Genomic DNA, 144,179 nt, shown 5'->3' on the forward strand with positions numbered 1-144,179 from the left:
CCTGTCTGCTGGAATCGTTGCCATAATCTTGAGATCACACTTTGTGGCTTACCTAGGGCCCGTGCTATGATATGCTGTGTTTGGCCAGCCTCCAGTCGCCCTAATATTCTACCCCTCACAACGCCATCAGTATGTGTTCTTTAAGCCATTTTCAACACACAGTCACCATTAGCACGTCTGAAAACGTTTGCACACTTACTCGCTGCACCGTACTCTGACATGCACCAACACACCTCTGCATATGTGGACTGCTGCCAGAGCCACCGTGCGGCGACCGCAGGTCAAATGCACCGCATAGTCATACCCCGAGGTGATTTAAACCCGTAAACCACCCACCAGAACGTTGTTTCACCATGTATCAGCATTACCCTTAATTTGTGAGCATGACTGTATTTTGAGACAAGAACACAAACACAATAAAAGAGAACATCTTCCAGAGTAGATTTTGCATTCAAGCCTTACATATGAAACTACTTGTTACCAGCACGCAGTACATTCGAAAATGCAACAGATAACATGAACAGTCTAATCCTCACTAAACTGAGGGTTAGCTGATTCTTCCTCTGATCCCTTCAGTTATCTTTGGCTGCAGTTATCGATTTTTACAGTTTATAAGTACAAAGGCACTGTGCTGTAATGGACCCAGGCTGTTCCAAAACTTCTGTGCATTGTTCCGTCATCAACTCTGCGAAATAATTTTGCCCCTCGATAATATGAGTCTCACTTTCGTAATAAGAGTACTTCATAAGCTGTAGACCAAGAAGCATTATAAATACGGGCACCACAACGAACTTGAGACGTCACTCAAGTTGCCTTGGCCCTGTCCAGAGCTCACGAGAAATCAATATACTAATGAAAAGGTACTCACTGAAGGCCTTAACTTTGTCATGGGTTATCAGGAGCTTGCTTGTATTTAATATTGCAGTTACGAATAATTAAACTTGTCTGATAAAGTAGCTGGCTCGACGCCGGAGAAAGTCCTTGGAGCTCATAAGACCTTTAGCATACCGTGCTGTGACGCGCGCCGTCTATTTCGTTCACCCCACTATAGACACGATGCCAGAGATGATAGTCTGACAACACCAAGGAATGTAGTTGTGCTTATATTAGGGACAGTCGAATGAAAATGAGATAGACATAATTGCCATAACTGTCAATACATTTAACCCACTGTGATACAATAGAGTCAAACCCAACATGGCACAACGTTTGCAGTTGCTTATGGACCCATGATTGTACTTGGGCATGCATTTCTTTGTCCAAAGCAAACAGATGGCCATGAATATCTTTCTTCAGGGCTCTAAAAAGATGGGGAGAGATTGGGACTACATGGAGAATACGATGGGCTTCCCAGCGAAACTTCTGCACCATAGTCAAAACGACCTTGGCAATACGTGGGGTCATCCCTTTCGACTATTGACATCGATGTCTTTGAAAATGGATATCAGTGGAGGAAAGATGGATGGCAAATTTGATGTAATCTCTGGGAAGAGCCCGTCTGCCATTCATATTAAGTGATCAGAGCAACCACACAATACTTAACTCAGGATAGTCGTCATAAATACCCACCCTGTGTTTTAATTACAGCACAAACAATCTCAGGTATTTGTAAATGTCAAAAGTTAGGGTTCTGAAGATATCGAAAACCAACTGCCTGAATCGTGGTTCCACAGGCAACCACAAACACTTTTACATTATAGCACTGACTATTTTGTCTCACAGTGGGATAGGTGTATTAAAACATATGGCAATTACTTTTGAAATGATGAACAGTTTACTTACTTTTTTTTCCACATGTCTCATTTTCATTTGACTGCCCCTTACAGGTATGCGTGCCTGATGTCTGGTTGCGTGTAGCACCCCTCTTTACACTGATGTCACTGGCACCTCTGTGTTTGTTCTCGACATACTCATACACATTGACGACATAGTTACAAGTTATATCTTGGTGTTGTATACAGACATAGTGCAATTCAAACAGCATGTAAAAGTATCAAGGACTCAACTGTTTTAGAACCTCATAATATAAAGAAAATTTAGCATATTTGAACATTTCAATACATTATATTTATTTTTCAATTTTGTGTCCAACCTGCTAAGTGCACTGTCTAACCAATTTTTTCCCGGAAGAAAAGTTAGAGAGTAATAATCTGTATTGATTATATTCTCAGATGGCCCAACAAACTGGTACTACGATGCAAACAATCTATTAGGAACCTGAAGAGAAGGCTGCTGATCACGGCAGGCAAACAAGAACATGGGCAAGGGGAAGTCAGGAGAATGCCGGCGGCAATCCACACATTCAACCAACAGTACAAACGGACCAATTACACTGCCCAGATGTTGCAGCATTTGATGTCACATGAACAGGCAATATAATGTGAAGAGCCTTTTTGCTATCTGTGGTGGAAATGAAATTTATAACCTAGATCAACAGTTGTTTTTGGACAAGAATCCGATCGCATTAGACTCTACTGAAATTAAAGAAAAATTATCTGAATACTTCAAAACCAAACAATGGAAATTCCTGATAGAAATATCATATTCCATAATATACCGTAAAGATGACCTGTTGAGTTGCACACAAGCACAACGAAAAAAATGCTACTCATTACAGCTTTCGGCGGTTGGACCCACCTGTAATAGCAGTCATGCGCGCGTGAGGTGTGCTTGCTTGTGTGTGTGTGTGTGTGTTTTCTTTGCTGAAGAGGGCTGTAGTCGAAAACTATAATGTGTGACATTCTTTTCGTTGTGCCCTTCTGCAGTTCAACAGTTATCTTTATGGTGAGTTGCAACCTATCCTTTCCTAATACTGTTGATATTCTAACGTGGAGCTTCGAAGTTTTGACATTTCATGGTATTGTTGATAACATTTTACAAAGCATGCCAGAAATCCTGACACACGTTTCAAGTAGTGGGTCGCTATGCTCCAGGGTCTAACTGAAGACTGTACATTTAAATGTGAGAACCCGGAGAGTAACCTTTCATATGCTGATGCGGCAGTAGGGAACAAGCTAATGGTACACGCTCCTGACGCTATTTGGAAGAACGGTCAAATTAGGTTAAATAACTCAACACTCGAAGAACGTTTTGGGGATTTCAGGTATTTGAGTATATAAAACAGGCGGATGGAAGACTAAGCAATGGGGAAAATAAAGTTTTCAATACAGAATTTCACAGCACCAGAAATTTTTACGGGGAGACAAGTACTCACGAATACAAAACGATTTGTACAAGAGGAGGGAATACAAAGTTAGTTAGAAATGCGAATCATGATAATAAAAGGAAAGTAAAATAATTTGCCAAGTGTTTTATTACACACAACAGGAAAGCATATTATAACAAAGACATCAAATGTTTACACCGACTTTAATGTCGAGGCACAAGACAGAAAGAACTATGTCTACAGAAACAACGTAGTAACATAGAATATGATTGGAAGTGTGTGCAGTTCAAGTAGTTATGGGTTCATCCAAAACTATAATCAGTACTGCAACTCATGAATTTATTGGATCATCTTAAGTATACACTAACAGGTTACAGTGACCAACCAGTTTAAAGAAAAAAGGACACTGCACAGTAAATGTTTGGTATAAGTACATATCACTGTTCATGACACTGTCGCCAACAGCTGTCAACATCATGGGACTCAATCTATTTACAGTCCAGGAGTCAGCAAATCAAATACATGTAACATATGAGAAAGAGGAATTGGAGGTCTGTAAAAGTGTGAAGGAATTGTCTGAGGAACCCCAGAAAGCATCACAGATAACCATGTGCATATAACCTTGAAGCCTAATGCAATACCAAAGTTTTTTTCATGGCTAGATCCATCCCTTACACATTGCATGAGGTCATACAGGAATTACAGAGATGGTTGGTTGATTCGGAGGAGGGAAAAAACAGCAAGGTCATCAACCCCATCGGAGTAGGGAAGGATGAGGAAGGAAGTCAGACATGTCCTTTCACGGGAACCATCCTGACATTTACCTATAAGCAATTTTGGGAAATTACAGAAAACCTAAATCAGGATGACCAGATGTGGGTTTGAACTGTCATCCTCCTGAATGCGAGTCAAGTGTACTAACCACTGCACCACCTCGCTTAGTGAATTAGAATGGGAGGAAATAGCATACTTAAACCTACCATGAACAGTCAATGGGCCACACTCTTAGTGATAGTGAAAAAACTGAACGAGGAAGCTATGGCTGTGCATTAAATTCAAATCAAACATGAAGGTTCAGTCCATAATTGAAACAGAGCCAATACTGAGAGTTGAAGGTATAATGTAAAATTAGATGGAGGCAGATGCTATTAACACACTGATTTAATGGACACTACTTTAACTGCCACTCGATGAAGAAAGCCAGAAAGTGATGACAATTAACACACCATTTAGTCTCTATAAATGTGAAAGATTACTTATGGTATAAATTTTCCGCCAGCATTATATCGAAGACCCTTGGATGCATTTAATCACAATGATTATGGGGAAAGTAAATTCGTAGATGATACAGTGATACAGTAGTCTCAGGGAGTGCAATGAAGAACACTTAGACAACTTAGAGAAATTGTTTAATACACTACTGAAAGAGGAAGACTGCAATAATAAGTAAAAAATTGTTCTTTCTTTCAGAAAGAAATAGAGTATCTCAGATATATACTGTCAGGAGAAGATATATGTCCTACCACCAAACACTTGCAAGCCATCACAGAGCTTCTAGTACCCACCAACACACAACAGTTGCAGTATGTGTTGGGTCAAACTAGAAATTATAAAAAATTATTTTCAGCAGCAGCCACAATAGCCTAGCTGCTGCACAAAATGCTCCAAAAAGACGAAGAATGGAATTGCAAGTTCTATCAAAAGTGAAGTATTTTTATCTAAGACGCAACTAATGCTCCTTGAATTGTAGTGCACTTCTGGATCATCAACACGCATTACCTCAATTTAAAGGAGTAATCATCCTACACTCAGTGAAAGGAAAGTGCGTGTAGGCATTCCAGAAGCATTACATCCAGAAGTGTTAAAACTCTTGTTGATGCCATTTGGAAACTGTCTCTATCAAGAAAACAGCAAGACAACACTTCTACAGAAAAGATCTTGAGTAGGTCACAGAAAAAAATGTTTGCTAGATGTATTTTCTGCAGGAAATATTATGCTGCTCCATCCGAGTCATATTTTCCATAGCCCTAGCTGTCATGACCTTGGGAGTGGAATTTACTTGGACTAGACTGGACGATTCTTAGAGAAAATCAGCTCATACTAGTAGTTGCCTTCACGGCTTTCCCAGACACTGGAAGGATGAGACACAGGTGCACTGCAAATAAAGTACTGACGCAGATATTTGCCATTGTAACTGACAATGACATACAGATTGTTGCCAGAAAAATCTGAAAAGATCTATATGGCTAAAAGGATACAGCATCTCCACAGCACAAAGTTCCACCCTGAATCCAATAGAGTTGCAGAACATTCTGACAGGACTTTCAAAACACAGATGCGGAAACTTGACCATGACAGAGAACACTCAGACACTGTTTGTAATTTCATACAGAAGCACTCCTCAAAAGGACATGTCCCCGGTCAAGCTGGTTCATGGATGGAAGATGAGAGCTCTCTCCCTAACAGTACCCCACAGGTATGCTGTAACTGCTGCCAGCAAGTCTGGAAGTAGAAAAAGTATTTTCAACATTTGTAATGAAATTATATATAAAGTCTATTGCAGAAAGAAAGTATGGTACCTGGGGACTATGATTTGTAAACTGGGGAAGGTGATGTACATAGTAAGATGGTGGCAACTTCTGTAAGCAGATCTGACCACCAACTGGATAATCCAATCCAGAAGATGAAAACTTTTTAGTTTCAGATGGGGACATGAGATCAATCTGGCAGGGGAGGAGGGGGCGGGGGGCAGGAATCGCAGTGGTCAACCAATGCTGACATCCCACTGCATCAGTGTCTATGCAGAGTAAGTCCAGCAGTGACAGTGTGGAGGTCAGCATGAAGGTGGATCTAATCTGCCTACAACAGTAGCAGCAGGAAAAGATGCACCGCATCTCTCCCTTTGGAATGGGGAGGAGAGGGGGAGGGAGGGATGTTGTGACCATGAGCTGCACAACTTCTGCAAGTTAGGCTTCCTTCACAAAACACAAGCTATACAGGATGACTGACTTGCCAAACGAAGTGAGTTTGTTAGAAAATTCTAGCTGCCTGCTTCAGAGGTTTTCTATTTTGCAAAACAGATCATTCATTGAGTCAGGTACTCAGATTCAAGATATTGTTATACAATATTCCTAGCCTGTGACAGTCCTGCTCAGACTCTTGTCATATTTGTGCACACTACAGTCTTCTATCCTGCATAGGCACCACTGTGGTGGTAACATGTGCTGTCAAAGAGTGGCTGATTCTTCTTTGGAAGAGAGAGGTGCAATTAACTGGAACAGTAGTGGTGATAGAGACTTAGGCTGGGACTAGCTCTCACTGGGCTCTTGCAGGAACACATTCTTGAACATGTTCCATCTTATATAAACCTTTCCCATGAGAATAAAATTGAATGTCACTGATATTGTCGCAAAGGATTTCTCAAATGGTTCAAATGGCTCTGAGCACTATGCAACTTAACTTCTGAGGTCATCAGTCGCCTAGAACTTAGAAATAATTACACCTAACTAACCTAAGGACACCACACACATCCATGCCCGAGGCATGATTCGAACCTGCGACCGTAGCGGTCGCTCGGCTCCAGACTGTAGCGCTCAGAACCGCACGGCCACTCCGGCTGGCAAAGGATTTCTATGATATACTGTACAATACAGTGGTTTAAAAGCATATTCAAATATGGGAACAAGGTGGCTATAGTCAATGTGCACACGGTCCTACAATCACATGTCGGTTTAAGTGCTATCACAGACTATGAAATGACCCTGTGTACTTCATCATGAAGTTGCAGTTGATGTACTATTTGCTTCCATATGGACTTGTTGATGTGGGTAGTAGCTTTAATTTTTGTGGTCTCTGTAGAAAACTTTCACAGGCATGAAGCTTCCAGGTAGAACAAAACCGTATGCCAGGGCAGGACTCCAACTCAGATTCTTGCCATTCACAAGCAATGCTATTACTAACTGAACAAGCCAAGCACAACTCATGACCTGCCCTCAGAGCCTTACTTCTGCCAATACCTGTCTTACCTTACAACCTTCATCTGCACTCCTGGATGAAAGGATATACCATAGAAACAGCTTAATCAAAGCCTAGGATATTATTTTCAGAAAGAATCTTGCACTCTGCACCACAGTGTGTGCAGAAATGAAACATCCATTTCCTGTGAGAAATGTAAGACCTAAATGACACCCAAGAACATGTTCCCAGTACCACCTAAACAGCTTTTGAGACAACAAAACACAGTATGCCAAGAAAGAACTTGCTTGAGTTTAGTGCTATTTAATCGAGGGCATGCTGAAAAGTAATGCCTCTGAATATTTTACATGAAAGCTCTTAGTGTTTTAAATAAAACACAGATTATTAACGTTCTAAATCTTTATTCTTCATGTCTATGAATTTGGAGCCCTCTTTCATAGAGGGCTCCAAATTGTAGCTTATAGCATTGCAGTCCATTAATGTAACTACATCAGGATATGAGAAACAGTGTGCTGTAATCTAATTTCAAATTGGAAGAGCTCTTCCTTATGTGACACACTCTCTCCTTCAGCACGAGAGTGATACACCACACAAGAGTGCTGCTACATCTGCAACAATCCAATACCTTGGGGTCAGTCCCAACTTGGCCCCATCTGGTTTTAATGTTCCTAAAGCTTAAAGAACACCTCTGAGGACTTCACTTTGGTCGTGATGAACAGTGCAAGTGGAAGTAAGGTTGTGGCATTGTCAATGAAGTCAAGCGTTCTAGAGTGACGGTATCAACAACATTGTCTCTCATTAGGAGAGACATGTTTGTCACAAGGGTGACTATGTTGAGAAATAAATAAGTAGACATTAGGAATAAAGATGTAGGGTGTTATTAACATATGTATTATTTAAAAAACATTAAGAATTTTCACATAGAAAAATTGCTAGACATTACTTTTCAGCATGTACTCGTGTACTGGCACACAGAGTGAAATAATAGATGTTTCACCATATTTTTGGACAAAATCTATTGGCATTACAATGATCAACTATGCTTAGTATTGAGTCAAAATAATTTTTCATTTATTCCATGAACTCTGACCAATATTATCAGGATATTGCTGAATTACACTGTTCATTATTAAATGTAATCTATATGAATAAAGACTGAATTCTCCAAGATAATTTCATTTATTCATGGAGAATGAAGGAACATTAATGTTAAATGTTCTTTAGAAGTTGAGCACAAGCTTCGGGAAGAGTTGGGATGGGGGAGGAAATTTGCCATGATGTTTGCAAAGGAACAATCCCTGCCCTTGCCTTAGTCAATTTACGAAAACAAGTTTGGAGACAATATTCTACATCCTGTTTCCAATGTTAGCTGAGTTTTTGTACGTCCATCCTTCTGACTGATGGACTGCAGGAGTCTGTCATTCACTTCCATAATAAAATGAATCACCTGCAGCCCTCATTTTGATGTTATTATATTGCAACCAGTTTTGGTGAATCAGAATACTACCTTCAGGCCTTAACTAATGCAGGGGTGGGGTGGGGTGGGGTGGGGGGGGGGGGGGGGGAGTGAACTCCAATCATTTACACGATCCCATCAGTGGCCAACATCTATGAACTGGCTTCAGTGGAATATTTCTCACCAAAATGAAGACTTACCCAAGAATAATACATCTATGAATGAAAACATGCAAAATATGTTGACTTGCTGACTCCTGTATTCCAAAAGCTAGCAATTATTTTTATGGCAGAAGTAGCTGTACCTAAACATTTTAGCAAAGTACAAACACTTCTCCCACATGTGCCACCATTGTGGGAAGCATGCCGAAAAAGCCTATTTGGGAAGTGAGTTTAGCTCAGCTGTCACTGCTGCCATAATGTTCTCTCGTCTGAAATCACACTTGTTTCAATGGCCTCTTGAGTTTCGGGAACAGCCAGAAGTTGCAGAGAGCCACATCATGAGCATAAGGAGACTGTTGATGCTCAGGAATCTTGTTTTTCGCCAAAAAAGTGTGAATCAATTGCGAGGTATGTGCTGAAAGCATTGTCGTGACGGAGGCACCATTTTCCTGTTGACCACAAGTCCATCTCTCCGTGCCACACAGTATCATGTAGGCAATGGAGGACACTGCTGCGGCACTCTTTGGTGATTGATTGACTCTATGCCTCTATGGTGTCTACTTGTGGTGTACCACACTACAGGAGTCAAAGAAAGCGGTCAGCATCACTTTGATGTTGCTGCGCACTTGGCGGGTATTCTTTGGTCTTGGTAACAAGGAATTATTTGGTTTCCAGATCATACCCATACACCTAGGATTCGTCACCAGTGATAATGGCATTCATGAAGTCAGGGTCACTATTTGTGGAGTCCAGTGTGTTCTGTGAGACTTCAACACAAAGTTCCTTTTGCTCTGCTGTGAGGAGCTTTGGCATGAATTTTACTGACACTCTTTTCACAGCCAAATCTTTGGTCACAATGGAATGTGCCAAAAATGTTCTGATGCCCACCTCTTCTGCAACTTCTCTAATAGTCACACGACCAGCCCACATCAACACAGTATTCACTTTGGCAATAGCCTGGCCTTTTCAGCATGCTGATGGCCAACTGGAGTGTGGCTCACTCTCCACCGATGTGCAGCCTTCTTTAGACGTACCACTCCTTAATCTGTGTTATGCTCACAGCAACGTCACTGGAAGCTGTCTGAATCTTCAGAATGACTGCCATTTGGCTGTCACCCAGTTTCTGGCAAACTTTGATTCAGTAGAGCTGCTCCAGTCATTCTGTCATTTCCTTTGCAATGAAAAACTGACGTGAACGTTACACACAACCTCACTCAACTACTGCTTGCCAACAACTGATGTTATCAACAGGCAGGAAAAAATTCACACATGCACACGAAGGTTCGAGGTTGGCTCATGCAAGTGTGTTAGATTCAGATCCACCAGCTGTCAGAAAAAACAAAACAAAAAATGGTCGATTACTTTTCTAACATCTCATCTTTTTTACTGTACAATAATGAATGAGCTTTACATTTGCCCATTTGTGCAAAACCAGTCAGTAAATTTCACATCATCATTTACTATTTACTAAATCGCAGGTTCCCAGGTTCAAAATTTCTTCAGTTGGAGACTGGGTGTGTGCTGTACTAATCATTTTTTCTCAACTTTATCTATGCCCAAGTCACTGAAGTAGAAGAAATACCGAAGCCGAAAAACTACTTGCACCAGGTGACCAAACACTGATGGGGTCTTCCAGGTGCTTGGGAATGCCACTCATGAAATTTTACTTTGGGACATCTCTATGCCATTTACTAACATTTATCCCATCAAAATTTGACAGATTATATTCAGATATTACATCACTGTTATTTGTATAATACTGAAAAATAAGGATTGAAAATAGGCAACTCTTAGGGTGCCAGTTTTTGAGAAATGCACTCAGTACACCCCCGCACGCACGCACGCACGCACGCACGCACGCACACACACACACACACACACACACACAAGCAAGCAAGCACACCTCATACACACATGATCATTACCTACAGCTGCTCCAGCCAGACTTTTTCAGAGTCCAGAGCTAGCAGTCACGTGCATGTGATGTCTGCTTGCTTGCTTACTTTTGTGTGTGTGTGTGTGTGTGTGTGTGTGTGTGTGCGCCTTCTTTTCAAAAGAATGCTTTGGCCGGATGATCAAATGCATAATAGTCTTTTCACTGTGCTTGTCTGGAACTCAATGTGTCATCTTTACAATGAGTAGCAATCCACCCTTTTCATAGTGTTGTTGAATATACTCTCAGCTACTCCAGCCATAACAGTCAGCTCAGGATATAACAGGATATCATCTCCAATTCCCAAACTGTTTTAAAAAGTGTACATTACATGAACATTTACTTTATATATTTGAGATTGATGTAATTATACTGAATATCAATTGAAAACATAAAAACCCATCTTAATGGTACATTATGTGTGATTTGAACAACCATCAAGTAGATTTATTTAAAGTGTATGTATCCAGGTGTTGCTAAGTTTCATGCTCAATTTTGGGTAACCAGTTTTGTATCTCCACAAGGTGAAAACTGTACAATGCAACTGTGCGCAGTTTTTCAAAAGTAACCTGTGTCCACTAAAATCAGACAAAAACAAAACTTACATTACAGTCTGTAATCATTAATTCAATTCAACTGAAGACACAGAAATGATTTGAAATTCATCTGAAGTAAAAAGATATTTGAGGATAGTAGCATACTTTCTTCTTGTATTTTTTAGTTTTCCCCTCCCTATTGCTGGAAACCTTAATCATTTCAGAAGATGTCTTCAAAATTAATGCTACCAACATACGACTGTGAATGACAAGTAATGTGAGTTTCCACTCGCTGTCAATCACCTTTTGACACTTGGAAATGCATAACTTTGTCTGAATCAATAAAATTCAGCTTTAGTTTGTTATCACTGCACAGAGGTAGTCTTGAATATTTATTGGAAGTTATAGCTCTATGCGTAATACTCTTCAGCACCTTCTACCCAAAATCATACAATGATATGATATCACAAGAACTGCTGTTTATATATAAAAGTTCTGCCTTGAAAACAATTCATGAACTGATGAAAAACTATGACAGTATAATATGTGCTCACAGCATGTTAATCACTTGTTTCCACAACATTTAACAAACTAACATAGTTTCATCTGTTTTAATAACTTACCGTATTTACTCGAATCTAAGCCGCACTGTTTTTCCGGTTTTTGTAATCCAAAAAACCGCCTGCGGCTTAGAATCGAGTGCAAAGCAAGCGGAAGTTCTGAAAAATGTTGGTAGGTGCCGCCACAACTAACTTCTGCCGTCGAATATATGTAGCGCTACACAGGCATGCTTTGTAGGCACAAAGGTAAATACTGGCGCCAAAACCTCTGCGTCAGTAAATAAATTAAAAAAAAAAAAAAAAAAAAAAAAAAAAAAAAAAAAAGGTGGAAGACGAGCTTTTTTTCTCCGCCCCGAGTTTCGAACACTGCATTTTCATACATTATCCAACGAAGTAAATACAAATTCCGTATTTTTCATCTTCAAATGTAGCAGAATTTCAATGTACTACGAAAATCCGACTGGCAAGACTGTTTGGGATGTTTGTCCATATGGCCAAATCTACGTTCTGAATTTTTCCTACCTGTGAGAAGAGATTGTTGCTAATAGGAACCTGATGAAATGTGAATCACATGCAGTATTCTCTTCACCATAAGAATAATATGAATGTAAACATTTTGCCATGTATTCTTTCGTGTTTGCTGCTATCTCATTTAAATCCTGTCTGCCTAATAAACTACGAAACTAGAGTGAGACAACAGCAAACGCGGAAGAATATACGTATCGTGTCATGTTTATATTCGTATTATTCTTATGCCTAATAGTGATACAGTCAGGAATGAAGCAAGGCAACTGAATAGATTTTTAAATCTAAGATGACTCTAATTTCTGTTCAGAATTTGATGTACTAACGAAGCAGCCGCAAAGATTTTCAAACGGAGAAAAATTTTGCCCCAAAAGCAAGCCATGCCGCGAGCGACGACAGGCCATAAACACGCACTTTCGGAATGCGACAAACAATGCATGACACAGTACAGTAATGCATTTTCAGCTTGGAGTGACGTAAACACATATAACAAAGAAAATGGCACTTATCAGATCAAAGGAAAATAAGCAATCGATTCAAACCAGACGAAGCACGTGAAAAAGGAAGGGTACCCGTATAAATACGGACGGAGCGCCTGACGCATAGCAATGGCTACCTGGTAAAGCTTAACTGCTAAGCTTACGATTCTAACCAAACTAATGTAGCTGTATCGTCATTCGTTTGACCTAAATTGTGTCTCATATTACAATGGACCAACTTTGTTTCGATTTGGAGGTGCGGCCTAAAACTTTTCTCTCCCCTTGAATTTTGAGTCTCAAATTTCAGGTTCGGGAACTTTTTTTTTTGTTTCCCCCTTTATTTCGAGTCTCATTTTTCAGGTGCGGCTTAGATTCGAGTAAATACGGTATCTACATTAATACTTCAATGAAGTCATATTTGTCTGTTATTTGCCAAATCCACAATAAGTACATATTTGCAACTAATTTGAAGTGCTGAAGGAAAATGCTGAAGGAAAACACTAACTTATCACACTTACAATTAGGATTCTTATTACACCAACAGCCCTACTATTTAGCTAATACTACATGTGTCTTAAAAACAATGAACTTAATAAAATGGTCTCACAAGCAATAATGGTCCTGACTTGTATCTTCAAAATTAGCTTTCACTGACTAGCATCATGATTAGATTTTATTTATTTTGGTGCATATTGTAATATCATATAATATATCACAGAAAGATGCAGTCACAAGAAAGGACTGTTAAAATTGTACAACAGTCCATGTGCCAATAAATTACATTCATTATCACAATTTTTCATCTTGGATTCTGCTTAAAATTAACGGAATAGCCACCAGAGTTTGGATCTTTCTTGAGTTCAAAATTTTCAGTTGAAAGGTTGAATGGTCGAAGTATCATGTTACCCAAATCCTTCAGTTTTGCTGAAACAGTGACAATACTTCCGTTAGCTTGTTCTGTTACTTTTGTTCTCTCGGAGAATAGGAATTAATTTTGCTTTACTTACATAGCATCTCCGTTTTCAGTTTTTCATTTCTCTGTTCTATCTCATATGGTAATCTCTGCAACACAGAAAATTATTATACAGTGTGGATAAAAACCCAACATAATAAACATATAATCTGTCCTGTATATGGAAATAATATTATCTCGAAACAATTTTGTCAAAAAAAAAAAAAGGTACTTCAAACTCTGTGAACTGAAAACTGATCTATCAATGCAATAGCTTCAACAAATATGATTGGGAATTATGTTCACAAGAGACTTTGGCCAGATGTTTTTAGCTATGACTGAAAATGAGACCATAGGTAATATCAGCTTTGGTGAATTAGTTATGTTAAGAAATAACTTTTAAAGTAAAGTTTTCATAGCAACGATATGGCAAAATTTTCTTGATTATCAGCAAAAAGATAAATTCACCCCAATACAATGTTTCAATAAATATTCTACTCCTGTTCTGGTGAAGTGGAAGCTGTTATTTATAGATTCTGGATTACACCTCTGCTTTCCCAACAGAACACCAGATGGACCAGTCACACACTGCCCAATGTGGTGGTGGTGGTGGTGGTGGTGGTGGTGGTGGTGGTGGTGGCAGTGTAATGTGGCAGGGAGTTTAATTTAGATGGAAACTTCTGTTCTGCTTCAGCAAAACACTTTTACACTTACTCCCACAGCTTCTTTTTGATCACAAGAGGCTCAGAACTAATTACTGGTAACATCTGAGCATTCAAAAGAAGGTAATATCTTGACGATGAAATTACAATGCTATGTTGGGCCTATATACTGGGGTCCACATTCATACCCAGTTCTGTACACACCACACTGTCCACAATTCAAACGAATTTAAGCCAAACTTCCACACTGTGCATGGTGAAAGAGCCAGAAGCACCATGGATTGCTAGTTGTTGTTGGCTGGGGCACTCACATCATTCCAAGCAAATTCTTCCCTTGTCATTCCATAACAGTTGTCCATCAGTTGAGTGCAGCACTTATAACCATCTCCCCCTTGTTGCGCAACACAATATTATTCATTTCCACGTTAAAGAAGATGACAAATACACTGAGACTTTAACAAGACGAAACAAAGTTTGCAGCTGCTCTATTTGGAAAGACCGAAGTGTTTGAATGGGTCAGTGATGTTTCCACTGTCATGATCATGTTGAAGATAAAGCTCGCTATTGTCCTTCATGGTTGGGTATGACTAATGAAAACATTGTCACTGACCATAACAATATAGAAAATTACCAATGCTCAGCTGATGTCAACATCTCACTGAATGTGAGAGTGTTCATACTATTATCAGAAGAAGATCTTTGATATCACAAGACATCAATAAGGTGGGTCCCATGTGTCCTCAGTGAGAGGAAGTGACTTTCAAGTGACAAGATTCAGGTTTTCACTATACACCAGAAAAAAATAAGACAAATGTAAAAGGGGAAAGGGTGTGGGGGATATTGGGAAAAGGTGTGGGGGATATTGCAGTCAAAGCCAGAACAAACCCGTTAGACACACAACTTCTAGCGACTGTCATTCAGGATACAAAATGTGTGTTGCACATTGATTTTCATTGTGATGGAAGGCTGATGGATGCAGAATAATATTGCAGGTAGTTGGTTAATATGAAACCTACCTACTGCAAGAAACTATACTGCCAATATTATTGAATAACAATCTTCAGCTGCACACAGCAGCTTTAACCAGCTAAAAAATCAAAGCAATTCACTGATCATATCTCAAACATTCTTTTTCGCTCATGTAGGAGGCTCAGGTGGGCAAAACTTCAGTAATGGTAAAGCAGTCGACAGTAAATGTGTAATAGGTTGCTGAAGTACTAATATTTTTATGAGGAAGCTGCCATTCTGGTAAATAAATGTGTTGAAGGACAAAAAGTATAAAAAGAAAAATATTGCTTTTGTAACATTACCTGTCACCAAAAAAGCAATTCAAATCTGAATTATCCTTGAATTTAACTACCTGGGCAGTAAGCACTTTTGCTTAAGGTTAGGAATGCCAAACCCATGTTCTTTTCATTGTCCTATTTCACCTTTTATTTGTCTAGAAAGCACAAATGATTTGGGTTTCGAAGTTTCATTCTTGTGGAGAGTTTTGTACAAGTATGTAAACTCTGTTGTCAGGTAGTTGATTGATTGATTGATTGAGAGAGTATCGGACCAAACGGTGAGGTCATCAGTCATGCGATTCCAAAGAGGGTTATATAAGAAAGAGGGTCTCCTAAAAGTGGACGGATTCAGGTAGAGGAGTCAAATTATAAAAGAATGAACATTAAACAAACACAGTAAAAGCATAAAAGGTGAGACTAAATCTAAAAACTGGGGGGAAAAAAGGGGGGTGATGATGGGGTCTCAGACTGTGAAGGCTGCAAAAGGAGTCCCAACCACAACTACCCTCCCCTGCTCCAAGACTAAAGGAGCGCCTCATATCTGGAAATAAAACCCACTTTCACGGAGGAAACTGAGGACCAGGTCAACCATCCGTGGATCGTCTGCTAATATTAAACTTAAGGAAGCAGGACGATTATACTTAGCATGAAGGGTCGAAAGAAGGGGACATGCCACCAATATGTGAGATATTGTCAGTCCGACACCACAACCACATTGTGGGGGTGGGTATTAGGTAGCAGGAAACGATGAGTGAGACGGGTATGGCCAATGTGTAAACAGAATAAAACAATAGACTCCTTCCGAGAGGGGCAGAGAGAAGTGCCCCAAACTGCAGTGGACTCCTTGATTGTGTGTTGTTTATTATTATGAGCAGTAGCACTCCAGATGGGATCCCACTGTTGGGCAAAGTGAGATTTGACAGATCCCCATATCCGCAGCTGGAATCATGAAAGGAAATGGGGGTATGTATCTGCTTCTCTAGCCAAACGGTTGGCCAATTCATTCCCTGGGATGCCCACTTGACTTAGGACCCAGAGAAAGACAATGAACAGGTGGCATGCTCAATGGCAAAGAGAAGGTCATGAATAGCAGAGACCAAAGGGTGACAAGAGTAGCACTGACCAATAGCCTGCAGCTGCTCGTGGAGACTGAACAAATTAAAACACTGTGGAGGGAGGCCTGAGAAACAAAAAGGAGGGCCCCGTGAATGGTTAGCTCTGCTGTGAACACACTACATGATCCTGGCAGTAAATGGTGTTCGAAGCCAGTAGAAGGCGTGAAAGCATATCCCACCTTATCGATGGTCTTAGAACCATCAGTGTAAAAGATGGTGGCACCCTGAAACTCTGCAAGGATGGCACAGACAAGATGCTGGAAAACTATAGGAGTGACAGACCTTAGGACCCTGGAATAGAACAGTCCTAATCTGTGGTTTAGGCACCATCCAAGGAGGGAGGTAAGGGAGGAAAGACACGGGGTACAGTCCAGTGAGTGGAGATGGAGATTCTGAGAGAGGGAAGTGAGGAGCATGCCAACCGGCAATCCCACCCATGGGCAGGTGTTAGGGAGGGAGACATCCCTCATTGGCGAAGAGCACAGCGCACATGGGATGGTCAGGGAATTGGTGAATGGTGACTGCATAAGAAACAAGGCACCCAGCATTCCTTTTTACTTAGCTTAATAAGGTAAGGAGCCTTAGCACGGAGACGCTTAAAAGTGAGGAGGTTGGGCTGTGAAGGTTATCGCTTCAATTGCTGCAGCGCCCATTGGTGGTCATGGACAGCGACTGTGACATCCTTGGTCCACCACGATACTGGTGGGCGACGAGGGGGACCTGAAGATAGGGGGACAGCAGCGCCAGCAGCATAAGGAAGAGAGGCAGAGAAGCTTTGCACAGCTACATCAATGGAATTTGAGAAGGCAGTGTTAAAGTGGACAGCAGACATATATAAAGGCCAATTGGCCCTGCAGAATGCCCAATGTGTGGGCCTGTCTGCCTGGCAGCAGCAGGGGGAACGATAAAATCACTGGAAAGTGGTCACTGTTACGAAGGTCATCATGTGATGACCAATGTAGGGAAGCCATGAGGGCACAGAAGGAGATCGTGAGATTGATAGCAGAAAAGGTGCCATGAGCGGCACTAAAGTTGATAGGGGAACCATCATTGAGGAGACACAAATCGAGGTCCGTGATAAGTTGATCAATTAGGATACCCCTACCCGCTGCAGTGACACTCCCTCCACAGTGGATGGTGGGCATTGCAGTCCCCAAGGAGGAGAAATGGGGGTCGGAGTTGCTGGATTAAGGTAGACAGTGCAACATAAACAAATGGCCAACCTGGAGGTAGGTAGACATTGCAAATGGTGATTTCCAGAGTCGTTTGCACTTTAACCACTATCACTTCCAAGGTGGTACATAGGGGGATCCAGTCACTAATGACATAGGAGCAAACCAAAGTGCAGATCCCACCATATGCCACCCCAGGACCAGCACAGTTCTGGCAGAATGCCCAATAAGCACGAAAACTTGGAGAGTGGTCATCATGGAAATATGTTTTTTGAAGAACGAGACAGAATGCAGAATAAGAGGAGACAAGACATTGCATTTCCTGTAGGTGATGATAGTATCCATTGCCGTTCCATTGGATGATCCTGGGTCCAAGGTAGATGTGAAGAAGCCGAGGTGGTCAGGTCACTTGGTCGTAGTTATCACCTACAAGGAGGGGTGACATCCATAAATAACATGTCAGACTCAGGTTGCGAGGGGGGAGATGGCACCTCCGGGGCCACGGGGGTGCCTTGTCTTGGGATTTATGTTTCTTCTTCTTCTCTTTCTGAGGTGGAGGAGGGCAGGGCACAGGATGAGTACAGGAACCAAAAGAGAGCAGGCAACCTTGGGGCACACAGATGGTGCGCCTCATGGCCGAGTGGTGGTAACAGTCTTTTGGCCTGAGATACGCTGGGGAGAGGGGTCCTGGGAGGGAGCCCCATCACCGGCAGATGTTGAAGAAAGGGGGCGGCCGGAAAGGGGGAGCAGCTCCCTGATGGGAGGTTGTGGGAAATGCAGGGGAGGGGGAGGGGAGAGTGGGATGGGGCTGGGGTAAGGACGAGGGAGGAGGAGGAGGAGGAAAGGAAGTAACAGAGGCAAAATTTGAAGATAGTGACACTGGATGGAGTCTCTCATACTTCTGGCGAGCCTCAGCTTAAGACAGGCGATGCAGGGACTTGTACTCTTGGATCTTCTTTTCTCTCTTGTAAGCCGGGCAATTCGGCAAGCGAGGGGATTGGCAGTCAGCAGAATTGACACACACACAGGCGGCAGAACACAGGGGCTTCCCTCATGGAGTGAGTGGCAACAGTCATCACACAAAGAGTCCGCCGTACAGTGGAAAGACGTGTCTAAAACAGAAGCACCGAAAGCACAGCATAGGTGGAGGGGTGTATGGCTTCATGTCACATCTGTAGCACATAACCTTGACCTTCTCTGGGAGGGTATCACCTCGAATGCCAGAATGAAGGCACCAGTATCAGTGCAGTTGTCTTTGCAACCCTTCTGCACACATAGAACAAAATGAACGCCAGATTAGCCCAAAGTTCCTCATCAGTTTGCAGGATGAGGTCCCTATGAAAAATTACTCCCTGGACCATATTCAGGGATTGGTGAGGAGTGACAAGACACCGGGACATTGCCAAGATGATTACAGGCACGAATAGCTGTGGATTGAGTGGCAGAAGAAGCTTTGATCAACAGGGAGCCCGAGGCATCTTACACATAGACTCCACTCCACTAAGTTTGTCCTCGATATTTTCCACGAATAACAATGGCTTTGTAGTGGTGAATGTGTATGCATCCATCCTAATACACACGAGGTAACGGGGAAAGGCTTTCAGCCCAAGATGGCGAGCTTGGCCCTCCTCCCATGGTGTAGCCAGGGAAGGGAAGGTTGCCGGATCATACGAAGCAGCAATCAAGGATCGTTCACCATTTGAAGAGACGGCCATTTGAGAGAGGCCAAATTTTTGCAGCTTGATATGCTTCGTGCACCAAGTATCTGCCCTGATACCACTCACTCTGACAAGGGGCTCTCCCCTTGGACACCACCCAGCCTCAGCAAGGGTCCTCTGGCAAAATGGACATTGCCGGGAGTTCCAATGCTCCAAGACGATAAGCAATCACTCCTTGGCATAAAAGGGGAGGGTTGGGTTGCTTGGGGAAGGAGACCAGACAGCAAGGTCATCAGCCTCATCGGACTAGGGAGGGACAGGGAAGAAGTCTGCGGCGCCCTTTCAAAGGAACCATCCTGGCATTTGCCAGGAGCAACTTAGGGAAATCACAGAAAACCTAAATCAGGATGGCCGATGGGGGATTGAACCGTCGTCCTCCTGAATGTGAGTCCAGTGTCATACACTGGGAGGGAACAGCTCAGGTATCAGTAGTGTGATCCCTGTGTTGTCAGGGGGCTCAGCCATATGGGTACATAACAGCCCCACCACACAGACTGGCTACACGTGGTGGTGACCTACCATGGTGGAAGGGGGCTACAGTGGGGAAGGGAGAGGGGAAGGAAGCAGGGTGGGTGAGGGATCCACACCGTAGATACTACGGAGGGAGTACTACCCCATATGGCTCACACTAAAAACAGGAAATTCTGAAGTGGAGGTCAAACCTCAAGTGGTGACCTTAACACCAAAAGGACAAAAGAACAGGCAAAAGGAACAAAATTGCAACCCATACAGGAAACCAGGGGAATAGCCAGGTCGACATAAATCAGATCTCCAAGAAGGGGAAGGAGTGGGGATAGGGAAGGAGGGGTTAGGGAGAAGGAAACGCAGCTAGGGAATGAAGAATGAGATGCAATAGCTCGGGGCCCCGTGTGCACCATGCACGAACTCAAAAAAGAACCGTCACTTTGCTATTTCTAATCCAAACCCCAGATAAAAAAGAATGAATAGTACATACAGAAAAGTGAAAAGAATTTGAACACGTTTGAGTAACTGACTTTGAAGCTTCTCTTCAGATGAATTTCTGGGCTGAAAAACACATAGACTTCATGTGTTTATGATGCAGTAATATCTGTTACGAAGTACACAAATGAAACCCAGCACACATTTTGTCAATGAAGCACAATTGTACTTAACTGACTACTTCCAATGTGTAACTATTAAAACTTGGGCACCAATGAAAAGGGCTCAGAGACATTGATTATTTAATTTTGAAGGTTACCTAGTGAAATTTTATTGGAATTATATGCTAAAAATGTAATGTTATATATTTGAAGAGGTTTTTTTCTAGTACTTAGACATATCTCCCTTGAAAGTTGTTTGTGGAGGAGTTACTGTGCTCGTGTAGTATCACCATTTTCTCTGTCTTTTTTTTTAAGAGCAAATGTTTTTGCATAACTGCGTAAGTCATCTATACGGGTCAAAGACTCATTACAACTGTGAAAGACAGATTATCTCTGACTCATGATATAAAAACTTGGTGGATATAATGTGGAACGTTACTTGTACAATGGACAGGCTGACTTCTGATTAGAATTGTGGACAGTAGGATTGCAGTGGAACTGTAATTAGCGGCATTGTTGTAAGCTGCCATTCTGAATATGGAATGAAATTTAATTAATTATGATAACATTTCATCTCATACAAGAGAATAATGTAGCTGAAATGTAGCTTTGAAAATCATTTATGGAAAAATATAATTTCATTAATGGAAAAGAAACATTTTATTCTTTGGGTATTTTAACTTCTCCGTTGTCTGTGGCTCAGAACATTATTTGATACGTCGTAACTAGTAGGGAACTTTGTATCCTAGAAAATCAGTAAAGCCTGCAACACATTCATTTATGCTCTATTTTGAGAGATTAATTTTTGGACTTTTATTGAAATTAATACACAACTTTGACACTGATTCCCATGCTGCAGAATGAATACATCATAGCACCCAAGACGGCTTCCCCATGGCATACGATTGTGCCTCTGACTATGTAATGAATTTTCAGAGTCAAGGATTGCTGGCATTCTGCAGAGCTAAAGAAATTTTATTCCAGGTGCTAACCTCGACATTGAGAGGCAGACATAGTATGATTATGAACTGTAACTGTCTAATAATTTTGTTTTACGCACTTGAGAATTCAATTAGGAATTAAATGTATAGCAGGAAGTGTGGGATATATATGTGTTAAAATAATGGAGGAGCGACTTCTCTTGCCCAAAAGTTTCCACTCAAGTAACAAAATATAATTCAGTCATAATAATTTAAATTCAATTTAATGGGGAGAGAAGTTAAATTAGCACTGACGAACAGGAACTGTTTGACATTTTGGATTCTGAAGTGTTTATTTCAGATTGGATATAAAAAAACATAAACATTAAGCATCACTGCTCAAAAGAAAGTCATTCGTAGATAGTCAACTATTTAAAGTTCACAAAAAGTAAATCAAAATTAAAATAGCATTTTGATTAGCTACTACCCAGGGCAGCAATATTTGTGCTTTACTAACACTATTTACACAGTGTACTTATTGCAGCTGGGAAATATATCCTTTGATTAAGCCCTCTGTTATAGTTTAAAGAATAAATTATACATAAAATGACAAAAGGCTCACATGAAATGCATTCAATAAACTGGAGTGAAAAAGTTTATATTGTGGTTCACAGTAAATGCTGACATCAGAGCAATACAACAGATGGTCAGTACATCCCTTCCCCTCACAATTAATGTACTATGATTTTTTCACCAACAAAAATATCCTCAAGTAAGTTGTGATTTGTTTTACTATTCCTTCAGTTAAAACAGTGAGGAATACATGGAGAGGAGCAGATGGTAAGAAACACTGGCCAAAGGTGAGTGTTGCTTTCATCATAAACTACTAAAATAGTATCAAAAGACATAATTTAAGTCAAGGAAACAATTAAAATAACTCTGAGTTTTTCAATTATTTATTTGCAGTGAAGTTTCAGAGTCAGAAACTTAACTGTCTGAATAACTTGCACATTCATTGTATCTATGTTGTATCGGTAATGGCCAAACTCAAAGAAAATATTCTGCATGGAGCAACATAGGTCATTCTGAGTAATTCAGGTGCAGGTAAGCTGCAGTGCAAGGCACTTGTCAAGCAGCTAGCTGGATTACTGATGATGATGCAGCAGTCAAGTAGCAAGCATGTCCGCCACTTTCAAAGGGTTAAAAATAACATTCACAAATTATAAACAAAAATTCATACAGCTGTTTACAAGTTATGACTGGTTTTTATAGCCATACCAAAGTCAATAACTGTTGATCAAACATTAATGATGAGATGCATATCTCTATTAATTCTTTCCAGATGACAAGTTTATTTGATAGTGACAAGCATAACTCCAACAGAATGCTTGGACATATTGAGAAAACGCACGGAAATGTTTTTGCCTTTTTAATGACACTGACAAAATCATTACATGTAAGGTTTGTCAAGCTTTAAGGAGACAGGATTACTTTATGGTCACAGGAAATACATAAATGTGTGACACTTGAGAAATTTCTTGTGTGTGGACGAGTAAAGCAAACTAAGATTATGTGGGCTAGAAAAAGAACAACGTAACACTGAGATCGAAACATCTAATTTTGCACTTTTTTGAGGTGAGTATGGAATATTTTGAAGAAAAAATAGCAATATCTTTTTCAGTTTTCTCTAGCTGTGGTTAATTTTTTGCAGGATAAATGGACCAATAAACCAATGTATAGGATATTTTTATTTTCTTCCAATATCCATCAAACATACGATAATAGTCATTTCTCTGTGGTGACTAGTTTTGACCCATCAAGTCCATTTTCAAACCATAGCACTAGATGTAAGTGTAATCATATAGTCCATCATTGTACATGTGAGTAACCAAATGTTCATTATTCATCACTAGTAATCACTATATGAAAACAAAATTTTAAACTTCATGTGAGTATACATTGCAATTCCTTGCCAATCAAACACAGCAAACCCATTACATTGGAAAGAAATCACACTGTATACTCATATGAAGCTTCAAATTTTGTAACTTGAAGGGGGAAGGGCAAAGGGGGAACGGGGAAGGGAAGGGAAGAAACTATTGATACAACTGTGTCAGGACTTTTTGCAGAATCAGCGGCAGTGAGTGAAAATGTGTGCTGGATCCAGACTCGAACACAGGATATCCTGCTTACTACACAGTAGCGTTAACCACTTTGCCATCTGGACACAGTGTTTTTGTCGCAAATGCGCGGACTATCTCACTATCTCGGCACACTCACCGGCTGACCCACATTCCCACCCAGCACCACCTATCCGCAGTACTTGGACATGTCTGAAAGAACAGACACCATGCAAAATCCGCAGCTGTGATACACATTATAGTATGTAACGTGATGTAGAAAGGAAATGAAAGGGAAGGAACTATTGATATCACTTGCATTGGGGCTTTATGTGGAATAAGTGGCATTGGGACTTTATGTGGAATCAGCAGCAGTGAGTGAAAATGTGTGCCGGACTGGGACTAACTTGGGCTCTTCTGCTTACTAGGCAGTTGCATTAACCAATGTGCCATCCAGACACAGTGTTTATCATAAATGTGTGGACTACCTTGCCATGCTCCCTGGCTGACCCACATTCCCACCTAGTGCCATCTATCCATAGTCCCCATCCATGACCTCCAAGCTCACTATTTTTAGACTGCCACAGGAGGTTGAACGAAATGTGCATCCACCCTGGATATTGTGGACACATTGCCCACAATGGCAAATCAGTTATATGAATGTGCGGTGTGTGTTCTTTCAGACACGTAAGAAGAACAGACACCACACATTCATATAATTTAACATTTTTAATTCATGTAATGATTACCAGTGACAAGTAATGAAAAATTGGTTACTCACATATACAAATTGGTGGACTGTACGATTACATCTACATCCAAGGCTATGGTTTGAAAACTGATGCTGTGGTTCGAAATTAGTAACCAGAAAGAAATAACTGTTTCTCAACTTTGACACATATAAAAATAATGAAAACCGAAGTTATTGGTCCTATCTTCCATCAGTAAGTTCGAACTTCGTAAATGTTATTGGATTTTAGTGGTTTCACATCTGTGTCTACAGCTGAGCTGTCAGTAATTGTGGCTGAGGCACAGGGGGACCAAGTTTGATTCCCAGTCCTGCCAAACTTTTTCTTTAGAGAGAAGCCTAGAACAGAGTACAGGGTTTGTGAGGGCAAAGAGAAGTGATTTTTTTGTTGTTATATGACAGTCTCCCCCCCCCATGAACCATGGACCTTGCCGTTGGTGGGGAGGCTTGCGTGCCTCAGCGATACAGATGGCCGTACCGTAGGTGCAACCACAACGGAGGGGTATCTGTTGAGAGGCCAGACAAACATGTGGTTCCTGAAGAGGGGCAGCAGCCTTTTCAGTAATTGCAGGGGCAACAGTCTGGATGATTGACTGATCTGGCCTTGTAACATTAACCAAAACGGCCTTGCTGTGCTGGTACTGCGAACGGCTGAAAGCAAGGGGAAACTACAGCCGTAATTTTTCCCGAGGACATGCAGCTCTACTGTATGATTAAATGATGATGGCGTCCTCTTGGGTAAAATATTCCGGAGGTAAAATAGTCCCCCATTCGGATCTCCGGGCGGGGACTACTCAAGAGGACGTCGTTATCAGGAGAAAGAAAACTGGCGTTCTGCGGATCGGAGCGTGGAATGTCAGATCACTTAATCGGGCAGGTAGGTTAGAAAATTTGAAAAGGGAAATGGATAGGTTAAAGTTAGATATAGTGGGAATTAGTGAAGTTCGGTGGCAGGAGGAACAAGACTTTTGGTCAGGTGATTACAGGGTTATAAATACAAAATCAAATAGGGGTAATGCAGGAGTAGGTTTAATAATGAATAAAAAAATAGGAGTGCGGGTTAGCTACTACAAACAGCATAGTGAACGCATTATTGTGGCCAAGATAGACACAAAGCCCATGCCTACTACAGTAGTACAAGTTTATATGCCAACTAGCTCTGCAGATGATGAAGAAATAGATGAAATGTATGACGAGATAAAAGAAATTATTCAGGTAGTGAAGGGAGACGAAAATTTAATAGTCATGGGTGACTGGAATTCATCAGTAGGAAAAGGGAGAGAAGGAAACATAGTAGGTGAATATGGATTGGGGGGAAGGAATGAAAGAGGAAGCCGCCTTGTAGAATTTTGCACAGAGCATAGCTTAATCATAGCTAACACTTGGTTCAAGAATCATGAAAGGAGGCTGTATACATGGAAGAAGCCTGGAGATACTGACAGGTTTCAGATAGATTATATAATGGTAAGACAGAGATTTAGGAACCAGGTTTTAAATTGTAAGACATTTCCTGGGGCAGATGTGGATTCTGACCACAATCTATTGGTTATGAACTGCAGATTGAAACTGAAGAAACTGAAAAAAGGTGGGAATTTAAGGAGATGGGACCTGGATAAACTGAAAGAACCAGAGGTTGTAGAGAGTTTCAGGGAGAGCATAAGGGAACAATTGACAGGAATGGGGGAAAGAAATACAGTAGAAGGAGAATGGGTAGCTCTGAGGGATGAAGTAGTGAAGGCAGCAGACGATCAAGTAGGTAAAAAGACGAGGGCTAATAGAAATCCTTGGGTAACAGAAGAAATATTGAATTTAATTGATGAAAGGAGAAAATATAAAAATGCAGTAAATGAAGCAGGCAAAAAGGAATACAAACGTCTCAAAAATGAAATCGACAGGAAGTGCAAAATGGCTAAGCAGGGATGGCTAGAGGACAAATGTAAGGATGTAGAGGCTTGTCTTACTAGGGGTAAGATAGATACTGCCTACAGGAAAATTAAAGAGACATTTGGAGAGAAGAGAACCACTTGTATGAATATCAAGAGCTCAGATGGCAACCCAGTTCTAAGCAAAGAAGGGAAGGCAGAAAGGTGGAAGGAGTATATAGAGGGTTTATACAAGGGCGATGTACTTGAGGACAATATTATGGAAATGGAAGAGGATGTAGATGAAGACGAAATGGGAGATAAGATACTGCGTGAAGAGTTTGACAGAGCACTGAAAGACCTGAGTCGAAACAAGGCCCCGGGGGTAGACAACATTCCATTAGAACTACTGATGGCCTTGGGAGAGCCAGTCATGACAAAACTCTACCATCTGGTGAGCAAGATGTATGAGACAGGCGAAATACCCTCAGACTTCAAGAAGAATATAATAATTCCAATCCCAAAGAAAGCAGGTGTTGACAGATGTGAAAATTACCGAACTATCAGTTTAATAAGTCACAGCTGCAAAATACTAACGCGAATTATTTACAGACGAATGGAAAAACTGGTAGAAGCCGACCTCGGGGAAGATCAGTTTGGATTCCGTAGAAATGTTGGAACACGTGAGGCAATACTGACCTTACGACTTATCTTGGAAGAAAGATTAAGAAAAGGCAAACCTACGTTTCTAGCATTTGTAGACTTAGAGAAAGCTTTTGACAATGTCGACTGGAATACTCTCTTTCAAATTCTGAAGGTGGCAGGGGTAAAATACAGGGAGCGAAAGGCTATTTACAATTTGTACAGAAACCAGATGGCAGTTATAAGAGTCGAGGGGCATGAAAGGGAAGCAGTGGTTGGGAAAGGAGTGAGACAGGGTTGTAGCCTCTCCCCGATGTTATTCAATCTGTATATTGAGCAAGCAGTAAAGGAAACAAAAGAAAAATTCGGAGTAGGTATTAAAATCCATGGAGAAGAAGTAAAAACTTTGAGGTTCGCCGATGACATTGTAATTCTGTCAGAGACAGCAAAGGACTTGGAAGAGCAGTTGAACGGAATGGACAGTGTCTTGAAAGGAGGATATAAGATGAACATCAACAAAAGCAAAACAAGGATAATGGAATGTGGTCGAATTAAGTCGGGTGATGCTGAGGGAATTAGATTAGGAAATGAGACACTTAAAGTAGTAAAGGAGTTTTGCTATTTAGGGAGTAAAATAACCGATGATGGTCGAAGTAGAGAGGATATAAAATGTAGACTGGCAATGGCAAGGAAAGCGTTTCTCAAGAAGAGAAATTTGTTAACATCGAGTGTAGATTTAGGTGTCAGGAAGTCGTTTCTGAAAGTATTTGTATGGAGTGTAGCCATGTATGGAAGTGAGACATGGACGATAACTAGTTTGGACAAGAAGAGAATAGAAGCTTTCGAAATGTGGTGCTACAGAAGAATGCTGAAGATAAGGTGGGTAGATCATGTAACTAATGAGGAGGTATTGAATAGGATTGGGGAGAAGAGAAGTTTGTGGCACAACTTGACTAGAAGAAGGGATCGGTTGGTAGGACATGTTTTGAGGCATCAAGGCATCACAAATTTAGCATTGGAGGGCAGCGTGGAGGGTAAAAATCGTAGAGGGAGACCAAGAGATGAATACACTAAGCAGATTCAGAAGGATGTAGGTTGCAGTAGGTACTGGGAGATGAAGAAGCTTGCACAGGATAGAGTAGCATGGAGAGCTGCATCAAACCAGTCTCAGGACTGAAGACCACAACAACAACAACATGACAGTCTCATTATTTCTAAGCCATTAATACTAGTGAAAAATGTTATATGCATTGAAAAGTTTAATCACCTGAACAGCTGCCTTTGCTTCTTTGTGGCTTGGCTCAATCTCAAGTATTTTTTTGTAATCCTCAAAGGCTTCATCAAGTTTCTCTAGTGACTCCTGTGCCTGTGCCCTACGCAAGAGTGCTTTCACATATGTTGGATTTAGCTCAATGGCTTTACTGCAATCTTCAACAGCTTCTTTCTTCAAGTCCTGTAGAATAATGAAAAACTTATTAAAATAATGATATAACTTTTTACAACAAAATCATTAGTCAAAAATGCAGAGGTAATAGATAAGATTATTAAAATATAATGCAAGTGCAGTGACGAATTACAGAAAAATGTAATTTCTATCCTAGATATCGCCAGTGACAAATGCCTCAATCATCAAGAAAAATAATTGCTTCAATCCAACACACATAATATCATAAGTAATTTCAAGTATATCATAAAGTTTTATGAATTTGGACAATCACAAACACCTAAGAATACGTTCTGCCAACAGTAACTTGACTAGCTCAGTCTCTAAATTGTCCCCTTAATATTAGTGTATTTTCATAAACAAAATTACCGATGTCCATCATTCACTAAGCATTTCCAGAATGTAGACACACATTACATGCAATTACTTAAAACCCATATCAATTAACATATATCAGGTCTGTTCACTCAAGACTGTGTCACAAACACAAACACACTTGTATAGAATCTCTCTCTCTCTCTCTCTCTCTCTCTCTCTCTCTGCAAGCATGACCACTGAAAACCTATCCTATTCTTATTCTTGAAGTAATGGAAAATAAATTGCCAAATAGAAATTAAACATAAATATCCCAACAACAGCAATGCAAAATACTCATAACTAAACACATTTAGTTTATACTTAACATTCAGAGAACTGTCACTGTATTTACAAATTATGAGACCAGCTAGCTAAAGTATTGGGTGGTGGAAATGATGTGACAAGCTTGAAGTCTTAATAAAGTTTAAAGTGTATACCATCACTGTACTTGGCAAGAAAGCAACTAGTATTATGTATTGTAGCCATATGACCTAGTACCCATGATAAAGCTATTTTGTACTTGAAAATAAAAGCACAACAGCAAGTCTAGCAATGTACAACACAATCCAGAATCCCATAGAGTACATGGTGAATCCTGCTTCAACAAGTGATTGTCCAGTGGGAGGAGGAAAAACAAAAATGTAAAATGCATACACAATGAAGTAGTCATGCTTGGAGTTATACTAATTTCAATCTGGAATTACTATTGCTGGTTTTGTGGGCTAATAAGCAATTTGATCTGTTACTGAAACTACTGGAAAGATTTTGTGTACAATTCATATTTTTTCACACTCTAGTGAAGATTAGAATAAATTTGATACAGCATATGCAAATATTACAACCAACAACCATAACAGAGTTCAACCATGATACAGTTAGCACTTGGTACTATTGTTAATGGTTTGGTCACACTTCCTACAAAAAAAAAAAAAAAAAAAAAAAAAAAAAAAAAAAAAAAAAAAAAAAAGAAAGAAAAAAGAAAAAAAACTGAATGACAGGACTTCTTGGTATTCTCCACATTCAGGTAAAAGTTCTGTTAAATGCCACAAAAAATCCTGGAACAAATAAAGAGTGTGCTCCAAAACCTTATGATTCTTAGTCAAACTTAACATGGGGAACCACGACACAACATAATATCCTTATCTAATATAAATATAAGGAGGACAGGATTAATTCACGATAAACAGATGTAACTGGGAATAACACATTTGCACAATCTCAAATACAAATCTGGAGGTTTCTTCCACACACAATGAGCACAAAAAAAGAGAATAACTGCTGATTTCAAAGATGCTGGCCTTAATACAGTGTTTCATTACAGCCATGACTCTATACAAGGCAGTGTAATAGCACTACACAAATGCTTTAAAGAACACAAAATTTGAATTCTGTAACAAAAAACTCTGCTCTTGTTTTCTGACACACAAAATTCTTCTGATGGATTTTATGGCTCCTATTAGAACAATTACAGCTGATGCATAATGTCAAGTCTTGAGACAGTTAAAACTTGCCTTTCAGAAAAGAAAATGGGATGTATGTCTTTGACAAAAGCCTATGCAGCAGATCCCATCACAGAAAAAACTGAGAAGACGTCAGATTTTACAGCTCAAACTTTACATGTAATGGTTTCACATATTCTGCAAAAATGGAAGCCTTACATGATCACTTTGTTGTCCATCTATCTGTCTGTCTGACTGTTAAGAACTCTTTTTCTCATGAACAGGTAGATGTATCAAGCTCAAGTTTATGTTACACATTAAAGTCTATGGTCCCTTGCGGGTATAAAAATTTTAAGCTTCTAAGTCAATGCAATAAAAAAGATATGGCCATTTATGTCACATACTTTGATACTAAAAAACTCGCTAATCAAAACCTATAGACTGGTTCCCGTTGACCTAGAACCTCAAAATTTGGTAAGAAGCAACATTTCACAGTACAAATGCAGGAAAAAAATCAAAAAATTGTTAATTTGTAACTATATAACACACAAAAATATTTTTTTCATTTTTATCCATCTGTCTGTCTCTACCTAAGACTTCTGAAAGATATGTAAAAATCTGCCAACCGGTTGCATAGTTTTTCTATGTACCTTGACCAGGTTTCATCACCTCTAAGGGTGACTTCATCAGAAGGTATGGTAATTACCTGTGTTTAGGATCTTCTTTCTGATGTCTTTGTACTTCGAGACAGCCTTGATACATGGGCGGGGAAGAAGCGTACAACTTTGAACATGGCTGACGTTTGCAGTAACCGTATACACAAATTTGAAAAATATGTAAAAATATGCCAACCGGTTCTATCTAAGACCCTTTTTTCTAGTGGCGTATCAAGTCCCAATTTATGTCACATACCAAGGTCTATCGTCTCTTGGTGGCACAAACATTGTAAGCTTCTAAGTCAAAGACGTCAAACCATACCGCCAGTTATGTCGCATACTTCGACACTTGAAATACCACAATTCAAAATCTATATTGTCCTTCCTGTTGACTTGGAATCGTGAAATTTGGCACAAAGCAAGGTTTCACAGTACACGTAAAGAAAAAAAATCTGAAAATTGCTAATTTGTGACTATATCTCACACAAAAAATATTTCTTTGGCCATTTTCAATCCATCTGTCTTTCTGTCCATCCGTCTGTTAAGACCCTTTGTCTCTGGAACAGTTTGGTGTATCAAGTTCAAATTTATGTCACATACTAAGGTCTATTGTCCGTTGGCGACACAAAAATTATAAGTGTCTGAATCACTGCACGCAAAAGATACGGCCATTTATGTCATGTACTTTCATACTCGAAAACTCACTCCTCAAAACCTCTAGTGTGTTTCCTATTGACCCATAATCATGAAATTTTGCAAGAAGCAAGTTTTTGCGTACAAGTAAAGGAGAAAATATGAAATTGTTAACTTGTATTTATAACAAACAGAAAAAAAATTGTCATTTTTTTTATCCATCTGTCCGTCCATCTTTTAAGACCCCTTTTTCTCTGGAATATGTTGTTGTATCAACTTCATTTTTGTCAGATACTAATGTCTATAGTCCCTTGGCTGTGTAAAAAATTTAAGCTTCTAAGTCAATACAATCAAAAGATTTGGTCATTTGTGTCACATATTTTGATACTCGCAAATTCACTCATCAAAACCTATAGGGTACTTCCCATTGTCCTAGAATCAGGAAATTCTCCAAGAAGCAAAGTTTCACAGTACAAGTAAAGCAAAAAATCTGAAACTTGTTAACCTGTAATTACATCAATAAAATCTCTCTTTTGCCATTTGAACATACATTTCATTTATCATCTGTCAAAAGCATAATAGACAAACATTACTGGATGCAAACACAAAATGTAAGTTGTAATCATGTTTTAGTGTGAAAATATTTTTTTTTTTTATTAAACCATCTCCCTCTGCATGTATGAACTGAAGTACCCTGTTCACTTCTTTTTGTACATCCGGGCTGAGCTGAGGAACTACTGTAAAGATTTTGATAGGATCTTTGAATTTCTGGGACCAATATCCTGCCAGTATCTATATCGATAACAGGCAAAATGCTTTGAGATTCTGAATTCACAGGATGAATGAATTTAAAAATTTGTATGGAACCCTTAGTGCACATGTCCTATTCGCACTTGGCCAATGTTTTTTTAGTGTAACTGAAATTCATTGGATACACAGATATGCAGGTTCGTTTCGAAGACTGTGGTTTTATAAGTGGCACTTTGTTAACAAATGTCCCAGCATAGCAAGGATGAATGTAATTAACTCAGCTGCATCACAGAATAATATTCTATGTATTTGTACATCCAGGATGAAGTCAAAGACAATGAGGTAGATTGATTGGTATGTAATTGTAAGCAAAGGTACTCATTGTGCTATCGTGACAATGTAGATTCTCTGTGTCAGGTATACATGATAGCCAGTACAAGAACTTTTGAAGAGAGTATCAGACATCCAAACACAGTTTTGCAATATGTCCGTGTGAGATTGAAACTTTTGTATGATATAGGAAAAAGTTTAGTTTTGATTGGAACTACAATACCTACCACACAATGGGGCACAGGCTCTTGAAATTACTCTTCTATGGTTCTACAGCCTCTTCAACAATTCTTTGTCTGATATCACTGTTCAACAATCGAGTTTTCCTTGTACACTCCATTTTCTGCTGGTCCTCCCTGATTCCATCTGGTCCTTGGTTGACACTGTCCTCTCTGACACCCCTAGATTTCCATCTACTATTCTTTTCTTTACTTCCATATTACTTATCTGTGCCACGTGCTCACCCTATCTCCATTTGGCTCATTTCACTATTCTTCTAGGAGGAGGATCTTTACATATACTGTACAGCTCATGACTGTACCTCCTCCATTTTCCTCTTTCACAGATTGGACCAACACTTATTCGAAATACCTTCCGTCAAAGGCATCTAGCATTCCAACATCTTTTAATTATAATGATGAAGTTTCTGAAGCATATGTAAACACTGTTCTCATAAGAGTTTCATTAATTGTTAACTTGGTACTATGAGTTAAGAGTCTTGAGAAAAATAGTTTTTTAATGTAAAATAGGCTTTGTTGGCTGGTATTAATCTCTGTTTAATTTCATAAGAGGTGTCGCTGAAGTGCCTGACTGTTTTCCCAGATACTGAAACTGCTCAAATCTCTCAAAAGTATAATCGCCCAATGTTATTGGGGGTGGCACTTTCTTCTTGTTGATATTCAGTCCTATATTCTCACCGGCCTTCCCAAATGCTGAATGTCTTCTTCATTGCCTTTATAGTTCTTGTGACTATATCTACGTTGTCGGCATAAACTAAGTAGCTGTACTGATTTACAAAATATCATTTCCCTGAACAGTAGATTTGCTTATGTACCGCATACATTGTCACTCTCACAATCCTTAATGATTTTCCGGTAGTTACAAGTTTGGTCAAAGCATAGTGCAGTTGCTATCTGTTTAGGCTACCATATGCTGACTTGTAGCTGATGCAAAGGCGATGCATGCCAATCCAGAATTCAATTATCTTTTCTAAAACTTGTCTTAGGATGTCTACCTGATCTAGTATTGATTGCGCTGGTGAAATTCACATTGATATGAGCCAGTCTCTCTGATCAGTTGGGAGGAAGAACAGTAGGAGAATACTTTATATCCCAAGTTTAGCAGCATACTTCCTTGACAGTTGTCACATTCCAAACTATCTTCTTTCTAGTATGCAGAGCATATATTTCCTTCTCTCCACTACTTGGGGATTTTCTCCTCATTCCATACTGAAATGACCAGTTTTAGGAGAACTTGTTCTAATCTAAGGTCACCTTGCCTGAAAAATTCTGCCAGAATATTCTGTGTTCCTGGTAACCTATTGTTCATCAATTTCTTCAAAGCAATTCTCGTCTCTTCTAGATCTGAATTTTGTCCAACTCATTCGAAATGAAAACAATCAATTTTTGAAAATATAATGTAACTGGATGGTTAAAAAATCTACTCAGCAAGAGGCAGCACAAGAAAACACAAATAAAAATATTGAAATTTCCAAGCTTTTGGAACTGGTGGCTTCTCCTCCTGGCAGAAGGGTTGAGGGGGAAGGAATAGCGGTGAAGGAAAATGCTGATGAGGTTTAGAAAATGGAGAGCACTGTAAAAGTCACCTGGAAGCCTGGGTCAGGAGAGACTCACCGGACATGATGAGAAGGGAAGACTGATTGTTGGGGACTGCACGGGACAAGCTTTGAAAACCTGTGAGCTTAAAGGTGGAAGATAGGGTAACATGCAAGAGAGAGATTAGTGACAAAACACCGTGCAAGAGTTAATAAACAGGAAGCTGAGTATGTGGTAGAGGTGGAGGGCAGGGAAAAATAGCCAGGCCAGAAAAAAAATATATAGAAAATGAAAAGGGAGTGAAGAAAGGAATAGTTACTGAGAAAAAAATGCTGAAAGTGTAGAAATTAATGGAAATTAAAGCTAGGTGGGACATGTTGTAAGGCCAGTTCCCACTCGTGGAGTTCTGAGAAACTGGTGTCTGATGGAAAAATCCAGATGGGACATATAGTTAAACAGGCATGAAGGCCATGACTGTCATGTTGTTGAGCATGTTCATCAACAGGATATTGTGTGTTTCTAGTATACACCCTCTGCCTATGCCTATTTATACTGATAAATTGGTGGTAGTCATGCCAATGTAAAAGGCCAAACAATGTTTACACAACAGGTGGTACACAACGTGTCATTTCACAGGTGGCTAACCCTTTGAAACGACACACTTGCTCCAAAAGCTTGCACATTTCAATAGCATTACGTATGTTTTCTCCTGCTGCTGGTGCTGCTGCTTGTTGAGTAGATTTTTATCCATCCAATTACATTTCATTTAATCCTTGTACTCCAAGAGATCTCTTGGTATCATTCCATGGTTTATCAAAACGTCAGCACCATCTCTCACCCCTCTCTCCCCCTTCACTTATGATTTTACCTGTTTCATCCTTTATCAAGCTAGTTTTTCCATTAAAGGATTTGCAGGCAGCATTTACCTTCCTATAAAATTTTTTCACATCATTCTCATTATTCTGAAACTCCAGTTCTTTGATACAATATTGCTGTACCCGTGCTGTTCAGAAGTATGATTCATCCGAAGAAACATACACAATAGCAGCACTATGAAATTCGTGAAATCTATTCACAATTGTTAATATTGACAAACATCAGGTGTATAATGGAATAATGACAATGAAAATTTGTATTGGAACCACGATTCAAACCCAGATTTCCCACTTATTGCAAGTGGTCCCTTTAGCATTAGGCTATTCAAGCATGCTCCACGGCCAGATTCAAACCTCTACATGTCATCAGCCATGTGTCTACAACCTGCACTCTTACATTCCTGTACAGGGGAGAGCATTGTATTTCTGAACAACACAAGCACTGCAATACCCCAACTTTGGGCAAGTGGCTTTCAATTAAAATTCTCTGTACAGGAATATCCATAATGGATGCAAGAGTGCAGGTTGTAGCCACATGGTTGATGATATATGGAATTTTGGATCTGGCCGTGGAGCATGCTCGAATAGCCAAACGGTTAAAGGTGACCACTTGCGATAAGTGGGAAATCGGCTCGCAACAAATTTGCATTGTTGTTACCCCATTATACAGTTGATGGTTGTCCATATTTGCAAATGCAAATACATTTCACACTAGTTCTTTAATGTCTGCTTTCATCCTCCCCCCCCCCCCTCCCCTCCTCCAACCCCACCTCAACTTCCATGTTTGCTCTTATACAAGTTGACTGTAGTGTTGTTCTATATGCTACATTCTTTGCCCTGTTGCTATCTCACACTCAGTATCAAGCCATGGACGTCTTATGCACCTTGCTTCAGTTCCCAGAGTTTCATTTCCTGACACCACTGTTACAGTCTTTATTATTTTCCATTTATCCTCAGAGTTGTCACACTCTTCAGTCCTTCCAAGTTTTCTATCCTAGCTGCACCAATTCATCAACTGCGAGAATTATAACACCCACAAAGAACAGGCCAGAACACAAGCCAGAACGTCAACCACATATGTAATCAAGAGATCAAAGGAAAAGAGATCCCTTAAACATGCAAACATAAATGCTGCTGAGCTACTAAACATACAACTGACTCTAGTCAGCATACACCTTAACTTGGTATCTTGGAAACTAGAGGCTCTTTCTTGTATGATGCTTGTCCAGAAAGTAATGCACCGCATTTTTTCCTTCAACAATTCTTTATTGAACATAATGAGAATTACACACATGAAAGAATGGTGTTTTATCTACACACCCCATTTTTCCACGTAATCTACATCCCATTCTATGGCCTTCCTCCAGCGCGAAACAAGTGTGTGTGTGTGCGCCCTGTCAGTACCAATTCTTATCCTGGTGGCAAAGACAGTCCTTCACTGTGTGAATCACCTCTTCATCGTTCTCAAAATGTCTTTAACGAACAGCATCCTTTAATCTGTCCTTGAGAATGACATCAGCTGACTGCAACAAGTCAAGTGTGACAACTGAGGATGATCTCCCCAACTGCTGCAAATCTTGGAGCTCCGTCAAACCACCTTCTGATGACCTCACCCTCCGTGCCCAGCGACTAACTGTACTTCTATCCACAGCAGATGCTCCACAGAATTTACACAAGGATTTGTGAATACTCGCCACAGTTCTTTCTCTGCAGTGAAAAATTCAATAATGGTATGTTGCTTGTAACATACATCACCTACAGACACCATTTTGAAACTGTCCTGCAGCTACCCTATCTGTCAGAAGTGACGGAAACTTGGCACGCTCAATCAGGAGACTTACATATGTAACGTTTCGCATTTGTAGTATTGTTTTTGACTGAGAAAAAAATTATGGTGCATTACTTTTTGGGCAACCCTCATACATATGGTGTGGGCACCCACTGTCAACAGCCATCATACCCAGTTTGCTGGCTGCCAAAATTGTTGCTTATGTGTCCTCCATTACCATAGCATTATCAGCAGGTGTTGGTACCAACCCAGGGATCTGTGATTTTATTCCAGGTGCTGCTTTCTAATTGTAGATGATTCTAGAGCTATTACATTATGTTCCTGTTTGTTGGTTTTGTTTCCTTTACATGTATTGAAAATTCCAGCCCTCACTCAGGCCCATAGTAAAAAGTGGTCTGAATCTACATTTGGGCCTCTGCGGCTCCCCAAGTCCAAAAGGTCCTACTTGCACCTTGCATCAGTCAACACATGATCAGTCTGCTTAACAACGTTCCCATTTCATGACTTTCATGTTACTTTGTGTATATCTTTGTATGGGAACAGTGAAGAACCAACAATAATATGAGCACTGTTCCATTACCACTACTTGTGATTTGTTTACTGTGGGTTCCAATCATTGGTTTAAAAATCTGTTCCCTTCCCATTTGAGCATTTAGATCACCAACAACTATTTTAAGGTTGTACACAGGGCAGTCATCATATGTTCTTTCCAGTTCATAGAACAGGTCGCTTTCTTCTTCCTCTGCTTGCGCAGCTGGGACATGGGCATTTGCTACAGAATAACTGAAAAATTTTCCATTTCATCCTGTGTGTTGAGAGCCTAGGACTTTCCAAGTGAGAATCAGACATACAAACACAATTTTGTGATATGTTCGCGTAAGATTCAGATCTGTGTGTGGTATGGAATAGAATTTACTTTTGATTGGGTTTACAATGCTTTCCACATAAAGTATAATGGGTTCCTGAAACACTTAGAGCAAAATGCTGAAGTAAAAAATGTAAAGAAAGCATTGTTGCGTGACTAGATCGTTTTAAGCATTGATCAAGTAGAAGCAGAGAAAAAGAAGTTTCTCTCTGGTTCCATAAATATCATTACTGTGAAAATGCATTTATGTTTTCTGGATGAATATTCAACACCTGAAAAAATATTCAAAAGATGTCCCCTTGACCTGACAATAGGTAGGTCTCTCTTATCCTGGTATTGGAGTAACTTGCTTTTCCTTTTCGATCTTTCCCCACTCTACAGCTCTCTGCTCCTCCAGGAGTTCTGAAAGTTGGAATAGTGTGTGTACTTTTCTGTGTGTCTATCAGCAGTACTGACATTTCATCTCCTGTAGGTACGTACTGGCCAACAATTCAACCACATATCTCCAGAATGAATTTTCAGTCTTCAGTGTGCCCTGATTTGAAACTTTATGGCAGATTAAATGTGTGTCTGAGACCAGGATCGGAGTGCTGCACAAAGCAAACATCAGCAGTGAGAATCTCAGGAGCAATTTTTCCCAAGTTACAAGCAATATCATACGGCTAATACCATCCTAAACTGCCGCCAGTCCCTCCCACTATTTAATCTTCCTCAAACATTGTGCTTAAACTTTCTGTCAACTGGCTGAGACCTGTGGAATGAGAATATTAGTGATTTTCAACAAAGTTTAAATTCAACAAACACGGGAATGATTCGCTTGTCGCAGCATCTCAGATAAAATGCAAGGGTGCTTAACAATCTACCTCTCTTGAGGTGTAACTTGTCGAACTTGCATATGTTCTTTGCCATCTCCTCTCCATAAGAGTACCAGATGTGACTCTTCAAGCTTTCCCAGAGGATATGTTGTAAACAGTCTTCATGGGTTTGCTGCCAGATGGTGATGTGCAAATTTCGCAATATTTCCTCAGAGCAACTGTCCGACACCTTCAGGTGGTTGAACGTGCCTACATATAGAACACATGCGCGAAAAACGCATAGGCACAGTCACTGGCAGATAGATGGCGCTGTACTATAACATGTCAATGTTGAGTGGCATATATAGGCCAGACATGTCACATAGTACAAGACCCGCTGTGATAAACATCAACTTCATACATACCTACACCAATTGGAGAAGTCGGCAATCACAGAATACTGTCTGAATATGGGAGATCACATTATTTATGAAAAGACGGAGGTTTCATCCCCAGCATCATCTTTCAAGGATTGCGTCATTAAGGAGGCAATATATATCTGTACAGCTGATAATCTAATCAAAATGGATATAGGATCTCCACTGAGAACACCTGGAACCCTGCATCGGGTGCTATTAAATGATAAGAAAATCACAAGATTTTTCAATAACAGACCTGTCATAACAATGGTCTAGTACAGTTTTTTAGTGAGTAACGTCTGTCCGCACTGTCAGTGAACATAGCGCATGCACAGGAGGGCTGCTCCAGAATTTTCAGCAAAGGGCATTTGAGTATGGCATCATCTATCTGCAAATCATTGATAATGCGTGATTTCCGCACTTGAGCATTCTTCGTACGCATGTTCTATATACAGGGGTTTCGACTTGCGGATACTGCCAGTCACACCTAGCCACCAACAAAGCAGCAAGGTTCAACCACTTGAAGATGTTGGACAATTGCTCCAAGGAAATATTGTGAAATTTGCACAATGTCATCCCGTGGCAAACCCTTGAAGACTATTTGCAATTTCCACTCTTGTTGACAAACACCTCCAACCAACTGCAAAAAACTGTGGCCTCCCACAGCAAATATACTAACCACTTCCTTCACTGAATTTCAACCACCCCCAAACCTTTACATCCTGGATCCCTACTCACCACTGCTGATGCCACCTCCCTATACAACACCCCTCATGCCCATGGCCTTGCCGCTACTGGACAGTACTTCTCCCACTGTCCTTCAGACATCAATCCCACCACTTCATTCCATGTACACTTTACCAATCACATCCTGACCCACAACTACTTTTCCTTTGAAGGAAAGTTATACAAACAAATCCACACCACAGCCATGGGCATCTCCATGACATCCTCGTATGGGCCATCTGGAGGAAACCTCCCAACCCCTAGTCTGGTTCAAGTTCATTATTACCTTCATGATCTGGACTCAGGGCCAAGATAACCATGCACATTCCTTCGCAAATTCAACCTCCTCTCTCCCATTCACTTCACCTGGTCCTCCTCTACGCAACATACCACCTTCCTGGACAGTGAACCCCATGTCTCTGATATCTCCACCCATATTAAACCTACTAAACAGCAACAACACCTGCATTGTAACAGATACCATCCTTCCCAAATGAAAAAGATCCCTTCCACCTTACCACTCACGGATGACATATCTGCAGTGACAAGAACTCCCTTGGCCAATATGCTGAAGGCCTCATGAAGGTCTTCACAGGCAGACAATAGCCCCTACACCTAGTTCACAAATTATTTTCCCAGGCTGTATACTCACATAACCCCACCCCCACCCAAAAAAAGAGAAAAAAAATACATCTACAAAGGAGGCCCCTCTCATCACCCAGTATCAACACGTATTGGAACAACTGAACCATATTCTTCGTCAGAGGTTTGATTATCACTCACCCTGCTCTGAAATGAGGAACATCCTACGGAAGATCATTCCCACCCTTCCTTAAGGTGGTGTTCTGACACCCACCCAACCTAAACAACATCCTAGTCCATCCCTAAGGCATTTGCACTCCCAGTTCTTTGCCACAAGGATAAAATCCCTGTGGAAGACCAAGGTGCAAGACCTGCCCAATCCATCCATCCAGTCCTGTCATAAGCTTATTCTAGTCATAAGTAGCCAGGCCACCCATGAGAGCAGCCTTGTCATATACCAACTCTGCTACAAACACTGCACAGCCTTTTATGTCAGTACGACAATTAACCAGCTGTCCACCAGAATGAAAGGGCAGCTGTCAAACTGTTGCCAACAACAAAGTTACCGCCTGGTGGCACAACACGCAGTCGAGCACAACATGCTGAATTTCAATGGCTGCTTCACAACCCAGGCCATCTGGATCCTTCCCTGCATCATCTGGTCTCCTGCATCATCTGGTCTCTGAACTATGCAGATAGGATGTTTTCTTACAACACATCCTCCACTCCTGTAATCGTCCTGACCTCAATCTAAGGTAACACACTATCCTTGCACCCCTCCACTCCTGTAATCGTCCTGACCTCAATCTAAGGTAACACACTATCCTTGCACCCTCCATCCAACAGTCTCCCATTACTCAGTACTGTCACCCCTTGCCAATTCATGTCTCCACACTGCCTTCAGCATGTGCCATTCCCCGCCGGCCCCTACAATTGTGCATTACATGGCTAGCTCATATACCTGCCACCTCTCCTCTTCACATTCCTAGCCAGCAAACCGACTGCCTACCTCCAAGCTGCTAGCCACCCACATCCATTCCCTCTCCCTGTCTGTTGCCTCTCTCTCTCTCTAACCATCCCACACGACACTACCCTCACCATACCAATCCACCTACTGAGAACCAAAGCATTGGCACTGTTAGTCCAGCTGGCACCATGTAAGGGCAGGTGTGTGTGTGTTTTCACCTATCAGCAACTCAACACTTCTGCTTCATGGTGAGTGGTCTTCTTTACTGCTACAGTATATGGTGAATTACAAGGATATAGTAACTTGTAGGAAATAAGTCTCATGCAACAGAGGCTATACCTAAATGCATAAATTCACATTTTGCAGATGGTAAAACACATAAATCACAAGCAAAACAAATCTTATTTTCAACAAACCATTTTAATTTTTGCTGCTGCTCGATTGGAGTATAAGATGGCTCTGTCGTGCTCATACTTTAGTGGACAAGTCCGTAAGGCGAGAGTGTATTTTAAAGCAGCTTCCTTGTGTTTGCCTTCTTTAAACAAATCATTTGCAGATAATTTTATTTTCTCTGCTTCATCTTTCCTTTCCTGGAAAAAAAAATTACCACACTTATCTTTGGTTCTAAGGGCACATTTATTTATTTATTTTCCTTGGATCATTTCAAATCAAAAATACACTACAAACAATATAATTGCATGTAAAAGTAAAGTTGCACAGTTGTATAAAAATATGAGGGGAAAGCACACACTACAAGGATGTGAAAGTAAAACTCTGCTGTGGCGTCTTCAAAGGAAATTAGGGAAAACCACAGAAAAGATTAATCAATATACTTGGACAGGAATATAAAGCCCGCACATCATAATCACATTCAGTGACTGCATAGCAATATCACAACACATAGCTCCCTGCAAATCCAATCACTATCTTCTGAGTTACTCAACATGGCTAAGGAATTCCCACATGCTTTTTCAACATGTGAGCATTGTTCACCCATGACATATAACGTCAGGATGGATTATTACAATTGCAGATAATACGCCTGAATGTTTCTCTATAGCACCTCAATGGTGAAAAAGACTGTACTCTGATGCTTCATCAATTGGAGCTAAGCAGGTTGAGTCTCTTAAACATTGCAGCATATCATTACAGGTTATATCCAAATGCCTTGGATTAAACCACAAACCTCTCAACAGCAACTTTTTGAGTCGAAGCATATAATCCCTTCAATGGCGACACTAAACTTTGTTGGCTTCTTTGAGCTAATTGAGATTAGAATAATGTGTGCCAACATCTTATTTTGCTCTGTCTTCCACTGCAGCATGAATTCAACATAACATTGTCATATGCAAACTCACAATGGAAAATTCTGCTGTACTCGAATTCAACCAAGGTGGCACTGTACCCAATTCTCACTACCACAGCTCGGAAATAACTAATATCCATAGTTGGTCCTGGCAGCCATTAAGCAGTCCAACATGCATGGCATAATGACAGTCATCACATAGTTGGAAATAACTAAATTTTAGAATCCAAAGAGGCGAGGGACAATTATGATACCAAAATAAAAATTATTCAAATAATTTAAAAGTTATAAATGATGAATCAAGCTGCTGCCTGCTTATTGCATCCAGTATCTTCACCTGCATTCAGAAGCAAGTCAATGGAAACATCTTTGCAACCAGTGGCTTCTACACAGAGAGATCTACCGCAACACAGTGCAACAAGTTTCATTGATTTCCACTACCAATTAAGGTATCATCAACAGTTCTACTGGACGAAAACAACCATACTGCTGAAAGCTTTGAATTTTTGCACCAGTACCAAGAGCATTACATAAACATGAGATCATTAGCAGCATCGAGCAAACCATTAGTGATGTCACTGAAAAAGTGAGAAGGAAGACCTGCAGGACCATTGAAAGAGCCAAGATACCAAAAACCGACAGCTCGGTGAGGGTGATAATGTAGTGGCCCCAGCAACAGAGAGATATAGTGCCACATTTGATACGAGTCACGAGCTTTTGACCAGTGTCATGGTAAACATGTGACAAATGCCATAAACAATATGCCAACTATAACTTCATGTTTTTGGCAAATTTTCCAAACGGCATCAGCACAGATCAGTCCATCAGCATAACCTGGGTTTTTTAGTATCACATTCATTGGCTTCACCTACTCACAACCAAACTGTCATTTCCCAAACTAATATATATGTTGTGTTAAGCTACACACCAGTCAGTCACCACAACCATTTTATTTATTTATTTATTGCTTTCATATTCATTGGCTTCACCAACTAATAAAACTGTGAATATACAAACCAAAATTGATGTGGCAGCAGCCATTAAGATTACATCACTGGCCAAAGCTGACAACTTAAACTGAATATTCCTCTTGACCCACAGCAGACAAAAAGAGTCATGACGGTGTTATTAAGGTCAGATGATTACTGGATGAATACAGACAATTACTACCGCATCTGGAAAACAAAGAAGTGGATAAGGATTCTACACCACCTATGATGCAGAAGACCACACCACACCTAAACAGCTCAGCTTAAGAGAAGGATAGTGTCAGACTGCTTTACTCCAGAACACATGCACCACCATGGCTTCACGATCTCCTGAAACTACACAGTGAGAGAGTCCCACTACGTCCTATAGTGAATGCAATAAATTCACCAACATGTGGTGCAGCTGGTGATACCTCTCACAGATCATTACCTACAACAAGTCAAGAATTCGACAGAAATTGTAAAGCTGCTCCTGAAGATTCACCTGCACCTGCACCTGAACCTCCTAGTCAGCTTCAACATCACGTCCGTCTTCAGACAGGTGCCACTGAGACACTCCATGGTACTGTTCAAGGGTCACTTTGATAAGGGCACAGTTAAACTGGTCCGACATGCACTAACAACCCTTTACTTTCAATGTGGTGTGAAATCCTGTGAAGAAAGAGATGGGAGTGCCATAGGATCCCCTTTATCGTCATTATAACAACATCACAGGTTCACCATGGAGGCGGAAGAAAATGTATGCCTACTGTTACTGGTCATTATGATGAAGAAGAACCACGATGGCATGTTGGGGCATTCTTTCTACAGGAAGAACACACACATGGACTTGCACCATAGTGCTAATAGTTGGCACCAAACAGCGCAAGAAAATTCTGAGCTCACACCCCAGTATAAGGATCAAAAGAACATTTTCAACAAGAAGAGTCTGCCTGTCAAGTTACAGTACCTGCAGGAACCTTTATATAAGAATGGGTGAATGGTGACCAAAATAAGGTGTGCATTGTGGCAGAACAAGAGAAAAAAAGAAAAGACCGGAAGAAGAAACCACACACCTGATGCTCATTCTGTGTGCAGAGCCACCCACACCAAAGATTAACAGGATCATGGAGAAACACCACATAAAAACATTTTCCACCCAACAGACAAAATCAAGGACATAGGCCTACTTGCCTCAGTAAAAGATCAACTAGGACTATGAACAACGGACATTTATAGTATCAGGTGTGAGTTTGGTGAGTAGCACTGCAACTCACAGTGCTGCATATAGCATGTCAGGAGAGTCTGCCTCAGCCAAACAAACAATTTCATGGTAGTACAGCACAGCATCAACAGAGGACATATATTTGGTTTTGAACAGATGAAGGGGCTGCGCCACACCAGTAGGTTCTGGAACTGTCTTCAAAGACACAATGGAGATATAAATATATGACAATCTTGTCAACTGGGACAATTGTTTTCAACTAATCTGTACATGGGATCTGGCAACAGCACAAATCCATCAAGACAGCTTTATTCAAAGCAGAAGAAACAGCAGACAGAATGGACAGGTTACATGAAGACTTGATGTCAAGACATCTCTGCTAACTCCCACCACCAGCTGTGACATACTTTTCTGGAATCTTACGTCTGACCCACCAGTTACACCCTGAGCAGAGGAATCAGTGTTACAGCAGTTAATAAATATCGCACATCATAGGAACTTCACCTCAAAGTGCCAAGCAGGAAATTCACTGAAACTTTGTTACAAGACAACAATGCCACTCAGCTGATATAGTACAAGATGGAGCAAGATAAAGGATAGCCTAAAAACTTCAAATAACACTATCAGTGCACAAAAAGACAGTACAGCAACATGTTTGAGACTTCTCAAATTACATTTCATTATGAAGAGCAGCACATTCCAGACAAGACAACAGTGGTCTGTTGGCTTAAAAATCTTTAACAATGAATATACTTGTGATACAGAACACTGTCAGAACCAGTTTGTGCAGAAGTGCATTTAAACAAATGAAGAGGTATAGGCTAATGATCAACCACAGGAAACTAATCCGAAAAAATTCAAGGACGATGTGAACTGATGAAATATGATGGTGATGAACGGTGCTATAGAACATCTCTGAAAAACAAAAATAATAAAAATACATTTTTACAAACAGGCCTTGGAAGGCCCAACAGTAGAGACAAATCATCAATAGGCGTCACTAGATGCAGATTCAGACGGGCATGTGGTCAACACACAGCTCTCCCAGCTGTTGTTAATTTTAATGACTGGAGCCACTACTTCTCAGTTGCGTAGCTCCTCAAATGCCCTCACAAGGTATCAGTGCATCATGCTTGCCAACAGCACTTGGCACATCCAGATGGCCAGCCATCCAACCACTAGCCAAGCCCAATAATGCTTGACTTCGGCAATCTGAAGGGAACTGGTGTTACCACTTCCACTTTGCCAAGGAAGTTGGTGTGCCGAGTGCAGTAGTTGTGTCAATACTTGCCATTAAAGGGAAACTATGTGTGTTGGGGGGGGGGGGGGGGGGAAGAGGGGGGGAAGAGGGGGGGAGGGGTCAGTGTTCATTAAAAAAGAAGTTTTGGACTGCTGCAAGAAAAATGAATGTATTGTTCACATTCAGCATGCAACAGGACTCAGCAATATGATTATTGGTGATAGTTCAGAATCACTCATAAATTCAGTTTAATGTTCCAACAACCACAGGGCAATGAATGTGAATAGATCAGACACAGGGGCTTCTCAAAAGAATGGAAGAAAAACTTCAGCCACTGACTAGCACATTCCTCTTTCTGCAGCTGCAATTGAAATGAAAGTTAACAGTTAGTTTGCAGATCTCACTAAAGAACAGGGGATCCATCACTTTTACATGACAATCAGGTTGTGTAAATCATTACAAGCATTAATTTGGCTTCCCTACTATAAAACTATTAATGGAGGCAGTTGTACACGTAAACTCTGATCAAATGAACTATTGAAACTGAAGCAAATTGTGACAGAAAACCTTTACACATTGAAGCAAGTTCATTTTGAAAATAATATCTAACCGTATGTGCATTGTTGTTGATGAGAAAACAGTTCCCAGTTTTAAAGGCGCTAAGTTCAATTAACTTTTCGAGAAAACCATTCTGGATATTATTAATTAAAGCCTACTACACTCTACCAATTAGAAGAGGTGAGGATACTAAAGGCATTTGACAAGAATAAGTTACCCATTCTCTGAAGATCAAATAATAGATACCGGATGACATACCCAATATGGAATCACTCCTGAATGTATAAACAGTAAAAACTGATGCCTCATTCTCTATGAATAGTCAGTGAGATGTCCAGTGCAACTGAAAAGCAGATTGAGCATTGAAAAACAAACTAGTTTCATGGATGTTGTCAAAGAGAACATATGAAGTTCTAAGCTCTTATCTCAATAACTGGGCAATAAGGATATATTGGGTACTGTTGTTGTGATCTTCAGTCTAAAGACTGGTTTGATGCAGCTCTCCATGCTACTCTATCCCATGCAAATCTCTCCATCTCTAAGTAACTACTGCAGCCTACATCCTCCTGAATCTGCTTACTGTATTCATCTCTACATCTCCCTCTACAACTCTTAGCCCCACCCTTCCCTCCAGTACTAAACTGGTGATCCCTTGATGTCTTAGATTATGTCCTACCAACCAATCCCTTCTTCTAGTCATGTTGTGCCACAAATTTCCTCATTAGTTATGTGATCTATCCACCTAACGTTCAGTATTAATCTGTAGCACCACATTTCAAAAGCTTATGCTCTCTTCTTGTCCGAACCGTTTATCATCAAATGTTTTACGTCCATGCACGGCTACAGTCCATACAAATACTTTCAGAAATGACTTCCTGACACTTAAATCTATACTCGATGTTAACAAATTTCTCTTCTTCAGAAATGCTTTCCTTGCCATTGCCATTGCCATTGTAGATTTTATATCCTATCTATTTTGGTCATTAGCTATTTTGCTGCCCAGATAGTAAAACTCTCCTATTACAGTCCCTAATTTCCTGATCCAATTCCATCATCATTACCTGATTTAATTCCACTACATTCCATTATCCTTGTTTTGCTTTTGTTGATGTTCATTTTATATCCTCATTTCAAGACCCGACCATTCTCTTCAACTGTTCTTCCAACTCCTTTGCTGTCTTACAGAGAATTACAATGTCATCAGCAAACCTCAAACATTTTATATCTTCTCCCTGGACTTCAATTTCTACTACAAAATTTTCTGTTGTTTCTTTTACTGCTTGCTCAATGCACAGATTGAATAACATCAAGTATAGGCTACAACCCTGTCTCACTCCCTTCTCCACTGCTTCCCTTTCATGCCCTCAACCCTTATTACTGCTACCTGGTTTCTGTACAAGTTGTAAATAGCCTTTCGCTCCCTGGATTTTATCCCTGCTACATTCAGAATTTCAAAGAGAGTATTTCACTCAAAATTGTCGAAAGCTTTCACGAAGTCTACGAATGCTATAAACATAGGTTTGCCTTCCCTTAAACTATCTTCTATGAGAAGTCATACCATCAGTACTGCCTTACGTGTCCCTACATTTCTCCAGAACCTAAACTGACCTCCCCCGAGGTAAGCTTCTACCAGTTTTTCCATTCTTCTGTTAAGAATTCATGTTAGTTTTTTTGCAACTATACTAAACTAATAGTTCAGTAATATTCACATGTCAGCACCTGCTTTCTTTAGAATTGGAATTGTCATATTATTTTTTAAGGCTGAGGGATTTTGCCTGTTTCATACATCTTTCTCACCAGATGGGAGAGTTTTGTCATGGCTAGCTATCAGTAATTCTAACGGAATGCCATCTACTCCCAGGGCCTTGTTTCAACTTGGGTCTTTCAGTGCTCTGTCAAATTCCTCTCTCAGTATCATATCTCCCATCTCATCTTCAGCTACGTCCTCTTCCATTTCAATAACATTGCCCTCCAGTACATCTCCACTGTAAAGACTCTATATACTCCTTCCACCTTTCAGCTTTCCCTCCTTTGCTTAGGACTAATTTTCCATCTCAGCTCTTGATATTCATATAAGTTGTTCTCTTTTCTCCAAAGACCTCTTTAATTTTCCTGTAGGCTGTATCTATCTTTTTCCCTAGTGATACATGCTTCTAAATCATTACATTTGTCCTACAGCCACTCCTGCTTAAGCATTTTGCATTTCCTGTAAATCTCACTGTTGAGACGTTTGTATTACTCATCGCCAGCTTCACTTACTGAATTTTTATATTTTATCCTTCCAATAATTAAATTCAAAATCTCTTACATTACACAAGGATTTCTACTAGGCCTTGTCTTTTTACCTATTTTATCCTCTACTGACTTCACTATTCCATCTCTCAAAGCTACCCATTTGTCTTATAGTGTACTCATATCATTTGTACTGTTTATCATTCCCTAATGCTCCATCTAAAAATTCCAAAACATCTGGTTCTATCAGTTTATCCAGGTCCCATCTCCTTAATTTCCAACCTTTTTTGCAATTATAGGTATTATGGAAGGTAATAAGAAAGAATTACCTGAAGTTAGGGAGTTCAACCTGCAAGAAACAACAAAGACAACAAAAGCATCCTGAAAGGTAGATGCAGCAATAACAATTTCTTAAGACAATCCAGAGCTGGAGCGAAGCACTAATGTGAATACGAAAATGGAAACACGTTATCAAATTCCTGAAATTTCTGCATAGCTAGACAATGAGAACTACTCAACAACTAAACTTCTTTTCCATAACTGTTTTACACTTCAACCAAACCTAGAGCACCAATTACACAACAAATGCCTCTTCTGAAAATTAATATACACACAGCGTCAAATGCTATGTTACCAAATTTTTTAACAGTTGATCCAGAAACTATATATGTTGTGAAATGTACTACACACAGAAAAACATTTTTGTGAGATTCATCATTAATGCAGTGTTGCTTACATAAAATTTAGAGACATTTGCTAATAGGGGTATCAAAATTTTTCTTAATATGCATCTAGCATCTTAATTAAATTTGTCAGTGGGATACTCAGTATAATGATAGAAGTGCCTCTTCTGCAGTTGACACGTTGGAAGCACCCTAGTATTCGGTGTAAATAAAAAGAGAAATTACATTCTTAATTTCTCCTGTAAGCGTCCAGCTATCTAATCTTATAGAACACTATGGTGAGAAACAGTATTGTCTGACAACAGCACATAACCACAGGCGCAGTAAATCGTTTTGTTAATGTAAAGAGCACCATATTAATTAACATCAAATAGGTTAATAATTCGATAATATTGCTCGAAGTTATCAAAGCTGTTTTGAGGGCTTCAGTGAATCTATTAGCTGTTATTTATTAGAGCAGGTAAAAAACAAACTGTGACAGAGATTAAACTATGAACGTCAAGAATTATAAAAATTATATCCACATGCTAACAGATTTGTAACTGGTGACTGGAAGATTTCTGTTTTATAGTACATTCACATCAAGTATACTAAGTAAACCATAACTGCAAATGTGACTACTGATGGGCTGCCGTTCTCATTTTTGAGGATACTTACATCGCACAGCAGAACATGACACGTCACAGTGTGTTTTGCCTGACAATATCACATGCTTCGTAAAGGCACAAAGTTCTATAACACGCACCCTCTAATGAATAACTGTACCAACACGTACTGCCAGGAACTTAGGCCTAACCTTAATCTAAAATGTGAATAAGATTTTATTCTGTAAAAATGTAACAACCTTCTTCTCGTCGTCCGAATAAGTAGCTTCTGCGATTTTAAGAGCCTCTTCATCAACTGTATCATAATCGTCGTGCAGGATTGATTCATCATCGTCCGACCTATAAGCATCATCTGTTACCTTGCCTTCTTTCGCTTTCTCGTCCGAAACACTGCTGATAATTGCGCCATCACAATTTACTGGTGTAGTCAATATAGAGTCAACACTACCATGCTCTAGTGTAGAAGGTGTGTCACCGTTCACAGAATTCGTTTTAACTGCGCACTGTTCCAGATCTTTAGTTAATTCCGCTATAATTTCCTCGTTACTTGGCACATTATTTGAAACCTCACACGGTGCCTTTGACATTCTGCTAACAGTATTATCAAAAGTTCTCTTCAATTTACTGGCACGGACACTACTTCTGTAGCAGATATGCCATCAAACTCCTAAGCGCGCTGCAAACGTTTTCCTCTACCTTTCGACAGCATTTACCACAACAAACATGATTTAACAGACCCAAAGCTCTTCAACACAAAAGATCACTCACTTCGCTAACGCACTTAGTTTTCACGTCAAACTGTTCATGTCAACCACAGTCATGTCAACAAAGATTCTCACTATTAGACTGTGCTGCTACTATGTTATTACTATTTTTTTTAATTATTTGACTATGGACGAGGCACCATTTTGCCAGAAATAATGGTCACGTATATCTATTTACGCTACAATTATTCGTAATGTAAATTTGTTACAGAGTCATACGGACGAATAAATAAATAAAATGTTTTACATCTCTGCTCATAGTGTTAACTGCTTCGGCAACAAGTGTTCCATATTTGTGTTTACATTTGTCGCCATTCGCCAACATCTCTGAAACGCGCGTGTATTGTACAGTGATTCGAAGGCACTATGTTGTGTAAACAAATTGTGAGTGATATAATTTACGGATGGTAGCATTAAAATCTGGCATTCAGAGTTATTCTTATATTTTTGAATGTGAGGCTAGCTTTTACGTAGATATGATTTCAATTGTTGCAAAATTATCTAGGTACTTACTAGGTTCCACAGATTCGGAATTAGAAACTTCAGAAAAAGATTTTAGTGTTGTTGATCTTCTGTCTTCACTAGAGCAGAATGCAGCCAGCAATGAATCGTGTGCTCCTTCAGAAATTGAGGGTAGTGTTGTACAAGACCTTTCCAAAGACAGTTGTTGCTGTTACAGAGTGGGAGTAGTAACTCATGTACATTCGGATTATGCCCTGATTGATGATGAGGTGTATTGTGATTTGAATGACCCTGCATACCGCAATATAAAGGTCGGAAACAAATTGGAATATCTTGCCTTCCGTTTAAGGCCGTCGGACGAATGGAGAGTTAAGAAAATTTACTCTATACAAGAAGAAAACTGGGAAAATTCTGAGCCATTAATTGAAAAGCGAGAGACCCTGTCTAGGAGTATTGTTGGACAAGTAATGAGCAGAGATGGCAGAAATGTCATTATATCAGATAAACTCAAATTTAGCTTGGATGACGTCTCTTGTGACTTCATACCAGTTGAAGGTTTGTGTATTACAAAGGATATTCCATTACATCCAATGTTAGTTTGTGTATTTTTTTTAAACGCGTTTTCTTCGTGTCTGATTTCAGGAGACTGGATACTAATTGATGCTCTTGTTGAATTGGATGGTAGTATAGCAAATTTGGAAGGAGAAATTTTACATTTATTTTCCGTACGAGCGTTGCGATCACGTATTGTCACCGGACGCATAACAAATTACGAAAGTACAGGTGATGGTCTCGTGGACAAGTCGATATATTTCAGCAAGGAAGTCTGTGAACCAGGTTACGTACCTGAGTTACGGGACGAAGTTATAGTTGAGGCGATTGAAAGTACAAGGCAGTCGGTATTGTGGCGTGCTCTTAGCGTTGTCCCATTGCATACAAGCAACACAGGACAACACAACTACAGCAAAAGTAAAGTAGAACAGAAGAAACCTGTTTTGGAATCAATCTCTGTAAATGGTGTCACTGTTACTCCTGCTGTTCTACAATCTGGCGAACTGAAGATAGGCGAAGAAAAAGAAATCTCAGTTACTTTGCTGAACACTGGACAAACAAAACAGGTAGTGAAATTTTGCCAATTTTTAAGTCAAATGTCATGGTCACAGCTTCGTTTGAAGTCTCCGAGTATTGATAAGCTAATAGTGTTGCACCCTGGAAAAAGTTTTTCCTATTATTTTATTTGCCATGGAAGATATGCAGGTTGCCACACAGAGAAATTCAGATTTGTTTTTAAGGGCTTCAAAATAGAGATTGCAGTGGAAGTGAGGGTGAGAGATGATTCACAGAGTAATAATGTTAGAAATTCACAGTCTGGTAAAATGAAATTTGATACATTAGATGCAATCAAACGAGAGAATGATGTAAGTGGCAGATTGCTTATTACAGGTGTGAAGCCTAGGAAGGCACCTCCTTTTGTGCCTGTTCGAATAGGTCAATACGTAGTGCCAAAATATCTTTGGCAGTTTGTTTATACAGTTGAAAGTCAAAGAAAAAGTGGCATTGAACAAAGTGAAAGTTTAACAAGTGTTGTTCCATATTTATCTGACATTCTCAGTTTTATAAATTACAGTGATTTTTTCCACACACTGTTGCACCTGGAAGAAATTTCAGAAACAATTAAGATGAGGCAGTATGACCTAACAAATGTGACCTTCAGGATTACTGGCCCAGGTGCAGAATTCCTAGCACTAGAAGTTCCTGGTTTAGCCGAGAAAAGACCATCCCTTCTTGTTGGTGACAAAGCTATTGCTGGGCTAAGTTCAAACAAAGGTGAGTAATACAGTAAGTGCCCACATTCTTCTTTGTGTGAAATAATCATACTGTTAGTAAGGCGTAGTTAATTGTAAACTGTTAATGTTGTGGCAGTGATGGTGGTGGTGGTGATCTTCAGTGTGAAGACTGGTTTGCTGTTCCTCTCCATGCTACTCTATCCTGTGCATGCCTCTTCACCTCAAAATAATGACTGCAAGCTACATTCCTTCTGAATCTGCTTATTGTATTCATCAATTGGCCTCCCTCTTCAACTTTAACCCCACAAATTTCCCTCCATTACCATTTTTGTTCATGTTTCACTTCGACACATGGCTACACTTCAGAATCTTAGATCTATGTTCTATGTTAACAGATTTCTCTTCTTCAGAAAAACTTTCCTCTCCATTGCCAGTCTCTGATTTATATTCTCTACATCATCAGCTATTTTGCTGTCCGAATAGAAAAAAACTCATATAGGCCCACTACTTTTAATGTCTTGCTTCCTAATCTAATAATCAGCATCACCTAATGTAATTCGACTACATTGTATTATCCTTGGTTTGCTTCTGTTTATGTTCTTCGTATATCCTACTTTCAACACATTGTCCATTCCATTCAACTGCTCTCCCAAGTCTTTTGCTGTCTCTCACAGTATTACAATGTCATCGGCAAACCTCGAAGTTTTTATGAATAATATGTTACAGGATTCATTTGTGTGATGACCTAATAGATCTAAAAAAAAAAAAAAAAAAAGTTGTTGTAAATAGTCAATTCCTATTTCGAGATGTCAACTTTAGAGCTACGAGTGTTGGTCACATTTTAATCTGTTTGAGTATATTCTGTTCAAATAAAAATGTGAGTTCTAACATTTATTTGGATATCTTCAACAGTCAAAGCGAACTCATTTTGAGATATGCCATTCACTTTTTTCCTTCAGAAGATGAGTGTATGTAGTCGACTTCAGTTTAGTGCCATTTTTTTTCCTAAGAGTGTAAAATGTGTGTATTGCCCACTAACAAATTCTTATCGAAAGTGCGATACTGATGTATCGTTGATGAATTAAATTAATGCTCTGACATGAGGCATTAGCTAACTATTAATTTCAGTTACACCCAGAATAAAAGTAATACTCTTGTTAGTTGTATGGAAGTGAGAATTTTTTTTTTTTTTTTTTTAAAAAGCATATCCTCTTTCTTTATTTGTATTAGTTCAGTTTACGTTTTGGATGGGGTTAAGGAAGTTAGTCACAGATACATTGATTAATGACCTAAGCATACTGTAAAATATACACTAAAGCCCCATATACTTTACAGGTCGGTTGAACCGATCAGTATCAGATTTTAACTTTGGTAGGATCAGTTGAAATTAGCAATATTTTAATTCTTGCACTCATGCAAAAATTATGATTGTTATTTTAGAATAACATCAAAATGGCTTAATTTTTAAGAACAATATGTTAATGTTTCTATAATGAGAAATAACAATGCTATCGAAAAATGTAGCACTACCATAAATATGAATAACACTGAAATATTGGTGAATGTTGCTTATGATATTACTTGTTTTTGGAGACAGTGTTGTCGCAGCAAGCAAACTTTATCAATGTGATAAGCTTTTGTATTTATTTTTGGCATTACTTTTCATTCTTGTCTTTTCTATATAGGCTTGTTCCATCATACTGATGCCAACCTTTCTGCGGCATTTTAATTTCATTGTGCCATGGTTAATTCTTTCTTAACTTAATTTCCATCAGTGTTTCAGTTTTGGTGCTCTGGTTGGATAATTGCTACCATTGGAATGAAAAAACAGAAAAAACCCTTATTAACAGCAACTGTCAACTGTCAGTAACTTTTTCTTCAGGCTGCATTCAGCCTCTTATTTCCATTACACAGGTTTTAGATGTATTGTTCTCATACTTCCAAATTTTACATGACACGTTGTTTGTAAACTAATGAATATAAAAATTCCAGTGCTTCAGTGGAACTGGTAGCATGTTTGCTTTCTTCATAGTTTACTCAGAACTGAAGTCTTAGTTGATTCCTTGCACAATTTTTATTTTCATCCAGGAAGCTATTATGTGTCATGTCACATATTGGTGAATGTTTTGAGTCATGTAAGATTCAACCAAAGAACCTTTTTTCAGTAGTAATCTGTATTCAAAATTAAATTTGTTCAACACAGTGTTCTTTGTCAGTTGGTTTACAGAAGCCACTTTACATTGCTTTGACTGTAGCCTCTCTCTTCATGTTGAAGTTACTGTTACATCTTTTATCCATTTCCAGTATCTCAGTGAATATCTGCCCAAGTCTTTGTCTGCTGTTCTCTCCTTCCTTTGTACCATCTAGTATTATTTTCATCATGCCTCCATATTGTTGTCTACAAATCTGGTTTTATTCCATTTCGTCTCTGCACCTAATTTGTTATGCTTGTGACCCAGTATATATTTTGGATGTGACAATGTACTACATTTCATTGGCTTCAATCCTTTGCCTCTTCAGTGCTTCCGCTGTCCTTGTTTTGCTCCCATCAAACAACACACACTTCACAAATGTCTTCAGTAGATTCTTTTTTATTCTTGCGTTAATACCAGACATGTTTCACATTATAGTAAGAGAGTTTTGAACACAGCACTTTCACTGTATGTAATATATTCACATTTATGTGTTAAGAACATAAAAATGTGATTGTATTAATTGTGGTTAAAGTGCTGTGTGCAAAAACTCAACACATACATATAGAAGATGAAGAGGGGAAAGAAAAGAACACCTTGATTACTAAAGAAGCTTTAGAATAAAGTGAAATGCATCCGGTCTTAATAAGCCTTTTATTACAGTTACAAAAGACAACAATTAACCCATAAAACTTGTATTTTGTATGTTCTATTTTTCATTGTAGACTCTTTCTTGAGCAGCTTATCGTTTGATTGTCCCTTATTTTCTATCAATATTGGTATGGCATCTTAAAATCTCAACATTTTGTAGCAATCTGATTTCCTCTTGTGATTTTTGGACGTGAATGTTGAATAATATTGAGGAGCACCCATTCATATGCCTCTCCTTGTTCTGACATACTGTTCTTGCTATATAAAAATCTCACTGCAATCATATTTCCTTCATACAATTTCTCTTAGTATCTTGAAAACGGTATTCCCATGCCTCAGTGCCAAAAGCTGTCAATATATGCAAATCCTTGTTCATTCTCTTTTTTTAAGAAATACCTAAGTGCTAGCACTGCTTCTGTTGTTCTCTATTTCTTCTGAAATGGAACTGATCTTCTTTATGGATAGCTCCTACTTTATCCTCCACTCTTGAAAGTATCACTGTAGGCAGATTTTTTGTTATGATGTTTTCAAATATAAGATCATTGTTCAGTATTGACTGCATATGTTGGTAGAAACTGTCTTTTAATGGGAACTCTAATACATTTATGAAGTATGCATGTAACTGGCTGAGTGTATAAATAACGCATTCCTGTTTATACATTTGATAATATATTCCGTTCAGAAGTTCCCCCGTCCGCAGCTCGTGGTCGTGCGGTAGCGTTCTCGCTTCCCACGCCCGGGTTCCCGGGTTCGATTCCCGGTGGGGTCAGGGATTTTCTCTGCCTCGTGATGACTGGGTGTTGTGTGATGTCCTTAGGTTAGTTAGGTTTAAGTAGTTCTAAGTTCTAGGGGACTGATGACCAGAGATGTTAAGTCCCATAGTGCTCAGAGCCATTTGAACCATTTTCAGAAGTCCCGTGGTTATTTCATCAACCCCTTTTGATTTATTGTATTTCAGTTAGTCTAATTTCTTGTCAGATTCATCTATCTGTATGCTGCCCACTCCTTCTTCAGAGTGCATTTCTTCCTCAGCTTGCATTATTTTATTCATATTCAGCTTCTTATTTCCAGCATATAAAAGATTACATTATATCACTTTACTTATGCAAAACTAATAGAGAAAAGGAGGAGTTGTTACATATTTTAAAACAGAACACAAGTTCAGAAACATTGAGGCGAGTATATTTTGTAGTGATCAGCACTTAGAAGAGTGTACTTGTGAATGAATACTTTTATTGTAACAGTATACAGGTCCCCACTGGAAAATTTTGAACTGTTTATGAGGAATCTGGATTCCTTTCTGTGCTATCTGTCAGACAGCAGCAAGCACTTACTAATCTGTGGTGACTTCAGTGTAGATTTTCTGAAGGATTCTGACAGCAAAAATTATCTGGAAACCTTATTTAGATCATACAATTCGATCTCAGTAATTAACTTTTAACTTTCCAACACCAGTGGATGAAGACAGTAGAACCAAACAATCGCATAAAAAAGCATGACTCACTAGAGAGCTTAACGTATCTTGTGAAAGGAAAAGGGAATTTTATCTGTTTGCAAGAACAAGTTAAGAATCCTGCAATAGTTGCAAACTATGAAAACTACTCAAAATTACTAAGAAAGGTTAATAAAAAGTCAAGAAACACACATAATGCCAGAAAAAATAATTCCAACAAAAGAATTAAGGTTATATGGACTGTAGTGAAATAAGAGACAGAACAACCAGCCACAGAACAAAGTAACATCACTATTGAACTGAGTTGAAGGGCTATAAATGAGGAGTAACACGAAGCAAATATATTTAATAATCATTTTTTTAAATACAGTAGAAAGTATAGGGACAGGCAGTTCAAGCGAAAAAACACAGTAGTATATTGAAAAAGTAACTCTTATAATATTCAGTGATATGAGTGCATCATCAACTTCTCCTTCTGAAACTAATAAAATTATTCATTCCCGGAAATAAAAGCTCATATGATTTAGATGGTGTTTCCAATAGAATACTAAAGATATGTTCCCACATAATAACCCAGGTCTTATCCAAAATGTGTAAAGAATTATTAACTCAAGGAATTTTTCCAGAGAGACTGAAATATGCCATTGTTAAACCCCTCCTTAAGAAAGATATAGGCAAGATGTCTGTTACAATTCTGACATCATTTTCCAAAATTTTTGAGAAGGTGGTGTTTTCTAGAATATTACCTCACCTTAGCAACAATGGTATCCTTGGAAAATCACAGTTGGGGTTTCAGAAGAGTTGCTCTACAGTTAATGTCATTTACATGTTCCCTCATCAAAACTTACAAGCATTAAATAATAAAATAACACCTGTTGGTACTTTCTACAACCTACACAGTATTCTCTTAGATAAATTGAAGTTTTATGGAATTGATGGCATAGTCAACCAATTGATAATGTAATATTTAACCAAAAGAATGCAGAAAGTTGTGCTTAGTAATTCATCCAATATAGATCAGAGATGTAATTCTGAATGGGAAGAAATCACATTTGAGGTTCCACAGGGCTTACTCTTACGTCCACTATTGTTGCTCATGTATGTAAATAATCTTATGTCTAATATACAACAGGCAAAATAAGTTCTTTTTGCAGATGACACTAGTATTGTAATCAGTCCAAGCATACATACAGAAGCAGAAGAGATAGTAAACAATGTTCTTTAAAGTATCATTCCTTGATTTTCTGTGAATGGTCTCAACCTCAATTTTAAAAAGGGACAATGTATTCAGTTCTGTACATCTGGGGGCACTATACCAATGATAAATACAACACTTAGTGAGGAAATAATAAATAGAGTGACAACTTCGAAATGCTTAGACATCCATTTTGATGAGAAATGAAATTGGAAATAGCACATTTGGGCACTCCAAAAACAGCATAGTTCAACCATATTTGCATTAGACTCATTGCAAGTTTGGAGAACAGATAAATCAGTAAGATGACATACTTTTCGTATTTTCATTCAATAATGTCGTATGGAATTATGTTCTGGGGTAACTCATCTTTAAGAAACAAAGTCTTCATTGCTCAAAAGCATGCTGTAACAATAATGTAGTGCTCACCCTTTCACCTAGTAGACATCTTTTAAACTGGACTCGCATTCGGGAGGACGACAGTTCAATCCTGCGTCCGGCCATCCTGATTTAGGTTTTCCGTGATTTCCCTAAATCGATCCAGACAAATGCTGGGATGATTCCTTTCAAAGGGCACGGCCGACTTCCTTCCCCGTCCTTTCCTAATCCGATGAGACTGATGACCTCACTGTCTGGACTCCTTCCCCAAAACAACCAACAACAACAACATCTTTTAAAGAGTTGGGCATCCTGACTACTGCTTTACAGTATATTTATTCCCTCATGAAATTTGTGATAAATCCACTACAGTTCAAAAGGAGCAATACTGTACATAATTACAATACCAGAAAGAAAAATGACATGTATTGAAAAAGAAGAAGAAAAAAAGACATATTAATTGTTCAGCACCTAGCCAGATTCACAGATTAATTTGCAATGGAATGGAAAATGATTTATTCAACATCATTATGATTTATCATGCAAGATAAACCATGGATCATTAAACTAACTAATTTTACACTCCACAAACCATTGTGAAGTGCATGACAGAGGGTAATTCCCAGAATGTCACATGTTCCTCACTTATATGGAACACAGGAAGAACTACTATTTCAGTGCCTCTGTGCACACTGTAATTAGTCGAATCTTGTCTTAGCATTCCCTCCAGAAATGATAAACAAGGTGATTGTAGTATATTAGTAGATTCCTGGTTCTTGAAACTTTGTTAGTATGCGTTCACAGGATAGCTAGCACCTATCTTCACTTTTTGTTGTTTGAGCATTTCTGTGACACCATTCTAAGTATCAGACAAACCCGTAAAAATTCATGCAGCCCTTATTTGTATACATTCAATATCTCCAGTTACTCCTGCTTATTATGGGTCCCAAATATATCATCTGCAAAAAGTGTGATGTCACTATTACCCCCCCCCCCCCCCCTCCTCCAGTTGTCCCACTGATTGCGCTGTTAACTGACCATCACTTCTGGTCAGCTTCTCAAAATGGGCACCAGCTCTTCCTTGTGTCAATATTTGTCTTGCCACTTGTCCCCCCTCATCCCTATGTTGTGGTACATTCATGCCCATAAACAATTTAGTCAGAGTATGCCTGGCTGCACCGAAGCTGAAATCGTTATAGGTACAGAAAGCTGGCTGAAGCCAGAGATAAATACTGCCGAAATTTTTACAAAGGCACAGGCGGTGTTTAGAAAGGATAGATTGCATGCAACCGGTGGTGGCGTGTTTGTAGCTGTTAGTAGTAGTTTATCCTGTAGTGAAGTAGAAGTGGATAGTTCCTGTGAATTATTATGGGTGGAGGTTACACTCAACAACTGAGCTAGGTTAGTAATTGGCTCCTTTTACCGACCTCCCAACTCAGCATCATTAGTGGCAGAACAACTGAGACAAAATTTGGAATACATTTCACATGAATTTCCTCAGCATGTTATAGTCTTAGGTGGAGATTTCAGTTTACCAGATATAGACTGGGACACACAGATGTTTAGGACGGGTGGTAGGGACAGAGCATCGAGTGACATTATACTGAATGCACTATCCGAAAATTACCTCGAGCAATTAAACAGAGAACCGACTCCTGGAGATAACATCTTGGACCTACTGATAACAAACAGACCCGAACTTTTCTACTCTGTAAGTGCAGAACAGGGGAATCAGTGATCATAAGGCCGTTGCAGCATCCCTGAATATGGAAGTTAATAGGAATATAAAAAAAGGGAGGAAGGTTTATCTGTTTAGCAAGAGTAATAGAAGGCAGATTTCAGACTACCTAACAGATCAAAACGAAAATTTCTGTTCCGACACTGACAATGTTGAGTGTTTATGGAAAAAGTTCAAGGCAATCGTAAAATGCGTTTTAGACAGGTACGTGCCGAATAAAACTGTGAGGGACGGGAAAAACCCACCGTGGTTCAACAACAAAGTTAGGAAACTACTGCGAAAGCAAAGAGAGCTTCCTCCAAGTTTAAACGCAGCCAAAACCTCTCAGACAAACAGAAGCTAAACGATGTCAAAGTTAGCGTAAGGAGGGCTATGCATGAAGCGTTCAGTGAATTGGAAAGTAAAATTCTATGTACCGACTTGACAGAAAATTGTAGGAAGTTCTGGTCTTACGTTAAATCAATAAGTGGCTCGAAACAGCATATCCAGACACTCCGGGATGATGATGGCATTGAAACAGAGGATGACACGTGTAAAGCTGAAATACTAAACACATTTTTCCAAAGCTGTTTCACAGAGGAAGACCGCACTGCAGTTCCTTCTCTAAATCCTCGTGCAAACGAAAAAATGGCTGACATCGAAATAAGTGTCCAAGGAATAGAAAAGCAACTGGAATCACTCAACAGAGGAAAGTCCACTGGACCTGACGGGATACCAATTCGATTCTACACAGAGTACACGAAAGAACTTGCCCCCCTTTTAACAGCCGTGTACCGCAAGTCTCTAGAGGAACGGAAGGTTCCAAATGATTGGAAAAGAGCACAGGTAGTCCTAGTCTTCAAGAAGGGTCGTCGAACAGATGCGCAAAATTATAGACCTATATCTCTGACATCGATCTGTTGTAGAATTTTAGTACATGTTTTTTGCTCGCGTATCATGTCGTTTTTGGAAACCCAGAATCTGCTCTGTAGGAATCAACATGGATTCCGGAAACAGCGATCATGTGAGACCCAACTCGCTTTATTTGTTCATGAGACCCAGAAAATATAAGATACAGGCTCCCAGGTAGATGCCATTTTCCTTGACTTCCGGAAGACGTTCGATACAGTTCCGCACTGTCGCCTGATAAACAAAGTAAGAGCCTATGGAATATCAGACCAGCTGTGTGGCTGGATTGAAGAGTTTTTAGCAAACAGAATACAGCATGTTGTTATCAATGGAGAGGCGTCTACAGACGTTAAAGTAACCTCTGGCGTGCCACAGGGGAGTGTTATGGGACCATTGCTTTTCACAATATATATAAATGACCTATTAGATAGTGTCAGAAGTTCCATGCGGCTTTTTGCGGATGATGCTGTAGTATGAAGAGAAGTTGCAGCATCAGAAAATTGTAGCGAAATGCAGGAACATCTGCAGCGGATAGGCACTTGGTGCAGGGAGTGGCAACTGACTCTTAACATAGACAAATGTAATGTATTGCGAATACATAGAAAGAAGGATCCTTTATTGTATGATTATATGATAGCGGAACAAAAACTGGTAGCAGTTACTTATGTAAAATATCTGGGAGTATGCGTACGGAACGATTTGAAGTGGAATGATCATATAAAATTAATTGTTGGTAAGGCGGGTACCAGGTTGAGATTCATTGGGAGAGTCCTTAGAAAATGTAGTCCATCAACAAAGGAGGTGGCTTACAAAACACTCATTCTACCTATACTTGACGGAGGAGATAGAGAAGATTCAAAGAAGAGCGGCGCGTTTCGTCACAGGGTTATTTGGTAACCGTGATAGCGTTACGGAGATGTTTAGCAAACTCAAGTGGCAGACTCTGCAATAGAGGCGCTCTGCATCGCGGTGTAGCTTGCTCGCCAGGTTTCGAGAGGGTGCGTTTCTGGATGAGGTATCGAATATATTGCTTCGCCCTACTTATACCTCCCGAGGAGATCACGAATGTAAAATTAGAGAGATTCGAGCACGCACCGAGGCTTTCAGACAGTCGTTCTTCCCGCGAACCATACGCGACTGGAACAGGAAAGGGAGGTAATGACAGTGGCACGTAAAGTGCCCTCCGCCACACACCGTTGGGTGGCTTGCGGAGTATCAATGTAGATGTAGATGTTGTACAGAATAGAGTGTGCGACCACTCCCTTTCTGATTATTTTCAGTCACTTTGTTCTTCATTAACTCTTTGTCCATGGTCAAATGTCTTGTATAAAAAAGTATACACTTCCAGGAACAATGAAAAAAAAAGTCATCATTCTCTAGAATTTTTGCCTAAAAAGATGATGATCTTCAGCATTTGGTTATCAGAAAGGCCAAACACTTGTGTATATATGTAACCACAATAAATAAGCCAGTTATTTGATGTCAAGAAAGCATGATAGTTGAGATATAGACATGAAAGTGGAAAAGCAGATAATATTCTGGACTATAATAGGGCCAAAGATGGAGTGGACACATTGGACAATGCGATTCATATATTGGAGCCAAAACAACAAGAAGGTGGCCCTTATCAGCATTTTTCACCATTGCAAATATAGCTGGAGGGAATACACAGGTGATATATGTAATGCTAAAAGGAAATGAAAGACCCATTTTATGCAGAAATTTCTTGAGTATGTGTTCCCTTGAATTAATGAAGGAACATGTCTTTAATTGTGCTTGTCTGCAACTTACCATGTCATCTTTACAGTAATGGGTGCTAATGACCTCAGCAGTTGAGCGCCCTTAACCCCCCCCCCCAAAAAAAAAAAAAAAAAAAAAAAAAAAAAAAAAAAAAAAAAAAAAAAAAACTTTACAGTAAGCAGCAGTCTATCTTTTCCTACATTGTTGATCTTCCAGAAGAAAAATTACCTGTCTCCCAATAGACCTGGAAGCATTTCTACATCTCCAGTACCCACCATCCTCAACTTCAGTTTCATTGAGTCTTCAATAAAAAGAGATGCATCAGTTACCCAACGTCTGTGACAGGTAGTAAAACAGCTCCACAACAATGGCATGCAGTATGTCTGGTCATTTTGTATGCAAAACTCACTCTTAAATTAAAAATTGTTTGCAATAAATGTCAATAGTGATGATTTATGATTGTAAAAAAAATTCAGTTTTAATACAAAGAACAATAAATATTTCTTGTTTTAAATTTTTTATGTGAATAAATATAATAAAAAAGTATAACATAATTACATATGAAAAGCACTATACTTTGAACTTAAAGTGTTTACAATATGTTATTTGTTGTAACATTGTATAGACATAATATCAGAGGTAACACCAACTATGTTTTATTCTGCTTCCACAGGAAGAGATCACAGTAATGCTGAATGAAGTATAGAACCGTACAAAGTCTCATAACTATAGAACACATCAAAATACAGTATTATCTGAGCATTCTGTAAGCAAGTAAACATAAATGAGGCCGAGGTACTGGCATTCTTGGTTTATATTGGGCTGTTGCGCACATGACACAGCACTTGCTGTGCCATCTGTCCATGTTGCGAGGCAGCCTCTCTATGCTGGTTACGGAGCCACTTGTATTGCATTCTGTTTGATTATGCATGCTCACACTATAGGGTTACAACACTCCTTCCCCTTTGTGGAAAAGTGTTCACTGTGGAGATATCCGTCTCTTCATTGGCAGGTGATGACTGCTGGAGCAACTGTCTTGCTGTCACAAGGTAATGTGGTCTGGAGTGGTGCAGGCAAGGACAGGTACAGTGCCCACTCTGCCAGAGACCATAAGGGAGCACTGGTGAAGATGGTGCTGTATCCATGTCCACATCTGGGCAGTCACTCGCTGATGGTGACACCTTAGAAGATGGTGGTGATGACAGGGTCTGTGGAGATGGAGGCAGCCCAGCACTGAATACTCCACCCAGTGATGGCACCAGCCAGAGTGCAGACAGTGCTGGAGCCAGAGGTGGCATGAACCATACTAAGGATCAGACAGGGCATATCCACTACAGTTTTATAGGGCTTCCGTGCATTTGTGGCTAGACTATGAATGCACAGTGTATAACTCAGTGAGGCCTTTTTACCTGAGGGCCATTGATGTTATCCACCATGAAGGAACTATGCTGGCCATGAGTGCTTATAGGACCAACACCATAAGCAGTCCCTGTGCTGAGGCTGGGGAGCTATCACTCACCCTCTGGCAGCAGCTCCTCATGGTGCATCGGGCATGTAAGTTCCTCACAGCTCAGACTTCACCTGCATACTGTACTGTTGCTTGTCGACCTCTGGAATGCCTTTTTGCCTACCATCCATGAGGAATAATGAATGCCGTATGGGATCAGTATGCAGTGTGTGCTGGAATCACTTGTGGAGCAAGTTCAATCCCAAATTGAGGTTTTTAATCACCTGCCACCGTGATTACTGCAGAGACCCAGAGTAATTTTAGATTTAGTGTAGTACAGGAGAGATTTCACCCCAGCATATGTTTTTAATACATGATTTTATGATATTTTCTACGAGCACCACAGCTCTGGTGGTTGGCCGGGGTTGGCCACAGCTGATGAAGCAGTGTATGGGGCTGGTGACTGTGAAACAGCTCCATCACGCTATGTTCACCGATTGGAGTGAACATATATGAACTCTAGAATCTATCAAGGGCTTCCTTGGAAGAAGATTGAGCAATATTATCGGGGGTTTTAGCATACGGACCAGTTGCTCCACCTCCCTGTTGGACTGAGGTTGAAATGGAGGAGCTGTAACATGCCGGATGCCATTCTTTGAAGAAAAATCTTCAAAATCTTGAGGCACAAACTGTGGGCCATTGTCTCTAACAAGCATATAAGACAATCCTAAGGAAATCAAACAGAGGAAAATCGAGGATGGAATATAACAATATTATGAAAAGGTAAGTTGCTACTCACCATATAGCGGAGATGCTGAGTCGCAGATAGGCACAACAAAAAGGCTGTCACAATTAAAGCTTTTGCCCAGTAAGGCTTTTGTCAAAAATAGATGACACACACACACACACACACACACACACACACAGAAACAAAACTCTCACACACATGACTGCAGTCTCAGGCAGCTGAAGCCACACTGTGAGCAGCAGCACCAGTGCATGATGGGGGTGGCGACTGGGTGGGGGTAAGGAGGAAGTTGGGGCGGGGGGGGGGGGAGGGATAGTAGGGTAGGGGTGGCGGAGAGTGAAGTGTTGCTGGGGAGGGCGCAGGGCGAGGTGGAGAGAGGGTAGGGCAGCTATGAGCAGTCGACAGAGGGCAGGGGAGAGTTGGGGGGGGGGAGCAGAAAAGAAGTAAAAAGATTGGGTACAATGGTGGAATGAGGGCTGTGTAGTGCTGGAATGGGAACAGGGAAGGGGCTGGATGGGTGAGGACAATGGCTAATGAAGGTATAATGAAGGTAGAGGCCAGGAGGGTTATGAGAACGTAGGATATATTGCCTGCAATATATTCCCTGCATTATGTCCTATGTTCCCGTAACCCTCCTGGCCTCAGCCTTCGTTAGTCATTGTGTGCCTATCTGCGATTCAGCGTCCCTGTTATATGGTGAATCCTAAGGAAATAATTTCCGAGAGGGCCATATCTGCCATGGACATGGACAGGCATCTAACCACAGAAGCAAATTTTAAAAAACATCGACTACTACAAGCCAAAAGGAGTTAAGGAACGGATCTACAAAATCGGCATGAATACTCTCCCAGGGGTGCTGGGGGTGCAGGCTGTGGGAAAAGAGAGACCCTTGATGGCACGTGATGGGTAGCGTACTGTCACAATGCGCAAGATCTCATTGTCAATACCCGGCCAAAATATGTGGTGGTGGGCCAGCAATTTTGTTTGTGAAACATGCCAACGGTCCATGTGGAGGAGGCGCATGACACCCCATCATAACGCACATGGGATCACAACCCTGGATGCTGAATCTTCAGTAGCCAATAGTAACACACTGTCAAGAACTGAGAGATGGTGGCAGAGAGCATAATAGTTATGCAAGGAATCCAATGCTCAGCCCGGTGGTTTACCCAGCCAGCTATGGTGGACAAATTGTGCAACCTGATGTAAGACAGGATTTGCTGCAGCAGTGAGGCCGAGGCTGTTATGGGCATGTCACAGCGCTTGCTGCACCGTCTGTCCAGGTTGCAAGGTGACCTCTCTAGGCCATTCGTGGAGGCACGTGTATTGTTCTCTGTTTGATCATATGCACTCACACTGTAGGGTTACAACATTATATAACACAGTTGACCTAAATTAACACCAATAATTGAAACAAACAATGTGTTGTGCTTTGTTCAATACACTACCACTTGTACAGATATAGGTGGGACCAATGGAAGGTTAATACTGTATACTAGGTTATTAATGTGCAACATGAACAGCAACAGTCCTGCCACAAAAATCTGGGAGGCGCCTGAAGTTCTTCTACATCTATCAATGAAACTCAAACCGAGATAACATGTTCCATCCTCCATATCAAGAAATCCTCAACCAAGTCAAAAATTTTGTTTTATACCTCATATGATCATACTTTAGTTTATATGGTTTCAAATGTTGTTCTAATGTTAAGAAATATTGCAACTACCCAGTAACTTTGATCCATGGTGTTCAGGATGTCATGCGCGGAAAGGTCAGGTTGACTTTTGCATGACTGAAATTCTCAGAATCCATGATAGTTGACATGGAGGGGGTTATACTGACTGAGATACCTCATTATGTTTGAGTTTGGTGATCACTTTGGATAATGCTTCTTATAGTCAGAAATGATGTGTTCTTTCCTCCAACTATTGGGCTTAGCTTTTTGTTTGAGGGATGTATGATATATTATGATTAAAAGGACTAACTCAGTCCCAGATCCTCCGTAGAACATGATAGGGAGTCCATTGGACCCTGGGACAATGTTCAACGTTAGCGATTTTAGCTGTTTCTCACTGCTGCTGACACTTTTATCAACATCTCTTATTTTGCAATAGTGTAAGAATTAAACAGGGACAGTACTGGATTTTCCTTTGTGAAAGAATACTTTAAAGCAGAGTTAAGCAATTATGTGTTTGCTTCGCTACTCTCAGTTTTAGTTCCTATGTCATCCATGAGTGTGTGGACACTAAATGTGGTGCCATAAACAGCCTTTACTTGTAACCGGTTTCTTTTGGATCTGTGAGAGATATATGTTAAGTTTCTGTTATGGTAGTTTCTGTTTTGACAGACAATCGTGTTTCTGTTAAAATCAGTGAGAGAGCCAAATGAGATATCATATACTGTGTAAAGATAAACTTTCAATTCAGTCTGTCAGATAACACGATAGGGTCTATGCAAATAGACAACAGTGTTTGGCTCTTACACATCAAGAAATTAATGAGGTGGTTTGCTACTCCCCCATGCATTTTACTTTTGTTTATCTTATTGGGTCTCTTTGTCAGTTACACAGCATCACTGAAACAGGTCCAGATGTGGTGACAAACAGTTGAAGTGTGAAAAATAATAAGCAAATGATAATAATAATAATAATAATAATAATAATAATTATTATTATTATTATTATTATTATTATTATTATTATTATTATTATTATTGATACATGTTCAATTACCCGAAAGTACCTAAATGCAATATAACACATACCGTACAGTTAATAGGAAGTGACGCTTGATCAAGGTCCGCGTCACTTTCCATTCTCAACCAGACTTAACGTCTGAGAAAGTAAAGAAATAATAATAATAATGAGCATAATAATACACTTAATTTTACAAAGCCTAACAGTGATGCCCGAAACAAGATCTTGTTGGGAATTCCCTATCAGCAGTAATTACCCCAGTATTTATACAGAGTGATTTGAGAAAATTAAGATGTTTGCATGAAGTAAACAAGTTTGAATTCTATTTGCATAAATACTACCCAACCACAGTATTATTGCATTTACTCTCCCATGGCCGTTATCAAAACATACAGTGACATTACAGTAAACTAATACAGTGATGGCTTAGGAAGAAACAGCACATTGTGGATGATTTTAAGCCAGTTGTTCTTATACTATGAAGCAGTTCAATGTGCCCTTGTGAAATGTATAGAAAGTCTTGATAAGCAGTTCTATGTGTCCTCATTCCCAGGTGCAATAATCTTGTGGTTGACTAATAGGTATTTTATACTATAAAGTTTATTTGAATGAGTTACAATTGTCATAACTCAAACTGACCTGAATAATTCACATATGAACAACATTTTCTCTTCTTTCGTAACAGAACTATGAATCTAAAGTATTCCTGCAGGAAGTAGGTGAAATTTAGTGAGTGAAAAGCATTGAGCTTGGGTTTGAAAATCTGCATTTTGTCACACACTGCCTTTAGTGCTTATGGAACAGATTTATGCTGTAGACAGCTCCAGTTATCTTTCAACAATAATTAAACATGTACTCACAACAAAAAGACCATTCCTTTGTCTTGTGATCACTAATTGGTGCTGTTGTCCATTTTAAAGAAGTTCATACACCATCCTAATGGGAGATGTTAATGGAAAAGTAGGACAAAAAGTTAAGATTGATTCTTCAGCTGAAAATTTCATGTATCATACTGGGAATGACAGATGTCATTAATTAGCAGACTTCACCAGCAAGAATAACATGTTCACCCTAAACACACTCTTTGGTGTATGAAACTAGAAAACAGACTTGACAGAGACCATGTGGAGTGGGATATGAAACTGACTATATTTTATCAAATACTAAGGAAGTTGTATTTCATGTGAGTCTTGAACTGCTTTAAAATTTAGAGTGATCATGTACTAGAAAATCTAGGATGAAAATGGACACACGGATTGAAAGTAACAAACCTATACAATAATAAATCAGAACTGTAGATGTTAATTTATCTAAGTATAAGGAGGTGTACCAGATCAGATTAAATAAGTTCAGCATCTCAGAAAATATGGAGATTATACCAACTTGAATGAAAGAGGCAATTATTTAACAAAGGTACTTATACAAACACCTTAATACATTACAGATACAAAATAATAAAACAAAAGAAAATCTCAAATGAAACTAAGTAACTACTAAAGATAGTACAAGAATTTTGAAGGGACTGGTTCCTGAATACCAGGGGAAACCTTGAAGGAATGGTCAGTTTTCTAAACAGTGTAACTCAAAAAATAAGATTTGTAAGACCATTTAATGCCTACCATATTTTAAGACATCTTTTTGGAAACGTTTTTATGTATGAACCACAGCTTTGGCTCTCACACTTTTTTAATTGGATTTTTTTGTTGCATGTGAAATAAACCATGCTAATTATTTATGTACATCATAGGTACACATTACTCAAAATACAAAGAAAGTTGAAGGTATATTTTATCCTGTAAGTTCTTTACACTATTATCTTTAAAGCAGACTATTGAAAAGATGGTGTTGTCATTAATTGTGGTGCAAAAAAATTTTAATTATGTTTATCAAAAATTTTGGAAATGAATTCAGGGTTTTTCTTCAAAAAAGCATTTTATTTTCAAAGTTAAGTCACAAGAGCAGTCTGCTTATTAGTTAACCATGTTTTAAGACAATATACAAAATTCCATTTCTCTATCTTTAATAGTTTTTAGTTAAAGTCAAAACTTGCTTTTTCTATTAAACTTGCATGGCACTAATGCATCCCAGGTCCATATTCATCTTGTTTCATGTGTTGTTCTTCATCCCTTCTCTTTTTCACACTTGTCCTTCTTATTCTTGCCTCTTTGGTGGCTTCCAACACTGATTTTACTGCTTCGAAGAGTCTTCTTTGGTCAATGGATACTAGAGTTCTATGCACATTTAGCCCACCAGGCACTCCCATCAGTTCCGTAACGTTAAGGGGAGTCATTCCTTCGTAGGGGGCAAAATATTATTTTTTTTCTCATAAACATTCCTTGGAGTGTATTTTACTAGAGAAATATGTTTTCTAGGGGCATTTTAGCCATTAAAGGCTTTAAATATTCTTTTTCTTTAAGGGCAGCACATGTTGCCATGCCCACCTTTTGCCTTCTGTCAGCTTCTTGAACTTCAAAAACGTAATTACCTGATTTGTGAAAATATTTTGTGCTCACAGTTGGCTGCCCTGTTCATACACTACTTTTGCTTGTTCCTTGTCCTTCCAGAACCCAAATTAATCATTTAACAGTGTCATATGGTCAAGAATTCCTAAAACATTATTTGTAGGTAAAGATACATTGAATTTCAGAGTTTATGATGCAGTTCTTTCATGTAATGATGGCAATGTGGGGAGAGTTAGGCTGCTTCAAAAGTTAGGCATATAACCTGGGGAAAATACGATGATGGCACTCTCCGAATTGGATGCTGTCCGTGTGAAGAAAGTAGATTATGATAGCTAGGAAGGCAAGAATGCACTCAAGGAATGCTAAGAGAGCCAGGGAGGATGAAGAAAATGCAGATGACACAGGATATGGTGCAGGGAAGTTCTAAGATCAGTAACAAACTGTTCATCTTTAAAGCTGGATTCCTGAGGGTTTTTTTTTTTTTTTTTTTTTTTTTTTTTTTTTTTTTGATAGGTTCATTTTTTCCAGGAACCTACCATCATAGAACAGTGAAACTTACACAACAGTGAAACTGGGCTGAACATCAATGATTCATTTTTAAAAGAAGTTCAGTTTAATATTGTAGAAATTTGCAAGTGACTTATCTACAAAAATAGGTCAATGGAGAGAAATTCTTCCTCCACCAGGCATTAAAATTTTATATCATTCTCATGAACCATTCACGAGATAAATGTACCTAAAATTGACAAATTTAACATTGTAAGTATATAAGGTACAATCTCCCCATAATCCTTGATACTGCACCATCATTGAAACATAGAACAGCATCTAGCACACCTATTTTTGAAGTATTTAGTCCTACTAGAACAGTTTATAGTATCCGTTCCCAAATACAATTGATGAAACTTTCATTTGGGTTTTGAGTTCTACTGTGTTAATATTTCTCTAATAATCTTGTGTCACTAAGATCCCTATATATATAGATTTTACAACATCCATTACAGCAAATGGCAAAGAATGTTTATGGTTTTAGGTCTCACCTTGAGTAGCAGCCCTCTGGTAGCCACACCTTGAATCACTGCCAGGTGGACAGAGTGCATGATATGGGTTGTCATCTGTGGAGGATTTATGAAAGATGGTAGCCCATTAGGCCTTTTTCATTCCCTCAAGGTCATTTTTACTTTTTCTTGTGGATCGTCCATGACAATACTGAAACCTGGCTATTTCTTCATCTGTAAGCTGATCACGTCCACTAGTGCACTTTAGCTCCTTCTACCACTTTCTTCCTGTATCATTCAAGTTTTACTACTGACGCCACACTTCATCCCCTGCTTCGGTGTGAGTCCACATATAGTTTTACATCCTGTGTTACATGTGTTTTGCTTAGTGTTTTATCTTTCTGTACTGGGTATTTTACTGACTCTCGACTCAATCTGTTTTTGTGTAGGCAATAAAGACCTTGCCATCGTGCACCCATACCACCATCCCCATCCCCCACTAATGCACTTATCATCAGCTAATTTCTTTCCTTTCAAATTCCTCTTCAATTTCCTCAGTCTTGTACCTAACCTTTTCTGGACACGTCCAACACATCCCATTTTTTCAATTTTTGTGTTTTCATAAGGTTTGGATTCACAAACTTTTTGGTACCCTTTCGAATCTCCATCTCTTAGGTAAGATGTATACATCACACCTTATTTCTACACTGACCTGTGAAATATCTTCACTTCACCTTCAGATTCTGTCCCTCCACTATAACCACTAGAATTGATTAATATTTATGATTGTGCTTTCCATTAGTACAACCATGACGGTACTTGGTAATACATTCCACATCAGTGACTTTGTCATTGTCCAAGAAGGTAGCTGTCACTACACCTTTTAGGGAACTATGGCATCTTTATTCCCAGGATGCATCCAGGGCTGCAGACATACACATATTGCTGTCATTCATGTCTACATTTTCCTGAACAGCATTTTTCATATTATCATTTGCTACCGCCTTCAAAGTCTTGTAACATACCCTCTCTGTTATTGTTATTGTTCTTTTTGTTATTGTAGTTGTAGAGATATGAAATTATTGTAGTGGTTTGCTTAGTCAGCCGCACTTCGGAATTTTTTGACATTAAATGGAGCCTGAAACTTGCGTAATAAATACTTCGCATGAAGCGTGATTTGCGGCATAAACAAAAATTAATTGCGGAGATGCAATCCACAGAATATTAACAGAAAAGCTTTAGAACAATGCGCACGACTGACTAGACACATTCAGAGGGTACGTACATTCGCGTACGAGTGGTTGCGATCTGATGAGAAAGATCTATCTTAAATTTTTTTTGTGTAAAATAATTACGTCGTAACACACTCGGAGATTGCGAACGTACAATCAGGGTAGAGGCATGTTCTTCCTATCATTCCCCATGGCCTGGATAAAAGAATTGCAATTATTTAAATTTAATAATATTTCTTTTTCAATCGGACTCCTATTTTTATACGAAAAGGAAGATTGCAGTTTCTGAATGTCTCGGCAAAAACACATCGAAATTAATCTTAGCAGCCACCAAAGGAAAGTAGTGAGCACAATCACATACCTCTATTGTTGAGCAGCGCCGTCGTAAAGACCGTCGCCTCCATCTAAAATTCGCCTTCTCGAATTAACGGAATCATTTGCACTCCATTGGTATGGGATTTAGGCTTGATCTTGACAGAAATTATAAAACACATTTTTCATCATTTAACACACACATAGACATAAAACTATACAGTACATCTTTACCCCAGCACATCAGAACAAAAAGGTGGTTAATACTCGAAGTAATAAAAGAATCTCGAAATTAGTCCTTTGTCTCTCAATGATAAAAAAGTTTTTTAGAGTATTCCTCTGGTATGACAGTCGAACAAATTTTCTTCTTGTATCTTTGAGATTAAATTACAACATTTTTTAGTTCCTTTTCAGTCTGTAGAATAATTTTATTGTACCTGTCAGACCTTGTAGGAGGAGATAAGTCCATTACAGCACAGAAAATTTGTGCATTTCTGTAACCTTTGCCTATGCACTGCATAGTATAAGCAAGTTTAATATTTGTGGTATACATACTCTGTTTAGTTACACCACAAGAATAACGACATTCGTTTAAATCACAAAAATTACAAACAATTCTTAATTTTGTTGTGCAACCTCTTCTAGCACGTATCTCCTCAACTACCTTCACACCACTATTGCCACATTCCTTATACTGCAAAGCTTTATTTATTAGTTCAGATAGAGCAGAGCGTTCATGAATAACGCAACCTGTATCAATAGTTGGTGCCTCTTATTATCAGCATTAATACTGTCAAGCTCAATGCCCAAATATTTCAGTTTTAGCTTCGAAGCACTTGGAGTAGTTGAAGCTGTATTGTATTCCAGTATTAGCAGAATTAATCCATGTGGTGACTCAATTTCTATAAAATGTACATTATTTAACACCAAACTTCTTAATTCTTCCCTTTGCTTTCAAGTGGAATAAGAAACTTACGCACACTATAAGAAACTCACACACACAATTACTTTGCTGTAAACAAAATATTAGTGCCAAAACAATGACTAAACTCTCTGTATAAATAAAAGATAAGCAACTGTAAAGCTTTTGCAGGTTAGCCAGCTTAAGGGACTAAAGAGTCATAAAAATGAAACAAATGAGAGCAAAACTTTATTTTTAACAGAGTTGATTATATGCCTTGAGGACGTCTTGGTGCGTGCAGCCACTTTTAAATTCCTTTACTTTTGGTACTTTCTGTTGTTCATTTCCCTGGAAGTAAACTTTTTCTTGTTCATAAAACTACAGAGAATTTTTTAAGACAAAAATTTTAAAAAATTCATTTTTTGACAGTTGTTCACATACAAGTCCCCTTAAGTACATGAAAATAGAATATGCTGAACTGAACAAAAACATCCATTTGTGGCAAGTACAATTTTGTAAGCTATTATGTTTGTGTGTGCCACTGTGTGATCATTGATAGGTGATTAGTGATATTTTTGTCTGTTTAATAAAGATGCTCTAGATGTAAGGTACTGTTGGTAGCTTCATGTTGCAATGACAGTAAACTCTTCAGTACTAGAAGTAAATGATAGGACTTTCTAACTTTAAGTGTCCCGCCATCTTTTGCTTGTGAGTTTGAATGGACATAAATAAATGAAATATATTTATACTGAATACTTTCATCCCCTCTCTTCATTTGTTTGATTCTGTATTTCCTATTTTATGTGTTGTTTTGTTCTCTTTTGTCCTAATTCTCTGCCACATACTTTGCCCTTTGCAATTTTAACATGTGTGAAACTTCTTGGCAGATTGAAACTATTTGTTGGACCAAGACACAAACTCGGGACCTGTGCCATACACGGGCAAGTGTTCTATCAACTGAGCTACCAAAGGACAACTCACAACTCGTCTTCACAGCTTTACTTCTGCCAGTACCTCATCTACTACCTTCTAAACTTCACAGAAGTTCTCCTGTTAAATTAACAAGACTTACACTCCTGGAAGAAAGGATATTGCAGATACATAGCTTAGACACACCCTGGGGGGTGTTTCCAGAATGAAATTTTCACTCTACAGTGGAGTGTTTGCTGATATGGAAATTCCTGGTGGATTAAAACTTTGTACCGGACCAGGGCTCGAACTCTGGACCTTTACCTTTAGCAGGCTAGTGCTCTCCCTACTGGTCGTGATTCATACTTCAGTAGTTCAGTCAGTAGAGCACTCACCCACAAAAGGCAAAGGAGCCGAGTTTGAGTCTTAGTCTGATACACAGTTTCACTCTGCCAGAAAGACTCATATCAGCACACACTCCAATGCAAAGTGAAAAATTTTGTTCTGTTCAACATTTGTGTTTGCCTGCCCCTAACATTTACCATTTATCTTTCCTTTTGGCTCATCGAGTGCTGTTTCATTTGTGAAGATAGAGATGGGCTGACCACAACTTCTTCAGGAGACAAAAATCCTAGTACAGCCATTAGAAGTGCATTAATAAATAAAATACCATTTCTCCTAGCTTCCAAATTTTCTGGGAAAGGTATTAGGAAAGATGAAAGTGGAAAAGAGGGATAAGGTCAGTCAGGTCACTCGAATCCCAGATTTGCAGAGAATCTTGAGAAATAATGGAAAGAGAAACAAAAATTAAATAATCTTACTCCATTGAAGAGATCAGTAAAATATTTCACTGAACAACAAAAGTGTTTACAAATATGGTATTGAAAGTTCTAGCACAATGTGATTAATTTAGAAGTAAAGTTAACAGCTCACGGAATAATAGAGGCATTGAGTTGTCGACCCCAGTGGTGTTTATCCAGCCATCACAATGTAGCTGTATGTGTGTGGGTAGGGGGGTGGGGGTCGGCGCACATTTATCTGTGTATTGTTGCCCAAAAGAGGATTTGCTCAACAGCTAGCAAAGTTTTCAGTCTTTTTGTGAGCCTGCTGGCATCTTAATACCTCTACTATCTAACGAGTTGTTACCTTTACTTCTAAATTGATCACAAAAAATGACTGCTAAATAAGAAGGGAAGGTCACCAATCAAAGAAAAAATGATACTAACTGGAAAAGATTGTTGGAGAGAAGGAAGAGCTTGCCAGTCAGTGTTGTGAGGTGCAAATGAGGTAGAACTTAATGGAAATATAGAACATATGATAGCCATCAGTGATTAGTAACATCTGTAGTTCATGAGCTACTACCCGCTCCAGCAATGTTACTCCTGTTAATGGTTGCAGACCTCATGGGCTTCATTGTATATCTTTATTTTCCTTTTTCGTGCTATGTCATACTTGACATGGCATTTGTGGTGACTACCCTCTCTTGCCATTAAAGCATTTATATAGTTTTCCCTTCTTCATTTTCTTTATTTCTTTCATTGGAGGAACTTCGATTTAAAAGATATGAAATCTGTCACCATTTGGTATGTAGCTGCTGCTACCTCTCGTGCTAGCTAATTTAAAAATTGCTAAGTTTTATTTGCTTTGTGCTGAATGGTCTAAACTTGATTTTTCTATTTTCTTTTGTTTTCTTAATCCTTTTTAGGAATGGAATATGAAGGATTTGTTCATGAAGTTTACCAGAGAGAAGTTTGGTTGAAGTTCAATAAAAATTTTCACCTCGCATATAATGGAGAAGAATATGATGTAACGTTTCGAATAAGCCGTAGTGGATACATGAGATGTCATGCTGCAGTTGATCTTGCAGTTAAAAACCTTGGTTCTGACATGCTCTTCCCAACAACAGTTACTCTAAAATCACCACAGCTTCATATTGATGATGATGATGATGATGATGATGATGATGATGAAGGGCAGCACCAGAAGAGAACTTCCAGCACTTCTAGTACAAAGGATAAAATAGATTTTGCAAGGCGTAAAATACAGTGGTTTAATAGAAATCTAAATATTTATCAAAAGAAAGCAATAAAATGTATTTTAAAAGGAGAAGCCCGTCCCCTTCCATATGTAATATTTGGTCCACCAGGAACAGGCAAAACAGTCACACTGGTAGAAGTTATTCTTCAAATATTTCATCTGATACCTGATAGCAGGTGAGTATTGCTTAGTTAGTTTAAGTGACATATTTTCTGTCATCAAGAATTCTGTTCATTATATATTTCTATCATGTACAAAATTTCAACTGATTTACTCAAATTATAATTTTTTTGGTTTTATTTATTTAATCTTTTTATCAACATTCTGTTGGCTGATTAGATGTAGGCTGCTGTGATTTCCTCTCCTGTGACAATATGTTCATCTCAGAGTTGCACTTATAACCAACATCCTAAATTATTTTTTCCATATATCCTTATCTCTGTCTTCACTTACAATTTCTTCCACTCTATACCTACCTCTATTAACACAGACATTATTCTCTTGCGTCTGCATACCTTATCATTGTGCCCTTTCTTCTAGTTGGAGTTTTTCACATATCTTTTCTTTTCCAGTTCTGCAAATAACCTTCTCATTTCTTATAAGTCCTCTTAATTTTCAGCGTCCTTGTTAGTGATGCCAAATCTATGTTTGAACTGAGAGACACAAAAGGAAACTGCATCCCTTGTCCATCTTTCCTCTAATTTCTTAACATTAAAGATTCAGGCGCCTATCAACATTTATTGATATCTTCTCAGTAAAGAAATGATTTATTTCAAAATTAGTATGCCGTTCATATTACACAACTATTCATCTGTATGTTCAACTTCCATTAAACATAAAATTTCCATATTTTACGTTATAAATTTATCTCAATGTATAAAGCTGAATTCATTATGGTGTAGTAGCAAATAATGTAATTCTGTTGTGCAGATTGAACTGCCAATGTTCCAGTGCTCTTCAGGTGATACAATACATTACTTCTGGTGTTAGATCTACATCTACATCCATACTCCGCAAGCCCCCTAATGGTGTATGGCGGAGGGTACCCTGAGTACCTCTATCGGTTCTCCCTTCTATTCCAGTCTCGTATTGTTCGTGGAAAGAAGGATTGTCGGCATGCATCTGTGTGGGCTCTAATCTCTCTGATTTTATCCTCATGGTCTCTTCGCGAGATATACGTAGGAGGGAGCAATATACTGCTTGAGTCTTCAGTGAAGGTATGTTCTCGAAACTTTAACAGAAGCCCGTACCGAGCTACTGAGCGTCTCTCCTGCAGAGTCTTCCACTGGAGTTTATCTATCATCTCCGTAACGCTTTCGCGATTACTAAATGATCCTGTAACGAAGCGTGCTGCTCTCCGTTGGATCTTCTCTATCTCTTCTATCAACCCTATCTGGTACGGATCCCACACTGCTGAGCAGTATTCAAGCGGTGGGCGAACAAGCGTACTGTAACCTACTTCCTTTGTTTTCGGATTGCATTTCCTTAGGATTCTTCCAATGAATCTCAGTCTGGCATCTGCTTTACCGACGATCAACTTTATATGATCATTCCATTTTAAATCACTCTTAATGCGTACTCCCAGATAATTTATGGAATTAACTGCTTCCAGTTGCTGACCTGCTATTTTGTAGCTAAATGATAAGGGATCTATCTTTCTATGTATTCGCAGCACATTACACTTGTCTACATTGAGATTCAATTGCCATTCCCTGCACCATGCGACAATTCGCTGCAGATCCTCCTGCATTTCAGTACAATTTTCCATTGTTACAACCTCTCGATACACCACAGCATCATCTGCAAAAAGCCTCAGTGAACTTCCGATGTCATTCACCAAGTCATTTATGTATATTGTGAATAGCAACAGTCCTATGACACTCCCCTGCGGCACACCTGAAATCACTCTTACTTCGGAAGACTTCTCTCCATTGAGAATGACATGCTGCGTTCGGTTATCTAGGAACTCCTCAATCCAATCACGCAATTGGTCTGATAGTCCACATGCTCTTACTTTGTTCATTAAACGACTGTGGGGAACTGTATCAAACGCCTTGCGGAAGTCAAGAAACACAGCATCTACCTGTGAGCCGGTGTCTATGGCCCTCTGAGTCTCATGGACAAATAGCGCGAGCTGGGTTTCACACGACCGTCTTTTTCGAAACCCATGCTGATTCCTACAGAGTAGATTTCTAGTCTCCAGAAAAGTCATTATACTCAAACATAATACGTGTTCCAAAATTCTACAACTGATCGACGTTAGAGATATAGGTCTATAGTTCTGCACATCTGTTCGACGTCCCTTCTTGAAAACGGGGATGACCTGTGCCCTTTTCCAATCCTTTGGAACGCTACGCTCTTCTAGAGACCTACGGTACACCGCTGCAAGAAGGGGGGCAAGTTCCTTCGCGTACTCTGTGTAAAATCGAACTGGTATCCCATCAGGTCCAGCGGCCTTTCCTCTTTTGAGTGATCTTAATTGTTCCTCTATCCCTCTGTCGTCTATTTCGATATCTACCATTTTGTCATCTGTGCGACAATCTAGAGAAGGAACTATAGTGCAGTCTTCCTCTGTGAAACAGCTTTGGAAAAAGACATTTAGTATTTCGGCCTTTAGTCTGTCATCCTCGGTTTCAGTACCATTTTGGTCACAGAGTGTCTGGACATTTTGTTTTGATCCACCTACCGCTATGACATAAGACCAAAATTTCTTAGGATTTTCTGCCAAGTCAGTACATAGAACTTTACTTTCGAATTCATTGAACGCCTCTCGCATAGCCCTCCTCACACTACATTTCGCTTCGCGTAATTTTTGTTTGTCTGCAAGGCTTTGGCTATGTTTATGTTTGCTGTGAAGTTCCCTTTGCTTCCGCAGCAGTTTTCCAACTCGGTTGTTGTACCACGGTGGCTCTTTTCCATCGCTTACGATCTTGCTTGGCACATACTCATCTAACGCATATTGTATGATGGTTTTGAACTTTGTCCACTGATCCTCAACACTATCTGTACTTGAGACAAAACTTTTGTGTTGAGCCGTCAGGTACTCTGTAATCTGCTTTTTGTCACTTTTGCTAAACAGGAAAATCTTCCTACCTTTTTTAATATTTCTATTTACGGCTGAAGTCATCGATGCCATAACCACTTTATGATCGCTGATTCCCTGTTCTGCGTTAACTGTTTCAAATAGTTCGGGTCTGTTTGTCACCAGAAGGTCTAATATGTTATCGCCACGAGTCGGTTCTCTGTTTAACTGCTCAAGGTAGTTTTCAGATAAAGCACTTAAAAAAATTTCACTGGATTCTTTGTCCCTGCCACCCGTTGTGAACGTTTGAGTCTCCCAGTCTATATCCGGCAAATTAAAATCTCCACCCAGAACTATAACATGGTGGGGAAATCTACTCGAAATATTTTCCAAATTATCCTTGAGGTGCTCAGCCACAACAGCTGCTGAGCCAGGGGGCCTATAGAGACATCTAATTACCATGTCTGAGCCTGCTTTAACCGTGACCTTCACCCAAATCATTTCACATTTCGGATCTCCATCAATTTCCTTCAATACTATTGCACTTCTTATCGCTATAAACACGCCTCCCCCTTCGCTGTCCAGCCTGTCTCTGCGGTATACATTCCAATCTGAGTTTAGGATTTCATTACTGTTTACGTCTGGTTTCAGCCAACTTTCTGTCCCTAGTACAATATGGGCGTTGTGACCGTTTATTAATGAGAGCAGTTCTGGGACCTTTCTATCGGTTACTCCAATGAAGTATGGCTTCAATGGGACTGTAATTTTGCCATATAATTTGTATTATGATACTTAGCTGCTTTGGATGTACTCACAGAAAACCCAAAGTTTTTTGAACTTGGTATTGGAACTGTGTACATGATAGTGACTGCTTCAAAACTTCCAGTAAATATGCAAATGATACCTATTTCGTTCTCCTGTAACATCCTTCTTTCATGTTTTGGATTCCACGTATGGTCCACTGCCTTTTATGTTGGCGTTCACAGCTGAAAATCTGTGGCAGGTATTTTGATTTTGACCTATTTCTGATGCACTGCTTACTTTCAGATTGGTTGTTGCTACGCCATCAAATAGTTCTGCTAATCTTGTGGCTCAGCGATTACTGGAGTCAGGTTTGCTCCAACCTGGCGATATGGTAAGACTTGTGGGTTATCGGTACCTGGAGGAAGGTGGAATGCCTGAGGATCTCATTCCTTACTGTCTCTGTGCTGAAGTAGAACAATCACATCTGATGGGAAGACATCGGATTACTGTAGGTACTTGTGTTGCACTTGGCCAGTTGTTCATTGCAGGATTGCCTCGTGGCCATTTCACACATGTACTGGTGGATGAGGCTGGACAAGCACTTGAACCAGAACTGCTTATTCCTGTTGGTGGGTATGGTTAACTTAGTTATTTATATTACTTTGTTTAACCCTTTTACTTACTTTGAAAGTTGTGGGTGGGTTATTGTGGTAATTTTGTGCTTTGAAATCTCCTATGCGCAATACACTTTATTCATTCTGTAGTTTGTTAGTGTGCATTGCCCATGAATACAGGAGCTTTTATTAGGCATTGTCAAGTTGTCTACAAGTTTTGTGTTCTCAGTATAATTTTTTGGGCATAGTCTTACTTTTTATGCACTTGTGTAGGAGAGATGTGAAGTATGACACTTCTAAGCAATGAGCTCAACTAATGTTTGTAGAAATATTTGTGTGCTGTAGATTCCAGTGAACAAGTTTGATAATTGACGTGGAGATTTCAAATAAGCATATACAGGGTGTCTCTAACCTTCTGGATCACATTGAAACAGGTGATAGTGGGTCAATAGATAGGGAACCAATGGTCAGAAATGCATATTTACCGTGTTGTACACATACACAGTATAAACCGAATAACAACAATGTAGCTTATAATAATTGTTCAAAGTGATCACCACCAGTGTCAACGCATGCATGGCAGTGGCACATGAAGTTCTGTCACACTCGCTCAAAGATTCCTGGTGTCTATTGTACTAGGAGACAGGATCTAACACCATCTCCTCTAAGGCTTGTGTTTGGACATGTGTTTGGTGGGACCATTTGTCGGCTCCTTGTAGTGTGAACACCCCGTCTCTCATAAGTTGGTATCTGCGGAGATAAACGTCTTCCAGTTAGGATGACGACTTTGAGGAAAGCATTCTCTATGCCTTTATGCTGGTTTACGGGCACTACATCCTGCCACAACTCACATTAAATGAATGTTTGCCAACTCTCCTGATGGGTAACATTCGATCTTTGACTAGGCATCATGCACTGTTCAAAAGGTTTGAGACACACTGTATGATACATCTTTTTAAGCAAACAAGTTCTCAGAACAAGAGATTTTTCTTTTAATTCTTTTAACCTACAGTTAACAAACTATGTAACATTTCAAATAATTAAACTAACCTGTAAACCCTACCCCCATGAACCATAGACCTTGCCATCGGTGGGGAGGCTTGCGTGCCTCAGCGATACAGATGGCCGTACCGTAGGTGCAACCACAACGGAGGGGTATTTGTTGAGAGGCCAGACAAATGTGTGGTTCCTGAAGAGGGGCAGCAGCCTTTTCAGTAGTTGCAGGGGCAGCAGTCTGGATGATTGACTGATCTGGCCTTGCACCACTAACCAAAACGGCCTTGCTGTGCTGGTACTGCGAACGGCTGAAAGCAAGGGGAAACTACAGCCGTAATTTTTCCCGAGGGCATGCAGCTTTACTGTATAGTTAAATGATGATGGTGTCCTCTTGGGTAAAATATTCCGGAGGTAAAAATAGTCCCCCATTCGGATCTCCAGGCGGGGACCACTCAAGAGGAAGTCGTTATCAAGAGAAAGAAAACTGGCATTCTACGGATCGGAGCGTGGAATGTCAGATCCCTTAATCGGGCAGGTAGGTTAGAAAATTTAAAAAGGGAAATGGATAGGTTAAAGTTAGATATAGTGGGAATTAGTGAAGTTCGGTGGCAGGAGGAACAAGACTTCTAGTCAGGTGAATACAGGGCTATAAATACAAAATCAAATAGGAGTAATGCAGGAGTAGGTTCAATAATGAATAAAAAAATAGGAGTGCGGGTAAGCTACTACCAACAGCATAGTGAAAGCATTATTCTCGCCAAGATTGACACGAAGCCCATGCATACTACAGTACTACAAGTTTATATGCCAACTAGCTCTGCAGATGATGAAGAAATTGATGAAATGTATGATGAGATAAAAGAAATTATTCAGGTAGTTAAGGGAGACGAAAATTTAATAGTCATGGGTGACTGGAATTCGAGAGTAGGAAAAGGGAGAGAAGGAAATGTAGTGGGTGAATATGGTTTGGGGGAGATAAATGAAAGAGGAAGCCGTCTGGTAGAATTTTGCACAGAGCATAACTTAATCATAGCTAACACTTGGTTCAAGAATCATAAAAGAAGGTTATATACATGGAAGAACCCTGGAGATACTAGAAGGTATCAGATAGATTATATAATGGTAAGACAGAGAGTTAGGAACCAGGTTTTAAATTGTAAGACATTTCCAGGGGCAGATGTGGATTCTGACCACAATCTATTGGTTATCAACTGTAGATTAAAACTGAAGAAACTGCAAAAAGATGGGAATTTAAGGAGATGGGACCTGGATAAACTGACTAAACCAGAGGTTGTACAGAGTTTCAGGGAGAGCATAAGGGAACAATTGACAGGAATGGGGGAAAGAAATAGAGTAGAAGAAGAATGGGTAGCTCTGAGGGATGAAGTAGTGAAGGCAGCAGAGGATCAAGTAGGTAAAGAGACGAGGGCTAGTAGAAATCCTTGGGTAACAGAAGAAATATTGAATTTAATTGATGAAAGGAGAAAATATAAAAAATGCAGTAAATGAAGCAGGCAAAAGGGAATACAAACGTCTCAAAAATGAGTTCGGCAGGAAGTGCAAAATGGCTAAGCAGGGATGGCTAGAGGACAAATGTAAGGATGTAGAGGCTTATCTCACTAGGGGTAAGATAGATACTGCCTACAGGAAAATTAAAGAGACCTTTGGAGAAAAGAGAGCCATTTGTATGAATATCAAGAGCTCAGATGGAAACCCAGTTCTAAGCAAAGAAGGGAAAGTAGAAGGGTGGAAGGAGTATATAGAGGGTCTATACAAGGGTGGTGTACTTGAGGACAATATTATGGAAATGGAAGAGGATGTAGATGAAGAAGAAATGGGAGATACGATACTGCGTGAAGAGTTTGACAGAGCACTGAAAGACCTAAGTCGAAACAAGGCCCCGGGAGTAGACAACATTCCATTGGAACTACTGACGGCCTTGGGAGAACCATTCCTGACAAAACTCTACCATCTGGTGAGCAAGATGTATGAGACAGGCGAAATACCCTCAGACTTCAAGAAGAATATAATAATTCCAATCCCAAAGAAAGCAGGTGTTGACAGATGTGAAAATTACCGAACTATCAGTTTAATAAGTCACAGCTGGAAAATACTAACGTGAATTCTTTACAGACGAATGGAAAAACTGTTAGAAGCCGACCTCAGCAAAGATCAGTTTGGATTCTGCAGAAATGTTGGAACACGTGAGGCAATACTGACCTTACAACTTATTTTAGAAAATAGATTAAGGAAAGGCAAACCTACATTTCTAGCATTTGTAGACTTAGAGAAAGCTTTTGACAATGTTGACTGGAATACTCTCTTTCAAATTCTAAAGGTGGCAGGGGTAAAATACAGTGAGCGAAAGGCTATTTACAATTTGTACAGAAACCAGATGGCAGTTATAAGAGTCGAGGGGCATGAAAGGGAAGCAGTGGTTGGGAAGGGAGTGAGACAGGGTTGTAGCCTCTCCCCGATGTTATTTAATCTGTATATTGAGCAAGCAGTAAAGGAAACGAAAGAAAAATTCAGAGTAGGTATTAAAGTCCATGGAGAAGAAATAAAAACGTTGAGGTTCACCGATGACATTGTAATTCTGTCAGAGACAGCAAAGGACTTGGAAGAGCAGTTGAACGGAATGGACAGTGTCTTGAAAGGAGGATATAAGATGAACATCAACAAAAGCAAAACGAGGATAATGGAATGTAGTCTAATTAAGTCGGGTGATGCTGAGGGAATTAGATTAGGAAATGAGACACTTAAAGTAGTAAAGGAGTTTGGCTATTTGGGGAGCAAAATAACTGATGATGGTCGAAGTAGAGAGGATATAAAATGTAGACTGGCAATGGCAAGGAAAATGTTTCTGAAGAAGAGAAATTTGTTAACATCGAGTATAGATTTAAGTGTCAGGAAGTTGTTTCTGAAAGTATTTGTATGGAGTGTAGCCATGTGTGGAAGTGAAACATGGACAATAAATAATTTAGACAAGAAGAGAATAGAAGCTTTCGAAATGTGGTGCTACAGAAGGATGCTGAAGATTAGATGGGTAGATCATGTAACTAATGAGTAGGTACTGAATAGAATTGGGGAGAAGAGGAGTTTGTGGCACAACTTGACTAGAAGAAGGGACCGGTTGGTAGGACATGTTCTGAGGCATCAAGGGATCACAAATTTAGCATTGGAAGGCCGCGTGGAGGGTAAAAATCATAGAGGGAGAACAAGAGATGAATACACTAAGCAGATTCAGAAGGACGTAGGTTGCAGTAAGTACTGGGAGATGAAGAAGCTTGCACAGGATAGAGTGGCATGGAGAGCTGCATCAAACCAGTCTCAGGACTGAAGACCACAACAACAACAACCTGTAAACTTCAAAGCTTTCTTGGTGTGATTGGTAATAAATACATTTCTGGATGACTGTTTATGTTGTGGATTCAGTTTTGATATATACTGTTTCAATAGTCACTTTATTTTCACGAATCAGATTATATAAACACTGATCTTTGATGTGCTTGCTGTTGATGAACAATAATGATTGTCATTATGACCATAATGTCATATAATTTGTAACTATTTATTTGTATGGTAATGGAAAGCCCCTTGAGGAGTGGAAATAATGGAAGGAGTAAAGGTAACAACTAACTGAGTAGTTAAGGCATTGAGTCACTTATAGGCAAACAAACAAGACAGAGAATCTTACTGCTTTTGGATGGATCCTTCTTCAGAGCTTTAGTGTCCTCTCACGACTGCGTGGCTACATTATCCTGGCTGATTACATTGTGCTGGTACTGCAGCACAACTAGCATGAGGGTTCGTGTCTGATGGAGTGGGTGGTGGGTGAACGGCGGCGAATGGTGGGAGGGGGGGAGGGGATTCAGGAAGGCTAGTTGATGGCTGAGAGGGAGAGGCAGCAAGACACTGGATGGGAATGTGCCACCAGTGAGCTCATTCTGACCACAGGCAGAAGCAGTTGTGTGCAGCATACGATATAGAGGAGTATATTAACTATTTCAGACCTGAATTTATTCTGGAGGAAGGAAAATTGTTTATGCAGTTATGCTCTTAGGTGATTCAAAATTATTTTAAATGCAAGATTTATACAAAAATGTGTATCTGTTTTCAAAACATAGTTTGCACACTTGGACTAAAATAACTGTTTATGAAATAGTGTCTATTGTAATAAATAGTAAAATGACCTTTTAATAATTGCCATGCAAAATAACAACAACAATATTCAATTATACAGTGGAATATAGTGAACCAACAACATCCATGCATTCAGGTGGTCATAAGCTGTTATGCATTGCTAGAGTGACTTGCTGATATTTTCATAGTAATGCCCAAAATTGACAGCACTTGCACACGATAAAACAGTGGAACATTCACAGATGTGTACCTGAGGTTTCCATTTGAGGAGGGGGAAGCTTGTGTTGAGGATAAATACAATAAAAGTTGTAGCCAGAGGGTGTGAAAGGGTTAGAGGAGGAGACAGAACAGAGAAAGAGGAATATTCTGCAGAGGAAGTTGTGAGTGCAGGATGAGATGAGTTAGGATCATGGGGCAGGGGTGGAAGGGGGTGTGTTGTAGGGACTAGCGCAGATAAAGTGCCAGGAGGAGTATAGGATTGAAAGATGTGTTGCAAGGGCAGCTCCCAGCTGTGTAACTCAGAGAAGCTGATGTTGAGGAGAAGGATCCAGATGCCCCGGGTTTTGAATGAGCCGGTAAAATCAAGTGTGTACTGCTCTGCAGCTTGTTGCACCATTGGGTGGTGAACTGTGCTCTTGGCCATAGTCTGTCAGTAGTTATTCAGTCAGGTGGACACCCGATTAATGGACTTGCTCACATAAAATGCTGTGCAAAAGTCGCATCAAAACTGATATATGATATGACTGCTTTCCTGCCTCTGGAATAGGATGTTTGTGAGAAAGGGGGAGGGGGTGGGGGTTGTATTGGCTTGCAACTAGGTCTTCCTCAGAGGTATGACCCATGTGGCAGGGGTTGAGATGTGCTGTAAGGATATTTTCTAGATTGAGTGGGGTTGGAATACCATTTTGAGAGAGGTGAGTGATGTTCCTCATTTTTGGTCATGGTGATAAGTAGTTGAAGCCATTTTGAAGGGTATGGTTAAGTTTGTTCCAGTCCAGGTTGGTATTGGGTGTGAGGGGTGGTTCTTGGGGGGTTGTCAGAGCATTAGGGACATTTGCAGATATGGCACTATTTTATTCCAGCGTTCTAAAATTCTAGCTATTCTTGTATCATACACAATGGCTGCATATCCATGACTGTCTTTCTTTTCACATGTCAGTTTAATTGAAATAAGACACTAAAGTAAACAACAATTCAAGTTTCTTAGCAAAGGAAAATACAATAATTTTCACTTCATTTTCTACATATTACCTTTTTATTTACCTCTGTCAGATATTTTGATCCCCATTATTCTCCACCTGATTCATTTAGCTATAATTACTCATGGAATTTATATCCTGTATATTCAAATCCTAAAAAGATCATACTAGTACTGTATAGGCCAGAGTACTTAGAACCATTGGGTAGAGAGACAATGTTTGTGTTATACGAATGACATGATTGCCTCTGTGTAGCCAAACAAAAATAAAATAAAATGATAATTGAGTGATAAGTATTGTCTTAAACTTTCTATCAGAAGTTTGCTTGTTTGTACTATGTAAATAGATTTCCTAAATCTTCTGCATGATTTACCAAATTAATAGTCATTGTTCCCTAAAATTTCTGTTTTTCATTCTACATTCATCAGATTTCACAATACACCAGTATATGATGCATTCATAAAGAGCAGAACTGAAATATTTCTTCTGTTAGCCTGAATATTACAAGTGTTGTGATTTCATTTTGTCTACAGCGGGATGCCTTGATAAGAAGTTGGGTCAGGTGGTGCTGGCAGGTGACCCACAACAACTGGGCCCTATAGTATCATCAGCTGCAGCCAAGGAATATGGGCTTGGCGAGTCATACTTGTCTCGTCTCCTACACTGCCCCCCCTATTTGCGAGACACAGCTGGGTTTCCTGGCACAGGTTATAACCCCCGACTTGTAACAAAGTTACTGTACAATTATCGTTCACTGCCTGAGATTCTTGAAGTGCCTAACAAAATGTTCTACAACAGTGAGTTAATTGCTCAGGTAAGTAATGGCTTCTTTAATTAAATTGGCTAGATGTTATTCACATCTATTACTTAAATCATTGAGTTAGTAATACTGATATGTTCAATCTCAAAGTACCTTTAATTCTGAAATATATTAGAGGAATAAATGAAATATGATAATTGTAATTCATGGGTGATACCCAAGAAGTAGTTCAGAGGTTTATACTCCCAAAAATTACTATAACAACTATGTAGCTTGACATTTTTTCAGTGTAGTATTTGGTGTGTTGTTTACAGTACAATATAAAATTGGGTATAATAAATGAAAACTAATGCCATGTTGTTAGAAAAACAGGGGGCGCAGTACCTGGCAATAACAAAATGTTTATAAGAGATCATTACTATAACACACACACTTGATGAAAAACCCTATAAAAGTGGCACCAAAACGTGTCTTTCATAATGCTAATAAATCAAATAGACAAAACAACTACTTTGCTAAAAAAGAACAAAATATTTCATTCATCAGATAATACACGCTTTATGACAATCAAATTCTCACAGAAATGTCAGTATACAGATAAAAAGTTTCTGTCAATGTAAACTTATATTTTTGCTGTTACGTTACGTTGAACTAAATTTGTGAAGAATACACATATTTATTATTTGATAATACCTTATTTTCCTGAATATAAGCCACACAGTTAATTGTGTGTGTGTGTCGGGGAGGGGGGGGGGTCTCATTGAAGAAAAATAGTGTCAAATTACCCTTTTACAATATCTATACACAATGTGGTCACTCTTACACTACTTGAATGCTTTTGTGATAGAATCTTGTGATATTGTGTACTATGCAGAGATAATGATAATCCACTCACATATAACTCTGACTGATGAGTTTTTAATATTGACAGATGGAGTGAGTGCATGGTCCCCATATAAAGTCAGTCAGAGTAGTCTTTTAAGAGATGGTGTTTAAATGGCTTCTTCGCGATGACGTCAGGCACCTGCAGTTTTGTAGTTGTACTTGCAGCCTTTTTGTAGGCAACAAGTCACAACTTCCATTTGGGAAATATTCCTTGGGCAAATATTTACTCTTCAGAATAACGAGAAGAGGGAGAGGGGAGCTTTCATACCTCTGCAGTAACTACTAACATCATGTTTTAGAATACTGCTGCGCGGTGTGGGATCCTTACCAGATAGGACTGATGGAGTATGTCGAAAAAGTTCAAAGAAAGGCAGCACATTTTGTAATATCGCAAAATATGGGAGAGAGTGTCACAGAAATGATACAGGATTTGGATCATTAAAAGAAAGGCATTTTTCGTTGCGATGGAATCTTCTTACGAAATTCCAATCACCAACTTTCTCCTCCGAATGCAAAAATATTTTGCTGACACCGACCTACATAGGGCGGAACGATCACCATGATAAAATGAGGGAAATCAGAGCTCGTACAGAAAGATATAGGTGTTCATTCTTTCCGCGCGCTATACGAGATTGGAATAATAGAGAATTGTGAAGGTGGTTCCATGAACCCTCTGCCAGGCACTTAAATGTAGCTATAGATGTAGATGTAATGCTTTGATTTTTTTCGTTCCCAGTGTTCTTAATTGTATACTTCTCACTCCTTTATAGTCCTCTGTCATGTTGCTTGGTTTGTCCCAAAAAAAATGTTTGTTGCTCATCTGATATATGGTGGTAAGAGTGTCACTGGCATATTTGGATTGCCTGCATTTGAAAGTAGCTGAGATTCTTGGTAAAATCCTCTGCCATTCTCTGTGTATGTGAAATGGATAACCATGCAGCTCCAACCAATACTACCATAGCACTCTGCCCATGGTATGGTTAAGGCCTAGCTTCAAGTTTAGGATATTTCCTAGCTTTTTCCCATCTGTAGGTTTTCCTTGCTGAAACTGTGGTGTGTTGCTTTTTCTGCAATATGTTCAACGCCAACCATTACATTCATCCAAACCATACTTTTTGCCAGCTTCTCAGTTAAATGTATTCTTTGCAAAACAGTAATTCTGAGCTCGAACTTTGCATCATAACTGCACCGAGTTTCGAAATTTGTTGATGATTTTCTCTCGATGTTACAAATCATTGGTGCACACATAATTTTCCTTTAGTTGGAGAAAACTTTTGCTTGTTCTGTCATGTAAAATAATGGAACTGTGAAAATGATAACAGTGATTGCCTAAATGAAATGTCAATAATTGAAGATGTGCAGTAGCCACCAGAAAGATCGCGGGAGGCGCACATCAGCACGGCGCGTCACGGACAGTAGTTGCCACAAGTAGAGTCCCGTCCACCAGAGGGAACGCGAGAATTCGGACGCGACCTCTGCCGGCGTAACAACAACAACTCAGGCAGCACGGGCCGTGCCCAGTCAGTTAACATCAAGCATGCCTAGGGCACAGTCCCGGTCTACGCCAAGTGAAGTGCGACGTAAACGTGAACAGTGTTATTACACAATTGGCGACGAGTAGGGTCATTCTTTCGCGTGTTGCGTCGTTGTTCCGGTTTCGCAGCTTCTCCACGGCATGGAGGATTTGGTGCGGGTTTTGGTTGAGCAGCAGACGGAGCTCATGGCCACCATGAAACAAGTGCTTCCGGCGTTGCTCTCCACGCAGTCTGCTCCAGCGCCGTTCCCTCCTCCCTTTCCCCCGTATGACGAGACGGCGGAGGATTGGGACGCATATGAACATCGCCTTCAGCAGCATTTTCAGGCATTTCATGTTGCCGATGCGGAGGTATGTCGTGCTCTCTTCTTGTCTTGGATATCTCCCTCGCTGTATCAAGTTTTGCGGCAACTACCGTCTGTGACGCGCCGTGCTGATGTGCGCCTCCCGCGATCATTCTAGTGGCTACTGCAAGATGGTTACATTGTTATCTCATACACATTGATTAATTCTGAACAGTAGTGATACTGTTGCTCTGTTTCTAACTTGGGAATGAGTGCTACAGTGAATATTCTGTGACACAAAAATATTATCATGTGCATAAGATCATGAGGATTAACCATTATGTAATTTTTCATGGCTGAATTTTGCGGAAAAAACTTGACTTACATTTAGGCAAATACAGTATGCAGAGACTCGATATTATCTTTCAACTATCATGGTGTATTTAAATCCTGTTTTGTACGGCATCTCTAGTTAATCATGAGTCACGTCAAATTGAGTACTAGAGCGTGAACAAAGTAAGATGGCTATGCACAGAAAATGTATATGCTCTCTGTGTGTTCAGCAAGTCCATCTCTGTGATATAAAGAAGTGGCCACCTTAGTTGCATGTAGATTGTTGGCTAATGCACATAGACTATTTTCGTTGTTATCTCTGTCCTATACAGAATAGGATTGCAGTTTGCAAGCACAGTAGATGCAGTGACAGCATTTTATAATGGAGGAAGTCAGGTTGTGCATACTGTCAGTTTGTCCTCATCCCTGCACAGACCAAGGTATATCACATGAACTCTAACTAAGTAGTTATTGGTATATTTCAAAGAATAGCTACATCATTGTCTGGTGCAGAAACATTTAGTAGTGTATGTGGATACTGTCTGCAAAAAGTGTTGCATACAGACTTAGTAGTGAAGTGCTACACAATAGTATACCTTGTGCAGCCAGATAAACTTTAGAAACATTTCTGATGTTGCAAGAGGCAGGACAGAACAAGTTGATAGCCTGGTGAAATTCTAGCGAAGAAGAACCACTGATATTGCAGTGAACACAGAAGCAATTGCTACACATTAATTGAGCTGGGTGCCCAAGCCAGCAAAGCAGCAGAATAACAGTGTGTTGACAGAAAGATTCTGTCACAATGGTGACCGTGCAACGTGGAATGAGAAAGCGTAAGTTAGGTGTAAGAGTAATTAGTCAGTGTACTGACACAGCAGAAAGATTGTCTGAAAGGTAAAGTTATGAAATTCTAACCAAGCAAGGAAAGCAGACCAGTGGATGTCATTGCCACCCTACAGTAGCATGATGAATGCAGGCCATCATCAGTTCCAGTGGAGGTAGGCTCAGTGTGCAACCAACCAGCCTGGCCGTAAAACCTATGCTGGCCTGCTGTCTATTCATGTAGCTGTCAATGTGCTTCTGTGTAACAGCATGTCCCACTCTGGGGACTCTGACACTGCCAGTCACATTGCCGTCATCCATGCTGATACAGATGGGAAGAACTAAGATGCCTTTGACCTGTGGTCTGTATGGAGGGTTCGACTATGGCTGCTGCCGTCTTCCATACTGAGCGTCCCTGGTTCCCATCTAGAGAGATGCAGCTGTTCTTCCGTCATCACAGGGGGAGAGCCAGTGTGGCTGCTCCTGATGACAGACTCTATTGCCATGGCTGCCTCTCCTGTTCACAATCTATGACAGGGTCATGGGTGGCTTGGTCATCATCTCCTGGAAACTGTTAGCACCTTGGCAGTACTGACGACACAGCGCATGCTAACTTCTTTGGAGCAATGGCCATGTGGTGACATTGGTACTGCCACCGTGACTGCGAGGCACATCTGATCAGCACATTAAGGAGTGGGCGCCTACTGCCTGCGCACATGCCAATGCTAGCTGCCTTAACATTGATATCTCAGCTGTTGTATTTGTGTGGACAGAAAATATATGATGCTTAATATTGTTTCAGTAACTACATTGGGCATGAGGCAGCATGTACCCTTCGAGTCTACTTTAACAATTTCTGTGTGGTGTTACGTTGACCTGACATTGAAGCATCATGGCCAAAGTATTCACCCTGATGGCAACTCCAGTTGTAAAGAAGCAATAAATTAAAACTTCATGACTGATGTGGCAGTTTTACTGCATGAACAGCAAAAATGTAGTAAGCAATATACATTTTTTCCTTCATCATCTTTGGTTGGGGGTGGAGAGTCAGCTGGAAAAAGTATCGTAAAGATTTGGAGAAGAGGAAATTTTGTACATATATACATTTCTTTGGGGCAATGGCCATGTGGTGACATTGGTGCTGCCACCATGATATGGAAGAAGTAGACGATAAATTACAAGACTTTTCTATATCTTTGCATTTTTAGTGGGAGTCCTGAGATCCACGGAAACTAAAAAAAAAGATCAGACTTGTTTCCAATTGTTCACAACATTAGCTAGCAAATAATCCTGTATGCAGTAGTATTGCAATAGCTATTCTTGAATTCTGTATTTCATTTACCGTAGTATAAAAATACATTTGAAAATCAGTTTAGAATCTCTCAACTCTGAAGTTTTTACCTTGCGTAATACACGGAAGTATACAAAAACAATTCTTGTGTATTCCCTTTCTTACATTCCTTTGCTGTTTCTTTCTGTAAACAGAACATGTGGTTTTGAAAACCAGTGATTTTGTTTTTTACTCATTTGTATGTGTGTAGCCACCTGGTAAGCAGAGACTTTTACATCTTTATTGGATTGTCGTTTTATTTTGGACATTTTTTGAGCATAGTCTGTTTACTAGATGTGCTAGTTCTGCTTGGTCAGCAGGAGACGTTTGTCCTACTGCATAACAGAAGAAGAGACTTGTTCATGTATACAGAGTGAAGAAAAAATGTTACATTTGGCGGTAGGCATGTGATTCCTCATCCTAATTCAAGACAAAAGTGCATTTAAACAAAACCTAGTCCTGGCAATAGGTTTAATAGAGATGTGATTTACAAAAGAAGGCTCAAGTAATATTGTAACTCGGCTGGTCCCGGCGGAGGTTCAAGTCCTCCCTCTGGTATGGGTGTGTGTGTGTGTGTTTGTCCTTAGGATAATTTACCGTATTTACTTGAATCTAAGCTGCACTTTTTTTCCGGTTTTTGTAATCCAAAAAACTGCCTGCGGCTTAGAATCGAGTGCAAATCAAGCGGAAGTTACGAAAAATGTTGGTAGGTGCCGCCACAACTAACTTCTGCCGTCGAATATATGTAACACTACACAGGCATGCTTTGTAGGCACAAAGATAAATATTGACGCCAAAACCTCTGCGTCAGTAAATCAATTAAAAAAAAAAAGGTTAAAGACGAGCTTTTTTCTCTGCCCCAAGCTTCAACCACTGCATTTTCATACATTATCCAACAAAGTAAATACAAATTCAGTATTGTTCATCTTTGAATGTAGCAGCATTTCAATGTACTACGAAAATCCAACTGGCAAGACTGTTTGGGATGTTTGTCAATATGGCCAACTCTACGTTCTGAATTTTTTCCTATCTGTGAGAAGAGATGGTTGCTAATAGAAACTTTTATGAACTGTGAATCACATGCAGCATTCTCTTCACCATAAGAATAATACGAATATAAACATTTTGCCATGTATTGTTTAGAAATGAAGCACGGCAATTGACTAGGTTTTTAAATCTAAGATGACTTTAATTTCTGTGCAGAATGTAATGTACTAAAGAGGCACCTGCAAAGATTTTCAAACGGAGAAAAATTTTCGCTAAACTCTCGTTCAGAATATCTTCTATCATACGCAGTCTATTATTTGGTTCTTGTTGATCATTATCAAAGAAAGCATCAGTGTAAATAACAACAAATATCAGTCTCTTGTCATTGTTTCGCTAATGAGGCGATTCCTCTCTTTTTTATTTTAATTGTAAGCGGCGGTAGCGCGCACAAAAGCAAGCCATCCCGCAAGCAGCGACAGGCCGTAAACACACACTATCAGAATGCGACAAGCAATGCATGACACAGTATAGTAATGCATTTTCAGCTTAGAGTGACGTGAACACCTATAACAAAGAGAACGGCACTTATCAGATCAAAGAAAAATAAGCAATCAATTCAAACCAGACGAAGCACATGAAAAAGGAAGGGTACCCATATAAATACGTACGGAGCGCCTGACGCATAGCAGTGGCTACCTGGTAAAGCTTAACTGCTAAGCTTACTACTCGAACCAAACTACTGTAGCTGTATCGTCACTCATATTACAATGGACCAACTTTGTTTCGTTTTGGAGGTGCGGCCTAAAACTTTTATTTCCCCTTGAATTTCGAGTCTCAAATTTCAGGTGCGGCTTAGATTAGGGAAATTTTTTTTCCTTGATTTCGAGTCTCATTTTTCAGGTGCGGCTTAGATTCAAGTGCGGCTTAGATTCAAGTAAATACGGTAGGTTAAGTAGTGTGTAAGCTTAGGGACTGATGACCTTAGCAGTTAAGTCCCATAAGATTTCACACACACAGTACTGTAACTGTGGACAACATGTCCATGAACAGGAAGCATGAACTCTATGCTGTGCTGCAGCTGTCCCATTAGCTAGGTGAGTTGAGGCAATGCCTTTGTTCACCAATGTTTGTGCCAAACATCCCCCCCCCCCCCCCAAATTAAAGCATCAAATTGTATCCAATTTACACTTCGACAGTGCAGTATAATAAATGACTGCTTGGTTTTGCCCTTGACACAAATACAGTAGGAAACAGTCGTGGATACAGTGACATCATCTGTATCTAATCAGGCACAAGAAACACAATAGCTAGGCTAAGCTATACTGCACATTGTGCTACGTGCAATAATTCCATTCGGTATGTTTGATGTTCAGGCTTATCTTAACAGAGCCTATACGTACAGGCACAAGCAACATTCACTTCAGAGAAGATGTTCAAAGTGACCATTGTGCATTTGCAAACACTTCACCACTCACTAAATCATACTTTGCTGGACCCTAAGCAACATATCTGCCCACATTGCTGAAGTGGCATGCATGTGAGCTATTAGGTCGTATACAGCCATGAATGGAGTACAATAAACTTATTCCTTTAAGAGTTCCAACAAATAAAAATCTAGTGAACTAAGGTCTGGGGAATGTGAAGGCCTGAACATTGGGCCTACTTGACCAATCAATCCATTTCCCTAGAAACACTTCATTTAAATAGTTACACACATTTATTCCAAAGTGTGGTGGTACACCGTCATGCTAAAGCCATAGCTGTTGATGAACACAAAGTGGAACATTTTCTATAATGTGTCAAGCAAACTATTGCAAAGAAATGTACATTCTACTTGTCTGACGATAGGTAAGGGCCCAAAAGCACTCACACAGCTCCAGCTCACAGGTTTTAGCTGAAGTATGCCTGAAAGCCACATTCACGGGTGGCATGGGTTGTGTTCCAACAAATATTGACTGTTGTGGAGACTGAAAATACCTTCATGAGTTAAGCTAGATTCATCAGTCCATATCGCATTATTTATAAAATGTTCACAATCTTCCACTTAGTGCAAAAGCCATTCACAAAACTGTAATGTCTAAAGTGATCTTGTGGCCACTGGTGCTGAGGTAACAGGTGATGACAGGGATGCAGTTCTTCATCATGCAGCACCTCAACAACCAGTCTTTCAGATATCTGGAACTTCCTTGCAATATCACAGGTACTTTGTGGAAGTGATTGGTGAATGATTTCAAGAATCACACCCTCTATTTGTGGAGCACATGCAGTCCTAGGATGACCTTTTTCCATTGCTTGTGGATGAAGATTACCAGTTTCCCAAAGACATTGCTATGAAAAACATTCTTATCAGGATGGCACCTTTGAGGATACTTAGCATCATATGCATGAGCAGCTGCAGCAGCTTGGTTGTCAGATGCACCCAGCACCAAAAGCATATTGACGTGTTCATCGCTTGTGTGCTCCATCTGGAGCCGCCCTACATGGGCTTGACAGTACCATTGATATTTGGGCAAAGCATGGTTAGTGAATACAGACATGTAGATTAATGGAGTCCAGTGTCATGTGACAGGCTATTGTCATGTGGCCAAATGATGTCCTGTTTGTAAATGATGATAACTAGGGAACGCATGTCTGAAAAATGAAAAAGGAATCTGATGATGATTCAAACCATAGCTCCGTGGTGGAGGAGGGTTTGATGTCCCAGCAGTGTACACAGTGAGCCACAAATGCTGGTACAGTAGTGTGGGTTGATATACATTCCTCTGTACATTCCAATGTACTACGCGATATGACAGTGCTGCCAGCTCATCTTTTTCGTACTGATGTTTCCAAAATGCAATTGATCTGATTTTGCTAGATAAACTCTTGTCTTGAATCTGAATGAGAAATCACTTGTCGACCTCCAAATGCAGCATTTTTTTCTTCACCCCTTACATTCATGTATCCAGTGTGTGAAGTATATATTCAAATAACTATAAGGACACAATTGAAATTTCACACCTTTATCAGATTTTAAGGTATCACATTGATAACACATCACAGATCAACGGCTTTTATATTGGAATGATTTCTTTGTACTTCAGTATTTTTTTATAAGCTCTCTTTTGCTTTAGAGAGAAGAAGAGTTCCCTGGACTGTGTATGTGAGGTGCAAATTTATGTGCAGTTTGTGTACTGCCTCTAAGAAAATTTTTATTTGAATTTTGAAACTGTGTGTGTGTGTGTTTGCATAATTAGTGAAGAACTGTATGACAAAGAATGTTAAGAATCTCTAGAAAAAGATGGGAGGCATAGAAATAAGAAGGAATGAGAAATGTTGCTTGTAACAGATTAAATAAATTCCCTTCAACAGTGATGCATGTTTGAAGTTTGACCTTCATTTTCTGATTGATGTTGCCTAACTGTTGAAAATTAAGCACTTTATGTAAGTCAGACTACTCTACATGCTTCTTGTTTGATGTGTTTAGTTTTGGTACCCTGTGATCCCCCCCCCCATGAACCATGGACCTTGCCGTTGGTGGGGAGGCTTGCGGGCCTCAGCGATACAGATAGCCGTACCATAGGTACAACCACAACGGAGGGGTATCTGTTGAGAGGCCAGACAAACGTGTGGTTCCTGAAGAGGGGCAGCAGCCTTTTCAGTAGTTGCAAGGGCAACAGTCTGGATGATTGACTGATCTGGCCTTGTAACAATAACCAAAACGGCCTTGCTGTGCTGGTACTGCGAACGGCTGAAAGCAATGGGAAACTACGGCCGTAATTTTTCCCGAGGGCATGCAGCTTTACTGTATGATTAAATGATGATGGCGTCCTCTTGGGTAAAATATTCCAGAGGTAAAATAGTCCCCCATTCGGATCTCCGGGCGGGGACTACTCAAGAGGATGTCGTTATCAGGAGAAAGAAAACTGGCGTTCTACGGATCGGAGCGTGGAATGTCAGGTCCCTTAATCGGGCAGGTAGGTTAGAAAATTTGAAAAGGGAAATGGATAGGTTAAAGTTAGATATAGTGGGAATTAGTGAAGTTCGGTGGCAGGAGGAACAAGACTTCTGGTCAGGTGACTACAGGGTTATAAACACAGTCAAATAGGGGTAATGCAGGAGTAGGTTTAATAATGAATAGGAAAATAGGAATGCGGGTAAGCTACTACAAACAGCATAGTGAACGCATTATTGTGGCCAAGATAGATACGAAGCCCACACCTACTACAGTAGTACAAGTTTATATGCCAACTAGCTCTGCAGATGATGAAGAATTTGAAGAAATGTATGAGGAAATAAAAGAAATTATTCAGATAGTGAAGGGAGACGAAAATTTAATAGTCATGGGTGACTGGAATTCGAGTGTAGGAAAAGGGAGAGAAGGAAACGTAGTAGGTGAATATGGATTGGGGCTAAGAAATGAAAGAGGAAGCCGCCTGGTAGAATTTTGCACAGAGCACAACTTAATCATAGCTAACACTTGGTTTAAGAATCATGGTAGAAGGTTGTATACATGGAAGAACCCTGGAGATATTAAAAGGTATCAGATAGATTATATAATGGTAAGACAGAGATTTAGGAACCAGGTTTTAAATTGTAAGACATTTCCAGGGGCAGATGTGGACTCTGACCACAATCTATTGGTTATGACCTGTAGATTAAAACTGAAGAAACTGTAAAAAGGTGGGAATTTAAGGAGGTGGGACCTGGATAAACTGAAAGAACCAGAGGTTGTACAGAGTTTCAGGGAGAGCATAAGGGAACAATTGACAGGAATGGGGGAAAGAAATACAGTAGAAGAAGAATGGGTAGCTTTGAGGGATTAAGTAGTGAAGGCAGCAGAGGATCAAGTAGATAAAAAGACGAGGGCTAGTAGAAATCCATGGGTAACAGAAGAAATATTGAATTTAATTGATGAAAGGAGAAAATATAAAAATGCAGTAAATGAAGCAGGCAAAAAGGAATACAAATGTCTTAAAAATGAGATCGACAGGAAGTGCAAAATGGCTAAGCAGGGATGGCTAGAGGACAAATGTAAGGATGTAGAGGCTTATCTCACTAGGGGTAAGATAGATACTGCCTACAGGAAAATTAAAGAGACCTTTGGAGATAAGAGAACCACTTGTATGAACATCAAGAGTTCAGATGGAAACCCAGTTCTAAGCAAAGAAGGGAAAGCAGAAAGGTGGAAGGAGTATATAGAGGGTCTATACAAGGGCGATGTACTTGAGGACAATATTATGGAAATGGAAGAGGATGTAGATGAAGAAGAAATGGGAGATACGATACTGCGTGAAGAGTTTGACAGAGCACTGAAAGACTTGAGTCGAAACAAGGCCCCGGGAGTAGACAACATTCCATTGGAACTACTGACGGCCTTGGGAGAGCCAGTCCTGACAAAACTCTACCATCTGGTGAGCAAGATGTATGAAACAGGCGAAATACCCTCAGACTTCAAGAAGAATATAATAATTCCAATCCCAAAGAAAGCAGGTGTTGACAGATGTGAGAATTACCGAACGATCAGTTTAATAAGCCACAGCTGCAAAATACTAACATGAATTCTTTACAGACGAATGGAAAAACTAGTAGAAGCCGACCTCGGGGAAGATCAGTTTGGATTCCGTAGAAATACTGGAACACGTGAGGCAATACTGACCTTACGACTTATCTTAGAAGAAAGATTAAGGAAAGGCAAACCTACGTTTCTAGCATTTGTGGACTTAGAGAAAGCTTTTGACAATGTTGACTGGAATACTCTCTTTCAAATTCTAAAGGTGGCAGGGGTAAAATACAGGGAGCGAAAGGCTATTTACAATTTGTACAGAAACCAGATGGCAGTTATAAGAGTCGAGGGACATGAAAGGGAAGCAGTGGTTGGGAAGGGAGTAAGACAGGGTTGTAGCCTCTCCCCGATGTTATTCAATCTGTATATTGAGCAAGCAGCAAAGGAAACAAAAGAAAAATTTGGAGTAGGTATTAAAATCCATGGAGAAGAAATAAAAACTTTGAGGTTCGCCGATGACATTGTAATTCTGTCAGAGACAGCAAAGGACTTGGAAGAGCAGTTGAACGGAATGGATGGTGTCTTGAAGGGAGGATATAAGATGAACATCAACAAAAGCAAAACGAGGATAATGGAATGTAGTAGAATTAAGTCGGGTGATGTTGAGGGTATTAGATTAGGAAATGAGACACTTAAAGTAGTAAAGGAGTTTGGCTATTTGGGGAGCAAAATAACTGATGATGGTCGAAGTAGAGAGGATATAAAATGTAGACTGGCAATGGCAAGGAAATCGTTTCTGAAGAAGAGAAATTTGTTAACATCGAGTATAGACTTAAGTGTCAGGAAGTCATTTCTGAAAGTATTTGTATGGAGTGTAGCCATGTATGGAAGTGAAACATGGACGGTAAATAGTTTGGACAAGAAGAGAATAGAAGCTTTTGAAATGTGGTGCTACAGAAGAATGCTGAAGATTAGATGGGTAGATCACATAACTAATGAGGAGGTACTGAATAGGATTGGGGAGAAGAGGAGTTTGTGGCACAACTTGACCAGAAGAAGGGATCGGTTGGTAGGACATGTTCTGAGGCATCAAGGGATCACCAATTTAGTATTGGAGGGCAGCGTGGAGGGTAAAAATCGTAGGGGGAGACCAAGAGATGAATACACTAAACAGATTCAGAAGGATGTAGGTTGCAGTAGGTACTGGGAGATGAAGAAGCTTGCACAGGATAGAGTAGCATGGAGAGCTGCATCAAACCAGTCTCAGGACTGAAGACCACAACAACAACAACCCTGTGATAGTGCGGTATTGACTAAGATTGAAGAACTTTTTTTCCCCTTTTTTGAAAAAATGCTTGAGTAATTAATTTTGAATGCTGTAGAAGTCTTCATCTGGTTACAGTGAAAACCTATTTCATTGGTTGTTATGAAAAAACTATTTAATGTCCCATTTATTATCTTAGTAGTAAAAGCACATTACATACCTCAATGCACCAATCCTGATGTACTTGTTGCAAATATTTACATCTCTGCATTCATACTGTCTTAGTGCACAGCTGCACATTTTGTGTAAATAAGCATAAAAAGGGAATAATAACTATTTGCAATATGTGTACTTGCAAAGGTGGACGTAAACATGAACTGAGTCCTTTCAAAATTTACATGATAAATTCAAGCAGTGGAAAATCCGGGATGGAATGTAACAATATAATGGAAAGGAAAGTTGCATCTCACCATATAGCAAAGATGCTGAGTTGCAGATAGGCACAACAAAAATACTGTCACAAATAAAGCTTTCGGCCAGTATGGCCTTCACCAGAAATAGACAAGAGACACACACGCTCACACTCACTCACACAAATGCAACTCATCCACATGATTGCAGTCTCTGGCAACTGATGCCGCACTGCAAACAGCACCAGTGAATGATGGGAGTGGTGACTGGGTGGCGGTAAGAAGGAGGTGGGGAGGAGGAGGGATAGTCGGGCACGGGTGCGGACAGTGAAGTGCTGCTGGGGAGCACGCAGGGACGAGGTGGAGAGAGGATAGGGCAGCTGTGTGCAGTCGGGAGGTTAGATGGGGACAGGGGAGAGGTGGGGAGAGAGTGGGGGGGGGGGGGGTAACAGGAAACGAGAGAAGTAAAAATATTGAGTGTGATGGTGGAATGAGGACAGTGTAGTGCAGGAATGGGAATAGGGAATGGTGGTGGATGAGAGAGGACAATGACTAATGAAGGTTGAGGCCATGAGGGTTATGGGAACATTATGCTCCAGGGAAAGTTCCCACCTGCACAATTCAGAAAAGCTGGTGTTCATGGGAAGGATCCATATGCCACAGGCTCTGAAGCAGTCATTGAAATGAAGGATGTCATGTTTGGCGGTGTCCTCAGCAACAGGGTGGTCCACTTGTTTCTATGCCACAATTTGTCGGTGGCCTTTCATGCAGACAGACAGTTGGTTGTGATGCCCACATAGAATGCAACACAGTGGTTGCAGCTTCACTTGTGGATCACATGACTGGCTTCACATACAGCCCTGCCTTTGACGGGATAGGTGGTGTTTTTGAATGTACTGGAGTAGTTTGTGGTGGGAGGAGACGTGGGACAGGTATTGCACCGAGGTATGTTACAGGGGTATGAGTCATGAGGTAAAGGGTTGGGAGCAGGGGCTGCATAGGGATGAACGAGTATATTGTGTAGGTTCAGTGGACAACAGAATATCACTGTGGGAGGGGTGGGAAGTATAGTGAACAGGACATTTCTCATTTCAGGGCACGACAAGAGGTAGTCGAAGCCCTGTTATTCAGTTGTAATTCAGTTGCTCCAGTCCTGGGTGGTATTGAGTTACGAGGGGAATCTTCCTCTGTGGCCGGATGGTGGGACTTTGGGAGGTGATGGAAGACTGGAAAGATAAGGCTCGGCAATTGATTCTTGGGTGTACTACAAAACTAACAGTGCCATCTATTTTTTCTTTGGTGTACTGTGCTGTCACTAAGATAAACATCTGAACTACTTACAGAGCAAACTCTTAAAAATTAAAATTATGATATCTTTTTTCCTCTGTGATACAATTTTCTGTGCTCAAGTTACCTGTGAAAATACAGAGAAAATTTGTCTAGTAGTTTTGCATATTAGCTTGTTCAGACATACAGACATTACAGTTTTGTTATTAGTATAGATAAAATCAAAGTCAAATTTCTTTCTTTTTGCACCGTTTTCTTTTGTTGTGAGTTGTGGCACGTGAATAAGGTCCATATTGGAACAAAATATGTATTTTGCTGTAAAATCCACTATCCTAAAAATTAATAACCTATGTAAAATTGTTTTTAACTTCAATGTTTCTTAATCAGAAGTGTATAATGTGCTATGTATATTTGTGTGATATCAGGCAACAGTTGTAGAAAAAGACTTAGTGAAGAATGATGAGTATCTGGCTAATGGGTAACAATCAGAGCAACAATGGAGGGAGCGAGTAACATTAAAACTACTTTCCGTACTGTGTATTCCATTGTCGAATTTCACCTGTCCAATTTTACATCTAGTCGCTGCTACTACCAGCCTCCCAGTGATTTGGCACACTTCTTAATAGTTATGTTTATAATTATCTGTAGAACGGTGTTTCCATAACCAGTTATGTGCTACTGTCAACTAAAACACAAAAAGCTGTTTTTTTATGTTATTTTTTTTATTATTATTATTATTTTTTTTTTTTATTTTTTTTTTATTTTTCATACATACATGCACGTGTTGTGTTTCATAGTATGAAAATTGATTGTTGGGTTTTGTGTAGAACATTAAATGAAATTAGGGTATGACTGTTGCTTTTAACCATGCTGTGTGTAATTGATATTTTTCAAAAGTTGCAGTTGAATGATTGCATGGAATCCTTTTGTTTATAAAACAGATATCTGAAAAAGAAAGCAATGAAGCAAAACTTCTGGCATCAGTTGAGTCTATACTGCCATCACGTTCATCACCACCTGCAGTTGTATTTCATGGTGTTATTGGCACAAACTATCAGGATGCTGAATGTCCATCATGGTATAACCCAGAGGAAATTGTCATTGTAACTTCGTACATCCAAAAACTTTACAAATTGGGTCTGACTGCTGATCAAATTGGAGTCATCACACCATATCAAAGACAGGTATTACTGTTACTATTTAGGTAATTTTTTCTTTAATGTAGAGCTACATTGTATGGTTTTTATCTGTTGTCTCATGAACTGAAACACACAACTCGTTGATGTATAGCCTTGGACATGTCTGTTTTGGTTCCATCAGCCAATTGCTGTTTGATTCATAATCTGGCATTCAATGAGTACGAGGAGCTGGTGTTTTACCAACCCTTGTAACATGTGCAAGAAGAATATTTGTGGCACCATTACTCAGACATGAGTGTGATATTATGAATATTCTATGGACCACATAAAAATGTAACAAACCCCCTCAACTGATGAAATGATACCTTTAAAGAAGATATTCCAGCCACTGTCTTTGTGCCATACATCCCCTGCATAATTAACAGAATTGGACATATACTTTGAAAATAGTTTAGACTGACTAAGAAAAGCAATGAGTGCCCCAGAATGCCCAAAAACAAATGAAACCCAATTAGAAAATCAGAAGATTACTAAATAACACCCACTTGCAACAAAGTGTATATCACAGTGATAGGAAAAACCCATTAACATCAGGATAACAGAACACAAACAAAATTGCAAGCTGACAGTCCAAGCCTGAGCACCCATTGAGTGATACAGAACATTGCACACACACCAAAAAAAGTTTTTCATTGCCCCGGTTCCCTGAACTCCTGAATATAGACGTTGACTGTGGTTATTGTATCACAGACACAGTCCCTTTGACTGTTCAGAGATGTCACTAAACCTGCCCAAAGATGTAAACAACCACGCATGAGCAGCACCTCTTAGACGGAGGGGGTCCGACAGCCAATCAGTTCCCCTCATTCCACCAGGAAGGAGGTACACGGTTCGTGTTGTCTGTAGTTCAACCATGCCTAGATGGTCAATACCGTGATTCGATCACATCCGCATTGTTACTTTGCACCAGGAAAGGCTGCTCAACAAGGGAAGTGTCCAGACATCTCAGAGTGAACCGAAGTAATGTTGTTCGGACATGGAGGAGATACAGATAGACAGCAACTGTCGATGACATGCCTCGCTCAGGCCGCCCAAGGACTACTACTGCAGTGGATGAGCGCTACCTATTGATTATGGCTTGGAGGAACCCTGACAGCAATGCCACCAAGTTGAATAATGCTTTTCGTGCAGCCACAGGACGTCTTGTTATGACTCAAACTGTGTGCAATAGGCTGCATGATGCGCAACTTCACTCCTGATGTCCATGGTGAGGTCCATCTTTGCAACCATGACACCATGCAGCGCAACACAGATGGGCCCAAAAACATGCCGAATGGACGACTGAGGATTGGCATCATGTTCATCATCACCGATGAGTGTCGCATATGCCTTCAACCAGACTGTTGTCAGAGACATGTTTGCAGGCAACCCAGTCAGGCTGAACACCTTAGACACACTGTCCAGCAAGTGCAGCAAGGTGGAGGTTCCCTGCTGTTTTGGGGTGGCATTATGTGGGGCCAACGTGCCCCGCTGGTGGTCATGGAAGGCACCGTAATGGCTGTACAATACATGAATGCCATCCTCTGACCGATAGTGCAACCGTTTTGGCAGCATATCAGTGAAGCAGTTGTCTTCATGGACGACAAACCGCACCCCCATCGTGCACATCTTTTGAATGGCATCGCTCGGCTAGAGTGGCCAGCATGTTCTCCAGACATGAACCCTATCGAACATGCCTGGGATAGATTGAAAAGGGCTGTTTATGGATGACATGAGCCACCAGCTGCTCTGAGGGAATCGCCGTTGAGGAGTGGGACAATCTGCACCAACAGTGCCTTGATGAACTTGTGGATAGTATGCCTTGACAAATATGGGCATGCATCAATGCAAGAGGACATGCTACTGTGTATTAGAGGTACCAGTGTGTACAGCAATCTGGACCACCACCTCTGAAGGTCTTGCTGTATGGTGGCACAACATGCAATTTGTGATTTTCATGAGCAATAAAAGGGGCAGAAATGATGTTTATCTTGATCTTTATTCCAATTTTCTGTACATGTTCCAGAACTCTCGGAACCACAGTGATGCAAAACTTTTTTGACGTGTGTATAAAGTTTCCTGAAACTCAAGTTCTGTCTGTGAAAACTAATGACCTTATCCTATTCTGAGAAGTAATTGCAGTCTAAAAGCACAGTAACAACTTCAACAAGAAAGAGGAAACTTTCAGGCTAATAAAAGGTTAAATTTCTATCTTACAGGGAATTATGGCATATGGTAAGAAGACATGCCAACAATGGCCACATGAAGGCCCTCCAACAATTTTGTCATTAGTACATACAACTTCCACCCATGAGCTCAAGTTCAGTCCTCCATGGGTAATGGAGAATAATACTTTGAGAATGCTAGCCACTTCTTCTGGCCAAACATAAGATTATTAATGAAACAACCATCAGCCAATGAACCCAAAACTGTTGCTTGAGGCAGTATGCCAAGAAGTGGTCACAAAAACTTCAGTGGTTACGTAACAGAACTTAATACTAATGTAAAAAACTCATCTTTTGTTTCAGGTTAAACGACTCAGGGATGTTCTTAAACAGTTGGAAACATCTATTCCTAAAATTGGCTCAGTAGAAGAGTTTCAAGGTCAAGAACGCATGGTGACTATTCTCTCAGCAGTTCGAAGTAATGCTTATCATATTAAAGATGACATTAGGCGTGCACTGGGGTTTGTTTCATCACCACAGAGATTAAATGTGGCTATTACAAGGGCACGAGCTTTGCTGGTAGTTGTAGGAAATCCAGTTCTCTTAGCACGTGATCCATTCTGGCGAATTCTGGTATCATTCTGTATCAGCAGAAACTGTTATATTGGATGTGATTTGCCAGTGAGTATTCAGAACATGTGTGATAATCAGTTAGACAACACATAGTTGTTATTGAGTTCAAAAACTTTGTTCTCCCATATGAAATGTTTGGCCAGTACTGTACAACCAGTGTGCAGGATTGTTCTTGATTTCTAACAAATATGTAAATACAGGATAAGTATATGACTTGAAGTGGCACTGTGCTGCCATATGTGGAAAATGCGTGTCAGACCCATGTACTGAGAAACAGTGATGAACCATTTTTTGTTAGCATTAACAGAGAGATAATTTAAAGCTTTTTTCGTAATTTTTATACTTTGAAGCCAGTTGCCTGACTGGAAAGATTTAACTGTCATTTTAATATAATTACAGTGATGACTTATCAATTACTGATCTGTATCTGTCCAAGTTCCTCAAATTTTCATTATTTACTTCAGTTCCTTATATACTTTTTAACTATAAGATGCAGCTTCTCATGCTTTGTCTGTGATTTGATTATTTTTGTTAGTAGTTTCATATATTCTCAAGCATGGCATGTAAGTTGGCAACATTAATTTTACTTTACAATCCATAAACAATTTGAACTTTGTCGGTATGTTTGAAGAATATTACATAAAATAATGATTTGTTGTATTGTGTATAGGGTATCAGCAGGGTTATAAGCATTTATACTAGCAAAGTAAGTGTATAATTTGCAGTCATTCATTCATGTATATGTTCACCATGTCTCTTAGAACTAATTATAAATGAGAACCTTCTTCATGAATGTGAATTAAGTTCTAGTCAATAATGGAGTAAGCAGCCATATGTTAGCATTAACAGTTTATTTATTCCTGCCTTCATCAACACATGTATAATAGGTGATGCTTTCAAGAATTTCTATTTACTTAAATTGCCTCTCACACAAATAGCCTGAACTAAGAAGTAATTATTTACATCTCAATAAACAAATGAATAGGTAGATATTCTAAGCAAGCAAATTTCAAAATATATAAATCTTTCAGCTTCTAACTTGTCTAAGACTCTTTCATCATACCTATACTAAGAAATATATGGATAAAAGAATCGAATCCAAAGTATGACACTCATAGTCATTAGTGCCCAGCAATTGTTACCTTCCACATTCTTAATACGTTCATTCAATTCTGGTGTAGAATCAATCATTGTTATCATCATCAGTTTTCTGCCCTGTGAGCAGCTTCTTGCTGTACTCAGTTTTTGCGACTGATTGCTTGCTTCTTCAGGTTGGTATATTTGCTTCCATTGAGTAGATCATCAGGATTTCAGTCCTTTCTGTATCTTCCCTTCCTCATATCCTTCTAAAATGATTTTAAAATCCCTTCACAGTTTCTCAGTACATACCATATCCAGTTTCATTTTCTACATTCAGCTACATCTTGTAATTGTATGTATTCTACCACTCTCTTCAGAACCTATTCATTTATCACAGTTTCACCCATTTTATTTTTCTATTATCCACTGTATGCGTATTTCAAAAGCATCAAGCCTCTTCCTGCCTTTCTATCTATGGTCCACGTTTCAGTATGGTGCCATAGAATACCCTAGACAAAATATTTCCTTTTCCAATCTTTTCCTTAATCTCATTTCCGTATCACTGCAGAAAATCCCGCATTTGTTAGACAGTGTCAGTATTGCTGAAGTATTCAACACTGATTTGAATGCTCTGATTTATTTACCAACTGAAGCACAGTATAGTAAGTGAAACAGTTTGTAATCTGCCCATGTCGAGTCATAGTCCACTAGGGTGAAAAATAGAACAGTATAGCTTAATGAGAAAGTACAGCAGACCAAGCTAACTCATCATATCCAATTACAAAGCCTTCCAAATCAGCAGTCCTGTAGAATCTGTGTCCACATACTAGGGCAGGCTTTCATGATCAGTCAGCCAGTGTCACAAGGTGCTAGACAATTCAGAGTGAGCTGACATGGATAATGCAGCTCCCTAAATACTGTCCATGCACTGTAACTGAGGGCACCACAGCACATGTTGCAAGCACCTCAGAGAGTGCATGGTGCTGTGTCTTGTGCTTGTGTACTGTTGCTTACAATTGTATCTTGCGAGTGCCACATAGCAGTCACCACAGCGTCTTGTGAGTGCCACCTTTCGGTGACTATGGTGTCTTGCAAGTGCCATCTAGTGCTGGATGCAGTATCTTGTGAGTGCCACCAGTGTAGGCTGCAGTATCTTGTGATGCCCCCAGCACAGGCTGCAGTATCTTGTAAGTGCCATTATTGTGGCCGCAGTATCTTGCGTGTGCCAACTAGTGCTGGCCACAGTATCTTGTGAGCGAAAGCTACCACTGACTGGACTGTTGCCACCAATTGTACGGTCTCTATACCAATATCTGAGAGGGAGCTTGAATTGTCTTTAGGCCAGTATTCGAGATCCCCCACCCCATGCCCCCATCAAACAGGAACAAGGGGGGTTGTAGATGACTGCTCCAGGGCAACGCTGGAGCTTATACTGTGGAAACAGTATATGAGGGTGGTCCTAATACAGAGGATAGGGTGTATTGCATGGTGAAGTTGATTGGCATTAGCATTGGAAGTTCACTCCATTGGCATCTAGCTCAAAGAACATTTTGCCATTGGTATCATTAAATGTGCCCATGATCCAGTATGGCACCCAGCGGTAGTTGTGGGGCTGTGACATTACTGGCTTTATCACAAACTGTATTTCATACAAGCCAAAGCTTGTGAGTTGTCGCGTGTCAAAACATATTGTACGACCACACTCAGCTAGTCCCTTTACCTCATTGCATCAACCAACAAGAGAACCAAATTTTGCTTGTGGAGGGTAGTCAGATGTTTTAAGAGTAATCGTAGGATCAGGTTGAACACTGTCACACTAAGCTAACCTCGCTGAAATAAATTACTTTCTGAACAGTCGTGCCGCATTGTGCACAAACTTGCAGCACAAACCACAGACCAGTACAGAATGGAACAAAGTGTTCGCAGGTGTGCAGCAATGTTTCAGTGTATATGTGTGTGTGTGTGGGGGGGGGGGGGGGGGGGTTGCACATGTCAAAAAATAGAAAGTGAGAAATGTCGTCCAAACAGAGCTGCAAAGGAACCTTTTCCTTTGATGTATCAGCCTGCACAGAACTTGTTTGTTGTTGCACAGAATAGTGCAGTTTGATGCCAGCACCAGCCATGCAGTGCCGTGCCAAATCTCTTCCCTTGGTTTTGGGCGGCATAGTGTGATCTGTGCAGATGTGGCTTAAGTTCTGTAAGTTTTGCGAAATCAAACAGAAATAAAAATTTAATAATTTATAGATAAATGTCCACAATTTGGAACAGGATTCGTGGTGAGTCTGAAAATAATAGAGTCCATAATAGAATTTAAAGCACAATCTCCCAGGATCTCAACATTAACTCTAAAAGCTGCAAATAAAATGTACACAATAATAAATGCCCATGCCCCGACAAATGATAAAAATAATAAAAAAGAACACAGAGAAGAGGTAGAAAAATTTTGGGAGCTCTTAGATCAAACGACGAATAACATTAATAAAAATCACATCAAAATTTTAATTGGAGACTTCAATGCCCAGTTAGGAAGGGAAAAGAGATATAGAGACATAATAGGGAAATGGACAGCACAAAGAAGAACAAACAAAAATGGCATAAGACTAGTGGAATTTTGCAGAAACCATGACATGATCTCAAAGTCGAAGTATTTTAAGAGACGACCAAGTAAACTTAAAACTTGGAAACATCCAGACTGGAAAAAAGGAGAATGGCAACTGGACCATGTCTGCATGGATAAGAATTACCACAAGGAAATTTACAATGTGAAAGTACTGAGAGGGACAGATACCGGATCAGATCATTACATGATAAAAATTAAAATTAAATTAACCCCATTAGCAAAGAAAAAATCCCACCAGAAGAAGAAGAGAACCTATGACCCTCATAAACTGATACAAAATGAGGATTATGAAGCACAAACCAGGGATATAAAAATAACAGATGATCTGGAAGAAATAATTCCCAAATTGAAACAAATAGCTGAACAAGTTGCCCCTATAAATCCAAGGAAAAAACACCAGTGGTGGAACGATGAATGTGATGAAGCAGTGTTGGATCGACACCAAGCCTGGTTAAGGCATCAAAATGAAAAAACAGAAAAATCATATTTGGAACTCACAAAACAAAGGAAGACAACACAAAAAATAATAAGGAGAGTTAAACGTCAGTACCAAAAAGATATACTTCTAATGATAGAAACAAATAGTGAAAAAACAAACTCAAGAGACTATTACAAAATATTTGGCAGACAAGTACAAAGATATGATCCTCCAACATTAATGTTAAAAGATAAAGATAATAACCTAGCCCATAACAATAGTAAAAATACAGAAATTCTAGCAGAAACATTTAACAAGTTACTAAATTGTGAAGATCCCCCAGAACTTCTTCAGATAAACACAGAAACCCCAATTAAAACACCAGCAGAAAATATAAATCCACCTACAATTAATGAGGTCTACAGAGCTTTGAAAGAACTCAAAAACTACAAAGCAAGTGGAGAAGATCAAACGTTTGCTGAACTTTGGAAATATGCAGCAGAACCAGTAAAGATAGCATTACACCAATGCATAGTAAAAATCTGGAATGAAGAGAAATTACCAGAAAATTGGACTACTGCTATAATACATCCATTACATAAGAAAGGAGAAAAATCAAATCCAGACAACTATAGAGGAATTTCCCTTTTGGACTGCACGTATAAGATCATGTCAAGAATACTATACAACCGCTGTAAAGATCAACTAGAACTGGAACTGGGAGAATATCAAGGTGGATTTAGATCCTGGAGAAGCTGCCCAGAACAGATAATCACCCTGAAGTTAGTTATGGATGTCTACAAAAGAAGGCAAAAACAACTAGTCATAACCTTTGTAGATTTCAAAAAGGCGTATGATTGCATCCATAGATCTTCAATGATGAAAATATTAAGGAATTTTGGACTTCATCCTAAATTAATAAAAATGATACAGTTAACCTTAACAAACACCAAATCCAAAGTAAAATTTAGAGGAGAAATATCTGAACCATTTACGATTAAAACAGGGTTGAGACAGGGAGATTGTTTATCACCATTACTATTCAATTGTGCTCTTGAATATGTAATGAGAGAATGGTACAAGGAAAATCCTATGAATATTAAAATTGGAACTAAGAAAGATAAAATAAACCTAAATTGCTTGGGATTTGCTGATGACCTAGCATTACTAGCTAATAATATTCAGGAAGCCACAAAACAAATAACAAGCTTACAAAATATAGCACAAAAATTAGGACTCCAGATATCATTTGAAAAGACTGAAATAATGGTAACGGATCCACTTGTAATAGATCACATCACAGTGAATAATAGGGAAATTAAAATAGTGAAACAATTTAAATACCTGGATGAAATTATAACACATAAATTGGACGAGAAACCTGCATGGCGAGCAAGAACTAATAAAATGATAAAAGCTCAAAAACTAACATGGTCTACGTACAATAAAAAATGTCTATCAATTAAAACAAAATTAAAACATTACAAGACGGTGGTTCAACCAGAGGTTACATACGGAAGTGAAACTCTTTTTAAAGTCACCCAGAAAAACAGAATTGGCAAAATTTTAAAAGTAGAGAGAAGAATTGCTAGAACATGCATAAATAAGAAATATCAAAAAGCTGGGCAATGGCGGATAGTTCCAAATGAAGTGGTATACAGAGAACTGGAGCCCATCACTGATACTATACGAAAGAAAAGGATCTCTTTTTGTGGTCACATTCTGAGGACACCAGAAACCAGATTATCAAGGAAAATTATTGAGAAACTCTGGAAGTTGAAACAACAAGGAGGATGGCTTAAGGAAATAAGAGAGGATATGGAAGAACTGGAAATAACCCTGGATGATTTGCAGAACAAAACGCCAAATTTAAAGAAGTTGAGGGACACAGAAATAAGATTTAAACCAAAAATTGACAAACGACATACAATGAAAAGGGTATTTACAGATAAGGAACGACGAAAAGCATCGGAACGAATGAAGAGATACTGGGCCACTCGGAAGGGGAAAATACCAAAGAAGAGGACCAGAAATGATTGACTGAAGTGGTCCAATGAGGCCGTAAAAGCAGAAGAAGAAGAAGAAGAAGATAAATGAGAGAAACAATAAATCCATTTGGATAAATAATGGTAACCTGCGCCAGAAGTTTGAATTTTAGCAGACTGGTGATTTTTATTCGTCCAACAAACACTTGGTAAAATGAAATAGTGGCCCTACAAAATTTAAAGTCCCAGAATACACTGACTGTCCATAAAACAATAGCTAACTCATATATAGCTAGAATTCAGTAATACTATAAAAATCTCCAGATTCCCAGAAGCATTCATACAGTCATACAGGCTAACCAGTAGTAATTATCAAAAAAAACAGAAATAATTCTAAGTGTGATTCTGCATATTGTCAGACACTCACAAAATTTCCAAGTTCCAACTGGCTGCTAGATACTAAGTTCAAGTCGGTACCAAATTTTACTAAGTTCTCGCAAAAGTTAAAATTATGTGCACAAGTGCCTAATGTTTACAACAAAGAACCCCTCACAAATAAACAATTATCAATACATATGGCCTGCACTTGAGCACTGCCTTCTTGAGCCCTATTTAATATTGGTATTAGAATTTAAATAAGTGTTACCACTTTCAAGTGACATATTATTTATTTATTTATTTATCGTATGGTGATAAAGACACAAGAAAGACACAGACAAATCACTAATATAACAAATGTTAATAATTGCAAACAAACGTCACTAATATAACAAAGTTTAAGGACTACAAACAAACATCAAGTCTATTAACATAATCTATCAACTCTGGAGTTGTGAGCAGGAAGTTGTTGGGGTTCCCATTATAGGCTCTTCTGGGACACTCTTCAACAATGTGGCTGATGGTCTGATTTTCTCCACAGTCACACTGACGGGATGGTATTTTACCCCATTTATACAGGGAGTAAGCACGTCTGCCATGACGAGTTTGAATCCTATTTAGAGTGGACCACATTTTGCATGGTAGGCCAAAACCAGGTAGCTTTTGTGTGATGCAAGGCATGTTATGACTTTGCCATGCGTTCCATTTTTCAGACCATGTGTTTGTGATACTGAAACCTTCTCGTACACAGGTCCTTGCTGTTCTTGTTGGCGGGTTCCTAGATCGAAGCCTATTAGTGTTTGCAGCCTCAGTGTCTTGGTGGATTGGCGGGCTTCGATGTCCCACGATGTTTTTGTATTCACGTACAAGGGCATCAGTATGTCGCAGGTGTGGTGGCAGGATGTGGCTTAATATTGGGAGGCATTGCGTCGGAGTGGGTTTAATTACTCCAGAAATCATCCTTAGGGTGTTATGCAACTGGACATCCACCTTTTCTTACATGTGGGCTGTTTAGCCAAATTGGAGCACAGTATTCGGCAGCCGAGAATACAATTGCTAAAGCAGAGGTGCGGAGAGTGGAGGCTGTTGCTCCCCTGGTAGTACCACAGAGCTTTTGAATAATGTTGTTTCTTGTCTTTAATTTTTTGGCAGTCTTTGTTAGGTGCTCTTTAAAAGATAGTGTTCTGTCCAGCGTCATGCCCAAGTACTTCAGAGTTTTATTGTGCCTGAGAATGGTGTTTTCAAATCGAATATTGAGTTTCTTTCCAGCGAGTTTGTTGTTGAGATGGAAGCAACTAACCTCAGTTTTGGAAGCATTTGGTTGTAGTCCACCTACAGAAATATTCTCCCATTATCTTCCAGGTCTTTTGTTAGGATGTCCTCAGATGCTTCAATTGTGCCCAGTCGTCATCTTACCCGAACTTTCTTTATTGTGTTTGCGGCAGGTCTGCAATATAGAGGCTAAGCAGCAGTGATGCGAGCACTGATCCTTGTGGTAAGCCATTCTCTAGTTTTTTGATGGAGCTGTAGTCAGTGCCCACACTTATTTGGAACACCCTATCATTGAGCGTGCTGTCTATTAAGCGTGCTATAGATTTGCAAGGAATTACTCAGAGAATTTTGTACATGATTCCTTCTCTCCACACAGTGTCGTAAGCTGCTGAGAGGTCATTAAAGGCCACTGATGTCTTCAATTTTCTCTGGAATCCCGCTCAATGTAAGTAGTGAGTGACAACACCTGCTCAGTACAACTTCTTCCTGGCCGAAAGCCTGCCTGTTCAACTGGGATCACCCTGAAGTGACATATGTCTTTATTAATGACCAAGTGAATATTTAATTAATTAACCAATAAATCTACATAGTGCGCTGGAAAATAAGGTATGGTTTTTTTTGCATAATGTCTCTCATTCATCATGAGTGTACATATGGAAGAGTCGTCTTTCTGACACATTTGAATAATTTACAATAATTAAAACATGATATAATTCAAGCTGTATAATAGTGATGTGACATGCAGTTATGGTAGATGCATCTTCAGCTATCATCTTGACACCTTGACTGTAACTGCTGTTCTAATTTTTTATGGGTTATTAATTGTCAAAGGTTTAACTAATATTGTTCATATTTCGTGCTGGCATAATTTTCATGATTTTTACAATATAATCATTATTAAAGCACCAATGCAAGCTCCTCATTGTCATGATCACCATTCTGTACTCAGATTTTTTATGAAATTTTTACAATTTATTATGTAATTTTGTAGTGTTTCGGGGTGGTCATTACTCATCATAATGCAAGGTCAACCATCTTTAACATGCAAACACTTTTTACCTTGCTAACTGTCACTCCTTTGCCCCAGTACTCCAGGAAATTGAAGTAACATTCTGCTTTCGTGTCTGCCCTGCCTCCACCCAGGCCAACTCGTATTGGCAGCTCAACAAACAGGCATTATCTCACAGCCCACACTGGAAAGTCCACAGAGTAGCTTGGGCAAGCTGGGTGTGGTGATGCATGCATCTCGGTACGAAGATCTAGCAAGGTATATTGTCAGTGGGTGTGGAGTATCTCGCACACTCATGAATTGGAGTGATGTAATACAAAGAGAGGAATCCCACCAGGAAGTCCTTCTTGTTGCGGACTTAGTCATTGGTTTTTTAAGTTGTTGTTTGAGCATACGAATCAAGCAGTCTGCTTTGCCGTTAAAGACCTGGTGGATCAGATGTGCGAATATGTGGCCAATGCTGGTACAGTGACCGAATGAGTTGGCACAGTGATTAGCACACTGGAATCGCATTTGGGAGGATGACAGTTCAAACGTGTCTGGCCATCCTGATATAGGTTTTCCATGATTTCTGTAAATTGCTTCAGGGATATATCGGGATGCTTCCATTGAAAGTGCATGGCTGACTTGCTTTCCCATCTTTCCCTCATCCGATGGGACTGATGACCGTGCTGTTTGGTCCCCTTCCCCCATCCAACCAAACTAAAGCTGGTACAGTGGCAAAAGGAGAGAAATTAGCAGAGGCAAATGATGCGCCATTGTCTGACATGAGACTCCAAGGACCTTAAATGAAAAAAATTACTTTGAGGACTGAGATGGTGGTGCAAGTAGAAGAGTGCATATGTGCCACGTAATGGAATTTTGAGTGAGCATTACTCAGTCACATATTTCCAACAGAAGGTCATGCAAAGTCCATGTGAATGAGGTTCCACAAAGCTGGTGGCCCAGGCTGTATAGCACAGTGGTAGAGCAGCATGGTGGGCGGAATAGGCTGCACAAGTGCGGGCTGTGCATATACATCTGTCTAGTCCCAGCCACTAGACATGACTGTGTGCTGTCACCTTCAAGCAAGTGGTGACTCTGTGATCTACATGGAGCATCTGCAGGATGAAACAGTAGAGTGATTGAACCACAACTACCCTGCATTCTTTATTAAACAAGAGGTATGCAATGACTGACATCATTGGTGACCTGTAACTGGCGCTTGAGAGAATGACTTGTGAAGGTCTGCGAAGTATGTGTGCGGGCCAGCCATGAGTAATAAAATAACATACTTGATCAAGTAGGGGGTCATCGCTGGTTGTTGTAACAACAGCTCCTCCCTTGACTGAAAAACCCTGAATAGTTCCACTGATGGTGTCCTTGATTTGATAGGACATAGGCTCCAGAGAATCGAATGAGGAATCACATCCCTTGTAGAGGCAAGAGAGTGCATCAGTGTTTGCTTGTTGAGGTGGTGGACAGTAATGAATGTCACAGTGCTATTCACTTAAAAAAAGACAGCTCAGTGTTTAAGTTATTGATTTAGGACTGGTATATGGCAAGTTACTACATGAAATTTGGTACCATATAAGAATGTGTGAAATTTTTAAGCACCGGAAATAATGGCAAGAGTTGCTTTCTCAATTTGACTACAGTTGACTGGTGCAGGGGCAGAATTTTAAAGGCATAAGCAATGGATTGCTTGGATCTTTCAGGATTTTTCTGGGACAGAACACCTTGATGCCGTTTGGTAATGTGTCAGTGCCTAAGAGAGAAGTTTCACAGGATCAAAACTACCTAAGCAGTGCGCCTGTTTAAGGGCCAATTCAAATGCTGCCTGACAGGTGCTATTCAAACATTCCGTGTGCCTTTTTTCACAAATTATTCTGAGGTTTAGTAATCTTTGATGTCTGCGGTATGAATTTAGAGTAGTAATTTACTTTCTCTAAGAAAACTTGTTGGTGCAAGTAAATTAGTAATGACTTCTACATTATTTTGCATCAGTTCTAAGCCTGTACTGCTAAGGGTGTAATCGTGGTGTTCAGCTTCAGCTTTGAAGAACTCACATTTATCTAAATTGTACTGTAGACCATTCTGCTGGAGTGTGGTAGTAAAGCAGGTGCAGATTGTGAAGGAGTTGAGTTTCCGTACAGCACATCGCAATTATATCATCCGAGTTCGAAGGTCGTGCAATAAATAATCCCCCCAAATTTTTTGCAGTCATTAATTTCTTTTTACAGTTGTTCATAAACATAGGAAAATGTCCTCTTAGCTGTTTCAAATCTAATGTTTCTTCCGCACGCGTGCAAAGTTTTGAACAATTTCACTAAATGCCAGAACTGTAGTGAGGCATCAATATGGCATCTATGCATGACACTCGTTACAGTCAGTATGCTATAATTTAATTCTTTGCACTGGAAAATACTACAGTCAAACTGTGTTTTCACCAGGGATGTTGTGGGGTAGTTTTGATTCTTTCCATTCTATATGTTTTTTGGGGTTCTGAAACTGACATTTGCCCACAAAATTTCATGGCACATCAGTGAAAAAATGCAAAACGAAAGATATTAAAACCTCTTTTTTTGGCAGATGTTTGCTTATAACCTGGAAACTATAAACTTAACATGAATAACCTCACTACTCTAAATGAAAGTACATAAAATTTCCTTCAAATTTCACTATTTAGGTTTTATTCTCCCACAAACCATTGGACTCAAGTGCTAGTTGAAAACTGGCTTATTTCACCTGTCTCCACGAAAACCCACTTTGTCCACTCCAAAACTCAATTTCACTGTCTCTCCATTCTTCCGAGTTCTCTACACATACATAATTTGGATCATATATGTAAAGGTAAATGTCATTTTCTTTCTTTCTTTTTTTTCAAAAGTTACATAATGTTCAGATTCTTTAATTATGCGCAAAATTGTACAGATTTAGTCACAAAAAAAGTTGAAATTCACAAGAAAAATTGTGAAAAATTATTACATCTTTCATATTATATTACATATGTTTATATGTTACATTGTTATATGAGCAAAAATTGTATGCGGCTTTGCCAATTGGAGGGTCATGACAGATTGAAGGCAGCAGGTGCTGGCGGAGTTGTTCTACGATCAACATCTGGTCTTCATCCAGAAAATGAAAGAGGTGGTGCGAAACAACCTGTGATTGTATCGCGAGGAAAGGTGAATGCTTATGAAATAGATTGTGAGATCTGACTTACCTTCCACATTATGTAAGAGTCTTTCTTAAATCTGTTCTCAATCTGTTTCTTCACTTTCTTGTTTGTCTACGTCAGTGCTGTCTTCTGGGGTTCAACATCCGTGAATAGCCTTTCGCACAATGTGCAGGTTGTGGAGCAATGAAGGCCTGCCTTGCTGCATCCACAATTGTGTTGGCAGCCTTTTTTACATTTGTGGGAAATCTGCCAGAGTATCGAGTCCAGTATAGACTGCCTGGCACTAGCTCAAGACCACTCTTTTTCCACCCCCACTCATTCAAGTCCCTTTGTTGATCATCAAGTGTGGTTTGACTCGAGAAATCGCTACTGCATGTGAAAGTAAACTTTTAGTGAATGTTGTTGTGCAGCAGCTTTGATGAGAGGTAGTAGGGGGCAATATTGGTTTTACTTTTGTACAGTGAAGATACATATTGCCTGCATTTCAAATTGTTCAAGCTAGTCTCATGTCTTTCCCCATACAGAGCTACGAGAAATACATTTACTGCTTTGACAATCTCATCATTGTGTGCATGAGGTTCTTTGAAAGCATCAATGACTTTGAGAAATCTCAGTTTCTCCTGATTAAACAGAGCAGGAATGGTGTCAGAACTACTTGATGCGTGCAGGAACAATATATGGTCTTACAGGGTTTTGTCAATGGCAAAATTGATTGATTGATTGATTGATTTTTATTGTTGTAGAGACCTCAGAGATCATCTGAGGCATTACAAAAGTCAATATTACATAGTATAAATGTTACACAAATAATTACAAAAATAAGAAAAATATTACAGAATATAAATATTACACAATTTATTTTATTTTATTTATCTACAAATTCCATGGATCCTGTTATGCGTATGACGCTAGGATGTAGAACAACTTGAGTAATATATGTTCACAGACCATGGTGACAATTAGTTTACAAGAGCAGAACTAGACATAAATTACATAAGACTTGCAAAAATAATAATGAACTAAAATAAGTCGTAGGAATAATACATTATGCAAAGTTTATCACATTGCAAAAGCCTATTTGTCACAGTAAGTATATGGTTACAAATAGGAACAAAAAGAACATAAACAAAAACAGTAAATATAAATACATACAAAGACTACTTTTCTCTGTTGAAGTATTCATCAAGTGAGTAAAACGTTTTCTCGATTAAATATGTCTTTAGATTGTTTTTGAATGATGCACTGTTACTACGTAGACTTTTTATATAGCTCGGTAATAAGTTAAATATTTTGACACTGGAGTAATGCACTCCTTTCTGTACCAGAGTTAAACTTTTTAGTTCAAAGTGGAGGTCAGCCTTCTTTCTTGTATTGTGATAATGGAACTCATTAGGGAAAAAATATACTGGCAGGTTGTGGAAAGTATTCCAAGTTTTTTAAAGAGCGTATGGCAGGAGGTTCTCGGGGGTACTCTGCACATTATACGGACTACTTTTTTCTGCATGAGGAAGATTTTTTTAGATGAGGGTGAATTGCCCCAGAAGATGATGCCATAACACATAGTGGAGTGGAAGTATGCAAAGTATGTGGACTTCGTGACATTTATGTCTCCAAATTGTGAGATTGTCCTAACGGCAAAAATTACTGAGGACAGCCTTTTTGCAGTCTCGAGGACATGGTGGTCCCAGTTGAGCCTACTGTCTATGTGGAGGCCTAGGAATTTGGTGTAGTGTACCCTTTCTATCTGATTATTGTTATTTAAAACAGTAATCTCCTGGGGGAGTTTGTGGTCAAGGCTGAAATGGATATAATTTGTTTTGCTCAGGTTTACTGTGAGCGAGTTCACTTGGAACCACGTTAATAGTACTGTAAGTAATTTGTTGCCATCAACCTCTATATCAGTGAGCTGTTTGTTACTAATCAAAATGCTGGTGTCGTCAGCAAACATGGTGAACTTGCATGTATTGCATGAAAAAGGTAGGTCATTTACGTATGTCAGAAACAGCAACGGACCAAGGACAGATCCCTGGGGTACTCCATGGAGTACAGTGCTCCAGTCTGACTCTACTACCTCTCCCTCTTTATTGCTCCCACTGAGAATTACCTTCTGCTTCCTGTTTTGGAGGTAGTATTTTAGCCAGCTTCCCAGTGATCCCATAGTTGTTGAGGAGTATTTTGTGGTCTACACAGTCGAAGGCTTTGGACAGATCACAAAATATTCCAACTGCCTTCATTTTATTATTTAGGGATCCCAGTATATCATTTGTGAAAGAAAATATGGCCTCAGTTGTGGACATACTTTTCCGGAAACCGAACTGTCTATCACTTATGATTCCAAAGTTTTCTAGGTGCCTTACAATTCTGGAATGCAGTAGTTTCTCAAGGACTTTAGTGAAAGTGGACAGGAGGGAGATTGGACGATAGTTTGAGACTTGCGTTGTGTCTCCCTTTTTGTGGAGAGGCTTCACTATAGCAAGTTTCATGCCCTCTGGGAAAACACCTGGTACATAGAGGCATTAAATATATGGGCTAATACTTTGCTTAATTGGTCAGAGCAGGTTTTTAGCAGCTTACTGGAGATATTATCTACACCAGATGATCCCTTACATTTTAATGAGGCAATGGTTTTTTTAATCTCATATCTGGTTATGGGGGATGTCCTTATGTCGCTCACTGGAATGGGAAAACTGTGCTTCAGTAGATCCATGGCACTTTTGTAAGGATCCATTGCAACCTATTTGCTCTGCAGCACTTATGAAGTAGTCATTGAAGGCATTCGCAATAGTCTCTTGCTTGCTTACAGTATTGTCATCAATGTTTAGTACAATGTCTACTAGTTTACTGGCACTGTTCGTACCAGTCTCGCTCCTTATTATGTCCCAGATTGCTTTAATTTTATTACTGGATTGGTTGATTTTGGATCTAAAATATATGCTTTTTGAAAGTTTGATTACCTTACTCAAAGTTTTACAATAATTTTTATAATGATTTAGTTGACTGGGGTTTCCTGATTCTTTTGCTGTTATGTACAAAATTCTTTTTTGCTTGCAAGAAGTCTTAATCCCATTTGTTATACATGTTTTTTTTTTGTGTTTTCTTTTGGTAAATTCCTATAAACTTTTTTTGGGAAGGAGGTTTCAAATATTGATGCAATTTCTTTACTAAACAGGTTATACTTGGAATTTACATCTGTTTCGGAATATATGTGACTCCAATTTACATTATGGAGGCATGATTTGAATGTTTTGATTGTTAGTACATTTATGGGCCTGAATACCTTCCACGTTGGCTCAGTTTTATTCTGACAAACATTTATATTTTTGATGGTAAGTCTTTGACCATCATGGTCAGAAAGACCATCTATTGTTTTACTAACGCTGATACTGCCCAATTTCTCTTGGTCTACAAAAATGTTGTCAGTTAGTGTGCTTGAATATGAAGTTACTCTGGTGGGAAAATTGACCACTGGCAGAAGGTTGTAGGTGTACATCAGATTTTCTAGGTCTGTCTTCCCACTACTATGTGTAAGAAAGTTTATGTTGAAATCTCAAAGTAGTACAACATCTCTTTTATAGTTGAATGAGTGCAGTAAAAGCAAATCGAGCTGCTTCAAAAAGAGGTCAAGATTTCCTGAAGGTGCTCTATAAATTGCCACAATTAATAGGGTGGAATTACTTACAGAAATTTCGATGGCACATGATTCAAAATGTTGCTCTAAACGAAAATTTGGAACATACATTTCTTTGCAATTGATACTGTTCTTAACAAAAATTGCAACACCACCTCCTTTTCTTTGGTTTCTGCAGTATGAAGACGTCAGGTATTACCAGCCTTTCCATCCCTGAGCAGGCGTGATGCTCAGTGAAGCATAGTACATGGGCATGATCTATGCTTCCATTGTCTTGCACATTGACTGAGAGTTCGTTTAGCTTATTAAACAGGCCTCTAATATTTTGGTGGAAGATTGCAAGTTGATCCGTTACAGAGGCTGTCACAGGGTTTTGCCTAAAAAATTATTCTTAACTGTCGAGTTCATGAATGCGCTCTTGTCCTGTTTTTTTTTTTTTTAAATCCATTTGTCTATTGTAGTTTGTTTATACGAAGTGCATCTCGTAGAGTTGAGTTGTCCTGTCATTGCTGCTTTTAGGAGAATACCTAATGCTCTCTTTCCTGCCCGGTTTAGGTGCATACCATGTTTTGTAAACAACTGTCTTCTAAAACTGCTTACATCTACAACACAACTGTTATTAAAGCGATTGCAAGTCTTTGTCAATTTATAGTTTGTTTGCGAGATAGCTTCATTGACACATGACTGTGGTTCCAAGTCATGTCTTTTCGGGATGTTTACAACAAATAACTTGGAGCGATTTAGCGCTGAGAAATTCTTTTCCAGCGTTTGTATCACATCGTGGCCTTCATTACAGGCTACATTGTTTGCACCACCGATTATTATCACATAGTCGTTTTTAACATTCTCAGGATCGCAACCCGATAATACTTCCTCGATTTTTGCTCTAGGTTTCACTATTCCACACACTTCAGTGTTGCTAAGATTGCTTTTTACGATATCTGCTAAGCCTCTACCATGACTGTCCGCAAAAATGTGTACACGTTTGATAGATTTATTTGGAGCAGAAAGTTTGTAGTTGTCAGAACTCGAACATTCATTTGGTGAAGATATAGGCTTTGGCTTATCAAATGTAACTTCCTTGTGATAACTTTCACTTTTAGGGACTTTAACATACGATTTTAGTTTTGATTCTGCGCCAGTCACTGATACACTGTTACTAGGAGCAAATTTATTTACGTCCACCAAGTTTGTGTCACTTACTGTTTGTGAAGTATTAGCACCCGATGATCTGCGATTTAGGGAAATCACGGAAAACCTAAATCAGGATGGCCGGACGCGGGATTGAACCGTTGTCCTCCCGAATGCGAGTCCAGTGTGCTACCACTGCGCCACCTCGCTCGGTGTCTCACATAAAGACACTAACTTGTTAACAAAATCATCTGTTGAATTGCCTCCAGTCTTAGGTGAGTACAAAGCTACAACTATTAAATTTAAATCTGTTAACCTAACAGCTGCAATTTCACATAACATTTCTAGAGATAATGCTTAACTTTTGCTGTTGGTTCATATTTAATCCCTTTTTTTAGAAATATAACACACCCACCATGATTTTTATTAGTTCTACAATATTTGTCAGCTAGGGTGTAGCCCTTAGGGCAGTATAGATCTATTTCATCATGCTTTAACCAGTGTTCTACGAGACAGACTACATCTAAGTGACAAGTCTCTATGACATCTTCCACTACTTCCAACTTATTAGATAAACACTGTACATTCCAGTGAAGGACATTAAAATTGTCTGATCTGTGCTTGAGTCTGTTTACCTTGAGATCATCTAGTTTCCTGGGCCCAGAGTGAATGGTTTGAAGATTATTTTGATCCTGCTGGAGCATATCTGTTAATGTTTTGCCAGACAGGCCAGCAGGCTTTACAGGTTTCCCTGGTTCAGCGGTATTACTGTAAAGCTGGCCATTTCTTTAGTCACAGTTTTGGTAATTAGTTTCGAGATTAATCTTCTTCCTTGGTTGTTGAGGTGGAATCCTTGTCGTGTATAGCACTCCCTGTCAAACTCGCTAGTTTTAATGATTGTGGTATTTTTGAATTTCAGACACAGGTGATATAGCCGTTTGTTTACTTCCAATACCTCGCGATTTACGCAGGATCGTTTTGTAAGATGATATCTAAATGGAACATCGACAACAAACACTTTTTTCAATGTGATACTTGGTAATGTGCTTCTTAAACCTTTTATTAAGTTTGCGCTGTTGTTTTTCGCTATGTCATTTGTTCCAGTCATAATTACGACGACATCAGCTTCAGAAGCCTTTTTGTTAGTGTTTTGCAAGACATCCTTGGCTTCTGCTGAAGGATACATTAAGGTAACTTGATACATTACAACCTTGGCTATCACTCAATAAGGTAATTTTACAGGTTTTACGTACTAAACTTTGACCATCACACTGTTTCACTCGTGTTTGAATTTCTTTCTGATATTTATTAGCACTATTATGTTTCACTGCATATGTTTCCTGTTCGCTACTTTGTTCATGAAACTTGCTAACATTCACACTGCAGCTACTTATGCTGTTTTTGGCATTATGCCGTTTTGCTGCGAATGGTTCTTGTTCATCACTTCGTTCACAAAACTTACTTACGTTCAATCTACAGGTTTTTACACTGTCTTCTACCGGGCAGAGCTGTGAATATTTGTTTACATCGGCGAACCTTACTCTTCTTGGTGGTTTATTTACTGCTGCTAAGCTATTATTATGGCGAACCGTTTCGCAGAGCGGAGGTTCCTTTACAGTACAGGTTACCTTCGATATCTGCGATTTATTATTTACTGCTTCTGAAGTCCCACATGCTCTCTGAGTGAGTCGTAGCTGCTGATTTTCTTTCTTCAGGTGTACGATTTCTTTATGTAGGACTTCCACAGTTTTCTGCAGACTGATTATTCGTTCGTTTAGCTTCACAGTAATATCACTAAAAGGCACATTTTTGTTGTTTTTTACTACTGAACTATAACTTTCATACGCACGCGAATTACAAACACTACCAGTTGCCGAGGATTGTAGAAGGTTTGAGACACCTTTCCTGGTCCTGCTCTCAAAAGGGAGACATTGTTTATATAAGGACTCCACAGGCCAATCAAAGTCACTAAAAGGTGTATAATATCCCCCCACCAGCACTGTTACATATTCATTTGAGGGAGCCAACATGAGAGCTGTTGTGATAGTTATGATATACCTTCCACAGCTTTCTGTGAATCAATTTTTGCACCATCTGTTTTCCATTACACAGATAAAGCATCCACAAGCTCCATCATGATACCCATCGAAAATGATAAGAGCATTTTATATATGGTACATAACTGCTGCAAATTTCTGCATATGCCTGGCCATGATGTCATTTGACCCAGTGCAACACAAACTCTCCAGCTGTTTTGGTTCTTTTTTTTTTAAATACTGGCACAGGTAAAACAGATGAAACCAGTATGTTGTATTCAACTTAAAACTAGGAGGAATTCACTAAATTACAGCCTTTAATAATAAATTTCTGTGTTGGAGTGGACAAAGTCGGTTTTTGCAGAGACATCCAAAATAGGTCAACTTTTCAAACAGCATTTGGGCCCCAACTGTACGTGGGAGAAGAAAAAAAAATAGTGAAATCTGTAGGAAATTTCATGTTGTTTAATTTAGACCAGAGAGGTTATTTAAGAAAAGTTAATAGGTTCTGAGTCATAAGCTAAAAAGCACCAAAAATGACTCCCCCCCTTCCTGAATTTGCATCATGAGATTTTGTTGGCACACCTCAGATTCAGATTCAGCACCCCAAAAACCAAACAGAATGGGAGAAATCAAAACTATCCCACGATCCCACAACATTCCTGCTAGTGCCCCTTCTTAACACAAATTGACTGTATTGAAAGGAAACTGGCGAACATCCATAAGCATTTGTGTACAGTTTATGGTAATGATATAGTTGATAGGAATACTTTTGGTTGGTGGGGAAAGAGGGTTACAACATCAGGAAGTGCAGAAACTGAGCGCCAGAACAGGCCGTGTTTGGGATGTCCTGTCACAGCCACTGCTGCCGTCAGTTGTCCCTGTTTGGGCTGCTTAAAGGTTCTCTACATGGTACACACTATGAAGATGTTGAGAGTGTAATTCATGCATTGAAAACATGACTACATGCACAGGAGCTTTTACCAATAGAGAATACACACAACACTGGCATAAGACCATGGATCATTTCAAGAGATTTTGTAGAAAAATAGTACATGTGAAAGAGATAGTAATTGATACTGTCACCATATCCAACTGTTAAGAAGAAATTTTCTGAGAAAAAAATTGTGGGGCATTGTTTGTTGAACAACTCTTATAATTGCTACAACTAAGTCTCAGGTAAGTTCTTTTAGATAGTGCTGGAAATCACCATGGTGCTAGGAATGCTAAAAGGCAGACGATAGCAACAAATGGTGTGTTAATGAGTGTAAATGAGGAGGAATCAGGTGGAAACTGGAGATCTGTATCGGCCAGATTGATTTTGGGTTACAACTGTGAGTTTGGTCACAAGGTCTACTGGGTGAGATATTGAATATGGATTCACCACAAATTGAGCATTGATAGTGGATTTGAAATCACTGCAGAGGCGAAGTTTGCCATTAGGCTCCTTTATAGTGTCTAGAGACATATCCCATTGGTTGGATGAGAACAGTGTGAGAATATGTTGTTACTCGAGACAAGCAAGGTCTTGTTTGAGAGGTTTGTGGAGAATGACAGAATAGGCTGAGTGGAGTAGATTTTAGGTGTCATTGTGTGTTGTGTGATATGTGCAGGATAGTCAGCTGCACAACCCAACCTGGTGTTAAAGAGAGAAGAAAATTTGTCACAGAATTCCTCTAGTTTGTCAAAGGGAATGCCTTGTAAAACATTATCGACTATATCATCAGTCTGAAAACTGAAAGCTTAAAAGCATTTAAGCTAAAAATGTTATGTGCTCAGGCAGAAGCAACAACCAAGGGGGAGAGTGGCATAAGATCTTTCTTGTACATTGCATCCAAATAGCAAATTCTAAAGAGTGGGATAATTTGTTCACTGTTAACAACAGACCTGCAGTAGATTTGATGGGAAGGGCAACAGCTTTTCGTATTTGAGTGCATCTATTAACAAGTGTGGCATCTGTATTATAATTAAATTGGACAGGAGTCTTATTAATGGTAAACTATAAGAGGTTCTGATTATGTCTTTCTGTGAACACACTGAGCTATGTAAACAACTAATTGAAATGTTTACACTGCAGTGGTCGGGGGAGTTAAGTGTGAGCTGGTCATGGCAGGCAGTGACTGGGGCTGAGCCTGCTCCATAGTTTGTCTGATTTTGCCACAGTGATCATGTTTCTTGTTCCAGATGGGACACTGGGGATGAGAATGATTAATGAAACACTTATGGAGACCTGGAAAAACCTGTACAGGTCATGTTTGGGAATTGAATCACATGGCGCTGGTATGTGCTCTGCTTGTCTAATAGTTTTTATTAACAGACAGAGGTGCTTTATCACTGCTTGTTGGCGCTGGTATGTGCTCTGCTTGTCTAATAGTTTTTATTAACAGACAGAGGTGCTTTATCACTGCTTGTTAATGAGTTCTGAGAATTCTAACCATGTGAGGACCCGTGTGGCCAGGAATGACTGTCATGAAGGCCTATCTGGAGACTTCTGATCCCAGTGAGTTTTACGGGAGAGAGCAGTAACACTTGTTTACGAGTTGGTTTGACAACATTGTCTGCCTTACAGTACAACAGAAAACAATTCAAATATGCTTCCCACTGTTCTAGCATCCTGTCAAAGCCAGTGGGGGGGGGGGGGGGGGGGGGAGCTGGGACAGTCACCAACAGCTGCTGCAACTGTGACAGTAACTCAAGCTGCCACTATTGTTTCTGCAACTGATCCAGAGTTGTTGCTGATGCATTTGTTGAAGCTACTGCTTCTGTAGCACCATAAATTTTTCCATGGTGGAAGGACATGTGTAGGAACTACCTTATTGTGTCTTTCGTACCCCCATGGATGCAAACATGAATTGTTCCTTACAAAACATGCACTATTACCTATTCCCACTCCACATGTCATGAAGTAAATTTAAAACTGGCGTGGAACTTGTTCACAAATGATACAAACTGGGAAATGGTGGTGTGTGACTTTTTTCAGGAAGTTTCAAGGTGATAAATTCCATAATGCAAAACCCATTGTAAGCCATACATCAATAGTCCTAGTTGTGTCCGGATTGAAATCCAGATCCACAGAAATGGAAACAACTCAATATATTAATGGCGTTATAACGGTAGTATGGTGATGTAAGTGCTGTTCTGTCACCTTCTCAAGGCTGCTTACAAACCCACGATCTCTACTCTTACAACTACGTTTAGTACTTCAGATGTTATTCTAGGTTTGGTAACTGAAGCACTTAAACACAACTATCTCCTTAACAACCACTAGTGACCTCAGATACCGCGTATTGGATAAAGCTCAGTCAAATGTGAAGTTATCGTATAATCTTGGTTGCAGCTTTTCTATTCCGTCAACTACTTCTTGCAAGTGATAATAATACTGAAAAACACGGTCGCCAGCCAAAATGACGAATCAATTGACATTATTCAACAAATTCACCAAATTTGGTCTTTACTATATTTTGGTTCTCATTAAAACTTTTTCTCTTTTAATAATTTCTATATCACTGAAGGAACAGGCTAATGCACGTAGATTGCTGAATAATGACTGCTTTCAGAATAGGTCACACACACTTAGAAAGTTTTGGACCATGAAAACAATACCGGAATGACAATAATGCCTACTTATGTTTCTGAAGGTAAGATCAGCAACACTGCCTCTAAAAACATGTATTATAGACAACAAATATTTTATGATGCTTCTGTAAGTATCGAAATGTTTGCAAAAGGTTTTATACTTGGTTTTTCTCAGTTTTATTGAAATAGTTACTTTACGTGATTTCTTGGACAGAAGGTCCCAATAAACAAGTTGACACACTAGGTAGAATTGTTATTTACTTTACGTACTTTCAATGCAGTCTACAATTCTCCACATTTACTTTAATTGCTGCACTTGAGTGATAATTTAAATTTACTTTGAAAGAAAACACTCAGTTGCGCAATAATGTTTCACACCAATGGATTCTCGGTTTCTTTCTCTTGAGTATAGAAAAGGATCCCTACTTGGAACATTTTAGGTTAAATGAGTCATTTTGCATTTAAAAAACAATTAAATGATTATTGAATAAAACACACAAAAACTTGTCAACACAGCTCGTATACAGTACTATGGACGGTTAATTTCATTATTGTCGTCTTTAGCACAGTTGCTGGAGATTTAGGTGCTTTGAAGGCACGCACCATTTTGCAGCAACAGAGAATATTACTTGTCTTCGTGGTGTCAAATTATGTGACTTATACCAGTGCAATTATGAGTTTGGCTCTCCTGGTAATCTGCACCGGTCTAAGTAATGGATGCTTTAGACCTTTCCCATCCAGGAACGAACACTCGTTGCAGATATCATTTTATATCTCCTTTGGAGCGTTGCAAACATGTACCTTAGCACTTCCCCTTCACTCACGTCTATTAAGCAGTTAAATTTTTACCTTTGCTTAAACAATAGTGTGGAGTACAGCGTGCATCAGCTTTCGTCACCTGCCTCCACAGTGTCTTGCGCCTGTCTGACCCGCTCCGCTTCTCCCCTCTCCTACCTGCTTCCGTTAGCAGCAAAAAACATCCACCTTTTCCGACCTTCCAGAACATTGGTAGATCCCTACTGGTTTTCACCTATATTTAGCTTTAGCCCTGAGCTGTTGTTGACTTCACTTTACAAACAATTATACATAGTTAAATAAAAGATAGTTATTGTTACCTACATAACATTGCAAACATTTGTTAATTACATATTCACATTTAGCTTCACATAGTCAAAGAATATTGTCTTCTGCAGACACTCGTCTACACTACACAGTGTACATATCTCATTTTTTGCTTCATTAGTGCAAAGTCTCTCGAATCTCAAAAGGTTGATAGTGTTACAGTGTGCAAAGTAGTCTTCATTTACAGTATGTAGATTGGTTTCCTGGCTATGGTGTATGTTTACTTAAATTGTCCAAGAAACCATAAAGTTTGCCCATCTAAGTCACATCTCCTTGTGGCCTCGAGTTCCACACAGCTCAATTTCTATGCCCCACCCCCCTATTTAGACAACTAATTGATTCCATTCCCATATTACAGTATGCTATTGGAATATCCTTGTTGTTTCTTAGCAGAGATGCAAGAAATGATTAAGTGGAATTTTTTGTTGTAAGTATACATGTGAAACTTATTAACATATTTTTCCTCATAGTTGACCCTGTATTTATCATTTAAATTTATGAAAATCGGGATGTTTTGCCCCTTTTCTCAGAATTATGTAACTTTTTTTTTGGGAATTCTTTATAAATCTTACTGTACTATTTATTGAGGTGATGAGGACTGAAGATAATATTGTTTTAGAAGTTTTTGTTGCTGTGGTATAACTGAAAACATTCAGGCATGTGCAGTGCCACAAGACATTTCTCACACTCAAACCGTGTGTCACTTTTCCTCTTCCTTGCTTTTCACACTACATGATTTGGTAGGATTTGGGGGTAGGGGAACATAACAAAATGTTCCCAATTTGCTTCTAGCACTCTAATGGGAAATTCCTGATTGAGGCCACCACAACTGAGGTAGTCTGGTGGTGTGATATGCTCTATAATGTCCACTGCCAGGTGAATTCTAAACTGATTGAAACAAGATTATTTTCCTGTCACTTTGTGCATTAGGACATATGAATTGAAAATCCCAATGGCCTCAGGTAGAAGCAAATATTCTTATATCCTTTGGCATAACTTTTCAGGAGAGGGAAAAATGACAACCACTGGTCCTATCCGTATCCTGTTACTGTCATATTGATATCTGTTTGGATAATGGATACAATATTTACTTCTTTTTTATCCATCTACTTCAGAGTCATGAACTTGTGTGAAAATAACATGAAGGAATGTTTTATGTTCCTTTCTATACTTGTAAGGAGCATACATGCCTAAGTGGTGTGCTAGTGAAGGAAAATGATAACAAATGACAGGGTTTGCTGGAAAACCCAAGAGGACTGGTTCTAACATATTAACCTAAAAGCTAAAGACTACAGTTAAATTTAACATGCTAATACCTCTTAAGCGACAAGGACCCTCGCTCAGAGTGGAGACTCTGGACTGGGTGGACCATGAATGGCTTACAGCCTTCATTTGGTGTCGTCTGGCAGCGCGGGAAGACCAGCTTCAATGGCGTGCTTGGTGGCAGAATGGTACCAAAACAGACCGGGATACAATGGTAATAAATCCGCCCAGTACTCCTGGCATGCACTGCACTATTTGCACTACACTGCACACAGTATTGCAATTGCTGATGCCAGGAGGATAAACTAGGTGTCTGGCATCAGGCTTAGTACATGCATAGTCAATAGAACCACTTCGAGGGAACTCAGCTTGGGAAGGTGGTGTGGAAAAATTCAGTAGCACTCCTCTCGGTAAATGAACTGCGACAGAAGATTGACACTGAGAGTAGGATAAGAATTCTGCACTTCATGCATATCCCAGCAAAATGCGGCAGACATCGACATGCACCACATGGCATTGCACGGGCAAGCTGCTGAAGCCATGGTGGGGGGTGTTGCATCGTTGGAGTGGAACGAGTGACCTCGAGTGATGGTTCAGCATGCCTCACATCTGGAAAGCGCGGTTGCCTCCCTTCGGCAGATGTGATCACCGAGGGTATTGGGGCGTTGGTTTCCAGTCTACGTCTGCTGCTACAGGTGGAGGCGATGCAAGGAGTCGCCACACAGTTCCCCCCCCCTTTCAAGAGAAAAACACCAGTGTCTACCGCACAGAGTGGTGTTTGATGCTGACTGACAATGCTTGCTGAGTGGCATACACAAGTTGTTGCTGCTGTGCTCGTGCAGTGGTTTCCGGTGAGAGGCATGGGCAGCTCCTGCGTGTAGTGTTGGGAACTTGTGAAGTAGTGTCGCTGCTCCAATGGTGCAGATGCTAGCAGCGGTGGTGATTGACACTGTTGGGAGTGGTGGGTGCCTGTGGGGGCAGGGTTCTCCTTAAATCGTCTGGAGGCTGCGAAAAGGGTAGTGTGGTGGCGATATCTGGGTCCCTGGCACTAAGGGGTGTGTCACTCATATAGTTGGTTGGTGGCGGACCAGAGGCAGTATCGGCTGGTGGTGTGTCAGACACGGCATCTTGGGTGGCTTCGGCTGATGGCATATCAGGATCAGCAGAGGGGACAGTGTTGGCCTGCATCATATTGGGTACGGTACTGATGTTGAGGATCACTGCAGCTTCCTGTAGGTGGGAAAAAATTTCATGTAGTTGTTGGTGATGCTCAGTAGGGCCTCTGAAGTAGATGCCATGTTTGTGCGGCATTGCAGAGGCAGATTGTCATGAATGCTCTCTTGAACAGGCCAAAAGGTGTGATTATGGCTGTTTTCTAAATGTCCTCTGGGGCGACTGGGATTTGTGTGTAGATTTTAGTGCAATCTATCTTACTGAAGATACTAGCGTCATTATAGGTACAGAGGAATGGAACCGGATAGCAGTTAGGGATGGTGTGGGTGTTGAGTTTATGGTAATCACCAAAAGGAAGCCAGGAACTGTCCTTCTTGGGGTCAAGGTGAAGAGCTGAAGCCCAAGGGCTTTTGGAAGGGCGAAGTACACTGGCAGCGAACAGCTCTTCAAACTCCTTTTGTGCAATTTTGCGCTTGTGAGGGGGTGGGCATGGTGGAAAACTGGGGCTAGTGGCAATGTAATGCATAATTTCATGCTGAACATTCTGAGGGTCACTGGGTGGCTGGATGAGGAGGGGGATTTCTGCAAGGAGCTGAGCGTATGGGCTTGATAGTGCCACCTGTTTCATGGCAAAGAATGTGGCAGGGCAGACAGTCCTACTGGAGGTACCATCAACTGAATGGTGCTTCACTAATTTGGCCAGTAGGCTGTAATGAGTGAGGAAGTCAGTGCGCAGAATGGGGCCGATAACATCTGCCACCATGAAGGTCCATGAGAATTCGTGCTGGAAGCGTAGATCAGACAAGTGGGATTACACCCTCTAAGTAAGGATGGCTGAGTTGTTGGCAGCAGTGTTTAGGAGGAGAAAAGGGGGGGGGGGGATTTCGAATATTTTGCAGAGGAATATGAATGAGTCAGAGCCGGTGTCAACGAGGTGATGTGCAGGGGGACTAGTGTCATAAAAAACCCCATATTAATAGGTGCTGTGAAGTGGTACAGCAACTGGGCGCACCTGCTACCAGTGGCTGTCAGGTTTTGAGATGAGTAGCACAGAGGTCTGCAGTTGGTCGCATTCTTGCCAAACCACTGGTGGTATCAGCAAGCTGTGCCTAGTTCGTGGTGGTTATTGTTGTTGAGAGGGGGGGGGGGGGGGTTAGAATTGTGCCTGCAGGGGTGGCTGTTTACGCCTATGCCAGCATCGTGTGTTTGAGGGTAGTCAGGGGCCTGGCGATGGGTGCACAAGGTTTAGGCTGGTGACACTGGTTACAAGTGCTGCCATCTTGGAACTCAAGCACTGCAGAATCTGGTAGTGGTTGAGGGCCAGTATGCTGGGCGAAGGGTCGTTTGCAGCAGATGGCGTGGTTGACATCGTGACTTGGGATGGGGCAGGAGAATAGTCGGCCGGAGGCGTAGAGTAGTAGCCGGTGTTCCATGCTGCAGCCACTGTGGGGAAGGTGTTCAGGATTTTGAGCAGTTTATTGGCCAAAACCATTGATCACCTAATGATAAATGGGCGTGTGAGGCCAGGGCAGCCCATATGGGGGGCAGGAAGGCACATGAACTACCAGTTTAGGAACAGGTGTTCAGCGAGTGCTCTGATGTGATGGAGCAACAGGGACAGACACATGACGTCATATTGCTCTCATGATAACAAATTATGTGACCATTGCAGCTCCAAGGGCACAAAGCTGGATACAATGGGTTCTTTTTTGTTTACTGTAGTTGTTGGAGGGGGGTGGGCGTAAAGTAACATCCTGGACTTGGATGGCAGCGGTTGTGTTGAGGAGGTGGCCAACAACCACCCCGAATTTCATTGTGTTGCACTTGATAGAGCAACCTGCAAAAACTGCCTTGTGCTGGGGTGAGAGGGGTAACAGGGAGCTGCTGGCTAGAGAGCTTGTCGGGCAGGACCAATATAGGGGTGGGAATATGCGGCAGAGGTGTTGCAACTTAACCGTGCAGGCAGCGTGTCATGGTAAGCGGGATGGTGCTGGCAGGCAACGTTGCGCAGAAGACAGGTGGGAGACACACAGTGTGAACCATGAAATATAATCTCTGCCATGTGTTGTTGCAGGAAAGGGTGGTCAGTTCATCGCACAGTAACATTGTAGCTTGTCAAGGCACATGTCTGTGGGCTGTGGGAGGGTCCTAGTGGCGTGTGTGGTGGGACAGCGTACATGGAGGGGCATGGGGAAGGATGTGGAAGGGGAATGGCGGTGAGTGCGAATGGAGGGGTGTAGGAGAGGAGCAGTGGTGCATGCGGAGGATTGTCGTGTGTGGAGGGGTGTGGGAGGATGGAGAAGGCAATGGACGGGTGGGAGTGTGAGCGAGATGCGTCCGGCCAACCTAACAGGAACTGATTTTGCAACCACGTGGGTTCTTCTAATCAGGATGAAAAAGAAAAACCAGTGTGTTTCGGTAAGACTCAGTGCTTTGGTTTTACGGGTGGTCACTAGTGAGGGAACAATTTATGTTTACTTCTATACTCCTAAGGAGCATACATGCCTAAGCAGTGTATTAGTTAAGAAAAATGACGGCATGCTGGAAGAGACGTGCAGGTTACTTCTAACGTATTAACCTAAAAGCTAATACCTCTTAATCAAGGAGCGCTTCCACTCGGGGTGGAGACTCTGGACTGGGTGGACCACAGATGGCTTACAGCCTTTGTTTGGTGTCATCTGTTGATGCAGGAAAACGCACTTCAATGGCGTGCTTGGTGCGAAGGGGTGCCAAAATGGCCGGGGACAGAATTGTAATACAAGGGCTGGTTTTCTTCTTTTCCAGTCCCTGATAGGCTGTAAATAAAAGACAAGTTAATAGAAAACAATTATTTTACTACCAAAAGTTTTGTACACTTATGGTTACTTTCAGCATAATCACTGAAAAGATTGAGACATTTATCATACCTGTGGACAAGCTTTGCAATACCGTCTTCAAAAAAATGTTGCTGTCAATGATTGCTAATGTGCATTGACGTTGTTTGGAAGATCTTCGTTGGTTTGAAAGTGCTGCCCTCCTAGCCATGTCTTCAGTCAGCATTCCTCTTCATTTGTTTTGAATGACCAAATTTGCATTTGCCTTAAGGAATTGTGTCAATCCATGACAACACCCGCCCACACACTGCTGGCATAACCCAACAGCTCCTTCATCAGTTTCAATGGGACCTTTTTGATCATCCGCCGTACAGTCCTGACCTGGCACCCAGCGACTTTCACCTTTTCCCTGAACTGAAGACGTGGCTGGGAGGGCAGCACTTTCAAACAAACGAAGATCTTCAAAACAACGTCAATGCTTATTTGCAATCATTGGTGACAACATTTTTTGAAGAGGGTATTGCAAAGCTTGTCCTCAGGTACAATAAATGTCTCAATCTTTTCAGTGATTATGTTGAAAAGTAATCATGAATGTACAAAACTTTTGGTACTAAAATAATTGTTTTCTATGAACTTGTCTTTTATTTATAGCCTATCAGAGGTTGAAAAAAAAAAAAAGGGGGACCTAATAAATCGGCCTGGTACTCGTGGCATGCACTGCATGTGCCATTGCGTGGACGAATTGCCGATACTGCAGCCAGGGCTGTTGCCTCCTAGGAGCAGAACAAGAGACTGCTTGAGCGATGATTCAGTGTGCCTCGCATCCAGAAAATGTGGCCATCTAAATTCTCCCTTCAATAGGAGTAACCAGTTAAGAGTTTTTGGGAGTGCTGCTGGTTTGCAGTCTACACAGTCTGTCGTCTGCTGCCATAAATGGAGGCAATGGAAAGGGTCGCCACTAACACAAGAGTCTCTCCTTTTTTTTTACTTTAGATTTTTGGAGCTGGTCTGGCATATTTTGCCTGTCCCTAAGGCATTTGTGCTCCTTTCAGTGAGCTTTATGAAACAGTGACAGGGAAGCGTACCAGTTGTCAACATATACTGTATGAAAATTGTCCAAATATGGTTGCATGAGGTCTGTAACAACAGCTTCACTAACCAGGATTTCTTTATTGCTTGGCTCAGGTTTCTGTCTTGGGTTGATATTAAATGCTGAACAGTAGACACTATTTGACTTACGAATTTGTAAGAACTTTATTCCAAAAAATGTCCTTTCTTGGCAATTGAATTGAATGCAGCGGAGTATACCTCCGCATTTCATGAGGCTTTCATCAGTTGCAATATCTTCTTCAGGTTAAGAAATACTTTGGAAATATTATTTGAGATGGTCAGTAACAGATTGTAACTTCTTTAGACAGTTTTCAGGGTCAGCATTTCCATTACTTACAAAATTAAACAGCCTAGAAGCATGTAAGAATATTCTACCTAGCATGACATCAGAAAAGAAAGGAAAATAGTATGAACTGATTTTTTTATAGAACAGATTGACTGTATTGTTGGCTTCTTTGCCTGTGCCCTAAGAATATATGAAGCAAAAATGCCAAAGCATTTCATCAGATGTAGTAGGAAATCAAGGATGATTTTCAAATAGGACATTTTTATAACAACCTGTTGCGTGTCTGTATGTTTCTATTGCAACATCCACCCAGTGGTTCTACTGCTATGTCCACCCAGAAAGACACATGAACCATTTTTCTGTACATATCTAAGGGAGTTAGTTCTTGAGAATATTGTCTTTGAACCCTAGGATTGATGCCACTAGAACCAGAAAATGAAATTTTGGAACCTTTATCTTAATTTATTCCCCATTTCCATTTTTCTATCTTCTGTTTTTTAGCAACACTCGCACTTGTTGCTGCAACATCACTGTCACTACCTGTTTCATTTGCCTCACTGTCACAACTAGTACCATTTAAGTCACTATCTTCATTACCAGAACTATTAGAAATATCACTTTCAGAAACATCACCGTTACTTTTATTCAATAGACTTTTAATTTCCTCTTCAGAGAGAAACTTTTTATAGTGTGACATTGCTTGCTACTTCATAGTTGATGAAAATCCTGATCTTGCAAACTATCAAAAGAAATTTAGTGTATTATAGACCACTAAATAGATTGATTTCACAACATTCCAATGGTATATAATGTCTCATACCATCTATTTACTGAGCGAGGTGGCGCAGTGGTTAGACACTGGACTCGCATTCGGGAGGTCGACGGTTCAATCCCGCATCCGGCTGTCCTGATTTAGGTTTTCCACGATTTCCCTCAGTCGCTCCAGACAAATGCCAGGATGGTTCCTTTGAAAGGGCATGGCTGACTTCCTTCCCTAATCCGGTGAGACCGATGACCATGCTGTCTGGTCTCCTTCCCCAAAAACAACCCAACCCAACCATCTATTTACAGGAAAAAAGGAACACTAAGAAGAAGCTATAGCTGCCCGGCTCTTCTCACAGCCAGTAATGTTATAACTAGTGTTCATATCGACATGCACTTAAAACCCATGAAATATGCGCCAAAACTCCTAGAAATATGCAGTTAAAATAAGCTCTTACTGCCAGTATATGCCTTTAAATATGCAGCTAAAAATCTTTAATTATGCATTTCTCTTAGATAAATTCTTTAAAATGTGCATCGTACTTGGGAAAATTAATGAATAACCATAAAATATTTTCAATACTGGCTATAATTCAATGAATAAAATGAAGTATAACATAGGTACTTACATGATAAGTTTGGTAAATTCTAAAAATTAGAGTTAGTTTGAACTACCAACATTTTTTTTCCATATTCTCTACATGAAAATTTTTGCTGTGGTTAGATAATAACATTTTCATTCTTGAAAATGATCGTTCAACGTCGCATGACACTACAGGTAAAAATTTAAGAGCAGCGACATCAGACGATGTGAAATCATCTAAATTCTCGGAGCGTTTCTCTCCTTCCAGTAACTGAGCGACCTTCCAATCGTAGACCAACCAGGATTTCTGTGAAGAACTGCATCCAATTTTCTCCTAAGTCTCTCACTGATTGGACCTCACCAACTCTTGCTCTGTGTCCTGAGTCCTTCGACGAAAGCCACTGCCTTCGTAACTTCCATGCTACGAGTCTCAAGTTTCTCAATTAGGTCTGGAAGGCCACCAAGTGTGCTCGGATGAAAGATAGGCTGTGTAACACACTGGAATTCTTCAGGGTGTCCTTGGCTTTTGCTACGGCTAAATTTTCGCTATCTTCAAAGCCCCCCATGAACCACGGACCTTGGCGTTGGTGGGGAGGCTTGCGTGCCTCATCGATACAGATAGCCGTACCGTAGGTGCAACCACAACGGAGGGATATCTGTTGAGAGGCCAGACAAACGTGTGGTTCTTGAAGAGGGGCAGCAGCCTTTTCAGTAGTTGCAGGGGCAACAGTCTGGATGATTGACTGATCTGGCCTTGCAACACTAACCAAAATAGCCTTGCTGTTCTGGTACTGCGAATGGCTGAAAGCAAGGGGAAACTGCAGCTGTAATTTTTCCCGAGGGCATGCAGCTTTACTATATGATTAAATGATGATGGGGTCCTCTTGGGTAAAATATTCCGGAGGTAAAATAGTCCCCCATTCGGATCTCCAGGCGGGGACTACTAGGAGGATATTGTTATCAGGAGAAAGAAAACTGGCGTTCTACAGATTGGAGCGTGGAATGTCAGATCCCTTAATCGGGCAGGTAGGTTAGAAAATTTAAAAAGGGAAATGGATAGGTTAAAGTTAGATATAGTGGGAATTAGTGAAGTTCGGTGGCAGGAGGAACAAGACTTTTGGTCAGGTGAATACAGGGTTATAAATACAAAATCAAATAGGGGTAATGCAGGAGTAGGTTTAATAATGAATAAAAAAATAGGAGAACGGGTAAGCTACTACAAACAGCATAGTGAACGTATTATTGTGGCCAAGATAGACACGAAGCCCATGCCTACTACAGTAGTACAAGTTTATATGCCAACTAAACTCTGCAGATGACGAAGAAATTGATGAAATGTATGAGGATATAAAAGAAATTATTTAAATAGTGAAGGGAGACGAAAATTTAATAGTTGTGGGTGACTGGAATTCAAGTGTAGGAAAAGGGAGAGAAGGAAACATATTAGGTGAATATGGATTGGGGCTAAGAAATGAAAGAGGTCTGGTAGAATTTTGCGCAGAGCATAACTTAATCATAGCTAACACTTGGTTTAAGAATCATGAAAGAAGGTTGTATACATGGAAGAACCCTGGAGATACTAAAAGGTATCAGATAGATTATATAATGGTAAGACAGAGATTTAGTAACCAGGTTTTAAATTGTAAGACATTTCCAGGGGCAGATGTGGACTCTGACCACAATCTATTGGTTATGAACTGTAGATTAAAACTGAAGACACTGCAAAAAGGTGGGAATTTAAGGAGATGGGACCTGGATAAACTGAAAGAACCTGAGGCTGTACAGAGTTTCAGGAGAGCATAAGGGAACATCTGACAGGAATGGGGGAAACAAATACAGTAGAAGAAGAATGGGTAACTTTGAGGGATAAAATAGTGAAGGCAGCAGAGGATCAAATAGGTAAAAGAACGAGGGCTTCTGGGTAACAGAAGAAATATTGAATTTAATTGATGAAAGGAGAAAATATAAAAATGCAGTAAATGAAGCAGGCAAAAAGGAATACAAACGTCTCAAAAATGAGATCGACAGGAAGTGCAAAATGGCTAAGCAGGGATGGCTAGAGGACAAATGTAAGGATGTAGAGGCTTATCTCACTAGGGGTAAGATAGATACTGCCTACAGGAAAATTAAAGAGACCTTTGGAGAAAAGAGAGCCACTTGTATGAATAGCAAGAGCTCAGATGGAAACCCAGTTCTAAGCAAAGAAGGGAAAGCAGAAAGGTGGAAGTAGTATATAGAGGGTGTATACAAGGGCGATTTACTTGAGAACAATATTATGGAAATGGAAGAGGATGGAGATGAAGATGAAATGGGAGATATGATACTGCGTGAAGAGTTTGACGGAGCACTGAAAGACCTAAGTCGAAACAAGGCCCCGGGAGTAGACAGCATTCCATTAGAACTACTGACAGCCTTTGGAGAGCCAGTCCTGACAAAACTCTACCATCTGGTGAGCAAGGTGTATGAGACAGGCGAAATACCCTCAGACTTCAAGAAGAATATAATAATTCCAATCCCAAAGAAAGCAGGTGTTGACAGATGTGAAAATTACCGAACTATCAGTTTAATAAGTCACAGCTGCAAAATACTAACACGAATTCTTTACAGACGAATGGAAAAACTGATAGAAGCCGACCTCGGGGACAATCAGTTTGGATTCCGTAGAAATGTTGGAACACGTGAGGCAATACTGACCCTACGACTTATCTTAGAAGAAAGATTAAGGAAAGGCAAACCTATGTTTCTAGCATTTGTAGACTTAGAGAAAGCTTTTGACAATGTTGACTGGAATACTCTCTTTCAAATCCTAAAGGTGGCAGGGGTAAAATACAGGGAGCGAAAGGCTATTTACAATTTGTACAGAAACCAGATGGCAGTTATAAGAGTCGAGGAGCATGAAAGGGAAGCAGTGGTTGGGAATGGAGTGAGACAGGTTTGTATCCTATCCCCGATGTTCAATCTGTACATTGAGCAAGCAGTAAAGGAAACAAAAGAAATGTTCGGAGGAGGAATTAAAATCCATGGAGACGAAATAAAAACTTTGAGGTTCGCCGATGACATTGTAATTCTGTCAGAGACAACAAAGGACTTGGAAGAGCAGTTGAACGGAATGGACAGTGTCTTGAAAGGAGGGTATAAGATGAACATCAACAAAAGCAAAACTGGGATAATGGAATGTAGTCTAATTAAGTCGGGTGATGCTGAGGGAATTAGATTAGGAAATGAGACACTTAAAGTAGTAAAGGAGTTTTGCTATTTGGGGAGCAAAATAACTGATGATGGTCGAAGTAGAGAGGATATAAAATGTAGACTGGCAATGGCAAGGAAAGTGTTTCTGAAGAAGAAAAATTTGTTAACATCGAGTGTAGATTTAAGTGTCAGGAAGTCGTTTCTGAAAGTATTTGTATGGAGTGTAGCCATGTATGGAAGTGAAACATGGACGATAAATAGTTTAGACAAGAAGAGAATAGAAGCTTTCGAAATGTGGTGCTACAGAAGAATGCTGAAGATTAGATGGGTAGATCACATAACTAATGAGGACATACTGAATAGAATTGGGGAGAAGAGGAGCTTGTGGCACAACTTGACTAGAAGAAGGGATCGGTTGGTAGGACATGTTCTGAGGCATCAAGGGATCACCAATTTAGTATTGGAGGGCAGCGTGGAGGGTAAAACTCGTAGAGGGAGACCAAGAGATGAATACACTAAGCAGATTCCGAAGGATGTAGGCTGCAGTAGGTACTGGGAGATGAAGAGGCTTGCGCGGGATAGAGTGGCGTGGAGAGCTGCATCAAACCAGTCTCAGGACTGAAGACCACAACAACAACAACCCTGTGATAGTGTTTGGAACAAAACAGTAGGAATCTAGTGAATGTCGATTTCAGGCTGAAAACTACTGAACAGAGAAATAAGCTTTATATTGGAGTTCTATGTTGCGTTCGTTTTCTTTGCTTACCGTATTTACTCGAATCTAAGCCGCACTCGAATCTAAGCCGCACCTGAAAAATGAGACTCGAAATAAAGGAAAAAATAATTTCCCGAATCTAAGCCGCAGCTGAAATTTGAGACTCGAAATTCAAGGGGAGAGAAAAGTTTTAGGCCGCACCTCCAAATCGAAACAAAGTTGGTCCATTGTAATATGAGACAGAATTCAGGTCGAATGAATGACGATACAGCTACAGTAATTTCGTTCGAGCCGTAAGCTTAGCAGTTAAGCTTTACCAGGTAGCCATTGCTATGCGTCAGGCGCTCCGTCCTTATTTATGCGGGTACCCTTCGTTTTTCACGTGCTTCGTCTGGTTTGAATTGATTGCTTATTTTTCTTTGATCTGATAATTGCCGTTCTCTTTGTTATAGGTGTTTTCGTCACTCTAAGCTGAAAATGCATTACTGTACTGTGTCATGATTGTTTGTCGCATTCCGATAATGAATGTTCACGACCCGTCGCCGCTCGCGGCATGGTTTGCTTTTGTGCGTGCTACCGCCGCTTACAATAAAAAAAAAGAGAGAGTAATTGTCTCAGTAGCGAAACAATGGCAAGAGACTGCTATTTGTTGTTGTTTACACTGCTGCTTTCTTTGATAATGATCAACAAGAACCAAATAATAAACTGAGTATGATAGAAGATGTTCTGAACGAGAGTTTATCGAAAATTTTTCTCCGTTTGAAAATCTTTGCAGACGCCTCTTTAGTACATTATTTTCTGCACAGAAATTAGAGTCGTCTTAGATTTAAAAATCTAGTCAATTGCCGTGCATCATTTCTGACTGTATCACTATTAGGCATAAGAATAATACGAATATGAACATGACATATGTGTATACTTCCGCGTTTGTGTTGTCTCACTCTAGTTTCGTAGTTTATTAGGCAGACAGGATTTAAATGAGATAGCAGCAAACACGAAAGAATACATGGCAAAATGTTTATATTCGTATTATTCTTATGGTGAAGAGAATACTGCATGTGATTCAGAATTCACAAAAGTTCCCATTAGCAACCATCTCTTCTCACAGGTAGAAAAAAAAAAATCAGAACGTAGAATTGGCCATACTGATTAACATCGCAAACGGTCTTGCCAGTCGGATTTTCGTAGTACATTGAAAAGCTGCTACATTCGAAGATGAACAATACGGAATTTGTATTTATTTTGTTGGATAATGTATGAAAATGAAGTGGTCGAAATTCGGGGCGGAGAAAAAAGCTCGTCTCCCACCTTTTTTTTTTAATTTATTTACTGACGCAGAGGTGTTGGCGCCAGTATTTATCTTTGTGCCTGTAAAGCATGCCTGTGTAGCGCTACATAATTCGACGGCAGAAGTTAGTTGTGGCGGCACCTACCAACATATTTCAGAACTTCCGCTTACTTTGCACTCGATTCTAAGCCGCAGGCGGTTTTTTGGGTTACAAAAACCGGAAAAAAAGTGCGGCTTAGATTCGAGTAAAT

The 144,179-nt window shown here is 39.8% G+C and overlaps 2 protein-coding genes across 4 annotated transcripts; one reads left to right on the top strand and one right to left on the bottom strand.

The window, feature by feature from the left end:
- Nucleotides 1-12,093: 12,093 nt before the first annotated feature.
- LOC126251370 (tetratricopeptide repeat protein 1-like) lies at nt 12,094-51,031 on the bottom strand. The gene is made up of 5 exons (XM_049951753.1): nt 50,507-51,031; nt 41,867-42,040; nt 28,317-28,502; nt 13,799-13,853; nt 12,094-13,715 (listed from the first exon to the last, which is right to left on the bottom strand). The coding sequence occupies exons 1-5, from the start codon at nt 50,852-50,854 to the stop codon at nt 13,591-13,593; spliced, it is 888 nt and encodes a 295-aa protein (XP_049807710.1). The 5' UTR covers nt 50,855-51,031; the 3' UTR covers nt 12,094-13,590.
- A 303-nt stretch (nt 51,032-51,334) lies between these two features.
- On the top strand, nt 51,335-107,656 carry LOC126251369 (probable RNA helicase armi). Of its 3 annotated transcripts, XM_049951752.1 has the most exons (7): nt 51,335-52,048; nt 52,136-53,320; nt 76,925-77,432; nt 81,326-81,651; nt 88,508-88,788; nt 104,297-104,539; nt 107,062-107,656. In XM_049951752.1, exons 1-7 carry the CDS (start codon nt 51,436-51,438, stop codon nt 107,422-107,424), a joined length of 3,519 nt encoding a protein of 1,172 aa, XP_049807709.1. In that variant the 5' UTR covers nt 51,335-51,435; the 3' UTR covers nt 107,425-107,656. The 3 variants fall into 3 exon arrangements, 2 of the variants coding, with proteins under 2 accessions (XP_049807709.1, XP_049807708.1); XR_007545728.1 differs by lacking the exon at nt 107,062-107,656 and adding an exon at nt 93,395-93,589 and having other exon boundaries at nt 51,335-53,320; nt 104,297-104,393; XM_049951751.1 differs by having other exon boundaries at nt 51,335-53,320.
- Nucleotides 107,657-144,179: the final 36,523 nt, after the last annotated feature.

The sequence above is a fragment of the Schistocerca nitens genome, chromosome 4 (assembly GCF_023898315.1).
Source record: "Schistocerca nitens isolate TAMUIC-IGC-003100 chromosome 4, iqSchNite1.1, whole genome shotgun sequence".
Classification (NCBI taxonomy): Eukaryota; Metazoa; Arthropoda; class Insecta; order Orthoptera; family Acrididae; genus Schistocerca; species Schistocerca nitens.

Excerpts from the sequence above, each read along its gene's own strand:
- LOC126251370 (XM_049951753.1), bottom strand. The coding sequence starts at position 50,854 with ATGTCAAAGGCACCGTGTGAGGTTTCAAATAATGTGCCAAGTAACGAG. Across the intron at positions 42,041-50,506 it reads ATTCGGACGACGAGAAGAAG|GAAAGGAAAGATGAAGCAGA; the intron begins GTTGTTACATTT and ends TTTTTTTTCCAG. Across the intron at positions 13,716-13,798 it reads ACTGAAAACGGAGATGCTAT|CAAAACTGAAGGATTTGGGT; the intron begins GTAAGTAAAGCA and ends TCACTGTTTCAG.
- LOC126251369 (XM_049951751.1), top strand. The coding sequence starts at position 51,436 with ATGGTAGCATTAAAATCTGGCATTCAGAGTTATTCTTATATTTTTGAA. Across the intron at positions 81,652-88,507 it reads AGAACTGCTTATTCCTGTTG|CGGGATGCCTTGATAAGAAG; the intron begins GTGGGTATGGTT and ends TTTTGTCTACAG. Across the intron at positions 104,540-107,061 it reads TCACACCATATCAAAGACAG|GTTAAACGACTCAGGGATGT; the intron begins GTATTACTGTTA and ends CTTTTGTTTCAG.